Genomic DNA, 144,179 nt, shown 5'->3' with positions numbered 1-144,179 from the left:
TTCTCAACCCCATTCTCCCGCCTTCTCCCCATAACCTTTGATCCCCATACCAATCAAGAACCTATCTGTCTCGGTCTTAAATACACTCAATGACCTGGCCTCCATAGCCTTCTGTCGCAATGAATTCCATAGATTCACCATTCTCTGGCTAAAGAAGTTTCTCCTCATCTCTGTTCTAAAAGGTCTTCCCTTTACTCTGAGGCTGTGCCCTCGAGTCCTAGTCTCTCCTACTAATGGAAACATCTTCTCCACGTCCACTCTATCCAGGCCTTTTGGTATTCTGTAAGTTTCAACCAGATCCCCACTCATCCTTCTAAACTCCATCGAGTATAGACCCAGAGTCCTCAAACGTTCCTCATATGTTAAGCCTTTCATTCCTGGGATCATTCTCATGAACCTCCTCTGGACCCTCTCCAGGGCCAGCACATCCTTCCTGAGATACGGGGCCCAAAATTGCTCACAATATTCTAAATGTGGTCTGACCAGAGCCTTATAAAGCCTCAGCAGCACATCCCTGCTTTTATATTCTAGTCCTCTCGAAATAAATGCTAACATTGCATTTGCCTTCCTAACTACCGACTCAACCTGCAAGTTAACCTTAAGAGAATCCTGGACTAGGACTCCCAAGTCCCTTTGCACTCCAGATTTCTGAATTCTCTCCCCATTTAGAAAATAGTCTATGCCTCTATTCTTCCTACCAAAGTGCATAACCTCACACTTCCTCGCGTTGTATTCCATCTGCCACTTCTTTGCCCATTCTCCTAACCTGTCCAAATCCTTCTGCAGCCTCCCCACCTCCTCAATACTACCTGTCCCTCCACCTATCTTTGTATCATCTGCAAACTTAGCCAGGATGCCCTCAGTTCCTTCATCTAGATCATTAATGTATAAAGTGAAAAGTTGTGGTCCCAACACTGACCCCTGCGGAACTCCACTAGTCAACGGCCGCCATCCTGAGAAGGACCCCCTTATCCCCACTCTCTGCCTCCTGCCAGACAGCCAATCTTCTATCCATGCTAGTACCTTGCCTCTAACACCATGGGCTCTTATCTTACTGAGCAGCCTCCTGTGTGGCACCTTGTCAAAGTCCTTCTGGAAGTCCAAGTAGATAACATCCATTGGCTGTCCTTTGTCTAACCTACTCGTTACTTCCTCAAATAATTCTAACAGATTTGTCAGGCATGACCTCCCCTTGATGAAACCAAGCTGACTTTGCCTGACTTTACCATGCACTTCCAAGTATTCTGAAATCTCATCCTTAATAATGGACTCTAAAATCTTACCAACGACCGAGGTCAGGCTAATCGGCCTGTAATTTCCCATCTTTTGCCTCACTCCCTTCTTAAACAGGGGGGTTATATTAGCGATTTTCCAGTCCTCTGGGACCCTCCCTGACTCCAGTGATTCCTGAAAGATCACCACTAACGCCTCCACTATCTCTTCAGCTATCTCCTTCAGAACTCTGTGGTGTAATCCATCTGGTCCAGGTGATTTATCCACCTTCAGACCTTTCAGTTTTCCTAGTACCTTCTCCTTGGTAATGGCCACCATACTCACCTCTGCCCCCCGACTCTCTTGAACTTTGGGGATGTCACTCGTGTCTTCCACAGTGAAGACTGACGTAAAGTACCTATTCAATTCCTCCACCATTTCTTGTTCCCACTACTACTTCTCCAGTGTCATTTTCCAGCGGCCCAATGTCCACTTTTGCCTTTCTCTTACCCTTTATATATCTGATTCCCAATGTCAGGAAAACTGTCCCTAATTTAGTGGGGGGTGCAGGAAGCATATGAATGAAAAGCACCGGTGTTCATGGAAGAGCAAGAAAAGAGTTAGATGTCATCCTGGGAAGAAGTTTGCTAGTCATGGCTGAATTTCTTGGATGTTTCCAAGTGTGATGCAAGGTTCAAGCTCATATTGGCTTAGATGCCAAATGCTGCAATGTAATCTGGAGAGAACCTTAGCAATTCCAGCTGCTCTGCCTGTGGCTCTTAAAGAAACAGCAGCTACTGCTTCCAGGTACAAAGAGGTGATTCTGTAGTATTTGTTGGGGCAGAATCATAACTAGTATTCAGGAGATGACCACTGCCCCAGTTCTGCAAGTCCATTAAATTTTCAAGAATGCACAGGTGATGGCAACAGGGTTAAAGGGGAGGTGGTGACATAGTGGTATTATCACTGGACTAGTATTCCAGAGATCCAGGGTAAAGCTTTGGGGACCCAAGTTCAAATCCCACCACGGCAGATAGTGGAATTTGAATACAATAAAAATCTGGATTTAAAAGTATAATGATGACCATGAAACCATTGCCAATTGTTGTAAAACCCATCTCAATGCCCTTTAGGGAAGGAAACCTGCTGTCCTTACCTGGCCTGGCCTACGTGTGACTCCAGACCCACAGCAATGCAGTTGACTCTTAAATGCCCTCTGAACAAGGGCAATTAGGGATGGGCAACAAATGCTGGCCTAGCCAGCGACGCTCACATCCCATGAATGGATTAAAAAATATATAAGGTGCCAGGTTTTGCCAGGGTATGAAGTGTGGTGAGGTGTGGATAGTGTTCGTCAATCCAGCTGCAACATGAATTGTGACTTCCCTCAATGTTCAGTTGGCAATATTTCCCAAAAGCAATTACATACGATTGCTTATGATTACCTAGTTACCTAATCAATTGAAAGACTGGATTTTGGGAACCATGATCATTCCATTAAAGTTGTCATTCGTGACACTGTTCATCAATTTCTAAATGTAAACCAGTTTTATAACTCAGGATGTTACACCACAGAAGGTGACCATTTGGTATATCATATCTCTTTAACCATTTCCCAAATCTTTCCCCATACCCTTGTAAAATGATCTTTTTCAAAAATTTAACAGCTTCCCATTTATGAAATCCACAGCTGTTTTCAAAAGATCATTCCAGGTTTCCACAAGCCTTTAAATTTTAATTTAAATTAAATCTCAAGCTTTTGAATTTTTTATCCCCTCCCTCGCCCTTTGTTCTTTTGAATCTAGTTACCAACTCACCAATGAGTAAGAATAATTTTTCCTCATCAAAACTCATATTATCTCTAAACTCATATTATCTCTAACAGATTTCTTATTCTTCATAACAAGGGAAAAAGCCTGCGTTTGTCTAGTCTCTGCTATTAATTAAAACCTCTCATTCCTGAAGTCATCTTAACAAATTTCTTCTGCACCCTGTCCAGGGTCAAGACATCTTTCCTACAGGAAGTCTCCATTGTTGGTCGCATTATTTAAACCATGCCCCAAACAATAGTGTTATTCCTTTGCTTTTCTACTCTATACCCCTATATATAAGATTTAGAATCTACATGTACTTGTGTTTTTACAGCTTTATCGATTTATCCTTCTGGTTTCAAAGGTTTTTCACTTGAACCCCTAAGTCTCTTTTCTCTTCTACTCTCGTTAAAGAAGTTGTATTATTTAGTGCATTTGGAGGGGCACGTAAAATAGAGCGGGTGCCAACACCACCGCCTTCCCACAAACTCCTGAGCTCATCCCATATTTAAATAGATAATCAAGGGTCAATTAGGCTTCTTACTAAGCCAACTGACCTAGATAGTACGATGCCCACGCCATAAAATGTTTGGCGTGGCCTGTCAGGTGTGAGTGAGCAGCCCAATTTTTAAAAATAATCTCTACCAAGGGTGAGAAGAAAGGGGGGGCTTCTATCTTCAGGGGCTGCCCTTAGTTGATCGGGGAGGTGGCTTGCCTAAGATAGAAACCCCTTTCTTTCCAGCCGCATGCATCCTTAAACCCACACACCGGCCCCTTCCCTGACATGCCCAAACCCTACCTAAAACCCCGGACTTACCTGTTCAGGGGATCCATGGGTCTTTTTCCTCCTCCTCTTGCAGTCCCAGCAGCACCCACTAATGCGCTGTTGGCGCTGACAGGACTGATGGAGCTGCTGGCCAATCGGATTGGCTGGCAGCTCCCTAGAACGGAACTTCCTCTGCAGTGAGGGGTGGGAGTCCCACTTGGCCTTTGTTTAGCCCGCCTGCCGGGGTGGGGCAAGCCATCCGCTCCCCCAACCCCCCAAAATATACAGCCCTTTATTCTTGCATTCAAAATTTCTCAGCTCATCTAACATCGACCTATATATGAATGTAAGCTCATTCTCACTACCCCAACCTACTAACTTGCCTATGCCTTCCTGATCATGTGTGGTCCTCTTCACAATTCTCCATCTCCTAATATATTGAGAAGAGCAATATTTCCAACATACACCTGATGGATACCATTGTTTGCATTCCTAAAATCTGAAAAACATCCACTAACTATTACTCAGGTTTCTATTCTTTAGCCAATTTTCTAACCACACTTTCATACCATTTTATCAGCAAGCCTTAGTTACTAAAGCAGCATTTAGCCCCCTATGTGGGGCTATTGATTTTTCTTTTGTCATATGCTGTATAGTGTTGATACCAGAAATTCACTTGAATTGACTGTGTCAGGGAATTTGGGAGTTCTTGGTACTTACCATTGGTAAGACAGGTTACGGAAATATACCCAGCAACCTTTTTGTCCTGCCAATGTGGCCTTCATCAATTGTGCTCTCCAAAATCACATTTTACGAAACAGTCCATCAAATGTCCAAGAGTGCACATGCATTAGAATAATAAGAATAGTCCAATATATCCCTAATTCTGTCCATCACTCATTCAACTAATCACTATTTATTCCCGTGTTAAAAGAAAAATACTCATTGTAATATAAGAACATAGTTGTAACTAAAACAATTTGTTAACAATGACAATATGTGCAAAATCTTATTCGAGTTTTTTTTTGATTCTACAAAACTCTCAAAACTCACCAAATACTTGTATGTTCACGAATGGCGTAAAACCATATAAATTTCCAGCATGGAACAGCACCATTCAGCACATCATGTCTGTACTGACACTTTGCTAGAACAGTAGACTGCTGCCCTCTTCCCGTATCTTACTGATTCCCCTGTGTCTGTGGCACCACTAGAAGGTCTTGCGTCCAAGAGGGAACATGCAACTCAGCTTGAAATGAGGGATGGATCAGCAGAACAACTTGATATCTGGATGTTTTACCTTACTGGAGGTTGATGCCTTGCAGAGAGGGGAAAACCACGACTAGACTACTCGGCTATATTGGTGGAGTTTCATGTCAATGTTCTGTGCACATTGTTGCATACTGAAAGATATCCCTTACCTTAGCCAAATGCTCCTTCAGTGGTGACTGTTGTTGTGATATTAGCTAACTGTGGACTTTGATGCACTCACTGAGTTACTTAGAAACATAGAAACTAGGAGCAGGAGTAGGTCATTCGGCCCTTCGACCCTGCTCTGCCATTCATTATGATCATGGCTGATCATCCAACTCAATAGCCTGCTCCTGCTTTCTCCCCATACCCTTTGATCCCTTTCACCCCAAGAGCTATATCTAACTCCTTCTTGAAAACATACAATGTTTTGGTCTCAGTTACTTTCTGTGGTAACGAATTCCACAGGCTCACCACTCTCTGGGTGAAGAAATGTCTCCTAATCTCAGTCCTAAATAGTCTACCCCATATCCTCAGACTGTGACCCCTTGTTCTGGACACCCCCCATCGGGAACATCCTTCCTGCATCGACCCTGTCCAGTCCTGTTAGAATTTTATAGGTTTCTATGAGATCCCCCCTCATTCTTCTGAACTTCAGCGAATATAATTCTAATTGACTCAACCTTTCCTCATATATCAGTCCCGCCATCCCAGGAATCAGTCAGGTAAACCTTTGCTGCACTCCCTCTAAAGCAAGTACATCCTTCCTCAGATAAGGAGACAAAAACTGCACACAATATCCCAGGTGTGGTCTCACCAAGGCCCTGTACAATTGCAGCAAGACATCGCTGTTCCTGCACTCGAATCCTCTGGCTATGAAGGCCAATATATCGTTTGCTTTCTTTACCGCCTGCTGCACCTGCATGCTTACCTTCAGTGACTGGTGTATAAGGACACCCAGATCTCATTGCACATTCCCCTCTCTCAATTTATAGCCATTCAGATAATAATCTGCTTTCCTGTTTTTGCTACCAAAATGGATAACCTCACATTTATTCACATTACACTGCATCTGCCATGCATTTGCCCACTCACTCAGCTTGTCCAAATCACACTGAAGCATCTCTGCATCCTCCTCACAGCTCACCCTCCTACCCAGCTTTGTGTCATCTGCAAATTTGGAGACATTACATTTAGTCCCCTCATCTAAATCATTAATATATATTGTGAATAACTGGGGTCCCAGCACCGATCCCTGCGGTACCCCACTAGTCACTGCCTGCCATTCAGAAAAAGACCCATTTATTCCTACTCTTTTTTTCCTGTCTGCCAACCAGTTTTTATCTCAATACACTACCCCCAATCCCATGTGCTTTAATTTTACACACCAATCTCTTATGTGGGACTTTGTCGAAAGCCTTCTGAAAGTCCAAATAAACCACATCCACTGGCTCCCCTTCATCAACTCTACTAGTTACATCCTTGAAAAATTCCAGTAGATTTGTCAAGCATGATTTCCCTTTCATAAATCCATGCTGACTCTGTCCGATTCTGCCACTGGTGCTCAGCTATTAAATCTTTCATTATGGACTCTAGAATTTTCCCCATTACTGACGTCAGGCTGACTGGTCTATAATCCCCTGTTTTCTCTCTGCCTCCCTTTTTAAATAGTGGGGTTACATTAGCTACCCTCCAATCTGTAGGAACTGTTCAAGAGTTTATAGAATCTTGGGAGATGACCACCGATGCATCCACTATTTCTAGGGCCACTTCCTTAAGTACTCTGGGATGTAGATTATCAGGCTCTGGGGATTTATCGGCCTTCAGTACCATCAATTTCCCCAACACCCATTTCCCTAGTAATACTGATTTCTTTCAGTTCCTCCCTCTCACTAAACCCTGTGTTCCCCAATATTTCTGGTATGTTATTTGTGTCCTCTTTTGTGAAGACAGAACCAAAGTATATATTTAGTTGGTCAGCCGTTTCTTTGTTCCCCATTATAAATTCCCCTGTTTCTGACTGCAAGAGACCTACAATTGTCTTCACCAATCTTTTTCTTTTCACATACCCGTAGAAACTTTTACATTCAGTTTTTATGTTCCCTGCAAGCTTACTCTCGTACTCTATTTTCCCTTCCTTAATCAATCTCTTGGTCCTCCTTTGCTGAATTCTAAACTGCTCCCAATCCTCAGGTCAGTTGTTTTTTCTGGCCAATTTCTATGCCTCTTCCTTGCATCTAATACTATCTCTTATTTCTTTTGTAAGCCATGGTTTGGCCACCTTTCCTCTTTTACTTTTGCGCCAGACAGGAATAAACAATTGTTGCAGTTCACCCATGCGTTCTTTGAATGTTTCCCATTGCCTATCCTTTTAAGTAAAGTTTCCCAATCCATCATAGCCAACTCACACCTCATACCATAGTAGTTTCCTTTATTAAGATTCGGGACCTAAGTCTCAGAATCAACTACATCACTCTCCATCTTGATGAAGAATTCTATCATATTATGGTCGCTCATCCCCAAGGGTCCTCGCACAACTAGGTTGCTAATTATTCCTTTCTCATTACACAATACCCAGTCTAGGATGGCCTGTTCTCTCATTGGTTCCTCAACGTATTGGTCCAGAAAAACATCCCGTATACACTCCAGGAATTCCTCCTCAACGGTATTGTTACTAATTTGATTTGCCCGATCTATATGCATATTAAAGTCACCCATAATTACAGATGTTCCTTTATTGCATGCATCTCTAATTTCCTGTTTAATACCATTCCCAACATCGCCACGACAGTTTGGGGGTCTATATATAACCCCCACTAACGTTTTTTGCCCATTAGTGTTTCTCAGCTCTACCCATACAGATTCCACATCGCAGGAACTAATATCTTTCCTCACTATTGTGCTAATTTCCTCTTTAAACAGCAATGTAACTCCACCGCCTTTTCCTTTTTGTCTGTACTTCCTAAATACTGAATACTCCTGGATGTTCAGTTCCCATCCCTGGTCACCCTGCAGCCATGTCTCCGTAATCCTGACTATATCATACCTGTTTACATCTATTTGCGAGGTTAATTCATCCACTTTATTGCGAATGCTCCTCGCGTTAAGGCACAAAGCCTTAAGGCTTGTCTTTTTAACATTACTTGTCCCATTCCCACTATTTTTCACTGAGGCCCTGTTTGATTCTTGCCCTTGATTTCTCTGACTATCACTTTTCTTATTCCACTTTCTGTCTTTTGTTTTTGTATTTGATTCCCCTCCTCTGACTCCTTGCATAGGTTCCCATCCCCCTGCCATTTTAGTTTAAACCCTCCCCAACCACTTTAGCAAATGTTCCCCCTAGGACATCAGTCCCGTCCTGCTCAGGTGTAACCCGTCCAGTTTATACTAGTCCCATCTCCCCCAGAACCGGTCCCAATGTCCCAGGAATCTGAAACCCTCTCCCTGACACCATCTCTTCAGCCACGTATTCATCCAATATATCTACTCTGACTGGCATGTGGCACTAGTAGTAATCCTGAGATCACTACCTTTGATGTCCTACTTTTCAACTTACTTCCTAACTCCCTATATTCTGCTTTTGGGACCTCATCCCTTTTTTTTACCTATGTCGTTTGTACCAATGTGTACCACGACCACTGGCTGTTCACCCTCCCCCTTCAGAATGTCCTGTAGCCGCTCTGAGACATCCTTGACCCTAGCACCAGGAAGGCAACATACCATCCTGGAATCTCATTTGTGGCCACAGAAACGCCTATCTATTCCCCTTACAATTGAATCCCCTATAACTATTGCACTCCCACACTTTTTACTCCTCCCCTGTGCAGCAGAACCAGCTGTGGTGCAACGAATTTGGCTGTTGCTGCTTTCCCCTTAGAGGCCATTCCCCGCAACAGTATCCAAAGTGGTATATCTGTTTTGCAGGGGAATAGTCACAGGAGATTCCTGCACTGCCGGCCTAGTTCTCTTGATCTGCCTGGTGGTCACCCATTCCCTTCCTGCCTGCGGACTCTTAGCCTGCGGTGTGACCACCTCTCTATACGTGCTATCCACGATACTCTCCACCTCACGGATGCTCCACAGTGTCCTCAGCCACCGCTCCAGCTCCAAAACCCAGGCTTCCAGGAGCTGCAGCTGGAGACACTTCCCGTACATATGTTGGCCCCGGGCACTGGAAATGTTCCCGGCTTCCCACATAGAGCAGGAGGAGCACACCACGGCTTTGAGTTGGACCCATTTCCAATGCAGCCATTCAGGGCAGTGTGCAGTTGGATTCTAAATTGTTTAGTTGTCAACACTGATGATCCTGCTGTGCGAATCATGGATCCCAGTGCAATGAACTCAAAATCAATCTTGGCCAATCATTACAGTGTATCACTCAGAAACTGAGGAAATTAATCTTGACCATGAAATTATTTGAAGCAAAATAGTTGATTATCATTATTAATCTCAATTCCTATTTGAATAAGTGGGGAGGAGGCAGAGGCTGGGAAATTATGGTCCAGATTTTACCACGGCAGAACATCTAATTGTGTCTGACGTTAGTTACACTTACCTTGCACATTAAATGTTTTGCATGGCAAGTTTCTGAACGTGAGCTGATACCGTCACAGTGAGAGAAAAATGGCCCTGGAAACTGAGTGAAGTCTATCTCATTTAGCAATCAAATTAAAGGATTGTTAATTTAGCAGCTCAAGAAAATGTAAATTCAAGTGGATGAATTCAAGGTCAAATGAGGTAAAGAAAGAGAAATAAAGGGCAGAATTTTCCCAGATTTGCATTAAGTGCAGTAATGGGCGGGTAAAATGGAGTCTGACCCATTGACGAAAATGAGGGGTTTTCACGCTGAGCCCACCTCATTATTTATTCACTCCTGCAAAACACTCCGTTTCCATGGTGGGTGGGCTCTCATTCGCTCATCCGCCATCGTCCCGCTGTTGGATCATGCCAGCCGTCATCTTTAAAAGACAGCCGCCAGCAAAGCGCTCATCGCCGCCAGCTCACCACCGCTGCCCAGGAGACTTGGCCACCGAGAAAAGGCTGCAGCCCCCCCCCGCTTCGATGACGTGTCCCTCGAGCAACTGCTGGATGCCGTGGAGGCCCGCCGGGATGCGCTCTTACCCCGCTCTGGCTGCAGGATGGGCAGCAATGTCACCAACCCGGCTTGGGAGGTGGTGGCAGTGGTGGTCAGCGCAAATGCCCTGCAGAGGAGGATAGCCACCCAGCGCTGCAAAAGGATGAATGATCTCCTCCATTCTGCCAGGGTAAGTTACTCTTCTCATCACTCCCAACTCAGACACTCACAAACCCATCACACACCCTCAGGGTCCTCACTCACTGCCAGTGCAAGGGACATCACCATTCACTCTTCCACAAACACCGTCATTGTCCTCATCCCATCCATGGGACCACTCATCACCCACAGAGGCCAGGCATACTTATCATCTGGCCCAACAGGAGTCCTGATACATTCTCCCCATCTCTATCCATGCAGGACAAACTGGCTCACAACAGGAGGATGTGATGCCAGAGATCAAAGTTCTGACAGAATTTGAAAACAGAGCCATCCAGCTGGCCGGTGATGACCGGGACCAGTCCTGTGCTGATGGTGAGGTCGGTGCTGCTCTACCAAGTGAGGATCCAGCAGTGCAACATCCATCAGACAGCCATGCCGTGAGCGATGTGTCCTCTTTCACAGGCACATGCATTATCTTCCCTTGCTTTCACAGGCACATCTGCTAAACAGCCGACAGAGTCCATGACCCAGGGCCTCCAATCAAGTCCTGAAGAAACCTCTGAAGAGGAATCTGGAGGCACCCTCCCTGAAGTCCCATCACAGCGCCCACCCACACCCTCCACCAGTGCAGAGGCACACAACTCGGTGGGACCTAGCTTTTGAATAGCCTCGGGATCACAATCTGGTGAGCACATCGCACTGTCTGATCCACAGCGGGTGGAGGCAGGGACTTCCCAGGTCCCTGACACTTGGAGAACTGCTGGAGGCCAGAATGTTGCTGAGTCCGAGTCAGATGATTATGGACTCAGTCATGTCACGGTTGCTGGAGCTGCAAAGGTAAGCTCGGGAACAACAGGAAGGGATGTCCGCTGCACTCCTCAGATTGCAAGGCAGGATGGAGAGGTCCATCCATCTTCAGGCTGAGGTAATAGCGCCAGAATTGCAACACACCAAGGTAAACACTGGCAGCTTGGCAGCCGCAATGGAGACCTTGGTCCAAGATGTCACTCCTGCACTGCTGCACGGGCTCAACTCCATCTCTGGTGCCATAGTTGGCCTCCAACAGTGTGTATGTGAGAGGGGTGCTGGGCAGCTCGATCTCACTGCAGCTACCCCGTCCACTTGTGGAGTTAGCCAGGGGCCCTTGGGCACACATAGGGAGGAGGATCAGCAGGTGCACACTCCGGGACCTTCCATTCAGGTGGCTCGGGGAGTGACTGGCCCATCCTTCTTCCTGTGTCCTCCGCAGCTCCAGCTTCACAGGCCGAGGAGGGTGCCACTGCCACACAGCAGGACCCCGAAAGCAGGCCAGGGCACTCCAAGTCTCGGCCCTCCAGAGGACGCCTGCCAAAGTCTTCACAGACAGGGCATCACAGTCAGCAGGCTGCACCCATCTCTGCTGGGGATGTCCAGGGAGCACCAAAATGTAGTGGCAGGGTTAGGAAAGTTAAGTAAAAGTAGTTGTACAGCCTGGGCACAGGTGTTGATCATGTATATACTGTACACTATTGTCAACAAACTCCTAAGAATGTCTCCCTGCCTATGGCTCCTTGTTCTGATGAGCAGTGTTCTTGTCACTCAGATGTGAATCCTTTCTGCACAAGATAAAAGGCAGATGTCTCAGTCCAGGGCCTCTTCTCTGTGCTCTGTGCAGCCTTCAGACCACAGTGATGGTCCAGCCTCACACTCCCTGGAAACATTACTGATGCCTACAGTTCTGGTCATTGCTGCCAGAATATGGTGGGCAGGTGCCACAGAGTTCTCTCATACTCTCTGTGTGCTCTCAGCAACTTTAAGGTGGGGCTGGCCCCCATCACACCAGCATCTGTGACCAGTGATGCTGTGCACCAGCTCCTGAAAGGCTGAGGGGCTGAAGACGGACACAGCATCAGATGCATCTAAAGTTTCATGGCTGCGTCTCTGAGATGGCCCTGATCATGGAGCACAAGTGAGCTGCCCTCAGCCAGACAGGAGTCAGGCATTCCCAGGGGCTATATGAAGATCTATGGAGTGTCCTTACTGCATGTTGTCATTGTTCTCCAGTGATTGAGCGACTATTATGGCCTCCACTGCACCTCCAAGACAGGCGCATTCTCACAGAGGATATTAGTGCTGCCATAAGCTAGACTGGAGTCAAACATTCACAACTGCGATGTGAGGATCTACGGGGACACCTCACTGCATGTTGTCACCATCCTCCACAAATCTGGCAGCTATGAGGGCCTCCCCAGTGTGCCTGCCCCATCTAGCCAGTGCGAGAGCTTCATCCCCGTCATCATCACCACCGAGGACCCCTTCACCCTCATCCCCATTGGCATCCTCCTCATCCGAGGAGACTTCCAGTTCCTCCACCTCCTCCTCAGCCAGCTCCTCACCCCGTTGCAACACCAGGTTGTAAAGGGCACAGCAGATGATGATGATGCGTGACACCCTCTGCGGACTGTATTGCAGGGCTGCACCAGGCCAGTCCGGGCACAGCATCTTCAGCATCCCGATGATCTGCTCCACCAAGTTGTGAGCTGCTGCATGAGCTTCATTATAGTGTCGCTCTGCTGCAGTCTGAGGCCACCGCATGGGTGTCATCAGCCATGGCCTCTGCGGGTGGCCCTTGTCCCCAAGGAGCCAACCCTGCAGCCTCTGTGGGCCCTGGAAGACTGCAGAGATCGGCAAGCGACTCAGGATGTAGGCATCGTGCACACGCCCTGGAAACGTTGCGCTTTCCTGCAGGATGCGCTTCTGGTGGTCACATACCAGCTGCACATTCAGTGAGTGGAAGCCCTTGCGGTTGATGAAGTCCACCGAGTGTAACAATGGAGACCTGAGTGCCCCATGAGCGCAGTCAATCGCACCCTGCACTGTGAGAATCCTGAGATCAGGGCGAATCCAATGGCCCTTGCATCCTGGCTGTCCCGGTCCCCGGTGAAATGCACAAAGTTGTGTGCCATGGAGAAGATGGCATCTGTGACCTCATGGATGCATTTGTGGGTGGCAGATTGTGAAACCCCACAGAGGTCACCTGTGGAGCCCTGAAAGGAGCCACTAGCATAGAAATTGAGCACCACAGTCACTTTCACAGCCACTGGCAGTGGATGCCCTCCATGTCCCCTTGGCGCCAAGTCCTGCAGTAAGTGGCAGATGTGAGCCACCACGTCCCTAGACATGCGCAGTCATCAGCGACACTGGTTCTCGGTCATCTGCAGGAATGGCAGGCAGTGCCTATAGACCCTGGGTGTCGCTAGGCGCCGACCAGTATTGGCTCACTGTGGCTCCTGGGCAGCGTGTGCGGGAGCCCCTGCTGCCCTTTCTTCATGAGGTTGCTGCTTCTGCCTTTGAGCAGCCAGGAGCATCAGTCACTCCCTCCTCTGTCATCAATGGCCTCTGGAGGCCATCAGGCATACAGCTAGGTCACCAGGATCCATGATCCTGATGTGGTCCTCCTGCAGCATAAAAGAGAGAGAGAGACGTGGTTAGCATGGGTGTACTTAGCACCTTTCCTGGTCCTGTGTGACCGCACCTTAATGCTTCCCGGAGAGTGCTGGTCACCCCTCAGATGGCCAGAGATGAGTGCGCTACATGGCTGCCCTGTCAACCTGCGACATGGGGGACACTGGTCCCAACTGGGATGCTGAGATTGCAAAGGGCTGTGAGCCCCTCCAGCAGTGACTGCTACATGGCCAGCATTGGCGAGGAGATTGTACAATGTGTGCAGTCCAACTGCTCTGCGGTCCAATAACATGGTGGCGGACTCGAAGTCTGTGCTGGGGCTGTGGGGGGATGGGGGGAGGTAAGGTATGGAGCGCTTGGTGGTCCTTTGGTGCCTCTGCATTGCTTGCGTCGGTGAGCAGGCTAGGAGACCGACCCCAATCATATCACTGTGGCTGCGCCTGACCTGTCTCAGTTGCAGAGGCATGGTCAGTTTATACAGGTGTCTCTAATGCGTGGGCACTCCCCTCGCTTACTCTTCCCCCTACCTCAATTGCCTGTGTGTGGAATGCAGTGCCAGGGCAGCACTTGACCCTTCCGCCCCCCCACACTGACAATGGTTGCCTCCGAGCCTGGCCAGCACGCTCCCGGACACCACCTCCCTCAGCAGTTGCCTCTGAGGCTGGCCAGCACTTGCCCCCAGACATCATCCCCCCCCCCCCCCCACCCCACCCCACCCCTCAGCATTCACCTCCGAAGCTGGCCAGTACTTGCTCCAGGCCACCACCTCCCTCAGCAGTTGCCTCTGAGGCTGGCCAGCACTTGCCCCCGTACATCACCCAGCCCCAACCCCCCACCCTCAGCATTCGCCTCCGAGGCTGGCCAGCACTTGCCTCCACCCCCCCCCGATGCCCCTGAGGCCTATAAACAACAGGCAAGCTGTGGAGAGCGCTCCTCAGTTCCCCCAAAGTGAAGGCTGCCAAGTGCACGTCGCCTGTGTGCTGTTGTGAAACACATGGGCGTGCTTTCCCACCAACGTTGGATGGATGATACAGCGGGATTCCCAGAGCCTGGTGAGATGGCCTTTTAATTATACGCTGATGTATTATAATTAGCTCCCCGCCGACTGATGGTGGGAGACGCAGCCCGCCTTCAGCGGGCTGAGCTGACAATCACGACCTGCCTTCACGCCATCTGAAGCAAGTTGCACCGTATTTTTCACGCACACCACCCATCACACCCGTCACCAGCGGGCTCGGAAAATTCCACCACGCGGAAGAGTGGATTAAAAGAGAAAACTCAGATAATTAAAGAAACATAAAAATATATATTTAAAAATGTTATGTTTTTAAAATCTCCAATAACACTTAATCCTGAAAGCATTGAGACTTCGTACTTATAATAAAAATATTAACTTATATTTTGATAGTACTTTAAACACAATTAAATGTCCCAAGGTGCTTCACAGGAGCATTATAAACCAAAATTTGACACTGAGCCATGTAAGGAGACATTAGGGCAAATCAAAGAGGTAGCTTGTGAGAAGTGTCTCAAAGAAGGAAAGAGCAGTAGAGAGGTGAAAAGGCTTAGGGAAGAAATTCCAGAGCTTGGGGCCTTGAAGGCACTTCTACTTATGGTGGAATCATTAATATAAGGGATGCTCAAGAGGCCTGAGCTAAATGAGCGCAGGTATCTCGGAAGGTTCTGGGACTGGAGGAGATAAGAGAGATAGAGAGGTGAGGCCATGGAGGTATTTGAAAACAAGGATGAAAATTTCAAAACTGAGGCATTTTTTTCAGTGCCAAAGGGCTTGACTGGCAATAATTAACATTTATCACATCATTAAAAGAGTACTTGGACTTGAAATGACAATACTTAATTTTCTATGCTAAGTTTAGTTCACAAGCACTTTGTAAGTCCAGCAACTTCACACCATTCAATGCCTTCCAATGATGAGGCAGACAACAATATGCTGTTGTCGCAAAGCTAACAGTGGAGTGGCACAACTCGGACAGAAACCTTTGAGTATTCATGTTTAACTTTGCATCTGTCCTTCACCTGAAGTTTTTGTACCATCTATATATAAATAATGGTGCAAGTCATTGGCATCATCATTGTTCTGACAGCAAATTTTGGCCCAATAACTGTATGCAGAATTAGTAGACCCTCTTGAGGGAAAATACAGTACATATTGATAATGTCACTCTACCAATTACTAAGAAGAAAAGCCTTTGCATATAATAGCTAAATCAGTATTAGTCTTTAAGATTTTAATTTTAATTCAATTTGTTTTTCTTTCTAAATGTTTTCAAGTTAGTGCTTTTAGATCAATATATTCCTCTTTGACAGATATTTTTCACTGGACCAGCAAGCTGATTTTTTTTCACAAACAAAAACAAAAATACCTGGAAAAACTCAGCAGGTCTGACAGCATCTGTGGAGAGGAGCACAGTTAACGTTTCAAGTCCATATGACTCTTCATCAGAACCCTGATTTTTTGATCTGCTTGCCTGATACAAGAAGCATAACCCAACCAGTGTTTGCTTTCACCCTTAAATACTTTGCCTGACATCGGCAAGTTTACAAAACTTTCTAAAGTGAAAAATATCTGATGCTATAACTTTTACTATCTCACGATCTGCTTTGGTACTTTGCCGAATGGCAACATTAAACAAGGGATAATCATAGGTAGATTCGGTATTGCACATTTTCATTAAACTGCATTGCCCACTTACTGTGCTTTGCTCATTTTTGGTACTTGTCAAATGGGTAATATGGTCAGAGCCAGCAAATCTCCTTTCAGACAATGACGATATCCTCCCCTTCCTGGAGAAAAGTCTCAAAAAAATAAACAAAAGGAAAACATACTGCGTACCAGCCTTCCTGGCAACGCTCACTGTTCACAGCTTCACAATATCCAGCTAGCTACCTGGCTTTTTGTCACAATATATTTACTCCTATTGTCTCTGGGGCATATTTCCTCTTTGTCAGGCGACCTCTAATTCTTCAACCATGTGGCTGTTTTCCATGTGCGAGTGGAGACGGTGAGGCAGACAGCAAGATGCTGTTGTCACGAAGTTAACAGTGGAGCTAACCGTGTTGCCAAGTTATTTGCCTGTGTGAGCAGGGGAATCACAGTCAAGCACAATTCCGCTTTATCTGATGATCCGCATTCAGATCGCTTTCCAGAAGTCACATAAGAATGAGAAAGCCTGGATTCCCCTCACTCCTCCCATCTCCAATGCAGTATTTTGCAACAGTCTTTACCTAAAAGAATGTTACTGGAAAGGATTGAATCTTCAAGTGGTGGAGAGTAAAATGATACCAGGACAGATGATAAGAATATTTTGAAGAAATTAATTAGGCTAAAGGAAGACAAAGCACTATGGAACAAAGGGATACATCCTAGGATTCTGAGGAAGCAAATTGCCATGGTCCTAGAAATTATAACTCAGGGCTTCATTGAATGCGGATGTGTGCTGGAGGACTGGAGAATGGCCCTTGGAGCATTCATTTTGAAAAAGGGAAACAAATAATTTGGGCAGAAACGGGTCCATTAAGTTAACAGCTGCAGTTGGGAATTTTTTAGAATCTCTAAGGATAAAATTGCCATGGCTGCGATCGTAGCTCCACCTTCCTGCCCTTGCCCAGTGAGATTGGTCCAGGGGAGGGCTTAACATTTGAAAATCCGAGCTCAGGCCTCCAACCTGACACTTACTGGTCTCCGTAATTTTTATGACAGGCGGTCATGCAATCGACGAGTCTCCTTCCAAGGGCAGGTGGGGTCATCATTAAAAACTCAGCAAGGTGTGATATTAACTTCACATCAGGGGGAGTGCCACACTGCCGCCATCATCGGAGCAAATTCATGGCGGAAGGTGCCGAAATGCCAGAAGAGGCCGTGGCACATTCAGAAAATGTGCCTCTTGTAAAGCTCCTTGTTGTCTAGGAGGAGCGAGCATGCCCCCAACAAGTTCTTCAAGGGCTCCTTGGGCTTTCCTGCCCTGGCACCACTACCAAATCCGCCGCTCCAACATGCTGGCCAGGTAAGCATGTCAGGCTGGGTGTCAAACCGGACTCTGGGAAGCTTTATTTAAATGAGGGCCTGCTGTTAAGATCTGCAGGACCTCCTTGTTTCCAAACACTTTTGGTATGCCCCGCCCCACTGGGACTCATGTGCACCATTCCACTCCCCTGCCCCTACCCTGACTTTTTCAAAAGGCCAGTGAATAAACCTGGGACTTCTTTGGTCATTAATTCTCCTTCATTAACTTTCTTCTTGATCTGAAGTTGCCATTCATTTTCAGGCAGAACATGGTGGAGGGGGGAGGGAATTGGAACACCTATTCCATTCTGTCAGCCAGCATCAGCAGCAAGCTATCCTTGGTAAGGTCAAACTGATTCTGGTACAGAGCTAGCTCCCTTTAGTTTATCTCAACAGAACAACTGAGCCCAACTTTTTAAGTCTGCAGCACCAGCGTGAATTCTTCCATTTTATACACAAACTCATCAAATCGTTGCTCTGAGTGGAATTGTCAATTATTGACAATTTTGTACTGTGAAAATTCGTTATTTTTATTATTACTCAGTTCCACATCAAGCCTGCATCATGATGCCATGGAACAAAATCATGAGGAGACGTTGGTGCAGTATACAACACAAGACGCCCACAAATTAGCACAAATGTGCTAATCTCAGGAGACAATTGTATTGCTTAAGTGCTATAGCCCAGCCCAGTGGTCAGAGTGGGAATCAGAATTTATTCTATTGTCCTCTCGATGGCGCAATTCCTGAAATAACTTTTTTTTATTTTGATGGAAAATGAGATAGCCAGTCATTCAAAAATATGACAGGTTTAGGCTTTAATACTTTAATATCTTACTTTCATTTGGATATTCTTGGATGGAAGAGGTGTTTTAATGAGAGGATATAGCACTGTTTCTTTCATGTTTGAAAAACTGTACTTCAGTTTATTGGAAGGGAAGTACAATAATAAATTGCTCTTAAATAACAGCGATGACCCTAAATTTACTTGCAATTGTTTCTAGTTGCATTTACATTTACATAATGAAAGATAACTGATTGAGTTTGCATATATTAGCATACCTAGAATTTAAAACCTGATGCATTTTAAAAACAACTTCTCTAATGACATAATGCTATATCATTTGCAAGGAACTCATATGCATACTTGATTTATATTTAAATTGCACACTCGCAGCCTTAATTGCAAAGCTAATTATTAGCTTTTTGTTGATAATGGTGCCCGCAGTAACTCTTCAGTATCCTATGATTAAAAGAGATGTTTACGCAACCTTCTGTCACTGTTTCATGATTTGTTTGCAACGCTGCTATTATGAGAGTAGTTCATTTCGGCAAAGTTGAACAATGCAATTAGTGCAAATTGTTCCTCATTAATTTATTTCTTTATCTGTACTTTGTACTCTGTAATATACAGAGCACGTGGAAAAATTGAACACTTTTTCCATTCTGTCAGCCAGCATCAGCAACAATCTAATCTTGGTAAGGTCAAACTGATTCTTGTGCAGAGCTAACTCCCAACCAGTCTCGACAAAACAACTGAGCCCAACTTCTAGAGACTGCCCTCTGCTGCCCCAGTGTGAATTTTTCCACTTCATATTCAAACCCAACATATTGTCTCTGTGGGTGAAATTTAATCTTGGGTTAGAAAACCAGAGGGGATCCCACATTGTCTCAGTTGGGGAAGGCCAGACAGGATTAAGTGTCCAGTCAGGGTTGGGACTCCCCCAGGATTAGGACCTCAAGGGTGGAAATCCACTGCCTGCACCCCCCACAGAGAACTACCAGCCGATCAGAGGACTGCAGTTTTCCATTGCCAGCAGTGCCACCAGAAGTGGTGGCTGCTACTGGTAAAAGACCCAGGAGAGGCCTAGGATCACAGAGGGACCCAAACCACAGGGAGTGAGGGTGGGGGTATGGTGTGGGATTGGAAGAAAGGGCAAGAGGTGTGGCCCAGCAGGCTTCCCCCTTCCCATTCTCAATGCATGCCCCTTGATCAAAGGCACTGAGTGGATTCGAATGACAGACACCCCAGGGAGGCTGCGAGCAAACATGACAGGTCTTGTCAGTCTCCCTGCATAATGAGTGCCCTGCCCACTGCTGGTTGAATACCAGCGGCAGTGGGATGAGGCCCTTAAGCGGGCATTTGTTGCTCATTAGCAAATAGCACCCAGGTGGGAAGGCCATCCACAAACCTTCCTGCCCTGGACTTATCGGTGGAGGCAGACTGAGTGCGGGGTACCCACTCCGCATCTTACTGCCCAATCAAATGTCCACCTGCCTCCAAACCTGTCTCTGAGTGGGGGGGGGGGCATTAAATTCCACCCTTTGAGTGGGATTGTAAGTGCATGCTAGCTTTGTACTGTGACCATTAGTAACGGAGATAAGATTGCCCAAGCTCCCTTCACCACCAAATTCTTATAACCAAGAGAACAGACTCCATGCCATCAATCGATAAAATAACATTGACCAGATTTCACATGCAGTGGCTAAGTGATGGTGTTTGGCGCTGACCTCGAGAAAAGCTACCAACAAAGATATAGCGATCCCAGGGCATAGATTTCCCCTTTCTCAATGTCAGTTTGAATCTGGTGCCAAGTCACCGGGAGCTCCAGGCAGAAATAGTGATGCTTCAAGCAGGTTAAGCAACCAATCGCATTGAAGTATTCTCACAGACAGCAAATTATGAAGTCAAATGCTGAATTTTTCATTTCAAATAAAAATTTTACAGAAAGCAAAATAAATGACTGGGACATACACTTGGGATTAAGGTACAAAATATTATTTCATAAGCTTTATATATCATAATGGAGAAATTTGCCATTCCACAAATATAAAATTAGTTTTTCAGCGTGAAATAAACTCTTCAGCAGCAATTATGAGCTGAGTACACGGGTAAAAACCCAATTATGCCTCATTTAACAAAGTGTAACTTTGCCAGAGTTTTTATAGTGATACTAATAGCATAAAGGGCAAGTTTTCATCTGTTCAGTAATTTCTACTTGATTGCAACCTTGAGGCATCTTCAACAGCGCATCCAATGGGAAAGTGTATAATCACTGATATAATTCCTGGATTTCCACATTTAATTGCACACATACAGAATCCAGAAAGTTCTATCAGCTTCTAAGCCGTAATAATAATGAGAAACACTGGCAGTTCTGCCATCATTACTTTTGCACAACCTGGACCATTGTCAGAATCCATACTGCACTGGAGATAAAAGGTCACTGTTCAACCTATTGCATCACCCTGTTGTTCAATGATTTGGGTTGAGGTGGTTTCAAATGTTCTTTATCCTGTATGTACAATATTACAAATGTTGTCAAAACTAATGAGCTTACATCATTCCAGTTCATTTTTTATACTGAGCAGTAAATATTCAAGGTTGCAATTGATATCCACCAGACATTATCAGCAGATTGTAACAACAGAAACCTCCGTTGTTCCTTGCAGTATGCTACCTCTCCAATACCTTTTAATCCATCAGCAACTAGTTTTAATGTTGCAGCTATTCTCAGCACTGTGTGAGTATCTGACCTTTTATTCTGTTGACTACTGATAATTACTTTATAATTTTACATTTTGATGGTTTACCCATTCAAAAAAATGTACTGTTTAAACCATAGCAATGAATGTAAGTGGAATTTAAATTACTATGATTTAGAGTGTCTGTGATTAAATCTAAGTGCAGGTTTGTGTTAGTTAAGACACTTGAGATGTTTGGATTTATGTAGAAAGGGCTTACCATTATCAGCATAAGTGATCATATTCATAGAATGTTTTCATAAGAATCAAATTGCTTTCAAAATAAAAAAAATCTTCAATACACAAACCATTTTGAGGGGAGGCCCTTCTCACTTCTGTTGAAGGGTCATGAGGACTCGAAACGTCAACTGTGATCTCCTCCACCGATGCTGCCAGATCTGCTGAGTTTTTCCAGGTATTTCTGTTTCTGTTTTTGTTTTGGATTTTCAGCATCTGCAGTTTTTTGTTTTTATCCCTCCTTACTAACATCTGGGGCTTGTGTCATAATTGGGAGAGCTATCTTTCAGACTAGTCAAGCAACTGCCTGATGTAGTCATACTCACGGAATCACACCTGACAGACAATGTCCCAGACACCGCCATCACCATCCCTGGGTATGTCCTTTCCCACCTGCAGGACAGACCCAGCAGAGGTGGCGGCACAGTGGTATACAGTCAGGGGGGAGTTGCCCTGGGAGTCCTCAACATCGACTCCAGACCATATGAAGTCTCATGGCATCAGGTCAAACATGGACAAGGAAACTTCCTGCTGTTTACCACTTACCGCCTCCCCTCCGCTGATGCAACAGTGCTCTTCCATGTTGAACACCACCCGAACAAAGCAAAGAGGGTGGCATAGATGCAGAATGTACTCTGGGTGGGGGACTTCAATGTCCATCACCAAGAGTGGCTCGGTAGCAAAACTACAGACCAAACTGGCCAAGTCCTAAAGGACATAGCTGCTAGATTGAGTGTGCGACAGATGGTGAGGGAACCAACAAGAGGGAAAAAAATACTTGACCTCATCCTCATCAACCCTGCCTGCCGCAGCAGTATCTGCCAATGAGTGTATCAGCAGGAGTGACCACCGCACAGTCCTTGTGGAGATGAAGTCCCATCTTCACAACTGAGGATACCCTCCATCGTATGGTGTGACACTACCGCCCAACTAGATGGGATAGGTTTAGAACAGATCTAGCAACTCAAGACTGGGCATCCATAAGGCACTGTTGGCCATCAGCAGCAGCAGAATTTTACTCAACCACTATCTGTAACCTCATGGCCTGGCATATCCCCCACTCTACCATTAGCACCAAGCCAAGGGATCAACCCTGGTTCAATGAAGAGTGCAGGAGGGCATGCCAGGAGCAGCACCAGGCATACCTAAAAATGAGATGTCAACCTGATGAAGCTATGACACAGGACTACTTGCATGCCAAACGGCATAAGCAGCAACTAACAGACAGAGCTAAGTGATCCCACAACCAATGATCAGATCTAAGCTCTGCAGTCCTGCCACATCCTGTCATGAATGGTGGTGAATAATTGATCAACTCACTGGAGGAAGAGGCTCCACAAATGTTCCCATCCTCAATGATGGGGGAGCCCAGCACATCAGTGCAAAAATTAAAGCTGAAGCATTTGTAACAATTTTCAGCCAGAAGTGCTGAGTGGATCATCCATCTTTGCCTCCTCTGGAGATCCCCAGCATCACAGATGCCAGTCTTCAGCCATTTTGATTTACTCCACGTGATATCAAGAAACGGCTAAGGGCACTGGATACTGCAAAGGCTCTGGGCCCTGGCAACATTGTGGCAATAGTACTGAAGACTTGTGCTGCAGAACTTGCCACATCCCTAGCCAAACACTGGCAACTACCCAGCAATGTGGAAAATTGCCCAGGTATGCCCTGTACACAAAAAGTGAGACAAATACAACCCGGCCAATTACTGGCCCATCAGTTGACTCTTGATCATCAGTAAAGTGATGGGAGGGATCATCAACAGTGCTATCAAGCGGCATTTGCTTAGCAATAACTTCCTTATGGTGCTCAGTTTGAGGTCCGCCAGGGACATTCAGTTTATGGTCTCATTATAGCCTTGGCTCAAACATGGACAATAGAGCTGAACTCCCAAGACAAGGTGAGAATGACTACCCTTGACATCAAGGCAGCATTTGACCGAGTGTGGCATCAAGAAGCCTAGCAAAACTGAAGTCACTGGGAATGAGGGGGAAAACTCTCCGCTGGTTGGAATCATACCTAGCACAAGAGAAGATGGATGTGGTTATTGGAGGTCAATCATCTCAGTTCCAGGTCGTCACTGCAGGAGTTCCCCAGGGTAGTGTCATAGGCCCAACCATCTTCAGCTGCTTCATCAATGACCTTCCTTCCATCATAGGGTCAGAAGTGGGGACAAAGCAGCCAGCTTGACTGGCATCCCATCCACAAACATTCAATCCCTTCACCGATGCACAGTGGCAGCAGTGTATTATCTACAAGATGCACTGCAACAAATCACCAAGGTTCCTTAGACAGCACCTTCCAAACCTACGACCACTACCATCTAGGAGGACAAGGGCAGCAAAAACATGGGAACACCACCACCTGGAAGTTCCCCACCAAGTCACCCACCATCCTGACTTGGAAATATATCGCTTCACTGTCATTGAGTCAAGGACAATTAGGGAGGGGCAATAAATGCTGGCCTAGACAATCCACCCATATCCCATTAATGAATAAAAATGAAGAAAAATGTCTAAACTTTTCAATTGGTGCCAGATGATGTTCAATTATATTTGGAGGAGTTGCTGTATTCTCAATGTGCATAATAAGGTTTTATCATTGTTATAAAACCATGTTTTATATCAAAAATTACTGTATTTATTGAGTGGTCTGACACCACAGGATAGGTTTTAATTAGACTGACAACAAACAATATTCTTTAGTTATCTAAACAGCAATTATGGCCGAACATTTACATAACTTCAAATTACATAACTTTGCAAATTGCAACGTATCAGAAAGGAGTGGTACTGTTTGGAAGTATCCCATCAGGACAATCAGCTTAAACGAGGGTGAATGACCCACCCCCTGAACTACTCACCGACATCCAGAGATACTCTGTTTATTCAGTTGGGTGCAGACCGTCCTGTTAAACACAATCACTTTGGACAATGGTCCCTAGCTGAGAAGGGCACTCCATCAACCTATCTAATCTAATCACATAAATAATGGGCCTGGAATGACAGCTGCCCTGCTTGCTTTGTCAATATTTACTAATTGGCTAGTTTGGAGATCATGTTATAGCAAACTCACCCTTTATGTTTCCCCAACAGGGGGGAAATGTTGCCCTATGTGTGTGAGAGAGAGTGGGTATCTTGAATGCACGTGTATGTTTCTATTATTTCTTGTCCATCAGTTGCTAAGGATAATCAACACTATTTCCTTCTCTCCTAACACTTCTCTGCTGGCTGTAACATCATGAATGTTTCAATTTAGAGTTTTCTGACAGGAACTCTTAAGTTTAGGTAAAGGTCTAACTAAATCATTTATTTTAAATATATTTCCCATTGCAACTCTTGCAATATTTTATAGTTTTGTTTTTAGAGCAATATTTGGGGGAAGTGAGACTATAACTTAAGCAGCGAATGACAGAGTGAATGCAAGGCACTAATCTCAACGAGATTTTAGATGATATAAACTACATGAGCATAGTGTGTAACATCATTGGAAACTTAAAGATGGAATTATGATCTTAAAATCAACCTGTATTTTTTTTTGTTTGATGACATTTTTTTTGCCAACACAAGGTATTCTTTTCTGGTCATAATGTCCACACAGAAATTGTGATAAAGTCATTGCAAGTTTATCAAGAAATTACAGCTGCTTGCTGGAAAACACCTCTCTATAGGTGCAATACAAAATAAGCTCTTCTGTGAAGGTTGCCTTTTAACTAGGCAATTCAATTAACTAATCAGAGAGGGGTTTTCCTCTGCGCATCTTAATCGTCTTTCTCCTTTTGCTATCCTCTTCTCTGTACTTCTCCTGTATGCTCTGACTTCTTGCTGGGGTTAAGTTTCATGGATGCTCTTCATTATCCAGTAACTTGCCCAACTTTTTTCACCTGTGAACCTGACCAGTGAGTGAAGCAAGGCCATTTGATCGTAACGTGTTCTGTTGAAGAGTCATACGGACTCGAAACGTTAACTGTGTTCCTCTCCGCAGATGCTGCCAGACCTGCTGAGTTTTTCCAGGTATTTTTATTTTTGTTTTGGATTTCCAGCATCCGCAGTTTTTTGCTTTTATTTTTGCTTTGATTATAAAGTGTTCCTGGTGTATGTAACTGTGGTACTCACATCCTTAAGTAGCTAAGCCCAAGAAAGAGGGCCTGAGAAAGTCCTTAATGAAATTGTTAAGTACAGGCCATGTGCTCTGTAATGCAATGCTTTAGTACCACAAGATTTATGTCCAAAATGCTTTTCAATTTTCATTCTAATTAACAAATCATTGAAATATATTAACGATGAGACATCAATTTGCTGCAAATTCTTAGGCAAATTGAACAATGTCAGTGACACGATGCACACAACTCTTTCAAAACATATTATAGAATCTCTCAATTTTTAGATTTCCTAAGCAATACAGTATAATGGCCTGGAATTCACTCCATGGCCATAAGCCAGAAGTTAGACCCAAAACAGCGCCCAATGTGTGATGCTAAATTACACTCAAATTTCCTGCCAATCCCTTTAGAAAATGCCCGAATGTGAAAATGGGTATAAATTAGTGTGAACAATTTGGGGCTAAGGAAAGTGTAGTACTCACACAATAGATTCCTTCCGCATTTGAAAATTAAAGTTTCAAGTCATTTAAATATCATTCATGCACATTAGACACACATGTTTAGGAACATTGCAATTGGGAAACTTTTGAATTTTTAATGTGGCATGCCATAAAATGTAGTAAAAGAAACAGAGAATACGAAACAGACCTCAGTGAGGATATCATTAAAAACCCTCAAAACAACTGCAATAAAACTTCAGAAAAATTAGTTTCCTGCTGCACCCCAAAATCTAGTTGTAATTTTGAAGGAGCTTCTGAGCAAGTAAAAATATAGAAAACTCGTAGACGAGGCCCTTTAACTTGGGGGCAGAGCCAGTCTGGACATGCATTCAGGTGGAGAGATCAAAAGACAGCTGTAAAAATTGAGGAGATTTGAGTGTTTTGAAGTTCTGAGCATAACTCACACCCAAAATTCTGTAATCATGCCAGATGTGTCTCTCGGTGCAAGTACAGAGGAAATTCAAGGCAAATAGTGTATAAACATTTTCGGCTTTGTTGAAAAATTTTGACTTCTATACATATTACTGATATAAGATGATATTAGTACCTGACTCTTGATCGTTCTCTTTGCAATCACAGTATATGACAGTTCAAAAAACATATTCCTAACAGCACTGCGAGTGTACATACACCACTGCAGCGCTTCAAGGCAGCTCACCACCACCTTCTCAAGGGCAATTAGGTGTGGACAATAAATGCTGGCCTAGCCAGCGATGCCCAAATCGCGTGAACGAATAAAACATTTCTATTTTGCTTTGATGTATTAAATGGCAGTCGTGCTTTGCAGAAGTACTTGCAGTAAATTGGGTTTTTTTTTTAGCACAGGGACATGGTGGAATTACATTGATTTTTTTTTACAGTATTTCCTGCTTGGGAATGATGGCTTGAGGCAGCATACGTGCAGAGGGAGTCTGGATTTGGGCAACAGGATGCAGTTTATATTCCTCATTTCCAGAGCCAGAAGATGGGGGTGGAAGTGGAGTCTCCGGTGATGCTGCAAGAAACATAAACATTTTCAGGTTACGGTGTTATCGTAAGTCTTCAAACCGACAAAACAATCGACTTTTGCGCTGGAAAAGGCTTGTCCAACCTTTTCACATAGCGGGTGGTTGGTGGGGGCGGGGGGTCACATTTCAAAATGTTTCTCACTCAAGGAGCCAATGAGCAAGTTTCAGAAAGATAATAATGTTTGGCACAACATCAAACATGGTTTTTTTTTTAAAATGCCGAGGGATGAAAATAAACAACCAGCTGAGCAAAGGGACAACGAGTAATCAAAAAAGATGAGTATTAGGGTTTAATGGGGTGAGTGTGTGTGTGTCTGGCTCACTCCCAGTCTCAGGTGTTCACTCACTTACCCTCACCCACTGTGAGAGTGGATGAGAGTGTATGATGGTGTGTGTGGATGAGGGTGAATGACACCCCTGATACTGGGAGTGAGCCAGACTTATGGACACACCCTGCCCTCCACACTCACTCCCCTCACACTCTCTCTCTCCCTCTCACCCTCAGACTCTCTCCCGCAACCCACATACTCTCTCCCTCCCCGTTTGGTTTTCGCTGTTTCTCCAATCACGGATTGTTTCTCTCCCACATTTGCTGCTGATAGGCTCACTAGAACCAAAGGTGAGAAAGAAACGGCCTGTGATTGGGGGAACAGCTCCATGCAGAATCTTCCACTGGAACTTAACTGTTTGACAGGCATTTTGAAAACTGGCACCGGAGGCCACATAGAGGGGCATCGTGGGCCATACATTGGACAAGCCTGCTCTAGAATAATTTAAGAAACACCCTGCAAGCTCAATAAAAAGTACTGACCGTATTCAAGCAGCCCATACCTGTGAGACTCAGAACATAATGCCTAACGTTAGATGTGATTCCATGATTGGGCGGCACTTACTGAACAATCCCAAGTGCACTGAGAATTACACTAACAACCAATTTACAATTATCAGTCAAGCTCACAATATAGCTCATTTATGCTTGCTAGAAGCTACACATATTCATATGCAGGGACCTGTCCTCTGCAGGCAAAAAGAATATGTCCAGACATTGCACCTTTTTTGAATTATACAAAAGCTGGGAGGGGGGGTGGTGTGTGGCAATAGCTTCCTGGTGCATTCGCCATGGCAATATCTCAACCAATCAGAGCCGACTTATCAACCAATCAGCACTCTTTCTCATGCAGTATAAATTGTTGCTTCCTTTGAAATTTGGCTTTCTTGTATCTGTCCTGATAAGTGTAAGATGATAAGCTTCAACAGCACGTCTAATTTCTCATCAATATTTATGTTCTGTAGTACCAAGCGACTACCAAAAAAAAGTGTTCAAGTATAGAAAATCTTTAATTGTCTCGGATTGTATCATTTTCAATACAAATAAAAATATTAGCAGTCACCTACGTACCCACTGGAACCCTACAAAACACTCCAGATGATGAACTTGGTCCTCTTTGCCTCAATGGATGAACAACAACAACAACAACAACAGAAATATCAGCAATATATCTGCCCTAGTTAGCAATAAACTGAACTGCAACAGAATTCAAAATAAGCATTGGTGCTGCAGGAAAGGGCTCCAGGCACCTTTAAAAAATAGGACCTTTAAAGCAGCTTTCTTGTAATGTGAAGTTTCAGTCAAACTCAGGTTAGGCAACTTACAGATTTGAGCGTGACGGATTGCTGAGGACACACCAGCTGGTATCGCTGCATGGCCACCTAGAGAACTGTGAACCAGACCAGAATGTTGGTACTGCGTTAACTCAGTGGTGGATCCTGTGGCAAGATGAAAGTCGTAATGCAAACTTTTTGTAAAAGAAAGAAGCTAAGCTACAACATAGGCCTAGGTAGCATAATGAGACACAGTAAGAGTCAATTTTTAGGTTCTTGTTCCCGAGACATCAGTCTGGTGACCACATTTGTTTTACTTTATTTTAAAGTATTCGCCCGTGACAAATTTGTGAAAAACAAATGAGACGCCTAATAGCCCTGAAACTAGACACATTACCGGAGCTCAGCCTGAGTAGCATTCGGTTAAATTACCTAAGCTGCCACATACCACCAGTGTGGTACCACTTTCAATAACACGTTGGAAAGAGCCACCTGTGGCCTCAGTGTGTTAAGAGAATGTGTGTAACTGAGTTACAGAGATCAAGAACATTTTGGGTTGGATCGCTAATCTGCACTGAGTTAGTTTGATCTCCCGCTGCGTTCACAGAAGGGGCGCAACAATTGGTTTCAGTAGACCTGGGCTAGAAAAGGAGATTAGACAGGATTTGTTGCTCTGTTGGAAAGAGAGTGAGTGTGGGTGTCAGGTGGAACAAACCTGGCTGTAATACCCCCCCACAGCTAATTAGCATGTGCAAGATGTGTGGGCACCAATTTGGTGAGGTGTCGGAGCGTAGCTGGTATCAATGCAATCATATCGGTTAGTGAGAAGAGGAGAGGAGAAAAGAAAATTGAAAAAAAGAGAAAAGAGAGGCAAAGGGAATAAAAGACATAAGAGGAAGGATTCCAAAATCTGATATACATGTGATAAATGTCTCTAGAACCACTAAGATACAGTACAATTAAAAATTCTGGAGTGATTTCAGCCACCGTTTAACATTACTGTTGCTCATATCTTAATTTTTATCAAAATGAAACAGCTTATTGTATGAAGAGATTAGATTTTGGGGGAAGCTTTCCTAGTTTAGGCTGCCAGTGAGGAGCCTCAGTCGCTGGTATACACCACAGGAAACTGTGGGCAGCACACCTATAATGTCCTGGAGTATGATCTCAGAATATGCCCAATAGCCTGTCTGAGTTGCTCTTTATTTCAGCAGTTAAATCCACATTGGAATTACTCTCCAGTAAAACCTAGGTTCAAACCAAGTAAAATTGTCTGCCTGAGATTTTTCTTCACCTGAAATTAGGAAACTCTAACCTTGGAACTAGAGTGGTTATAGAATGTGTCTTTAAACAACTGCTTTATATATCCATCCAGTCAGGAGGGTGTGACAGTGATTTAATGTTGTTATTCTTCTCATGTGCCGACATTGCTCAGCTCTCTAGGTCTGCTGCAGGTACTTCAATTGATTAACGTAAATATGGATTAACTAAATGGCATAATCTGTTTTACAGTGCTTTCCTTGTACAAATAGTTCCTTTGGGTGGTTAAGTTTGGAGCGGCCAATGTTGAGAAGCAAAACATTTGTTTTTACTGTTGTCGCGCAATCTTAGCACCAAGTTTCCACACATCAGGTATGCTGCTAAAAGCCACATGGAGCAATCTGACAGATTGGTTCTACCATCTGAACATTGTGTAACAAGCGATAAATAAAAGTATCTGAAGACAGTTGCATTGAGATGGTGCAATCAGCAGTAGAGGACAGTAAATGGTCAACTAGTGTTTGGAAAATTATAAAAAAGGAATTTCTCTATCCTTATAGGCAGACAAACATCTGTTTTCATTTTAACTTCCGACTTGTACATGACTAAGTCCATTTATCTCCCTAATGCTGGTGTTATATGAGCTTTTATTAATGAGGTTGTGAATGGCAAATTCAACATGCCAAAGAAGTGACTAAATGTAAGAAAATTTTAACCATAGAATAATCGTTACATGTATTTCTACCTGGAATTAGTCATTGAATAAAACTGAATTGCTTTCTGGATAACTTGCATGCTTGAATGTAATAATAAATTAGAACAATAAGTGTGTCTATTCTGAGCAGATTCTCTTTCAAATAGGATCACAGTTTCCAACAATGAAAAAAATAACATTAGTTGATCTCCTGTGGTGTTGCAAATGTGGGGGTGGGGTGGGGGGAGGGGGAATGAATTTAATGGGCACCCCATCAGTGTTTTTGAAGGCGGGGGTGTGTAAAATAAAGTGGGTTGCCAGCCCACTGTCTTCCCATCCAGCCCTGACCTATCCCCCATATCACAGGGGGCAGGGAAGGCATCAGGCAGCCTGCCTACCCTGAGGCCGATTGAGGCCCTTAAGTGGACAATTAATTGCCACTTAAGAGCTTCATTCCACCTCCAGCACAATTTATTGTACTGCAAGGGAAGGCAGAAGGAAAGAAGGCAAACAGCAGCTTTTACATTGCAGGCTGCTGTCAGGCAGGAAGGGAAGGTATCTCCTTTGTGGGGAGGGGTTCCCTGCACCCATAAGGGACCCCCAAGATGGTACCCCACATTTATGGCATCTCTAACATGACCCCCAGCTCCATTCACCCCCGCCTCCCCCTTAACCTCACCCCCCCACCCCTCATTGGGGTCTCGCAGATGTGCCCCTCCAAAATCCCTGGACTTACCTTAAGTCCAGTACCCATCTTCACCTCTTTTTTGGGACTAGTTGTAGTCCCTGCAGTAGCCAGTATTCTCTTCTGGCATTAGTGGGACTACAGAGCTGCTGGCCTATCAGATTAATTGGCAGCTCTCTAGGGTGGAACTTACTGTCCCTGATGGGACGAAGTCCCAATCTTAACTAATAAAGGCTGCCCCCAGCCTAACCATGCTGAGGAGCAGCCAGATTTCACATCAGCAATGTGCTGACCCATTTTTAGGTTGGGGGCATGCAAAATCCATCACCCCGGGGCAGTTAAGACCAGGTGACAACTTCAGGTGAAGTGTGGGATAATTGGACTAGAGCAAACAAATACAATTCAGTTCCCATTTTAAAAGGATACCTTCAGTCCTTATTTTGGAAGAAGACCTAGTGTTTATACAGTGACTTCAACATTCCCAGAATGTCCCAAAGCAGTCACAGCCAATGAATTCCATTTATAGTGTAGTCACCTTTGTTACGTAGGTGAACATGGTAGCTAATTTGTACACAGCAAGGTGTCACAAGCAGGAATGTGATAAATGACCAACTATTCCGTTTTCTGGATGTTTTGTTTGAGGGTTAAATGTTGGCCAGGACATTGGAATAACTCTTTCCAGAATAGTATCTTCAGATCTTTATATCCCCCAAAGGAAAATTTATGAAAATTGCCTATGTAAATTTGTCATAAACTTGGTAAACTGGCCCTAACTTAACACCTTACCCAAAAGACAATTTCCATAATAATTCAATAAAAGCTCATCAAGATTATGTGCTCTAAAGTCGGGTTTGAACCCACAACCCTTGACTCAGAGGTAGAAGTGCAACAGTAAGTCTAGGCTGGCACTTTGTAGTATACTTTGATTAATTTATATTATTAAATAATAACATTCAGCCCACACATGGCAGGCAATGACCATCACCAAGAAGAGAGAATCTAACCATCTCCCCATGACAGTCAATGTCATTTCCATCACTGAATCTCCTGCTTTCAACATCCTGGGGTGTTATCATTGGCCAGAATCGGAACTGGACCAGCCATATAAAAATGTTAGAAGCTATTTTTAAAAAGTTATAGCAGGGCACTTGGATAAGTTCAAGGTAATCAGGCAGAGTCGACATGGTTTTGTGAAAGGGAAATCACGTTTAACCAACTTAGTGGAGTACTTTGAGGAAGTAACATGTGCGGTGGATAAAGGGCAACTGGTGGATGTACTGTATTTAGATTTCCAGAAGGCATTTGATAAAGTGCTGCATCAGAGGTTATTGCAAAAAATAAAAGCTCATGGTATGGGGGTAACAAATTGGCCTGGATAGAAGATTGGCTGCTAACAGGAAGCAGAGAATAGGCATAAATGGGTATTTTTCTGGTTGGCAAGATGTAACGAGTGGTGTGCCACAGGGATCAGTGCTGGGACCTCAACTGTTTACAATTTACATAAATGACTTGGATGAAGGGATGGATAGGTTGGTTGCCAAATTTGCTGATGGCACAAAGATAGGTAGGAAAGTAAGTTGTGAAGGGGTCATGAGGAGGCTACAAAAAGATATAGATAGGTTAAGTGAGTGAGCAAAGATCTGGCAAATTGAGTATAATGTGGGAAAATGTGAAATTGTCCATTTTGGCAGGAAGAATAAAAAAGAAGCTTATTATCTAAATGGTGCAAGATTGCAGAGCTTTGAGACGCCGGGGGATCTGGGTGTCTTAGTGCATGAATCGCAAAAGGCTAGTATGCAGGTACAGCAAGTAATTAGGAAAGCTAATAGAATGTTATCATTTATTGCGAGGGGAATTAAATATAAAAGTAGGGAGGATATACTTTAGTTATACAGAGCACTAGTGAGACCACGTTTGGAGTACTGTGTACAGTATTGGTCATCTTATTTAAGGAAGGATGTAAATGCATTGGAAGCAGTTCAGAGAAGATTTACCAGACTAATACCTGGAATGGGTGGGTTGTTTTATAAGGAAAGGTTGGACAGACTAGGCTTGTATCCGCTGGAGTTTGGAAGAGTAAGTGGCAACTTGATTGAAACATATAAGATCCTGAGGGCTCTTGACAGGGTGGATGTGGAAAGAATGTTTCCTCTTGTGGGAGAATCTAAAACTAGGGGTCACTGTTTAAAAATATGGGGTCACCCACTTAAAACTGAGATGAGCCGAAATTTTTTCTCTCAGGGGGTCGTGAGTCTTTGGAACTCTCTTTCTGAAAAGATGGTGGATGCAGAGCCTTTGAATGTTTTTGAGTTAGAGGTGGATAGATTCTTGGTAAGCAAGGGAATGATAGGTTATTGGGGATAGGCGGGATGCAGATTTCAGGTCACTATCAGGTCAGCCATGATCTTATTAAATGGTGGAGCAGGTTCGGGGGGGCGGAATGGCCTACTCCTGCTCTTTGTTTGTATGTTTATATGTGGCTACAACAGTCGGTCAAAGTCTGGGAATTCTATGGTGAGTAACTCATCTCCTGACTCCCAAAGCCTGTTACTATCTATAAGGTACAGTCAGGAGTGTGATGGAATACTCTTCACTTGCCTGGATGAGTGCAGCTCAAAAAGCACTCAAGAAGCCCGACACTATCCAAGACAAAGCAACCCACTTGATTGGCACCACCTTAAAAATTCACTCCCTCAACCACCGACGCACAGCGGCAACAGCATGTACCATTTACAAGATGCACTGCAGCAACTCACTAAGGCTCCTTCGCTGGTACCTTCCAAACCCGTGATCTCTATTCCCTAGAAGGACAAGGGCAGCAGTTGCATGGGGATGCCACCATCTGCAAGTTCCCCTCCAAGCTACATACCATCCTGACTTGGAAATATATCGCCATTCCTTCACTGTCGCTGGGTCAAAATCCCGGAACTCCCTCTCTAACAACACTGTGGGTGTACCTACACCATGTGGACTGCAGTGGTTCAAGAAGGCAGCTCACCACCGCCTTCTCAAGGGCAATTAGGGATGGGCAATAAATGCTGGCATAGCCAGTGAAGCCCACATCCCATGAAAGAAGATTTTCTTTAAAAAGTTACATTATAGAACATGCAACAATTTGGGAATCAGAGAATCAGTGTTGGTTGGATATTACAGCCAAAGGGCTGGGAGATGCAAAACTGAAGTGTGGCAGCACCGCTACTGACGGAAATGTGTATTTACAAATGTGACAAATTCATGTAAGCAGTTTTCATTATAAATACCAGCTTTCATATCAACTTTCTCACTATAATTTTTTTTATTCATTCATGAGATTTGAGCATCACTACAAGGCCAGAATTTATTGCTCGTGCCTAATTGCCCTTAAGAATGTGGTGGTGAGCCACCTTCTTGGACCACCGCAGCCTATGGCGGTGTAGTACGCCCATAAGGGAGTTCAGCCAGCAACAAAAGTAAGATTTTGCGGACAGGGAGTGCATGCAGACGTAAGATTATTAATATATTACAGATACATAACTTTCAAATTAAAACAGACATTTTATTTTGTCTCCCAGTTTGCAAAACCTTCAAATTGGACAGCTATTGGATTTACACAAACATAAATATCAGAACCACCACAGTTACGCGTACTATTATGGGCAGAATTTTGCCCTTGGCGTGCGGGATCGGCGTGGGTGGGCGGGGGGGGGTCGAGAAGCCGACTGCCACCCACAATCGACAGCGCAACGCGATTTCATGCTGGCAGAACAATTAAGGCCTGCCCAGTGTAAAACACGAGCGGCAGTGCTGAGCGCTGTCTGTGCGGGCGGGTGGAGAAGGGCAAGCTGGCCTAGTGTGAACTTCGCGCACGCACGCGCGAGAGAGCGCTGAGTAATCTCCCTGAGGCACGGAGCTGCCTCAGGCTTCAGAGAGATGAAGAAGATATTGAAAAAATGAATAAAGCACAGCAAAATGTAATGAAACAAGTCTCCTCATGTGACTCATGAGCAGGGACGTGTTTTTAATTTAAAAAAATAAAACTTTTATTCTGTTTGTATTTGCTTTTGGAAACCTCATCCTGCCCGTGGATGAGGTTTCCAAAAAATGCAAAGGCCACTTGGTCTTTTCGTCTCCCCACCAACCATTAGGCCGAACGAGAAGTGAAAAATTAATGACAATTAATAACTTAGTGGCATTGATAGGCCTTTTAATTGTCCGCCAACCGAACTATGGCGCGACTGCGCGGTGACGTCGGCACACTCGGCCGATGTCGTTACGCGTCATTTCATGCTCCGTCGGGCTGGGGGCGCGCCCGCCCATCGAGCTATAAATTCTGGCCTACAATGCAATGTTTGCAGTAACTGTGTGCTGAGAATTTGTGTTCTGGTAATGAAACAGATGTTGTTTATTTCACAATATTATTAGGAAACCATTTATGCCTGACTTTCACCTTCATGACAGGAATCCTACTTCAGTATTCACTTGCCAAATAAGCAAGGTAAACAAATACTGAAGAATGATAGAACTTAGGGAAGATTGGTAATTAAGAATTGTCCACAGCAATTTATCTTAGAATACTATTGCTAGGGCTGCATCATTCTTGTAAAATAATTGTGGTTTGGCTACATCTAAATAAAAATTGGAAAAAATGGTATAATTCTTCTCCTTAGGTATTCAAATTGTATGAATAAGTGAAGTAATGTCATATGGTTTAATTCAGAGATAATCTTGTGGATCTTATTCCGTCCTTCAATTTCTGCTCTGCTTATTTTTCATATTGAGTTTTGATACAACGTTCTATTTGTACAGAAAAATATATACCATTTCTTCACAGAACTGATCGTCCCGTTCTGTAGGAATTATTTTTCACTTTTGCTTCAATGCTTTGCTCAATATACCATGACCAAATACGGGAAGGATCTATTAATTCCACTGAGCCATGTGCTAACTGTATTAGCTTAATTTGCTCTGGGGGACTTGAAATATATGTTACGACAATATCAATAAAGTTACCTTGAAGATCCACGCTCATGAAATCATGCCTAACTTAAGAGGAAAGCTGTTCCTGATTATAATTTCATTTCAATTATATCCAACAGATGGTTTTTAATCACAATTCACCCTCGCCTTGTCTAGCAAGCAGCGTGGATATGAATTCATGGGAAATTTGGGCTATGCTTAACAGAATCTACTGAATACCTATTTCCAGTCCCCAGTATTCTTTAAAAATCATAATTTTGGACTGCAGAGTTCCTCTTAAAGGAGAGGCACCCCTCACTCCGTCAGATTAGGCCAGATTTAAACCCACGGGAAGAATTTTCTGCCCTGTCGGGTGGGCCATGCGGGAGCGGGCATGGACCCGATCACCGCCCTCCATCGGGTCCGTGCCGCCATTTTATGCGGGCTGGCCAATTCAGGCCCACCCAGCGTGAAACGCGGCTCCCGAGGACAGCAGGAGTGGGCGGGCAGCAGCGGGACTGCTATGACTGCCGGGTCCTATGGCGACCCGGCCGCCTGTTTAAAAGTCCTCCTGCAGCCTCGCAAAGGCTGTCAAACATGGCCAGCAGAAGGGCTCCCCAGAGCGCTGCTGGTGAGCAGGCCAGGCAGGAGGGTAGGGCAGGGTGGGTGGGGGGCCACTGTGCCCCTTGTTTCTCAGACGATTGCCTTGCTGCCCTCCTCCAGGAGGTGGCAGCGCGGTGGGAGGTCCTCGTTCTGTGGGACGGGAGGAGGAGGCATCCCCACACATGACGAAATGTGCCTGGGAGGAGGTGGTGGAGGTGGTGAGCTCCCACGACGTGGTGCGGCGCGCCTGGATCCGGTGCCACAAGCGCTTTAATGACCTTTTGCGCTCGGGAGGGGTGAGTACCATGTTGGCATTGGTCACTTAACCCAGCAGGTAGGCTTTCCCCCCTGGCCACCCCCTCCCCCCCTCAACTCCGAGTGCAGTTACTGCATTGAACCATTGACGGCATGTGTCCTTCGCTGGGTGGGCCAGCAGATATTGCCCATGCCGAGGTCACCCTGAGAGGGTGGTGAAGAGATGGGTTCTGCACCCGCAGCATGTGGTACACTGAGACCCACATTACTGTTTTGGGGGCAACCTGGAGGATCTGCACCTAGGCGCAGTGCTGGAACTCCAGGACATGTCAAAGTCTGGGTGCTGACATGCTGGGAGGGGAGCTTCCAGGTGGTGGGGCACCCATCCATCTGCTGCCCTTTGCGTTCCACATGCTTGCGTCTCCTCGCTTGGCAAGGCTGGACCGTGTGGTGCCAAATGTGATGTAGGCTGCATTTGGCCAAGGGGACAGGCCTGGCATCTTTGTGTGTGTGTGGCAGCTGCAGGGTGAGAAGGCACTGGAGCCCTGCAATGTTCCAGTCTGGTTGGGGTGGGATGGCAGTGAAGAGAGTCCAGGTACAATTAGCACTAATCAATGCTCTTCTCTCCTGTTCAGAAAGAAGAATGCTCATGATGATGCTGAGTGGCTGAGGACTGGCAGAGGGCTGGCCCAGTCCACCATCATTACCAGGTTCGAGCAGGAGGCCCTCGATCTGGAGAGGCGCCATGCGCCCAGGTCCGCTGGTGTCGGTGAGGCTGGGGTGCCACGGGCAGGTATGTTTGCCCAGCACTGAGGTCACCATTAGTGTCCCAGCAGCCATGGCACTGCTGAATGTTCCGTGATTGAAGTTTGTAGCATGGCTTGACCATTGTTTATGGAAGGATGAGCGCATAATGATCCGGGGGACAGGGATGCACATTGACATTGTCTCCACTTGAAATAAAAAATGTCCTTGTTCTTCCTTTCAGCATCAGCGGAGCAGGGCCGGGAGGAGGAGGCACAGGGGCCCCCTCTCACAACTGGGGGCCTTGAAGTTTCTGACCCACCAGCATCACACCATCTCTGCCAGGCAGGCACCAGCGCAGATACTAGCACTTCGGTGGGAATTAGATCTTCGGCTAGTATCTCAGGGCACAGCGGTGAGGGCACTTCACAGTCGCTGGAGGAGCTGTTGGAGACAGAGAGTGCCCATGGAACCAGCAGTTGGAGGACTGCAGGGGACCAGGCACATGCTCAGTCGGTGGCTGATGATGGGCCTCTGGAGTCGTACATGAGGCAGCAAATGCTGGAAGTCCAGAAGGGTGTGTGGGAGGATCTGGCGGAGATACATGAGGCAATGCTTGGCTTGGTCTCCGTGGTGGACGAGTCCACACAGACCATCGCCAATGCAATGAGCCTCATGGCCGAGCGTCATGCTTCCTCCATGGAGAGAGTGGCGACTCTCATGGAGAGGCTCCTCCAGGAGACCTATCAGGGCTTCCTGGGGATGCGCTCGGACCAGCAAGCCCTCACATCGGCATCGACCTCAGCTGGTCAGTGCCAGTGTGGGAGATGGTCTGGGCACCAAGTTTCCCAGCTCGGTGCCCATCCATCCACGGTGAGCAGGGAGATCTGAAGTGACCTCACATCAGCGCAGCGTTGTCTCTGCGGGCTCCACTCAGGGCGCTCCGGATGAGAGTGGCAGCTCCCTCTGCCCCTCTGCCAGTGACTATTGCATCCAATGATGCTGCGATGACTGGGGAGATGCCAGCTATAGAACTGGCCACTCCCTCCCAGGCGGGGCCAGCGTAGGCTCCACGGGCCAGAGAACAGCCGCCAAGGTCATCGAGGCCAACAGGACAGCAGAGTGAGCAGGATGTCTCAGATGCCAGTACCAGCAAGGGGACAGCACCTAGACGTAGCACCCGAAAGCATAAATTTAAGGCACCTTAGTCACACCATGGGTTTCTCACTGGTGCTTTTGTGTTGCCCTACAATGAGGTAGTGATTAGTTGGTGTGGTGTTTAACACCTTTGTCATTTTGTTTCCTTAAGTTAATTTTATTGTATCATTAAATTTAGACATGTGACCATGGCTGAGGGTGCCTCTTTTCCTCTGCAGGTGGATAGTTACCCATGATGTTATGAGTGAGTTGTGTCACATTGAGCTTTATTGACAAGGCCCTTAGTTAATGTTCCTATCCAGGCAGATTTAGCACTCAGGTATCGAGAATGGAGCCTGCAGCACAGGCTTTTGTTGGAGGTCCATCTGTGGTATTCTAGCTGAAGGTGCCTCCAGTGGAGAGCACAACTCCCATTCCCAGGCTAAGGGAAGGCTTCCTGAAATCTGCAGGCCCCAAAAAGGATCTTCACTGTAGAGTGCTGACCTGAAGGTTGGGTGAGTCCTGTCCAAGCAGCTGGTATGAGTTTTGGAGTATTTCTGCTCACACAGGCAAGTATCAGTAACTTTCAAATTTAAATACTTGACTGGGCACATTCGTGACCCCACTGACCCCTCTTATCCCGCCTGTGGATGAGGTTTATACAAATGTGTCCCACCCGCCTGCCCGTTGCGCCCATGCAATGACCTGAAGATTGCACGGGCCCCGAAAAATCGCCGTTGATTGGTACATCAAGGGCCTTAAGTGGCTCATTAATTAATGGCGGGCGCGCATTGGCGATCATAGCATGTCCGTCCAGCGAAATATCACAATGGCGCGCGGTGGTGTCAGAACGCTCGCCCGACGTCACCGCAGGTCATTTTACACGTCGGTGTGTGGGGCCCGCCTCCACACGCCAACCGGAAAATTCTACCCCAGGTCTCAGAAGTGATAAGTTTAATTTTTCAAGCCATCAGCTGCCAATAAACTCCTTTTTAATCATATCACTATCTATCTATTATAATAAAGCTGTGCATGAACCCAGTTCTTGTTATGTCAACTTGCTGTTGCCACAAATTTTGCTCGTATTTTTTATCTTAACATTTAAAATTGAAAAGGCCGCTCTAATCACTTCTACAGCAATGGAAATTAAACAGATTCCTGTGACCCTCAAGTCACAGCAATTAGGTGAACCTTTAGCTTAGTCTTACTGACAGCCTGTAACTAAAAATAAAAACCTGTTTCTCACCTCCCAGGAGCATTTCCTGCAACAGATTATCAATTTTTGCCACTCCGAAGAGTCTGGCAAACTGAATCTGTTCAATCATCTGCCACGTGATGCTCTGCAGCGGTGGAAGAAGCAGTAGGATATCACCAAATCGTCCACGTGAGTCATACTGCCGATCATTGATATAATCCTCCAGGTTGACCTGCACTTGAAATCGCATGTTTTTGATTTTTGCTGAATCACTTATGCCCCTGCAATCTATGATTAAAAAAGTCACAGTGAATTAACGATTCTGTATAAAACATAACACATCAAAGGTAGCTGTAGCTTTTGATGGAAAAACCGAAATGTGTAGACACAAATAACATTTGATTCTGTTTGTACGGGGGTCGTAATTAAAGATCAGAAAAAGCCAATTGTAAAGGCCAAGCTCATCACTCAGCCTAGCACACTGATTCTCTTGGCCTAACGTCCAGCTGCAGTCTGAACCTAAAGTAAATCGCTCCTTTTACAACGCCAGGCAGCTGATTCTAGATAGGTAGCATATTTTTGCATGAAGGAATTCATCCTGAACATCTGATTTAAGTTTACTGGTGAAGGAAGGTATATTTTTGTGTTCATACAGCAGGATGTTTTGGAGTAATGAATAGGTGAAAATTCGGTGGGGAGCTTTCCATCAATCATCTTAAATGGAGTATAAAAAAAGCCCTGCCGACTCCCTCTGTTTGCTATGTGAAAGTTTGCCAGCGTATGAGTTATCCAGCACAGAGCTTTTCGTTGAAAGTTCAGAGCAGAAACGATTGAGTCCACTGAAACCATCCAAGTGCTCAGTTGATGGGGCCCATGACTGACCTCAGGTGAATGCTTGTGAGGGCCCCCATCTACACAGGTTCTCTCAGCTTCACTGTTCACATGCTCACCTCGCCATGTCTCTATACCATCGGGCGGATGGGGGAGGGGGCACGGTGGTGGGGTGGACAGCACAATCCAGAGAATGAATAGTCAAAGGGTCAACTTGTCTAACCCAAGCTAGTGGATTCATAAAGATACACAACAATAAATCCCTATTTACCTTCTTGGATAGGGAATAATTCATGGTACGGGGGATCTGTAAATGGGAAGTGCTGAAAGATCTGTCTACTGCCCTTCTTCTCCTCATGTTTAATTGGCTTCTCTCTGGGATCTCAGCCTTCACCATCAATGTCTTAAGTTTCAACCTTTCACAGGCATGATTGAGCTATGTTGATATCTGAACAAACTCTAATCATAAAGACACTTGCCTGGATCAAAAAATACCACAGCCTTGAGGCAAGCAAATTCATTTTCATCTATCTGGAGGTCAAGTAATGGCTTCACCAGCTCATCCAGAATCCTGTTTGCAACACGGATAATCTCTAACTCTGGGCAGTGCCTGGGAATGATGAAATCATTTCCTGTTGAAAGAGGATAGATTTTTGTCAGAGTTGTTCCTCCAGTTTGCAGAAGCGATGTAGCTGAGCATCTTCCAGCATCCCTGAAAATCACTGAAAGCTCAAAATCTAGTTTATATTTATATATGCAAATATTCTAATTTGGCAGCAAACTTTATAATCTTTCCATCCTTCAGGGAATTTTAGGAAGCATTATTAATTAAAAATGGAAATGTTAAAGCAGCATGCAGGCTGTTATGCTAGGCTATATAATAGCATTGATAAAGATTGTGAATTCTGATGACATGTATACTAGTAGTCACAGTAATCCCTCTGGAATCTATGTTCTTCATTTTGGAGCAATATATTAAACAATTATACTTTTAATAATATAGGCTTATTGCAGATAATTTAAATATTTTCTCCATTTTTTGCTGCATTTATCTAGAAAACCCTAGAGAAAACAGCGAGTGGATATATATATAGTTGCATTTTATATTATTTTGCTCCACTGGGAGTGTTGTGTGTTTAATATATTGGTCAGCATTCAGGTCTTTGCAGAATGCAACACATCAGCTTCATCTCTTCTTTAATTTATTCAAGGACAATAACAATTAACAACTCCTTGAAGTGCCTTACGGAGGAAGAGATGGTGGGCTGTGGTTCTGTAACACAGGGTGGAATTCAATGCCCCCTCCACAAAAACCCTAGCAACACAGCCTGCATGCTGCTTTAACATTTCCATTTGTAATTAATAATGCTTCCTAAAGGGCAGAAATTTCCCCCCGTCGGGGAGGTTGTGCGGGGGCGGGTTCGAACCCGATCGGCGCCCCCAATCAGGTTCGCGCCGCCATTTTACGTGGGCGGGCCAATTAAGGCCCACCCAATGTGATGTGCGCCCGGAAGCGCTGAGCACTCCCTGTGTGGGCTGGAGGGGGTGGGGTATTTCCTGAGTTGGGGCCTGCGGGCAAAAGAGCTGGGACACGTCAAGGAACATTAATGAAAAGGTTTATTTAATTTATAAAACCGTCATGGAACCTCATCCCGTCCGTGGATGAGGTTCCATGAAAAATGCGAAGGTCATCTGGGCTCTTCGCCTGCCCACCGCCAACCTTAAGGTTGGACCGGTAGCTCAGTTAATAACTTTAATTGATATTTAACTGGCCTTAATAGGTCTTTGAGAGTTCAGTGGGTGCACAGCCAACTTGGGTCTGAATGACGCACTGTGACGTCGGATGCAAGTCTGACATCATCGTGCGTCATTTTACGCGTCGATGAACAGGCCCCACCCCTGCTCGCTGACCCCAAAGTTCTTCCCAAGACTTCTTGCAGGTTGGAAAGATTATAAAGTTTGATGCCAAATTAGAATATTTGCAAATATGATGGTGGGGGGGGGGGGCATTTAATCTGGCAGGTGGGGACCCTGCCACCTACCCACCTCTGCCCTGATTAAGTCCGGGGCAGGAAGGCTTGTGAATGGCCTTCCTGCCCCGCTGCCAATTGAGGCCCTTAGATGGGCAATTAATGCCCGTGGAAGAGCCTCATTCCACTGCCACTGGTATTCACCCAGTGGCGGGTGGGGGTCTCACCGCGCGAGAAGCCCAAAAAAACAAGCTTTGCGGATTTCTGTTGGGGAGGGAGGGTGATAGGGGGGACCCTCATTGTCAGGCCCTCAGTGCCTGATCGAGGGACCAGGCATCGGGAAGGGGATGCTGCTGAGAGCCACCCCTTGCTGACGACCCCCTCTCTCCTGCAATCACTCACCTATGGCATGGGCCCCTGGGAGATCTTGGGCGTCTGGTGGATGCATTACCGGCAGCAGCCACCATCTCCACAGTGGCTCTGCTGAGCAATTCATTACTGCCAACCTCCGACTGGCCAGTAGCTCTTGGGTGGGGCTGTGGAGGGGGTTGGGGGGTGCGGGAAAGGGAAACGGGATTTCCTTCCCCGGGGTCCTTGATCCCAGGGAAGTTCCGCAGCAGCTCAGTTAAGTGCCTGATCAGGGGGCAAATCCTCTGGCACCTACATTAAATAGCACCCAATGAATCCATGCTTACATTTCGAACATCAAGCATGTGGTTTTTAATTTTGTATTTCTTATGCTCCTTCATTCCCATCAACTGAACAGTTGCCTTTTTTTATGACAACCCTAACATCCAGGGACAGGTCATCACAAACAAACACACACAGATTCTCGGAATATTGAACAATGCGGGGAAGGTCTCTGCCCAACTGTTAAGATACTCAAAGCAGACTTGTGAATTAGCAAATTACAACACTTCTGCTCATATATGAAACGTTGAATTCAGGGATAATGCAGATGAAAATGAACAACATTTTCAGCAAGCAAACAATGTACAGTTTGCCTGCAATGAGTGAACGGCTAAAATGTACAAAGTTTCATGTTACCAGCTGAACCATCTTTAACACTGAACTTTGAAATTACAGTGTTATAAAAGAACTGTGGGGAAAATTTCACAAGCCACTGAAGTCCAGTGAGTGGAACTACATTTGTATGTTCAAGACAGATGTGTGCTTTCTCTGAATAGAGTGTGGTGTGAGTTTGTACTCTAACTAAACATGGTGCCCTCACACTGTAAAAACATTGATGCTTTACAAATGGTCAAACAGCATAATTGCTTTATTGACTCATTAATGAACGGTTGCTAGATAAAGCATCTCATCACAATGCCTGGAAACATCACTGCAATTAATGGCAGAATGAAAATCATGGTGTAAAAAACTCACAAAAGCAGTAATATCCAGGATAGAGGCATGGGGCTTCCAATTAAAAGATAACCCCAATTATGTGTAATTAAATTGCAACATATGCTAGCTGTAATCTGTTGCAACTTGCTAAAAAATATCAACTCTGTCAGTTTGATATTTTCTAATTGAGTAGCATAAACCCAATGGGGCACACACTGTCTGGGATAGGACCCCAGTTTTTGAGTGCATGGAAGAGGTAGAGCCATAGCCCATATAAATCAGTAAAGTTATGTGTAGGACAGCAGCTAGAAGCTGCTGTTGATTAAATGTTCCTTTAACTTTTTTCTTGAGGTTCGGAGGTCATGAGGAGGATCTGGAACTTCTGGAAGAGAAGACACCGTCCCCTCCCCCCACCCCACCCCCACTAGGGCCATCTGTCACTGGCTCATCCTGCTTTCTACTCTTAATGTCACCATTAGCATCTCCTTTAGCCAGTATCACCACCATCAACACCCCTTCGATCATTTTTTATGACATCTTTTACAATCTCCCCTTTGCCTCCACCCATCACTGGCCTTCTATCCAGCTTCACCTGTCTCACCCCCTTATACAGTATATATTTCACCACGTTTCTACTTCTCTTTAGTTCTGAAGAAGAGTCATCTGGACTCAAAATGTTAACTCTTTCTCTCTACTGACGCTGTCAGACCTGCTGAGTTTTTCCAGCAATTTTTTGTTTTTGTTTCACCTTGACTGTGCCCTTTGGGTGGTCTTACGTTGCTTGCAAACAGCAAATCAAAACAACTTTTGAAACTGTTAAAGCCTCTCACTACAACACAGAGGACAATTCCTACCTAGCAAGAGGATGTCCTTGTAGGGAATCGAACGTCTGGCCAGACCCAGCAGCAAGTGCTCCCCTGCATGAGCTCTAAGCAACGCAACCTATAGAGAGAGAGAGACAGACAGTGATAAGATCATAGGAATATGAATACTCCATTCGGCACCTTGAGCCTATTCTGAAATATTGTAACCGATTTGTACCTCAACTTAATTTACTCACATTTATTCCATATCTTTTGATACCCACAGCCCATAAAAATATAGTTTTGAAGCATTGAATTGATGCAGCATTTACAGTCTTTTGGAGGAGAGAATTCCTGATTTCCAATTCCTTTCGTAAAAAATTGCTGCCTGATTTCAGTTTCAATTAGTCCAGCTCTATTTTAAGATTATGCCCCTTGCTCTAGGTTTCACCACCAGAAGAAATTGCTTCCCTGTATCTAATAGAGAGTTTTACAGAATGGAAATAGGCCCTTCGGCCCATCGTGTTCACGCTGGTCATCAAGCCCCCATCTACTCTAATCCTGTTTTCCAGTACTTGACCTGTAGCCTTATATGTTATGGCGTTTCAAGTGTTCATCTAAATACTTCGTAAATGTTGTGAGGGTTCCTGCCTCTGCCACCCTTTCAGGCAGTGAGTTTCAGATACACCCCGCCATCTGGGTGAAAAAAACTTTCCTCAAATTCCCTCTAAGCCTCCTGTCCCTTACCTTAAATCTATGTCCCCTGGTTATTGACCCCTCCACTAAGGGGAAAAGTTTTTTCTTTGCCCTTATAATTTTGTACACCTCAGTCAGGTTCCCTTCTCTGCTCTCAGGAAAACAACCCCAGCCTATTTAGTCTCTCTTCATAGCTGAAATGCTATGTCCAGCCCAGGCAACACCCTGGTGAATCTCTTCCGCACACTCTCTAGTGCAATCACATCCTTCCTATAGTGTGGCAACCAGAACTGCACACAGTCCTCCAGATGTGGCCTAACTAACGCAGCTCCATCATAACCTCCCTGCTCTTTTATTCAATGCCTTGACTAATAAAGGCAAGTATCCCATATGCCTTCTTAACCACCTTATCTATCTGACTTGCTGCCTTCAAGGATCCAAGGACATGTACACCAAGGTCCCTCTGATCCTCTGCACTTCCTAGGGCCCTACTATTCATCGTGTATTCCCTTGCCTTGTTAGTCCTCCCAAAATGCAACACCTCACACTTTTCAGGATTAAATTCTATTTGCCACTGTTCTGCCCATCTGACCAGCCTGTCTATATCGTCCTGTAGTCTAAGGCATTCCTCCTCAATATTTACCACACCACAAATTTTTGTGTCATGTGCAGGCTTACTGGTCATACCTCCTACATTCATGTCTAGATCATTAATGTACACTACAAATAGCATCTACTCTATTGAATCATGTTAAACAAATAATTAGATTCCCCCTTAATTATCTAAACACAAGAAAATACAAGCTATGTTCATGCAACCTGTCTTCATAATTTAGTATTTTAAGCTATGGCAGCAGTTTGGTGAAGCTACGCTGTATCCCTTCCATGGCCAATTATACACCTCCTGAGGTGCAGTGCCAAAAACTGAATGGAGTTGATCAAGGCTCCCTTATCAATGAGGAAACATCATTGCCTCCCCTTTGTATTCTAACTGCCTTGAGTTAAATTCCAGCATTCCATCAGCTTTCTTGAAAACATGTTGTACTTGTGCTTTTAGTGATTAATGTACCTGGACACACAAACCCATTCGCTCCATCATCATTCCTAGTCCCTCGCCTGCCATTAAGAACGTATTTTGATTTGGCTTTCCAGGATCCAAAGTGGATTATCCCACATTAATTCAGCTGTCAGTATTGCTTACTTCTTAATTTCTCTATGTCCTATTGTAACATCCTGCTCCCATATACACAGCTTACTATGTCTCCTAACTTAGTGTATCTGGTGGAATACCTAATGCAACCCCATCCGCTGGTATCAAAATGTTTAACAGCAATCATCTTTATCAAAACTAATAGTTTACTGTGTAGAGAATCAATACATACATAGTTTAAAACATTTTCAATGCATTGCTTAAAACAATTCATATGAAATGTCTTGTACTATCTGGCTCCTGGTTAATACTTAATTACTTCAGGTCTTTAATGAATGGACTGTGCTTGTCAGATATCAATGATGAACTGGGATGGTATAATGCAAAACACCAGGGTAACTAAAAATAATGCACCTGTAAATTTTTTTACAAGAGTAAGATTCTATTTCCTGTGGCTTTCACTGACCTGGTCATCCAGGAGTAATTCGCAGAATGCCGGAATGGATTTTGCCCATTCTACTAACACAAGTAGCTGCTGCTTCATGGATTCACTGACGTCATTGATGGTTGCTATCTTCTTCATTGCAATATCAGCATGATGAACAGGACTTAAAGCAGACATCTGCCAACAGAGAAAATCATTCAATTATATGAAGAAGCACTTGAGGAACTGTGATCCTGAGATGTGACTTCTGAGGTGAGGTGTCAAGAATAGAAAGGGCATTTCTACATCATCAGGGAGAGTTAATTAAGTCAGCTCATTCGAGAATTTTAAGTGGCAGGGTGACCTTTTTACTTAAAGATTAAAAGAGAACTAAATTACAGCTGATGAATGCAGACATTTAGATGACACTGTGTGTAAGGAATAATATTCAGGGACCCTTTGAAGGTGAAAAGGAGAAATGTACAGTATTTCAGCAACAATAATATCATAAACAATTGGTGCAATAATACATTTCAGCATGATTAATGTTTGTGAAGATTTAAAAAAGAATAGCTGATGCCCTTTAAGCAATTCAGTTTGTTTAACAACAGCTACTAAACAGTTCCATTAGGTGGCATCACAGTAGTCACATTCTGACCATAAAAGAGATGAATGACCCTGAGTAATAAATTATTATAACAGGTGGTTGTTGGTTGCACACATTTATGTAGAAAGGACTTTCCATTGGCTATGAAACAGGTCAGACAGTAATCTTCTGGAGATAAATTTGGTAAGTTAAAGTAGGTATGGAAAAGTGGAAGAATCTGTAAACAGGTTAATGGCCAACTAGTTATTTTACTAATTGAAATGCAACATGACAAAGACTCATAAATAGCTGCAATCTTAGAAAGGATTTTTTTCCTGCTGTCCTCTACTATGTGAGAGAATTTGTGTGAAGAAAGTTGGAGAAAAACTGAGAGGTTCAGAGAAACTAGGGAGAGGTCAGTGGGTAGAAACCGATGAGATGGCTAGATAACCTTACTATACTATGAATAATTGTAGCTAATAAATTCCTGCCAGTTGATCAAAAAGAAACACAGAGACCTAATCACAGAGAATACAGGAGACTATCACCTGTTTTACTCATGGGCAACTATGTGGTGCTGTGGGCCATCAGCATCAGGAGAGTTGTACTCAACCACAATCTGTAACCTCATGGCACATCCCCCATTCTACCATTACCACCAAGCCAGGGGAGAGTGCAGGACAGAATGCCAGGAGCAGCACCAGGCATTCATAAAAATGAGGTGTCAACCTGGTGAACTTACAACACAGGACTACTTGCACGCCAAGCAGCATAAGCAGCAAGTGATAAACAGAGCTAAGCAGTTCCACAACCAACAGGTCAGATCTATGCACTGCAGTCCTGCCACATCCAGTTGTGAATGGCAATTAAACAACTCACTGGAGGAGGAAGCTCCACAAATATCCACATCCTCAATGATGGGGGAGCCCAGCACATCAGTGCAAAAGATAAGGTTGAAGCATTTGCAACAACCCTCAGTCAGAAGTGCCAAGTGGATGATCCATCTCGGTCTCCTCTGGAGACCCCCAGCATCACAGATGCCAGTCTTCAGCCAATTTGGTTCACTCCATGTAATATCAAGAAACAGCTGAAGGCACTGGATACTGCAAAGGCTTTGGGCCTGACAACATTTCAGCAATATACTGAAGACTTGTGCTGCAGAACTTGCTGCGCCCCGAGCCAAGCTGTTCCAGTACAGCTACAATGCTGGCATCTACCTGGTAATGTGGAAAACTGCCCAGGGATGTCCTGTACACAAAAAGCAGGACGAATCCAAACCAGCCAACTACATCCCCAACAATCTACTCTCGATCATCAGTAAAGTGAGGGAAGGGGTCATCAACAGTGCTATCAAGTGGCACTTGCTCAGCAATAACCTGCTCAATAACGCTCAGTTTGGGTTCCACCAGGGCCACTCAGCTCCTGATCTCATCACAGCCTTGGTTCACACATGGACAAAAGAGCTGAACTCCCGAGGTGAGGTGATAGTGACTGCCCTTGACATCGAAGCAGCATTTGACCGAGTGTGGCATCAAGGAGACCTAGCAAAACTGGAGTCATTGGGAATCAGGGGGAAAACTCTACACTGGCTGGAGTCACACCTAGCACAAAGGAAGATGATTGTGGTTGTTGGAGATCAATCATCTCAGTTCCAGGACATCACTGCAGGATTTCCTCAGGGTAGTGTCCTAGGCCCAACCACCTTAAACTGCTTCATCAATGACCTTCCTTCCATCATGAGGTCAGAAGTGGGGATGGTCGCTGAATATTGCACAATGTTCAGCACCATTCACGACTCCTCAGATACTGAAGCAGTCCATGTCCAAATGCAGCAAGACCTGGACAATATCCAGGCTTGGACTGACAAGTGGCAAGTAACAGTTGAGCCATACAAGTGGCGGGCAATGACCATCTCCCACAAAAGAAAATCTAACCATCGCCCCTTGATATTCACTGGCATTACCATTGCTGAATCCCCCCATCAACATCCTGGGTGTTATCATTGACCAGAAAGTGAACTGGATTAGCCATATAAATATTGTTGCTACAAGAGTAGGTCAGAGGCTAGGAGTCCTACGGTGAGTAACTCACCTTCTGACTCCCCAAAGCCTTTCCATCATCTACAAGGCACAAGTCAGGAGTGTGATGGAATACTCTCCACTTGTCTGGATGAGTGCAGCTCCAAAAACACTCAGGAAGCTCAGCACCATCCAGGACAAAGCAGCCCTGCTTGATTGGCAGCCCTTCCACAAACATTTACTTCCTCCACCGTTGATCCACAGTGGCAACAGTGTGTACCATCTACAAGATGCACTGCAGGAACTCACCAAGACTCCATAGACAGCACCTTCCAAACCCATGACTGCTACCGTCTAGAAGGTCAAGGGCAGCAGGCACATGGGAACATCACCACCTGGAAGTTCCCCTCCAAGCCACTCACCATCCTGACTTGAAAACATATCGCCGTTCCTTCACTGTGGCTGGTCAAAATCCTGGAACTCCCTCCCTAACAGCATGGTGGGTGTGCCTACCCCACATGGACTGCAGCGGTTCAAGAAGGCAGCTCATCACCATCTTCTCAAGGGCAATTAGGGATGGGCATTAAAAGCTAGCCCAGCCAGCAATGCCCATTTCCATGAATGAATAAAGAAAAAGACTAAAATGTAGTCATGTTACTTGTGGCATTACTATATTACAAGTAATATCTGCCATTTGGAAGTAACAGAGTGTCATATTTCCTAAATGAGGTGCTTTGCGGGAGGTCAATTGTATTTATATGCTACAATGAACTGAGCAAAGATATACAAATGAAAATGTATTTTTAGCTGCAATATTTACTGTAATTAATCTCTATATATATAAATATTAAGTATAATTTTAATGCAATATTGTATTTATTAGACCACAGGAAGCAGTTAATATTTTAAGATTAATACTGTTATGCATTGTTTGTTTACCCACGAGCCTACCTACAAGCATCTAAAAGCAATCTCATTTGCTAGTCACAAGTCACTATTTGCTCTTGATCGAGGAAGAAATGTTGGAGATATTTGAGAATGATAACGCTGCCCCACCAACAAATTAAAGCCGACAAGTTTTTTTAGTTCAGCATTTCATTCTTCATTCTGGCGAGCTGGAACATGAGCCGTGTGTTATGTATATCAAATTAAATCCCAACTAATAACAAGAATGAAAGACCCAACTTCAGACAGAATTTGCCGATCCAACACTACACAAAATGCCCTCACTATTTTGGCATTTGATATTTGCATTGTTACCAACAGGTGAGGAGGGGTCGAATGGCTCCCCTCTTTGCCCTCTCCTTGTTTGACCACAACAGGTTTTTTTTGCTTGAAAAGGGTATACTTGCCAATTCAGTGAGCACTTAACTGTTTATGCGCTGTGATCATAAAAGTACCAATAGGACAGGTTTTCTTTAGTTTTAAGAAGAAAGCGGTTAGCTTTATTATAGTTAAACTGATCTAAATTAAATGATAAGGTACACTGATTTTAGCGTGCACACTTCACACACACACAAATACAGATTACAGAGTGGGAAAGGGTAGCTTGGTCAAATTAGATTCCATAAAAAACTAAAAGAATATATAGCCTGTGGTTTGGTGACTCGGTTGGCTTCAGGCTGAATTGAGTGGTCTCGATGCTTCCAATTTAAAGATGTAGCTGACTGAGTTGGCTGTACTACAGGAGAGGTAGGGCTGGGTTGGATTCTTTTAAGAAATCTTTGACTGGTTGATCACAGTCAGCAGACAGGGCTCAATGCTTACCAAGTGGGTTGGCAAATAAAAGAGGCAGGAGGGGCCACACTTAGTTCTTTTCCGTAGGCTCAGTTCTGCTGAGAAAAGAACTGCTTAAAACATGTAGATGGTAGACTTGTCATGTGATCTTCCTTCTCCAACTGTCAGGGGGATTAAAAGGAGACATTGGGCGGAATTTACAGCTTGGCGTCTGGGTGCGCGTCCGACATGCACAAGTGTGAAATAGCGCGTGATGGCATCTGGTGGGCGTCCTGATGTCATCGCGCACTCGCGCGATATTTCGGTCGGCAGGTGCGCACGCGAGTCAGCAGTGCACCTGCCGACAATTAAGAGGGCTGTTAAGCCAATTAATAAATTAATTCAACTGAATTTTTTTCCCGCCCAGCCAACCTTACAGTTGGCGAGTGGGCCAATAGGGTCAAGGGGCCTTTGGATTTTTGAGGCGACCTCATCCCCGGGCGGGTTAATTAAAAATAAAGTAGACATTTTAAAATCTCATTTCTAACATGTCCCTGCTCCTGTAACAGAGTCACATGAGGAGACAGGTTTTCCTTTTTTTTTTAAACTTTATTTTTCATGTGAAAAATCTTCAGCGCCCTGAGGCAGCTCTGTGCCTTCAGGGAGCTTTCTATGCGCTGACTTCCGCACTCACCCTTCTCCCCCCGCCCGCAACCTAGGCATTGCTGAGTGTTTCAGCGCATGATTCTGGCTAGCCAACGTGAAATCGCAGTCAGGGCATGATCGCAGGTGGCGGACCGTTGCACGGCCACTCCCAGGCCTGCCCACTGCGCCCGTCCGATGAGAGGAAAATCCTCCCCATTGTCCGTGCATTCCAAATGTGACTTGATTAGCTCATGCCTCAAAGCTCAAGGCTTCCGTTATCCAAGCAATTAGTCTTAATGGCCTGTCTCTCCAACAGTTAAAGACCTCAGGTGATTGCCAAAGATGCCTTGCTAATGAGGCAGGAGATGTGAGTCCTTCGCACTCCCCTGAAGTCACCGTCTTTAATTGCTTCTGCAGACAGGCTGACTCCACTCCAATGAATTGGACTGTGGAATCTATAGTAATGCAAATGGGGCTAGCCATCTTGGCCTGTGAGTTCAAGTCACTTTACACTCGGGTTTTAAAAAGTCTGTTTTTAAAAGTTTAATTCAGGTTTCCAGCTGGTGGGTTAAAGATCACTATTTGGCATATTTGCTAAATTACTTTTTCACTTTGTTGTTTTATTGAATTCTGAACAAATATTTTATGCACTTTATAATAACAGGACCAGCTTTAGCATTCTAATATTTCTGAAGAGTGAAGCGTGATACAACACATAATGGGGGTGAAAAGGTAACTGAAAGTAGAAGAGTTGTTAATGTTGAATGTCATGCAAGGGCTAATAGCTGGAAAGGTAGAGGTTGAAAATGACTGTGGATTAGGCCTCTAATGAAAACAGCTGAGAGACTCCAAAGAGAAATTGCCCAAAATTGTAACAGAATTTATTGAAATAATGTTAGCAATGCCCAGATAAAAATCATGCAATTTCTGAAACTAGCAGCTTTGTTGAAACTGATAATAATGGTGAGTACCCTTTCTGTTTAGTGATGGCTCTGATTAGCTTGAAGTTAACCTTTAACAGCAATCACATGATAATATATAGTGACTGTGCTATTTTCTAGTGTTATACAATTCTGCCAGTAGAACGTCTCCTCTCAAGCCATGATTTACTTCATGTCTTTCACCAACATGACTGCTGTACATTCCATCATCCTTTCACTCTGTGAAAAACTTACCATCTTCAGCAATCCAAGTCAGGTTGTTGGTGACTAAATAACTCCATGGCTGCTGCAACCTTTACAGTACTGTAACCACTTGTAAATACAAATAAAACCCAAAAGCTACATATATCAGCTGTGTTGGACTGAGTTAGAAAGTTGTGACACAATTTTAAGGTTCAAATAGAAAAGAAAGACTGATATTTATATCACATCTTTCATGACCTCAGGATGCCTCAAAGTGTTTTACAGCCAAATAACTACTTTTGTGATATAGAGCTGGATTTTTGTGGAGTTGGGAAGACTTCATTTCTGACAGATTCATTTTTTTTTCATTGGGCATCACTGGCTAGGGCAGCATTTATTGCCCATCACTAATTGCCCTTGTTCAGGGGGTATTTAAGAGTCAACCACATTCCTGTGGGTCTAGAGTCACATGAGGCCAAATTTCCTTCCTTAAAGGGTATTAATGAACCAGATGGATTTTTATGACAATGGTTTCATGGTCATCAGTAGGCTTTTAATTCCAGATTTTGTTTTTTATATTAAGTTCACCATCTACCATGGTGGGATTTGAACCTGGGTCCCCAGAGCATTACCCTGGATCTCTGGAATGCTAATCCAGTAATAACACCACTATGCCACCGCCACCCTTTTGCTGGTGGGGAAATGGGCTGGGGTGTGAATCACATATGGGGGAAACCCAAAATTGGTAGGGCCATTTGAGCTTACACTGAGTTCAAACAGACTCCACTTCAGCTGTTCCAAGGGCCTCAGCCAACAGTGTTGGAGTCACAAATTGATGGCAACATGTAGCTTGAGGGGTGCCTCTCTGCAAGCTTAGGGCAAGGCAAGGAGGCAGAGCCTATAAAAATACCATAGCTGGTAGGGGGATTGTACCAAACTGTTGGCATCATTCTGCATCACACTCTAGCCAATGGATCTAACCGATCTCCCTGAATGAAACCATAAAGAGGCTATTAAAGGATCAGAGGTATGAACAGAAGTTTGGTTATTTTTATAAGAGATTAACCACTTGAAGAGGTTTAAAAGCTTTGATGTTTTCACAAATGGGAGTTTTTCCACTATAAAGTCCGTCTAGTGAGAGCTGTATTAGATTTTTAGAATTATTTTTTTCATGTTCACATGGCTTCTGAGGTCTGCCCATGGCGTATCCTGGGTGAGTTGGAATTGAGTTCACCTGGGTAGCTATGAGAGGCCGTGGGGTGTGGGTGGGGGGCTTGAATTGGCATGGAGGTATGAGGAGAGGGTGAGGGGATGTGAGTGATGAGGTCTAGAGGGCCTAAAATCTCCTGAAATAATTGGGAAGCCAGAGAACCAAGGCAGGCCTCCTAACCAGCCCACCTCAGCACTCACCCATCACCCCCCCACCGTGTCCTCCTAGCAACTGCTTCTGGGATTGCTGGGCCTAACTTCATCCTGCCCCTCCCACCCCCCCGGAGCGAAATTCTCGCAATTCGGGGCATTTTTTACCAAGGCAGGTCTGGAAAGTCAGGGAATCTTCCCAACTCGCGCTACCCACTTCAGTAGCCAAGATCCAGCCAAAGCATCCAATTTGCACACAGTAAGTTCCCACAAGCAGCAGTGGGATAATGACTGATAATTTTTTTTTATCTCTTGGAGATTAAGGGATAAGTATTTGCCAGGATGCTGGGCTAAGTCCTCTGCTCTTCTTTGAAATAGTGTCATGGGATCTCAAGAAAGCAGTTGGGGCCTGGCATCTCATCTGAAAGATGACACCTCTGACAGTACATCATTCCAATGCACTACTGAGGGATTGTCAGCTTTGGTATTTGTGCTCAAGTCTCTGGAGTAGGACTTGAACCCACAACCTTCCGACTCAGAGGTAAGATGATGTTTACAAGCTGCTCAGGTTCCATTGATACAATTTATGAAAGCACATGACATAATTAACTTTGTCAAGCACGTCAAGCCAACTATTTTTCTAGACATAATGGCATCGAAAATAATTAACGAATTACATTTCTTATTGATAAATAATTTTCAAGATACCATTAAATAGCTTTAAGCATCACTGTGTCCATTTGTTTCGGTAAAGTTACCTGCCTAGCCATTGCTTCTGCTTGTACCAAGGTTGTAATAGAAAGAGAGCCAATATCTTCATAGCTGGTTCTGCGAATGCTGATCCTGTCCCTTTCGTTCTGTACGGCTTTGCAAAATAAAAAAATTGCATGTTAAATCACCAGTATCCAATGTTCAAAATTTAAATTATACATCTGTCCCTGAAACCCTTTGATTTCAGTAAGTTAGTGACAGGAAATAACTTGCATTTATATAGCACCTTTGATGATGTCAGGAAGTCCCAAATTACTTTACATCCATGGAAGTGCTTACGTCCTGTTGTGATGTAGACATTATGCCAACCAACTTCCACACCAGGTCCCACAATGGAATATAAAGCCAGAGAGTATGTTTTTAGTAGTGCTGGTTGAGGCTGTGTGCTATGACACTAGGAGGATGCCCCTGCTCTTCTTTGTGCTTCAGTTTAATATCTCATCCAAAAGGCATTGGCTTGATGAATGCAGCATTCCCTCTGTAGTGCATAAAGTGTCAGCCTGGATAATGTGCTCAAATTTCTGGAGTGGAACTTGAAACCATAAACTTTAAGAATGTTAGTTGCTGCTCACCAGGTAACACTCCTGTCTCTGAGTCAGAAAGTTTGGCTTCAGGTCTGGCTTCAGGTAATTGAGCACAGAATCTAACCCAACGTTCCGATTGCAGGACTGAAGGAATGCTGCATTGCCGAAGGCGCTGACTTTTGGATGAGGCATTTAAATCCAGATGGATGTAAAAGTCCCCATGACACTATTTGGAAGAAGAGCAGGGGAGTTAGCCCTGGTGTCCTGGCCAATATTTATCTCTCAACCAACATTATTAAAACAGATTGTCTGGTCATTATTTTGAGTCCTGCTGCATGCAATTTGGCTGCTGTGTTTCCTATATTAGGAAAATGACCACACTTCAAAAATACTTTATTTTCTGTAAAGCTCTTTGGAGCATCCTTGGGTTATAAAGGATGTTTTATATTGAAATATATATATATATATATATATATGTCACACACACTAGCACGCCTACCTTTGGGTTGGTAAGAAACAAGAAGGAAATGCTGGCATTTATTTAGTACTTATCGAGAATGAGTCAAGACTGACACCTAGGACATCAGGAAGGTTGTTTGTGGGGGTGGTGTCGGAGGCAGAATCTGCTGACAGCAAACCCCGTGCCCTTTCCTCTGACCCCTCCCCACAACCCCCATCCTACCCTCACTTACCTGCGGCCTGGGTCTCTCAACAACTGTAATTCTTTGATGGGAGCATAATTGGCAGCAGCCAGAGCTGCCGGTGGCGCTGGCGGGCAATGGAGAGCTTCTGGTCTTTGATTGGCTGGCAGACTTGGTTGTGGGATTTCTGTCCCCAGTGTGCTAAACCCTGGAGAAGGCCTGACGCTGGCCAGTTAAGTGTCTGATGAGCATTTAATCTGGCGGGCCTTCCCCAAAGGAGGTGATCCGGGGGTGTGTGCCAGCAGGTGTGACCCCTATCGCCAACATTAAACCCCACTACTGCCCACACCCCCTGCCCCCCCACACCCCCCACCTAGTTTTATCATTTACCAATTGCTATTTTCTTAAGATAATGGACAGAAAATCATAGAGAGCACAAGTTCACAAGGCACTCCTGGAGGACTGAACTTCTTACTAAGTTTGACACTTCAGTATTTTGGGCAGTTCTATACTAAATGCATTTGCCAGCAGATGGCAATCTGCTGTTACAATTATTTGATATATTTCTTATGAGCTCCAATTGCTGGAAAGAACAAATATGAATCATCAGAAGTATTAAGCGGATTTGGTTTTTAATGGTATTTTTTTTTAACTGGTTTAAATGAAATGAATTTCAATGTTATGCCACAGGACTCATTCATGGTGCAGCAATAATATCTTAAAATGGGAAAAGATTTCCTGTGTGGACTACCTGTAATACAATAATAAACTTGTTCTTTAGAAGCATCTACCAGACAGAAAATATTCCTTCATTTTTGGTGTATCTTGATGTGGGCAAACTGCAATGATATGGTTCTCAAGTTACTACTGAATTGGTAAAGTTAACTGCAGACTTGGGGAATATGCATTCAATATTTCAGCACAGTAGCAACTTATAATCTTCTATCTTTTGTTATAAGTCCAGATATTAAAAAATATTATTTTCACTGTAACTTTTCTAGAATTGTTCAGTGTTTCAGGCTTCAATCTGATGACATTCATTTTATTTAAATTTACACGTGAGGTAAGTAGAAAGAAGATATACTAAACAGAATGGGGTAGAAGTTGGATCTTGTTTTATTTACCCTGTTTATGGGTGCAAAAAGAGGTGCAATGGAGCTGAATCTCTTGGGAAAATGTCCTGCCCCCTCCTCTTAAGAACGGCTGCAAATCATCCAACCTGAAATTAGCCGCACCATTTTTCAGGCATCTAGGACAGCCGCCTACAACGTGTATTAGGCCTTTTGCAGATGCTAATGAACAGCCTGTTTGAGGACCCCTCAAGGAAATTGGCCAGCACTTGGTTATAAAAGACAGAAGATAAACGTAAGAAGAAAATGAGTGAGAGAAAGGGAAAATGTTGGTGGCAAACCCTACATTCAATAGGCTCAGAATAACAAGGCTGATTAACAGCTGGTGCTATGGAATCCATCCATTTACTGTGGGGTAGAAAGCACAGCACAGGTTGAAACACGAAAACTATTTTGAAAGTTGTTATTTCATCTTTTATTTCTGCCTGCCGATCAAAAAAAAAGTATCACTGGCATGTGCAGCTGACCTGAACCAATGGCTAGAAAAATTGGTGGTATGTGTGCAAGGTACTACGATCTCTGGAGGAGCAGGTGAATATATCCAGTAGATGCCACTGGATAGCAATCTTAAAATGGTCAGAGCTATCGACAGCAGCAGCGTTATAATATAAAAGGGTATTGAATCCCACAATGTTCTTGAAAAGGCTCTAAGTGAAGAAAAGGTGTCTCATGTACATTTAATATTGATAGTTTTAAAGGCCAACCTTCATGCTTATATCTGTCTACAGAAAGGCACTTGAAATTTTGAGCTGTTTTGAAGCAGAAAGGTGATGAATTCAATGGTAATACAGATGGGGAGAAATGTAAAACAGCCTGTCAACTTGCTATCACTCGTTTGACACAATTGTGCAAAATCAAGATTTACCCCAATGAGTTGCTGGTAGATGGGTGAACAAGGTAGTAAGCTAAGCAATGCAAACCTCCTGATGGCCTTGTGTCTAAATATGCCTCTCGATGTAGCATCAAGGTAAACAGACTAGATGGTTGAGTTTCAATTCCTAGTTTGTTGTGAGGTATTTGATTCCAGTTGGGGAAGTGGTTAGATCGAATTGGCCTCAGTATTTTGGTCTGGGGAAGAGAAATTGAGCTGCGTTCCCTGCTTTTGGTTGTTATCCAGTGCTTTGTGCTGGACAATGTGGGTTTCAAGTAAGAATAAAGATTTAGTTGTGTTGGCTGGAATGCCCTCCAAGATTGAATAGCCCTCCAATATTTCTTGTCTGGGGCTGCAAATGAAGACTGACCATAGAGCTACCGTGGTACTGAACCATACCCCAAGGATCCAGGAAATGGCAGGAAAAGAACTGTAAGTGATTGTAAAATGATTATATTATTTACTGACAGGCTAAGCTTCTGTAATTACAAAAAGTTTATTTATTTTTCTTTCTCCTTTGTGCATAAGTGGTTTCATAACAATGCAGTGTTTATCTCATCTGAAATTGTGAGATTGCTGTAATGATTGAACAAGAGGAATCACAATCTAAGGGATAACATAAGGGAATACATTTTCATCTTGACTAAAGTTGGTATTGGGAATTTGAAGATGCATTTCCCACAACCTTCAATATGCAAAGCTCCATTCCTGGGGTGCTGAGCCTTCCCTATGATCTGCAATATGGCATATATATATACTTCAGGCCAATATATGAACTGTTTGGCAACTACGGCTGTGCAACTGTGATTCAATGATACAGACCCAACAATATCAAGAGGTCATGACAAAACATTTAAATAGATCTTACAGAGGTTATGTATTTAAACCCAGCTGTATTTGGCGAATATAAAGTTAATTTAATCACTTTTTTGTAACTGGTCTTCCTTTGTTCTGTTTTGTTCTTCTGTTTTATAGAATCATAAAATTAAGGAATGGTTACAGCACAAAAGAAGACTGCTCAGCCTGTCCTGTTCATGTTAGCTCAATGCAAGAACAACTCAGCCAGTCCCACTTGCCTGTCTTTTCCCCAAAGCCCTCCAATTTTTTTCTCTTGAGGTTATTATCCAATTCCCTTTTCAGACCCATGATTGAATTTGCCTCCACCACACTCTCAGGCAGTGCATTCAAGATCTTAGCCACTTGCAGCATAAAGAAGATTTTCCTCATGTTGTTTTTGGTCCTTTTGCCATTCACCTTTAATCTGTGTCGTCTAGTTCTCGATCCTTCTGACAGTGAGAACTGTTTCTCGCTATCAACTCTGTCCAGACCCCTCATGACTTTGAACATTATCAAATCTCCTCTCAACTTTTTCTTCTCTTAGGAGAACAGCCTCAGCTTCTCCAATCTATCCCTTAATTACATTAATTAAATCAGTTGCTTGCTGCTTGTTCTCTGAAAGTGGCTCAGGGTTGGGATCGTGGCATCACACTAACATGATGGCTAGGGGCACCAAATTGCAGGCCCCACCCACCTCAGTTCCAACCCTGGCCTTGTTTGAAAATTCACTCCTTCATCATCCAGGGAGAGCCCTGGCTTTGTTGGTACTGCCTTCACCCTCGTGGCTGGTTTTGGATGTGTATTTTCCTCTGAATTGGCTTTCACTGGCAGCCTTAGTCTGAATTTGTAGAAACCAGCATCAGTCACTCACAGGATTAATCAAAATATTCATAATCTAATTTGTTCCATTAATTTGGATTTACATTATATTAATTCGCTCATTAACAGCATAATCAATGGTAGCCTGACTTTTAAAAAGCTGCTATCACCGTGACAAATATCTGCCAAAGACCCATTAGATATAATCCATTCAAATTCTCCTGTGCATGTCTAGATTGGAATTAAATAGCAGCAGTGTAACTAGTGCTGTAGGATGCTCTGAGCACATCTGATGGAACTGGCTAAATGATTGTTTTCAGTAGTGGAACCTCCAATAGGTGGGTAAATTTTATTGTATAAAGTCTATGGCACTGAATTGTTTAGATGGCGAATAGATTTGTTGGGAAAAGCCTATAGAATCATAGTATTTTGCAGCACAGATGGAGGCTCATTGTACCTGTGCCGGCTCTTTAATAAACCTGTCCCAGTTTAGTGCTACACCCATTACTCTGCAAATTAGTCCTTCAAAATTGGAGCATCTACAAGTCGTCACGGGCAATAGAACTACGCTGACATGAAACATCTGCCAGTGTGGATGGGATAAAAATAGAGGAAATGTAGGTTAATTTCTACAGGACTGTGAGTAAGCTTTTGAAAGTGAGCGAGAGATTGAGAGAACACAAATTTGAATTCGTCCAATTTTCCTGTAGTTAGTAAAATCCCAGATATATATACTAAATTGCTCTCAGCACAGAATTCGTTCATTCGTTCATTTAGCACTTTGTCCTGTACAACATTGATTTGCTGAAGCAGGCAAATAGATGAGTTGAGGCAACGCTACCGCATTGTTGTAACCCCAAGCTTTGACAAGACATATGAGCAATCAAGTGATAGCTAAGCTACAATGGTCATGTTTGGAGCTCCCAGTAATATCTTATTGCACCTTTTCAATAAAATAAGATTAACCGTGGCATCTGTAATGCATGTAAGATTTAAGTGGCAGCGTGCAGGATTGATGGAACCTTCTCATTAAAACAATACTAGAAGATAAGGAATTATCAAGCTATTAATCTTTTATGAATGACAACGGTAGTAATTATCTATCTGTATGGTGTCTCATCCTACATGCCAAGGCAGCAACTTTACATAGATCTAACAGGATGAATGTCCCTACCTTCCTTTCTCATCCCAGCTCTGAAGCACTTCTTGAGTCTGCAGTACCTGCACTGGTTCCTTTTGTCCTTGTCGACCACACACTGCCTGCTAAACCTTTGGACAGGAAAGATAATGTTGATTATTTCACGTGTCGAAATGGCTTTTTAATTGTTATGTGTTTCACCATTCTCCAAGTTTTGAAATAGCATCTCAGGCTGCCAATGTGCTGTACACAATAGGAGAAATAAGGATTAAAATCCAGAATGTAATTTCTTGCAGGAAATTTCTTGCTGACCTACAGGCCAGCCACTTCCATGTTTGAATGCAGCATGCATGAAGGGCATCACTCGTGAACTGCAGGCTCATGATAGGCTGCATGTTAGAGTAATTCTGGAAAAAAAAGTGTTAAGATTCGAGCAACAGGCCAGGACTGTGCAATGGAGCAGACTGAATAATCCACTAGGAGACCGCAAGGATGCACAGGAAGGCAGAATGAGAGGAGCAGAGATATCCTGGAGGGTTGTGGGGTTGGAAGAGGTTACTGAGATAGGGAGGGGCGAGGCCAGGGATGGATTTGAAAACAAAGGACGAGAATTTTGAAATCAAGTCATCGCTTGACTAGAAGCCAATGTAGGTCAGTGAGAACAGGGGTGATGGGGAATGGCACTTGGTGTGAGTTAAGACGTGGGCAGTAAGGTTTTGGATGACCTCAATTTTATGGAAGATATAGGCCGGGATTTTCCGGCCTGACCCGCCACTGAGATTTTCCGACCCCACTGAAAGTCAATGGACTTTTGGCTGGCCCGCAGCATCCCCTGAGGCAGGTTCCACCACGGCGGAGCTGGAAAACCCTGGCCATAATGTGGGAGACCAGCCAAGAGTGTGTAGGAGGAGTCAAGTCTACATGATTGAATGTTTCAGCAGCAGATGAACTGAGACAGGAGCAAAGTGAGTTGATGTTACAGTGGTGGAAATAGGCCATCTTAGTGATGGCACAAATATGAGGTCGGAAGCTTATCTTGGGATCAAACGTGACACCAAGGTTGCAAACAGACTGGCTTAATCTCAGACTGTTGCTAGGGAGAGGGGTAGAGTCGGTCGCGTTGGAACAGTGCTTGGAGCGGGCACCAAAAACAATGGCTTCAGTCTTCCCAATATTTAATTGGAGAAAATTTCTGCCCATCTAACACTAGATGTCAAATAAGCAGTTTGATCACTGAGCAGCAGTGGAGGAGTTGAGAGAGGTGCTGATGAGTTGGGGCAGAGTATTGTCAGCATACATGTATAAACTAACACTGTCCTTTAACCTGGACGATGTCACCAAGGGGCAGCACGTAAATGAGAAATAGGAGGTGGCCAAGTATTGATGCTTAGGGGATGCCAGAGGTAGTGGTGTGGAAGCAGAAAGAGAAGTCATTGCAAATGATTGGCTGGCTATGATTAGACAGATAAGAGCGGAACCAGGTAAGAGCAGTCCCACCTAGTTGGACAGCAATGAAGAAGCTTTGGGGAGGATGGTGTGGTCAAATGTGTCAAAGGTTGCAGACAGGTTGAAAAGGATGAGGAGAGAAAGTTTACCTTCATCACATGCGCTAGGATATCATTTGTGACTGATGAAAATTGTTTTGGTACTATCCCTAGGAGTGTAATAAGAGATTCAGGTCCTCACCTCCCACAATTTTTCACCAACTTAAGTTTAAATTTACCCCATTTACCCCAAACCTTCCAGATTATTAAAATTGGTCCCACAACAAATTCAATGGCTCACTCATCACTGCCTCACCTCAAGGCCACTCATTCATCTGAAACAAGCATTGCAGTGAGCTGACGGGCTGACCTGCAGAAGTTGGTTCCTTGAAGATGAGTATCACTTTTTATTATTGGTTGGAAAGTTACATACATTTCTTTTGCCTTATTAAATTGCCAAAGCTGCATTTTATTTAATGCACTAAATTTTGTTGCTATTTTTGTTTCATATATTACCACCCAGGCGCCCACTCTCACCTAGTTTAGCCCAACCCCAGCATGTTATGGCAGCAGGGTGGGCTTCTTTCTGTTGTGTCAGCTGCTGACCTTCCAGGAAGATGAGCAGAGCACCTGCCCCGGAACCTCAGGAATGTAAAATGTGGCCCATTGTGTGTCCTTGTTATACCCGAAACCATGGATAGAATTTTCAGGTCGGAGGTCAGGTGTGATCGGTGGGCCTGGGACCAGCCAGGAAATGGGCCACTGCCCGCGATTGGCCCACGACTGCTATTTCACGCTGGAGGGCCAATTGAAGCCTAACCAGCGTGACTCATGGCTCCCCAATGGTCGGGAAGGGGCGGGCAGAGGGGTGGGGCCTGTCGGCTGCCGGGTCCAATGGCAACCCAGTGGCCAGTTTAAAGACGGCCCAGGCAGCCCCTTGAAGGCTGCCAGGGAAGAACGTGCCTTCTGCGTTTTCAACATTAAAGTTATGGAATCAAGTGCGGCTGGAGATGCCAGGTGGGAGGGCTAGTCGGGTGGGCACTCAGCCCACGGCTTCTCGGGCGGGTGCCTCACTGTGCTCCTGGAGGAGGTGGCTGCCAGAAGCGACACCCTTGTCCACAGAGATGGGAAGAGGAGGCCGCTGCACCTCATGAAGAAAGCATGGGAGGAGGTGGCAGTGCAGGTCAGCAGCCGTAATGTGGTGCGGTGCGCATGGGTGCAGTGCCGCAAGAGGTTCAATGACCCGCTGCGATCAGGGAGGGTGAGTACCATGTTGGCATGGATCAGTGTACAGAAGCGTTAAGGGCTGGCTGTCCCCCAGTGGAGCTCAGGGGCGTTAGAGTCTGAGCGCCAACTGTCAATGATGCCGGAGCTGGCCAAGGGGGTGAGCCCTGGCTGCTTGGGCTGAGTGCCTTGCGGCTCAAGGGCCACAACTTGGATGAGCCCTGCAAGGTGCTTCTCAGGTGGGGTTGGCCAGGCTGCAGGTAGAGAGTGGACTAATCAATGCTTCTCTGTCCTTTCAGGAGAAAACAAGCTATAACCAATTGGAGAGGTGACGGACGGGTGGAGGCCTGCCCAACTTCCCAATATTGACCAGATTTGAGCAGGAAGCCTTGGAGCTGGAGAGCCAGCATGCACCCTTCGTAGAGAGGCTGGGGGTGTCAGACGAAGATAAGAGTGCAGTGCACAGAGGTGAGAGTTTCGGATTGTGCAACCATTCTTGTGCAGTCTCTTCATTGATGGGACCCTCAAACCTGGAGTCCCCATTGATCATTGGAAGACGATGGCACCATGATGCAGATCCATTGTCTCACTAGGGTGCCTGGCATGCACAATGACAGTGTGAAGAATTTAACTAATGACATGTCCTTGCTCTCCCTTAGATTCACCAGCACTCACTCGCTCGCTGGACCCCGAAGGGCCACCCCTGACGCTGGAGGACCACCGGGCTTCATCTGCACCTGTGTCACACCCGCACGCTGAGCCAGGCACCAGTGCAGATACCAGCACTTCGGTGGGCGTTAGATTGTCGGCTACATTATCGGTGCACATTGGTGAGGGCACCACACTCGCTTGAGGTGCAGGCGGAGGCAGAGAGTGCCCAGGGCGCTGGCAGTTGGAGGACTGCTGGAGACCAGGACGATGCTGGATCAAAGGCAGATGATGAGCCTCTGAAGTCGCACATTAGGCGGCAGATGCTGGATGTCCAGCGGGATGTGTGGGAGGATCTGGCGGAGATACATGAGGATCTACATGCCATGGTCTCCATCGTGGAGGAGTCCATGCGAAGCATGCGCACTGTGTTCACCCTCATGGCTGAGCGCACTGCCTCCCCCATTGAGAGAGTGGCGACTCTCATGGAGAGGCAGCTCCAGGGACAGAATCAGGGGTTCCTGGGGTTGCGCTCGGACCTGCAAGCCCTCACACAGGCAATGACCTCAGGTGGTCAGTGCCATGAGGGTATTTGATGGATGAGGCACCCAGCATCCCAGTTAGGTGCCCGTCCATCAATGGTGAGCAGGTAGGTCCAGAGTAACCTCACTTTGACGCACAACCTGCTTGTCGTCTCTGTGGGCTCCTCTCAGGGCGCTCCAGATGATGGCAGCAGCTCTTCTGCCCTTCTGACAGTGACATGTGATGAGGCTGCGATGACTGGGGAGATGCCAGCCATGGCACTAGCCGCTCCCTCCCAGGCGGGGCCAGCACAGGCTCCACTGGCCAGAGCACGACCGCCAAGGTCAACAAGACCAACAAGACACCAGAGTCAGCAGCTGCCTCCAATGCTGGTGCCAGCGCGAGGCGGGCAGGGGCACCAAGACGCAGCACTCGCAAATGTAAGTTTAAGGCACCATGAGCGCATGAGGGACTGGTCATGGGTGATCTTCTCTTCAGTTATGTTTGGTTTATATGTCAATGTGATTTCAATGTGACAATAACGTTAAATTTGCTTTTGTTGTGATGGCCTGAGTATGCTTCACCTTTTATTTTTGTTGCAGGGTACGCCAATACATAATGAGTAGCTCTTAACTTTATTGCACAGGAACTGAGTGGCCTTTGGGTTCACATGACAGGAGCATTTCGGACATCCTGGATTGAGGTGGCAGCCCTGGCGTGAGGTGGGGGCAGATATTTGGCAGCCTAGCTGAAGGACCGTTGGACCAAGGCATCCCTGGTGTCCCTGCCTCCCTGGAGGTTACAGAGGTCTGTCTCCACACCCTCAGCATTCTCCTCACTGTGCTCCTCTTCTGACTTACTACTAGATTCATCCTCTTCGGCCTGTGAAGCTGCGTCAAGATCCTCTTCCTCCAATGGATCCCATCTTGTCAGTGCCAGATTGTGGAGAGTGCAGCATGCAACCACTATCAGTGACACCTGGACTGGGGGGTATTGTAGTGCACCCCCTGAACAGTCCAGGCATCGGAGGCTCAACTTGAGAAGACCTATGGTCCTCTCTATCACCGCCCTTGTGGAGGCGTGGCTCCTATTATAACGCTTCTCTGCCTCTGTTCTTGGGTGGTGGAGAGGCGTCATAAGCCACCTTTTCAACAGATAGTCCTTGTCACCCAGCAGCCATCATTCCAGTCGGGCTGGAGTACTGAATTGCTTCGGCACCTGGGAGTGTCTCAAGATGTAAGCGTCATGGGAGCTGCCTGGGTACCTTGCACAGACTTGCAGAAGCTGCATCCTGTGGTTACACACGATCTGCACGTTCGAGGAGTGGAAGCCCTTCCTGTTGACGGAAGCACCCGGGTGACTTGCTGGCGCCTTGATGCCAGTGTGCAGTCGATTGCACCCTGGATGCGGGGAACCCAGCAATCACTGCAAAGCCTCTGGCTCACTCAGCCTGGCTGGCCTTGTGCGTACGGAAATGAATGAAAGTCAATACCTGCCTGAACAGAGCTTCTGTCACTAGCTTGATGCAACTGTGGGCAGCTGAGTGGGAGACTCCACACAGATCCCCCACTGACCCCTGGAAAGAGACGGAGGCATAGAAGTTGAGGGCCACTGTGACCTTCAGAGCTGTGTCCACCCACACAATCAGAGCTGATCTCAGGCCCAATCATCTGACAAATAGAGATCACAGTCTCCCTTGTGGGGCAGAGCCTCCTTTGGCATTGCACCTCAGACATATTGAGGTAGCTGCATTGTTGCGTGTAAACCCTGGCAGCAGAATAGTGGCGTCTTTTGTAGCCCCTAATGCCTTGGACTGCCTGCTGGCCCTGCGTCCCTTGTGCCTACACCTTACAGGTCCCTCCCCTGGAAGCTGCACAGGGACACCTGCCCTCCTCTCCCTTCTGCCCCTCTCTTCCTCCTCAGAGGAGGTGCCTCCATCAGAGAGCACAACCCCCATTACCAGGGTCACAGAAGGCTGTCTGATACCTGGTCTGAATTCTCCAGGGTCCTTGGGGACACCAATGGGTCCTGAAATGAAGCCTGGAAATGCTAAGGATTGAAGCCCCAAACAGAGATGAAGCTGCCAAGTACCAATAAGCAACCAGCAGCAAACTATCTCCAAACCTCCTCACTACTCACACTAGCAATGCTGCTGACCCTTTTTACCCCACAATTGGATGAGGTTTTGCAAATCCTCGGCTGCCCGCCTGCCCATTTTGCCCATGAGACGAGAGCGAAATCGCACGGGCAATGTAAAATCTTGGTCGATTTCCTTTTTATTGTCTTAACCGGGCTCTTAATTGATGGTGCCTGCCGACCGAAATATTGCGCAAGCGTGGGATGACATCGGGAAGTTCACCCAACGTCATCTCGCGTGATTTCGTGCCTGATTGGGACGGGCGCGCAGCCGCCCGCCGACCTGAAAATTCTGCCCCATGTGATCTTCCGGGTGAGGTGAAATACAAGTAAAAACCCAGGCCAATTTCAGGGGAAAGAATCTGGAGATTTCTCTCTGATCCATCCAGGTGATTGAGTTTTTGACAATCGTCGTGAAATTTAAAACAGGATTGTAGGCACGCGTGCATTTTGATCACATGATATCACCATGCTAATTATATCATCGCATGGGCTTTTGTTTGTGAGTCTAGTCCGTCTTCTCTTCAGGATGCAAATTTTACCAAAGACAAAAACTCTCCTATATTGAAAGGATGTTCCTCAAACCTTTATCAAACACTTTTATACTTTTACAACCTGAATATATCATTTTACTGGAATAAACAAGCATGATGACTGTTAATGAAATCTTTACTGATAATTCCAGTGTGTAGCAATGATATCTGCATTTGTGTGAATCAAACTATTTTATTATTACATGATCGATCAAATTATGAAGTTATTGAAGTGTAACGTGGCACTTTTTGAGCAATACTGGATTATTCTTATTCGTTTGACTGGGGAAGCAGCTGTAGTTCGATGTCAAGGTTAATAGTCCATTCAATGGCTTCAGCTGACACAGTGTGAATGGTTGTGATGCGACCAGGGATGGATCTCCCAGGGCAGAGTTTCAGTACAGGGGCTATGGTCTGACTTGGATGGCCACAATCATGATTTAAACTGCTCCTCATAACAGTACTGGATGTTAAGGGGTTAGGTAGGTAAGAATGGAGGTCAGTCAGCTTGGCTAAACAATGGCAGTTCCTACCTTAATAAAAGCAAAATACTGCAGATGTTGGAAATCTGAAATAAAAACAGAAAACGCTGGGAAAACTCAGCAGGTCTGGCAGCGTCTGTGGAGAGAGAAACAGGGTTAATATTTCGAGTCCGCATGGCTCTTCTTCAGAGGGAAGAAGAGTTGTATGGACTCAAAACATTAATTCTGTTTCTGTCTCCACAGATGCTGCCAGACCTGCTGAGCTTTTCCAGCATTTGCTGTTAGAAAAATCAGTTTGAACCAGTTGGATCATAACTGATCTCCATCAGGATAACAGATCACAATCACGTTTAACTGGAATAACTGGAGATTATAACTGGACACGAGCTGATATCCGTAGTTGTCCAGTTGGATTTAATTAGGACATTAGAATCTTACTAGACTAGTTGACTTGTTTACTGGTTTAGCTGTATAGAGCTGGAATAGTTGGCACTTACGATGGGAACCCTTGTGTGATTCCACTTCCTGGTTGACTTCAAATGTAACCTTTTGAATATTACTGGGACCAGTTGACTTCTGCTGGAATCAGCTGACAGGCAAAATTGGAACCAGTTGAAATTAAGTGGGGCCAGTTACCATTTGCTGCTTCACTGATTCTTTGGACTGGAAAATGTGCCAGTTCAAGCCAAATGGATTGACTTAAGCTAAAAGATTGCTTGAGTAGGGCAAAAAGGCATTAGCGTGTCAGTCCACATTTTCATATCAAGTTTGCAATGTGTTAAGAAGAGCACATTGTTACTTATCTCCTCCCCTCACGAATATGAATGTGTTACACAAATACAAGGTTTATTAATGCTGTGCATTCAGCCATTTCAAGATTTTTTATATTTTTTTTGAGTACAGTCACACAAAGGGTCACCACATAATGGCAAAATATAAACTTTATTATGCTGAAAGTTTCTCAGGATAGGAAAAAAAAAATCAAAAATATTTTTCTCAACAATATGCATGAAAAAAGCCATTCTGCAAGTAGCCATTGCCATAAGTACCTTAGTTGTCATGATATAGTGTCAATTGTCACTCAGTGGTAGCATTCCTTACACCTAAAGACATTAAGAAATAACCTCACATTCTCTGATAACCCCTGACAAGAATGGATAATGGTAAAACCTACAGGCATCAATTCAGAACGAGTTGAAAAAGTGGCAAATATAAGTGGAACAAAACTAAAAAAAAATGAACACGTTTTGATAAAATGAATACAAGAGCTGGACATAAGACATAAACAAATACAAGTTATGAACATAAGAAATGATGAAGATTACAAATAATCATACAAATTATAATGGGGGAAGATAATCCCTTGCTGCACTTGCTCTCCATGGGCCAACTGTTCCCCTTCACCAGTAATGGTCGCCTCCCGCCCGCCCCGGTACTCCCCGCACTCTCCCATGTACTCGATATCTCCTTCCCCCTCCCCGTCATGGTCACCGCCCCCCCTGCCCACCACGGTACTCGCCTCAACCTCCCCGGCATTTGACGGCTCGCTCCTGCTGCTTGCTGGCCTGGTCCCGATCGCCAAATCTCTTGTTGGGGCTGCTCACCCTTCTTCTGATCGCACCTTTCGAAGTGAGAACGAGCGGCTCAGGAGATGCTAACAGAAGGAGGGCGAGCGGCCCCAACAAGAGATTTGGCGACCAGGAGGTCAGGAAGCAGCTGGCGAGAGGCGTCGAGTGCTGGGGAGGGCGAGGTGAGTACTGGGGAGGGCGGGAATGGTCATAACGAAGAGTGGGAAGGAAGTGTTCAGAACTGGGGAGAGCAGGAGCAGCCATAACTGGGGAGCACGAGAGAGTCAGTGAGAGCATAATGACGGTGGGCACAGTGTTAAACTTGCTTCCATCACTAATGATTTGTCATTCATTGAGACTGAACTGTTGAATAGCCTCACGTAGAATCTGTAGTTAATCTATTTTACATGTAGGACACTGAGTATGCCCCTGATTTTTCTTACAGATAAAACTGCCAGGTCGCATTGAGATACCAGAGGGAATGTGGAATGATGCGCACAGCCAAAGGACAGATTATACATCATTTGTCAAGGCTTTGGCTGTTGGCATCTGTGGGTCCGATAAGCTGGCACGCTGTTTTAATGCAGGTGGCATATTTTTCGCAGCATGTTAACTTAGAGACCTTTTATCACCTGTTTTGGAAGTCCCAAATTAATTTAAAGCTTAGATTGTTTTTTCTTACTTTACAGCATGTTTCACCCGCCACTTCCAGACCCAGGGAGGAGGCTTTCAAGAAAGAGTTATATCCGAGAAAATTCAGGACCTCAACAAGAGACAAAAACCCAGTAAAGCATTCAACATGTAAATGTAAATGCTTAAGTTCAGTATTTTGATTGACTACTGCAATTTAACATTTCCGTACTTTAACTATGTTTATTGTTTTGGTTCCTGCACTTTTTATTTGGTTTTTGCATCATGTGTTTTATGTTTTTATGCATCACAATAAAATTTGAAACTCTGTGCCATCCAGTCAGGTTATATTTGACACATTATTGATAGTTTTTTATCATGTATCAGTGGTTTTTATATGAATGGAATGAATTAATTTTCTAGATTTCCCTTTTGCAAGTTTTGAATATTTAGCTGCAGGGTGACTAGTTGTCCCACATTTTAAGGGATTGTCCATTGACTGTTTGTCCCAGAAGGGACGCCTTGTGTCCTGTATTTTCTAGGACAGCCTGTGAAGACTGATCCTGGGAGTCTGCAGGGTGAGTTTGAGTGATTCATGTGCCACTGCAATTGAGTGAGTCAGCCAGCAGTAAGTCTCAACAAGATAAATTGTTGCTTCGACCCCTGGTCTCAATTAGAAGAGCCCCCACCCCTTTTAACTGCAACCCCCCAGCCCCACCACGCCCCGCCCCACCATGCCACTGCAACTTACCAAACTCCCACCCCTGCTCTCATGGTCACCAACACCTCACCCCCTACCCAGTCCCATGGACAAAGTGATCCTTTAAAACAGTTGATCAACCAAGGCCAGTAAATTTAGCCAGGCTAATTGGACACAACCAGAACCTGCTTGACAACACAATCGAAAATTATTCAACTGGGAGCAGCTGAACTGGACAACTGGGAGTAGCTCAACTGGCCAACTGGGAGCGGATTGACTGGCCAACTGGGATCAGCTCAACTGGCCAGCTGGTAGGCAGTCAACTGGGGGTAGCTCAACTGACTCACTGGGAATTGCTCAACTGCGACCAGTTCCAATTCCCATTTAAAACTGGACCTGTTGGCAACTGATTTTTCCACTTCCCTTGTTCACAGTAGCAGCAATAACAGAGAGCCATTGAGAACATTCAATTCTTTTTGAAGTGATCAGAACATACACCTGTAAAGCATCAACATGAAGAGTACAGCATAGCTCCCCAAAGGCTTGTTGCGTAAATCTGTGACCGACTGTGGCACTAAGCCCCGGCTTCAATTCCTAGTTTGTGCTGAGTTGCTGCTCACAACTAGAGTGGTGCCAAGGTTACCAGAATCAGTCTCAACACCACTGGCCATAGAGAAAGGCTAGCCCAGATTCCTGTCCATGATCATTACCCAATGGCTATGACAGAAAAGTACGTGTGTGCACATTACATGAGGACATAAACAGTCTTGTATGAACATACAAATTTGGAGCAGGTGTAGGCCATTCAGCCCCATGAGGCTGCTCCACCATTTGATAAAATAATGGCTGATCTGACTGTGGCTTCTACTCTCATGTTTACCCCTTATACTCTTTGACTCCCTTGTCAGTCAAGAATCTATCTAACAAACGGTTATGGTTTGAGGGCACCACTCCACATCAAGCATGACTGACCAGGAATCACACCCTCTCATACCAGCTGCCATGTGCATGTTGGAAGGATAAGCACATTGATTGTCAACCTTTTTGGCTGTGTTATGAATGCTCCTTCTGTGGCCCACAAGTCCTGAAGTGGAATTCCGAAGCTTCTGGCTCAGAGGTAGGAGTGCTCCCCTCTGAGCCACATGACCTCCCTGCTGTCCCCCCAAAAGTCAAAAAGTCTCCCAAAACTCATTGTACAAGTTTGCACATGAAGAATAGTCACTGGACAAGATATCAGAGAGCTCCCACAGTCCAACATCTTGAAACAATCAGGAAAGAAGACAAAACCAGGAAAATTAGAAAGCAATTAGAGGTTAATGTTTTGGCACATTGCTCATCGATATCAATTTCACCTTTAAATCAGAATATAGTGGGTTAAAGCCCCATTCAAGGACTGGCCAGAGCATATAAATTAGGTAGTATTGGCAGAGCACTGTACTGTTGGCATTGCCAGTTTTCAGATAAGATATTAAACCATGGCTCCTTTCCAGGTTTGCTTTAATTAATTCACGGGGTGCGGGCTTCGCTGGCTGGGCCAGCATTTATTGCCCATCCCTAGTTGCCCTTGAGAAGGTGATGGTGAGCTGCCTTCTTGAACCGCTGCAGCCCATGTGGTGTAGGTACACCCCACAGTGCTGTCAGGAAGGGAGTTCCAGGATTTTGACCCATGATCCCATGGCAAAGATTTGCAAATGTCCCAAGCAAAATTCGAGCCAACATCAACGCAACCTAAAATAAATCAGCTGGTCAGTTATCCTACTCTCTTTTGTGGGATTATATTGCTTGTAACTGCTTGAAAGTTTGTCTATGGAACAGCAGTGACTACATTTCAAAAATAATTGGCTGTAAGGGAGCTTTGGGGTGTCCAGAGGCTCAAAAAGACAGTGTTAAATTAATGTTACAATGGCTCCAGTTCTGAATAATGCGTGAATGACCTCCCAGTACTGTCAATCCTTGAACCACTTCAAATGTTTGGCTTTTGAACCGATGCTTTCATGTTTTTCCATTGCACAGCATCAAATCTAAATATTGTTCCCTGGCGAGTTATTGGATAGAAACAAAAGTGTATGCTTGATTAGAAATTGATAAACTGAAATCAGAGAAGCAAGCCTGAACTGAAAGGCTCCTTTCCACTGTTCGCTTTCTCAATAATATATTTTATTTGGCAATCATTCTGGGAGTTATAATCCATAAAACCAAACCTTGGCAAAAAATCTACAATGCGTCAATTTGAACTTGAAATCCTGGGAACTGATAACAGAGAGGGAATAGGGCAGTCAAAGTTCGCAGCTGATGCTATCCTTTTCCTTGTATTCTTCTTTCATCCCCCCGCTCACAGCCCTTATATTCAGGACTGGCAGTTGGCAAATGTTACACCACATACGTATATACGAACATACAACGTGCAGGCTATTCAGCCCCTCTGGCCTGCTCTGCCATTTAATAAGATCACGGTTGATCTGATAGTAATCTCAAATCTGCATCCCACCTACTCCTGATAACCTATCACCCCCTTGCTTACCAAGAATCTATCCACCTCTGCCTTAATAATATTCCAAGACTCTGCTTCCACCATCTTTTCAGGAAGAGAGTTCCAAAGACTCATGACCTCCTGAGTGAAAAAATTTCACCTCATCTCTGTTTTAAATGAGCGACCTCTTATTTTTAAATAGTGACCCCTAGTTCTAGATTTTTCCACCAAGAGGAAGCATCCTCTCAACATCCACCCTGTCAAGATCTCTAAGGATCTTATATATCTCAATCAAGTCGCCTCTTACTCATCTAAACTCCAGCGGATACAAGCCTAGTCTGTCCAACCTTTCCTCATAAAACAACCCACCCATTCCAGGTATTAGTCTAATAAACCTTCTCTGAACTGCTTCCAACACATTTACATCCTTCCTTAATTAAGGTGACCAATACTGTATACAGTACTCCAAATGTGGTTTCACTAGTGCACTGTACAACTGAAGCATAACCTCCTTACTTTTGTATTAAATTTCCCTCGCAATAAATGGTAACATTTTATTAGCTTTCCTAATTACTTGCTGTACTTGCACACTGGCCTTTTGTGATTCATGCACTAGGCCATCCAGATCTCTCTGCACCTCAGGGCTTTGCAATCTCACACCATTTAGATAATAAGCTTCTCTTTTATTCTTCCTGCCAAAATGGACAATTTCACATTTTCCCATATTATACTCCATTTGCCAGACCTTTGCTCACTCACTTAACCTATCTATATCTTTTTGTAGCCTCCTCATGACCCCTTCACAAATTACTTTCCTACCTATCTTTGTGCCATCAGCAAATTTGACAATAATCCCATCCATCACTTCATCCAAGTCATTTGTATAAATTGTAAACAATTGGGCCCCAGTGCTGGTCACTGTGGCACACCAGTCATTACATCTTGCCAACCTGAAAAAGACTCATTTATGCCTATTCTCTGCTTCCTGTTAGCCAATCTTCTATCCATGCCAATATGTTACCCCCTATACCATGAGCTTTTATTTTCTGCAATAACCTTTGATGAGGCACTTTATCAAATGCCTTCTGGAAATCTAAGTACAGTACATCCACCAGTTCCCCTTTATCTACAACACGTGTTACATCCTCAAAGAACTCCAATAAGTTGGTTAAACACGATTTCCCTTTCACAAAACCATGTTGACTCTGCCTAATGACCTTGAGCTTATCCAAGAGTCCTGATATAACTTCTTTAATAATAGCTTCTAATATTTTCCCTACAACAGATGTTAAGCTAACTGGCCTGTAGTTTCCCGCTTTCTGTCTCTCTCCTTTTTTGAATAATAGAGTTACATTTGCTATCTTCCAATCTAATGGGACCTTCCCCAAACCTAGGGAGTTTTGGGAAATTAAAACCAAAGCATCAACTATCTCACTGGACAATTTTTTTAAGACCCTAGGATGAAGTCTATCAGGACCCGGGCTCTTGTCAGCCCGCAGCTCCAACAATTTACTCAGGACCACTTCTCTGGTGACTGTAATTTTCCTGATTTCCTTCCCCACTTCCATTTCCTGGTTATTAGCTGCTTCTGGGCTGTTACTTGTATCCTCTACAGTGAAAGCTGTTGCAAAATACCTGTTCAATTCATCTACCATCTCCTTGTTTTGCATTATCAATTCTCCACACTCACTTTCTATGGGACCAAAGCTCATTTTGTTAAATTTTTTCTTTTTAAAATATTTATAAAAGCTCTTACTATCTGGCTTTATGGTTCTGGCTAGCTTTCTCTCATACTCTAATTTATCCTTCCTTATTAATCTTTTAGTCATCCTTTGCTGTTCCTTATATTCTGTTCAATCTTCTGACCTGCCACCTGTCTTTGCACAATTATGTGCACATTTCAAGAAAAGGGGGAGAGAGAAAGCAGAGAATTATAGGCCAGGTGGCCTAACATTAGCCATTGGGAAAATGCTGGAATTGATTATTAATGGAGTCTTAGCAATGCACTTAGAAAAATGTAGTATGATTAGAACAAGTCAACATGGTTTTACAAAATGGAATTCCTGTTTGACAAATTTATTAGAGTTTTTTGAGAATGTAAATAATTGGGTAGATAAAGAGGAACCAGTAGATGTGGTATACCTGGGGCAGGTTTTTCCCATCAGTGAGCAAGGGCAGGCCCCGCTCGCCGACACGTAAAATGTTGTGGGGATATGCCAGGTGTGCGTCCCGACGTCATTTAGATTTCCAGTTTGGCGGGCGCGCAGCCGACTCAGCTTCGCACCCGCCGAACTGTCCACAGCCTATTAAGGCCATTAAAAAACTAATTAACATGATTGTTGGACCTGCCTATCCAACCTTAAGGTTGATGGGCAGGCTGAGAACCCAGCCGGGCTTCGGAAAAAACATAAAACTTCATCCAAGGACGGGATGAGGTTTCATGAGGGTATTTAAATTTTTATTAAATGTTTAAATAAAAGTTATGGACAGGTCCCAACTCATTGACAGTATCACATGAGGGGACATGGCAGGGAAAATTTTTAATCACCTTTATTAAAAGTTTTAAGTCGGAGCCTATCTCCCTGAGGTAGCACTTTGCCTCAGGGAGATCTATGTGCTCTTGCACTCCTGACTGAGGGAATTCCCTCCCCCCGCCCGCACAGGGAGTGCATCGCACTTCCTGGTGGACGTCACACTGGGCGGGTCTTAATTGTCCCGCCCATGTAAAATGGCGGCACGCCCCCAACTGGGGGCGCCAATCGGAAGCCCGTCTGCCCGTGCCCGCTCCCACACTTCCCCCCCTCCCCCAACGGGGGGGAAAATGCTGCCCCTGGATTTCCAAAAGGCATTTGATAAGGTGGCAAACAAAAGTTTATTGCAGAAAATTAAGGGCTTGTGGAGCTTGGTATAATATATTAGCATGAATAGAGGATTGGTTAACGGACAGGAGGCAAAGAGTTGGCATAAACAGAGCATTTTCAAGTTGGCAGACTGTGACTACTGGAATGTTGCAAGGATCAGTGCTGGGATCTTCGCTATTTACAATCTATATTAATAACTTAGATGAAGAGACAGAGTGTAATGTATATAATTTTGCTGAGGATACAAAGATAGGTGGAAAGGTAAGCTATGCGGAGGACGCAGAGAGGCAGCAAAGAGATAGAGACAGGTTAAGTGAGTGGGCAATAAGATGGCAGGTGCAGTATAATGTGGGGAAGTGTGCAGTTATTCACTTTGGTGGTAAGAATAGAAAAGCAGAATATTTTTTTTAAAGGTGTTCAGATGATGTTGAGAGAGACTTGGGTGTGCTCATACAAAGAACACAAAAAATTAGCATGCAGGTGTAACAAGCAATTAGGAAGGCAAATGGCATGTTAGTCTTTATTGCAAGGGGGTTGGAGCACAGGAATAAAGAAGTCTTGCTACAATCTTTGGTGCGATCACATCTGGAATAGTGTGTGCAGCTTTGGTCTCAAATTTCAGGAAGGATATACTAGCACTGGAAACAATACAGTGAAGATTCATTAAGTTGCTCCCTGGGGTGAGGGGGTTGTCCAATGATGAGAGGCTGAGTAAATTTGGCCTATATTCTCTGGAGCTTAGACAAATGAGAGGCAATGAAACATACAAGATTCTGAGGGGGCTTGATAGCTTAGACACTGACAGATTGTTTCTGCTGCTCAGAGTCCTAGGCCTGGATTTTTCCTGTGGTGGGTGGGCTGGGCGGGAGCGGGCGGGGGCGGGCACGGGCGCGGAGCCGATCGCCGCCTGCGATTGGCTGCGCGCCACCATTTTACACAGGCGGGCCAATTAAGGCTCGCCCAGCATAATGCGTGGTCAGTAGCTCTCAGAGCTATCTGTGTGGGCGGGGGGAGCAAGGAGAGTCGGGGCCTGAGATCTCTCGTGCGTGCACGCGAAAGAGCGCAGCAATCTCCCTGATGCACGGAGCTGCCTCAGAGAGATTGAATGGTTATGAGAATTAATACAGAATAGATTTTAAAATTTATTCAAACATGTCCCCTCATGACACATGAGTTGGGACATGTTTGTAAAGGTGGGAAAATTTATGTATTTATTTTATAAAAGCTTCAGGGAATCTCATCCCGCCAATCCTTAAGGTTGGACGGGCAGCGTTCTGAACTACTTTAATTACTTCCTTAATGGCCTTAATAGGCCGTTGACATTTCGGCGGGCGTGCAGCTGCCTCTGGCGCGTGCCCGCCGAGCGAAATATCGTGATGACATGCAATGATGTTGGGGTGCACGCCCAACACCATTGTGCGTCATTTAACACGTCAGCATGTCGGGCCCACCCCCACACGCTGACCGGAAGATTCAGCCCATAGTCACACAGCACAGAAACAGGCCCTTTGGCCCATGGTGTCCGTGCCGGCCATCAAGCACCTATCTATACTAATCCCATTTTCCAGCACTTGGCCTGTAGCCCTGTATGCTATGGTTGAGGAATCTGAAACATGGAGGCACAGTTTCAGGATAAAGGGCTGATCGTTTAGGACTGAAATGAAGGGATATTACTTCACTTAAAGGATTAAGAACCTTTGGAATTCTCTACACCTTCTCTATGGGTAAAAACAGTGGCATAGTGGTAATGTTGCTGGGCTAGTAATCCAGTGACCCAGCTAACGTTCTGGGGCAAGGGCTCAAATCCCACCTTGGCCGATGGTGGAATTTGAATTCAGTTAATAAATCCGGAATATAAAGCTAGTATCGGTAATGGTAACCATGATAGCTATCATTGATTCCCTTTTCGGGAACTTGTGGAGGCTCCATTGTTGAGCAGGCTCTATGGACCCTATGGTTTATTCCTGCTCCAATACTTGTGTTCTTGTGTTCTTATCCAGTACAATACCATAATTCTCGTTATTAGTTCTAATTGATAGGATTCAAACTCTGGATTATTAATCCAGATTTCTCAGTGATTAGTCTAATAATATAATCGCTACTTTACAGTACCTGTGATGGAAAGAATCGGCCTCCATAGCTGATGCAAAGGACATGGTCCAGCCACTGTATTGTGCTCACTGGAGAACACTGCTAATGAAATGCTTATCTAAAGGTCTCATCTAAAAGATCCAGCCATTTGATTCTTGCTGCCTGCATTGGTAACCCAGAAAATGTGAGTTCAAATTTCGTCTTGGCAGTGACATGTTGTCACGATAGATAGGCACCAATCACTCATAAGAGATTGTGTAAACATGTTGTGGGTTCATTTCTTTAGACTAGGCACATAAGAACAGCTTTTTTACATAGGGATAAATTTTGAAAACATCAGCAGCAGAGCTGTGTATGTGTGTATGTGTGTGTGTGCTCTGCTCAAAGGCAAAAGTGAAACCCAAGACTGGTTCACATGACACACTTCAGTTCTCGTGATGTCATGCTGCTGTCCTTTAATGGCATATTGCAACAGGCAGTTTCAGAATTTGAATTCAGTTTAAAAGAAATGTGACAATTAAAAACTGCTATCGGTAAAAGTGACCACGAAGCTGTTAATTGTTGTTAAAAACCAATTGATTTGCTAATGTCCTCTAGTGAAGGTAACTTGCTGCCATTAGCCAGCCTGGCCTACATGTAGCTCCAGTCCCTAGCCAATGTGGTTGATTCTTAAGTATTCTCTAAAGTGGCCTAGCAAACCTGTCAGTCATATCAAGCAACTACAAAGAATTTAGGGCAACATGGGATGGGCAATAAATGCCAACCTTGCTAGCGATGCCAAACCCCAAGAATGAATTCTTTTAAAAAGGTGATGCATACATGCAGGGACAAAAAGAGTTGATGCATTGTCATGGAGTAGGATGGGTAGTTGTTTGAGAGAATATTCCTTGATTTGCAAGCGGGAGAGAACTAGGAGAGATGATCTGCATTCTGATGGCCCTCGCATTGAGTGCTGATTATCTTGATGGTCGGTTTCATGGAGTTCTGGCTCCAGCTGAGCAAAGGTCTCTTTGTGAGTCTTAGCAATGTCCAGACTTTCATGGAGTGTAAAGTTTGAAGAGAACAGCATAACTAGTCTTGACTCCTGATCTGGAGCCTAGTGTAATGCAATTTAAACAGATTAAAAATGTATTGTTAACACATTGATGGTTGCCTCACTAACCAGTCCAGTGGAGACATGTGCCTCATTGTAGCCTTCCTTTGCAGGCTGTGTGGACCACTTTTGCAAGCTTATTATTCATGGAGATTGGCGTAGTCTTTGTCACCCATTATCCTAGGGGAGTTGGGTGGTAGGGGGAAGGTGTTGTGTGTGTTAATGGTACAAAGCAGACAGAAATGACCTCCAGCCAATTTCCCTGTCAAATACATTTCTTGTGCCTCTGGTACTTATGCAAAAAGTACTTGTTTTCCTTGAAGTTTATTAATTTTCCACTCCTCTCCTCCAGTTCTGTGACCATAGTTTTAACTTAACTGACTTATTGGCCTCATTTTTGACCTTCCCCTCACACCCAAAGGACAAGAAAGTTGCCAGGCAAGGGGTTAATTTGATTTTCAAAATTCTGCCTCAAACAACAAATTCCAGGCCACCATAACATTAATGGTGGTGATTCAGCCCTGGACGAGACGCCCACGAGAAGCAGGGTAACGTACTTACGATCCAGAAATCACAGCCGATTTACATTATTGACAATATTAGGGCAGAGTGCTGCTCACAGGCAGAGAAATGGAGAAAGGAGCTGGCTGCTTAGAAGAGGCCACATCAAATTTGAAGAATGCCCATCTCTTTGAGTCCCTTGCGGGCCAGGGAGGAGTAGGAATCCTCTCCCAGTGCCCCGCAAGAAGTCCTTTGGCCTCCTCAGGCCCTGGCCTCATCGCACAAAGGGTATCCCCAGTCCTTTGCTGTTCTTAACCTGGTTGTTGAGGGTCTCCCCAGCTTACTGACTGACAAGGACCATTCCCTCAGGTTCCCAGTTGCAGACCAGATTCCTGCTTCCGCACATCCACCAGCCAGGCAATGAATCCAGATGGAAATCTGGGATGTTTTATTCAAATAAAGCCCCACCATTAAGATCAGCAAGGCCTATACAACCCGAGCCTGTCCATGTGTGCAACCCCTGCAATCCCTCCCCACCCCTGTAAAAAATTGAGCTTGCAGTGTCTGTATGATGCTATAAACCCAGATTAGCTCCTCTCCTGGTCTTCTTTTCTCATGAGAACAAAACAACTTTCAGGGGCAAGTGGAAGCCTTTAGACCCAACGACTATGCCACCTTTTTGCTTAATCTTCAACTGACCTATGCATTTCTCATCATATCACTCGATCCCTTCTCAAAAGAAAACAAGTTTTGCTCTTGGAGTGTTGCAGGGAATTAAGTAGTCTGTAATAACCATCACAAACATACCTAAACATGATAATCTATGAGCTTGACTGCTCTTCATATATTCCATTCTTATTAACCTGGAATGGCATTTTTACAATCAGTGCACTACCCAATCCTAATGTGACAGAAGTAAGTCTCTCTTGTGCATGCGTGACATTCAGTAACAGCCTCATGTTTGTTATTCATATCAACGAAAATGAAAGGTGCCAAAAGAAATATGGATTATGCTTTCTGGGAAAAATTGCATAAGCATGATGTGGTCTGTTTTGAAAATACTGCAAAAGCTATTTCAGTGACTTAGCCATCTGCACATGTCATTATTTTACCACACAGAAAATGTCAAGGAAAAGAAAAGGTAATCCATCTGATTAAGCTGATCCCACCAGAATTCTAAATGAGTCAGATTATATTCCTCCAGAAATCCAATCACCCTGTCTAATATCTATTCAGAACTCTAACACACCCAGTTTAGCATCTACCCAGTGCCACAATTTATCCAATAATACAATCACCAGACCTAGCATCCAATGACATTTAGAACTTCTCGATTATCATCCCCTGCATTACCTTACCTGGTAAACTGCTCCAAATATTTAGCAACCTTTTTGAGTGAGGGATCTAAGTTCTGATTTAAGTTCATTTAACTTTATATCCTCTGGACTTATTGATCTTGAGGTAATATTCTGAGTTCATTTACGTTGGAATGTCATCCTGAATTTATCTTATTCATGCAACGTAATCCTTTATATACCTTAGTAAGCATCTGCTCAACCTTCTCTCTGAATTATAGAGTTTAAGGGTGGAATCGACCCAGATTTGCAGTAGCGGGTGGGTAAAATGACATTTGTGTGTGTGTGACGGATTTTCAGACTGTATCGTCCCAAACCTGCCACATTATTTATGCATTCCTGGAAACACACCGTTTCCATGTCGGGTAGGCTCCCATGCACCGCCACACCATGACCTCGCCATGACCTTGCCGCTTCATCACATCAGGCACCACATTTAAAGTCCAGCAGCACGCACACATCTCAGTGCTTCCAGGCCACGACTGCTGCAGGGAAGAAGTACACCAAAGGCAGGAAGACTGCAGCCCCCAGGTTTAGCGACACGTCACTGGAACGCCTTTTGGATGCCGTGGAGGCCCACCATGATGTCCTCTACCCCAGCTCTGGCCGCAGGATGGGCCGCGGCATTACCAATCAGAATTGGGAGGCGGTGGCAGCAGTGGTCAGCGCCAATACCCAGCAAAAGAGGACAGCCACCCAGTGCCACAACAGGATGAACGATCTAATCCCCTCCGCCAGGATAACTCACTCTTCTCGTCACTCTCAACTCACACACTCACAAACCCATCGCACATTCACAGGGATCTCACACCTCAAGGGACAACACCACTAACTCTCACACACCCCCTCACATCTCCACCAGGCTCATATCCTCTAGGAGCTCCATCCTCATTCCTGTCCATGGCGCCGCTCACCACACAAACATTCCACGCAGTGCCATGTGTCCTGCTCACACTCTGTCCATCTGTTTTCATGCAGGAGAAGCCTGCTCACATCAGCAGGGAGAGGTCCGAGACCGGGCATGGAGTGACCCACATTGGGCCCTGCACTCACTTTGAGGAGTGTGCCATCGTGCTGACTAGTGAGGATGTGGACCCTGCCTGCGGCGATGGTGAGGTCAGTGGCGAAAGCCCACCTGAGGATCCTGCACCACATCATCCCTCCCTTCAATGCAGCTGTGAATGCTCTCTCTCCTGCTTTTGACTCTGCTGCCATGCACTAATTATCTCTACTTTGGTTCACAGGGAGCTCTGCCAAGCGACTAACACCCCCAGCCACTCAGTCCACCCATGTCCTCATTCGCAGCCAAGAGGACTCCTCCTCCCCCTCCACTTAGTCCCTCCCCCTTCCTGACTCCCTCCTCCACCCTCACCTCTTTTGCCATCCTTAGTCCTCTCCCCTCCCAACATCCCTCCATCCTTACATGTTCATTCCCCCTTCCCAACCTCCCCCATCATGACACTTTCATTCCCCCACTCTCAACCTCACACCCCCGACAACTCTTCCTCTCCCAGTCAATCATAGCCCTTCCTCTCCCACCCCCTCGACCATCACTCGTTGTGAGCATCAACAGTGACTTTCCAACTTCTGTGGGCTGCTTCGCATCAGAGCCATGTCCAGGAGAATCCATCTGGCATGGCATGGAAATTCCTCCAGTGTGCCAGTGGTGTTGGGCTCCAGCATCTTCTGCTCCTCGGATGTCTGCAACATGAGCAAAGCCCTGGCAGGTAAGTCCCGACTTCTGCACATCACAGTTGCCAAGGCGTGTTCTACACCGGTGTGTTTTCCTGCCGATGTCGGTGGGCTATCCAGCGGGGGGGGGGAGGGTTGGGGGGTGGGAAGCGATTCCAGCGGGCAGGCCTAATAACGATATGCTGATGTATTACAATGAGGTACCCGACGTCCGATGGTGGAGAATGTGGCCTGCCATCGGCAGGCTGAGCGGACAATTGCAAACTGGTTTCATGCCGTCGTGAAACCAATCACGCCACATTGTCCGCTCACGCCACTGAACACGCCCAACACCAGCAGGCATGGAAAATCCCTGCCTGATCCTTGTCCACTTTCATCATGGCAAATCACTTGAAGTCCAAATATGTGAAGCCTACCTGCAGGTATAGACATGATTTTTCCGAACACTTCTCCTGAAGAAACCTTTGCATCCATCACAGCTGGAAGCGCCGTAGTGTTTCCCTGTTGCACGATCACCACAGATTGAGCACATGGCACTGACACCATTGTTCATCAACACATTAATGTTACTAGCTTCTGATGGAACGGCCTCTATGAAACAAAAAAAAAATAAATGCAGTACAGACATTAGATTTTCGACACCAAAACGGTCAGTTTACAGTGTAGAGGCACACCCCATGCCAGATACCAGGGCAGCTCTCACCAGAACGTCAATCCTCTACAAGATTGGTCTAGTGCGCCATCACAAAATCTAAGTCCATGTGTTTATGGCAGGACACAAAACCTGCTGTAGCTGCATCTTAATCTAGAGCAGCTGGCACAGAGATTGAATTTTCTGAGTTTGTATCACAACAAGGAACTTTACCCGCTGCCAGCACATGTGTTAATGGAATAAGGTCACACACTGGATTTTTTGACTTCAGGCAAAGTCCCACTCACAGGAAACTGCATGTCCACATAAAATAACTATATCTATTTGAAAGCCAAGTAGAAAGGACTTGCTTTTACACAGCAGCTTTTGCAACTACAAAAGTGGTTGTTCCCAAACGCTGTATAGCCAGGGAGCACTTATGAAGTTTAGTCACTGTTGCAATGTACAAATTGTGCTAGCCAATTTGCACACAGGTCCCACAAACAGGAATCAGATAATGACCATATCATCTGTTTGATGATGAGAGATAAATATTGCGTAGGACATTGGGGGAAAGCCCCAAACTTTTCTGAAAAATTGTGCCATGGGGTCTTTTACGTCCACCTGAGAGGGCAGACAAGTCTAGGTCTGACATATCATTTGAAAAGCAACACCTCCAACAATGTAGCACACATTGGATACATTGCGTACTTGTGAATCCCCTGGTCCATACCAAGAATTGCACTGTTAACCTTACTAATAGATTTTCACATGAATAGACATAACAATTCAATTAATCATTTAATCATTTGTACAACTCTTTATTTTTCATATTTATTTTCATACAATAATATGTCTCTCCTAATTTCTGTTCTTTTTGCAGTCCATTTCAACCCTTCTTCATTGGTTTTTATCTTTCTAATTTCAGAAACTCTATAATAAGATACACTTGGTCAGGAAATTGGTTGTGCAAAGGGTATTCTACAAACATGAAACCTGGTTTAGTTACCCTGGGATATATGCTAAAAATTATCAGGCCTGTAGAAATTTACTTTCATGGGTTGTAACAATTGTACTTGCACCAGGTTTGGACATTGTTCTAGGATGGGAAACTACAAACAGTAGTTACTATTATTTAGCAACTAATTATTTAAATTATTCTTTGGTATGCCAGGATGGTTGGCGTAGCTTACATTGTATATATTGAATAAACAGGGGCATATTCAGGTAGTGTATTTGTAAGCCTTCTGATTTATTTTAAATAAAACCTGACTAAACTCTAAACATAAACAATTATTGTTAAGCACATGAAAACCCAGAAAAATGAAATTTAGCGCACTGAAGTTCTGGTTAAAGCACACAGTGGCTTTCCTTGTTGGGCATTGATGCAAAATGTACCTTCAACAACCCATGTTGCATTTGGATAGATGAGCAAAGTGCCATTGGGGAGGAGATATCAAAGATGAGGTTAACGATGTACACAGACTCCTTTCACATTGAACTTGGTGAAGACAGACCAAATTACAGTCTTGCACTTGTTCCCTCAAAATTGTTTCATTGATTAAATCTGACTTTAACTCCAAATTTTCTTGACTAAAAATATGGCTGCATTTGCTGCCAATGCCGCGCGTGTGCAGTTGTACGCATGGCCGCCATCTTTATCGGGGTCCGGCAGCATCAAGTTACCGGTGCTTGTGAAGCGATTTACAGACAATACAAAATATATATGAAAACTCATTACCCCAAACCTAGCATTATTGATATGGTTGGCACAAAATGCCAACCAAAGCAACAGATGATTAAATAACTTAAACATCTAAAGATCAGAAAGCATATCAGTGGTTTACATTACTCCATCATTGGAATTGTCATTTCACTTAGAGTCATGTGAAAAAATGTTTTTCCAATAAGAAACCAATAATTTAGTGAAAATGAACTGACTCAAAACATTAAGTCAAAGCTGCTGCTAGGAATTTTTCTAGCATGATTAAAGGGAAAGTGTAAACCTAACAACGGTGCAATATAAAAGATCTATTCGGTTAAAAAGGAATGCACAATGATTTACCCTCGCTAGTTTTTAAACATGCCAAAGTTTACCATTCCACACGCCATCTCACTCGCGCATACTTGGGGTGGATTTCTGTGCATGTGCTGACAAGCACACATGTGCAGAAGCACTGTCGGTACCCATCTTAACGTTGGCAGGAGAGACAGTGCAAAAATATCTCGTCTTGTTTTATTTTTGATTTGAAAGGCACACGTTTCCTGGCTGTTGATTTTATCTAGGTTTTCTAATCAATATCCTGAAAGATAAACCTGAGAACAAGGGGATCATTGCACATTCCTTTAAAATGATGGCTCTAATTAGTTTAAGAATTTCAAACTAATATAGAAATGGTCATCTCAACGCAGAAATCAGTATACATTTAAAAAGGCCAGTTTTCGTAGACTGTGTATGTACTCTATGAATAGTATTGAAATAGCTGAGAATTATATAGAATGTGCTGCATAGAAACTCACCATCTAGCCCTATATCCTGCAACAAGGCTGTTTATGTATATGCTTCACATGAGCCACCTTCTACCTCTCTTCACCCATCCAACAAACCTTATCAGCATAGCATTCAATGAATTTGAAGGAAACCTAGGGATCTTGGTAGACTTCATGGGCTGAATTTTCATGCTAGGGTGCAATTTGGAAAATTTCCCAGCTCAGCACACCCACCTCAGGAAAATGTGCCTCAGAGGATGCAACTTTCATTCCGGGGGTGGGTGGGGTTGGTGGGTGGGTGCTGGAGACAGCCTGCCACACTGGAAACAGTCAGGAGGCAGCCACAGGGGCAGCCAAGTGATGAGGCGGGATGGGTAAAAGGTTCACCTCAGTTCTCTGGGATTTCGTCACCCCTCACCCACCCATTCATCACCCCTCACCCACCCATGCCCCATTCAAGCCAACTCATGACACCCATTATCCCCATCCAACCCCAATGGCCCCTCATACCCTCCATGCCAACATATGCCTTTCCATCTAGCCCCAATGGCCCCTCATGCCCTCCATGCTAACTCAAATTACTTTCATGCCCATTCACCCAGTATAGAAGCAATGAACCCTACAGTAAAACACGTGTGGAAAGGCTTAAAAAACAGCCATTCACAACTTTCTCAAAAAAAACTGCTGTTACTATAACTCTATAAAAGTGTCAATCGACTAGACCTTTAAAGTATCAATAGCAGGACTACAAGCACTTGACACCTCTTTATCTTGTGTAAATAAACATTGAACCATTTGAAAAATAGAGCTAAGAGAATAAGCTGTCAATCAAGCAATATTTTCCCTTGTGTCCATCTGTTTCAACAGACTATTGGAGGCCTGGGCTCTCAGCCAAGCAAGCATTTGGGTGTGGGTGGGGGTCATGTGTTGGCATGAAGGGTATAAGGGTCCATGGTGGGTGGGGGGTATGTGGGGACATGAGGTGGCATGGAAGTGGCATGGGGAGTGGGTGAGGATATGAGCTGGTGTAAGGGGTGAGGGTTAGGGGGCCTAAAATATAAGCAAACAACTCGGATTAAGTCCCAGAGAATCGGGGCAGGCCTTCTAAACAGCCTGCCCCTGCACTCAGCCACCATAGTGGCCACTCCTGATCTGCTTCCGGGGACAGCGGGCCTGACTCCATGCCACACCCTCCCCCTGCCACCACCCATCCCCCCCTCACCATGCCCACATCAGAGTGAAAGTTGGTCTGACGGCGCATTATCTATCAAGGTGAGTCTGTGGAGTCAAGAAATCTCCCGACTCCAGCTACCTGTATCGAGGATGAAAATCCTGCTCAGGATCTCCGACAGTGCAGCATTTCCTCATGGTTTTAGTGAAATGTCACGTGGATCATATGGTTGAGCCTTGAGCTTAAACCCACAAATTTCTAATTTTCCAAAAACTTTGATTTCTTTTCAGGATTTTTCCTCTGGAACAGTGGTTTCAGGCATCAATCCATGGTTATTTATTTCTAAACAAACTCAGGGCAGGATCGGCCCAGATTTGCACAAAAAGTGCGGTAGCAGGTGGGAAAAAAGCCATCTTCTCGCCGGCCTCAATGGCGGCTTTTCGCGCCGTATCGTCCCACTCCTCCCGCCTCATTAATATTATAGCCACGGGAAACACGCTGTCTTGCTGATGGGCGGCCTTCGATTAGCCCGACATGCCATTACCTCGCCGCTTCCTCACGCAAGGCGCCATATTTAAACTGCAGCCATGTGCACACTTCTCAATGCTCGCACGCCAGGACTGCTCCGGTGAAGATATGGCCCCAAAAGTCAAGAAGAGTGCAGCCCCCAATTCATTGACACATCCCTGGGACGCCTTCTGGATGCCATGGAGGCCCATTGCGATGTTCTCTACCCCTGCTCAGGCCATGGGAGGCCCATCAGTTTCATCACTCCAGCCTTGGAGGCAGTGACAGAGGCGGTCAGTGCCAACGTTGTAGAGAAGAGGTTGGTCACCCAATGCAGATAGAGGATGAATGATCTCATTCATGCAGTCAGGCTATAGCTACCAACTCATCACTCTAAGCTCACACACTCAAGCCAATCACACATTCACTAGCATTTCACTCACTGCCAGCTCAAGGCATATCACCACCCATTCTCACACACAAACTCTCACATATCCATCTGGCCTCATCTCCTCTGGAGACTGCCTCCTCAGCCCTCACCATCTTGAGGCCACAAGCACAGATCAACATGTGCCCCCAAACACACCCTGGGGTACCCCGCTTCACCAGTACAGCCCTCACCCTGCAGCCTCTTCCCTTGCCTGAGGCCACTTCTCCCCCTCCCCCTTCGCCTAGCCCTGCAGCCCTGCCTTACAGCTGGTCTAGTGGGTAGAGACCTGCCCGTGAGCCCCTAAATGTGCTGTGCTGCTGCCCGCGCAGCCTGGCACTGTTGACTGCAATTGCTGCCCGAAGCAAGATGGGCAAACAAACCTCGAAATCCCAAGCGAAATGCGGCTCACCAGGTGCAATCACACCGATCTTCCCCGATGATCCAGCGTTGGTGGATGATTCCAGTGAGCAGGGCTTATAATGAGATGTTAAAGTATTGAAATTAGGTTCCCGACGTATGGCGGCAGGAAACACAGCCCGCCATTGACAGATGGAGCAGACAATCACAAACTGGTTTCAAGACATGTGAAACCGCTTTCTGGCCTTCTCAGTATATTGCCACCCCACACCCACCCTCCCCCCGCCCACCCGAAACGACGCCCGATGCCAACAGGGCCAGAAAATTTCTGCCTAACGTTACTGCTCTTTTCCATACTTTATTATTACTTGCCAAAGAACTCCAGCAAATTTTCTGTCTTCATTTCAGCAGATAATAAAATCTTTGCTTGATCCATGTGAATTTAAGACGCTGCAAAGACACACATGCTCTTAATTTTGCACCACATTCAATCTCCAAGAGATTAAGAGGACAGTGTGCAAAGACACACAAACATCTGCATGAGTCGTCCAGCTTAATCCCGATAAACACTTAACCAGTTTCGTCAACAAAAGTTACATGTGGATCAGCAGTTCTGTACATGGCAAATAAAATAAAGTGATTTTCTACCACAGCTCGTACAATCATTCGATGGTCAATTCAGCTTAAACATAAAAACAACTGATGTCATTAAACAGAAACGTGCAACCAACGCCCATGGTGATTAGATTATCAAAGTGCCTTGGCTCCTGCCATTTAGATTGATAGATTTCCACGTAGAAATCTGGACACTGAAAATGAATCATTTATGGTTGGATCAGAGCTTCATCATTAATTGGTTTGGGTGGATGAGTCATTCTAGATAATTGGAGCAAACAGGAAGTGATTTGGTGTATTAATATTCAATGAGGTATGTATTTATTTGGAGCCAAATGTCTCAGAACTGGCATTGTGAGCTTGAAGCAGAAAAAGAATGAAAATATGAATTTAACTTGTCACTGACTTTCCCATCTGAAGTGTTTTCTTACTGTTGGAATATATCTTAAAAGCCATCCGCAGTAGAAGATACAAATTACTTAACAGAAATAGATGTTGAGCAAAGGGCTAAGCAGAGTGCAGAACTTAAAAGTCATGATTATCAGCAGGGAAAAATATTGGAGAACCTTAAACTAAACTTACAGCTGAAAAATCCTAAGGACCTGATGGCCTACATCCTAGGGATCTAAAAGAAGTAGCTGCAGAGATAGTGTATGCACTGTTGGTGACTTTTCAACATTTCCTAGATTCTAGAACAGCTCCAGTGACTGTTAATAAATGTAAAAGTGCTATTCAAGAAAGGAGGGAGAGAGAAAACAGGAAGCTACAAGCCAGTTAGTCTGACAGTCGGTTGTCAGGAAAATGCTAGAGTCCATAATGAAAGAAGTCTTAACAATGCACTTAGGAAATCATAGTGTGATTAAACAGTCAACATGGTTTTATTAAGGGAAATTTATTACAGTTATTTGAGGATGTAACTAATAGAGTTGATAAAGGAGAGCCAGTAGATGTAGTATATTTGGATTTCCAAATAAAGTGTCACACAAAAGGTTCATACACAAGATAAAGGGCTCATGGAGTCAGGGATAGTATATTAGCATGGATAGAGGATTGATTAATAGACAGGAAGCAGAGTAGGAATAAACGTGGCATTTCCAAGTTGGCAGGCTATAACTAGTACCGTGCCAGAAGAATCAGTGTTGGGGCCTCAGCTATTTATAATCTATATTAATGACTTAGAAAAAAAGGCCAAGAATAATGTATCCAAGTTTGCTGATGATACAAAGTTAGGTGGAAAGGTAAGCTGCAGGGAGGACACAGAGAGGCTGCAAAGAGATAAAGACTTAAGTCAGTGGGCAACAAGGTGGTGAAGTGGGTATAATATGGGGAAGTGTGAGGTTATTCACTTTGCTAATCCAAATAGAAAAGCAGAATATCTTTTAAAAGGCATGAAACTTCTAAATGTTGATGTTCAGAGAGACATGCATGTACCTGCACAAGGAACACCGAAAGTTAGCATGCAGGTACAGCAAGTATTTCAGAAGGCTAATGGCTTGTAGGCCTTTATTGAAAGGGGTTTAATGTAAAAGAAACAGGATGTCTTGCTACAAGTGTACATGGCTTTTGTGATATTACACATTGCATAAAAGATGGTACAGTGAAGGTTCACTAGGCCGGTTCCTGGGATGACAGAGTTGTCCTGTGATATGAAGATCAGTAAATTGGGCCTAGACTCTGGAGGTTAGAAGAATTAGAGTTGATCCCATTGAAATTTACAAGATTCAGAAGGGACATGACAGGGTAGATACTGAGAGATGTTTCCCTTGGCCAGGGCACCTAGAACACAGGGACACAGTCTCAGGATAAGGAGCCAATTACTTAGAACTGAGATGAGGAGAAACGTTGACTCTCAGAAGGTTGTGAATCTGTGGAATTCAGAAGCCCAGAGGGATATGAATGCTCCATCAGTTAATATATTTAAGATTGAGATAGACAGATTTTTGGTCTGTCAGGGAACCAAGGGAAATGGGGAGGGGCCAGGGAAGAGAAATTGAGGCAGAAGATCAGCCACGATCGAGGGGCCCGATGGTCTACCTCCTGCTTCTTCCTATTTATTATGTTCTCTCCCTAACAGTCAAAGAACATAAGTGTTGAAGCCATGAAAATGTCATTTTACAATGCATTTGAATTCTGTATAACCAGTTTTACAAACATAGATCTCGGTTTTAATTTCTTACACACCTAAAGAATCCCTGTAATCCGTCCAGACTATTATGCTGTCCTGGAAATTAACACATTAGCTGATCTCCCAATGTGTTGGTCGTGAAAAATAAATTTTCAAAATGATGTGTATCTGTCTCACTTGTGCTAAAATTGTATTTTTTTGTGATCGCTTTCTAATTCTTTCTACGTCATCTTTCTGTCTCCCATGCTTTTCTCTCTCTGTATGGTTCTTACAATAGTTTTTTGTATACACACTGCGAGCAGTGAACATTGCTCACCGGCAACACAAATCAGAGACTTGGGGACAGGGCATTGCGATGTCTCCAACCTGCACTCTGAAAATTGGCTCTGTTTTCTGTTCATCATTTCTGTAACTCTGGCTGGGATTCACCGTGCCCGCTGCCGGCGGGCGTGTTCGGTGGCGTGAGTGGACAATATGGCAAGGAAGCCAAAAATCGGTTTCATGATGTCGTGAAAGCAGTTTGCGATCGTCCACTCCGCCCACCGATGGGGGGCCGTGTTCCCCGCTATCGGACATTGGGAACCTCATTGTAATACATCAGCATAAGATTATAAGGTCAGCCCGCTGGACTCATTTCCCCCCCCTCCTCACCCGCTGGATCGCCAACCCATGTTGGCAGGAAAACATGCCGACGTATTTCACAACAGCATTTATAAGGTGTGTACTTGGCGGGCTGCACTATGCTCTGGACTTCAAGATTTGTTTGTCTACCTTGCTTTGGTCAGCACTCACGGTCATCAGCACCAGACTTCACAGACAGCACCACATCACTTTTAGGGGGACTCACAGGCAGATCTCTGCCTACCAGATTAGTCATACGTGGGCGGCTTTTCAACGGCTGCAGGGCTAGGGCTTGTTTGGGGCAGAGGGAGAAGTGGCGTCAGGCAAGGGAAGAGGCTGCAGGGTGAGGGCTGTACTGGGGAAGGAGGGTAACCCAGGGTGTGTGTGGGGCACATCTGTGCAAGTGGCCTCAAGATGGTGAGGGCTGAGGAGGTAGTCTCTAGAGGAGATGAGGCCAGATGGATATGTGAGGGGTTGTGTGAGAGAACGGGTGCTGATGTCCCTTGAGCTGGCAGTGAATGAGATGCCAGTGAATGTGTGATGGGCTTGAGAGCATGAGTTTAGAGTGATGAGATGGTTTCCATACCTTGGCTGAGATCATTCATCCTCTATCTGCATTGAATGGCCAACCTCTTCTGTGCAGCATTGACACAGATCACCACTGCCACCGCCTACCAAGCCTTTCGAGTCATAAGGACTTGAAATGTTAATTCTGTTTCTCTCTCCACAGATACTGTCAGACCTGCTGAATATTTCCAGTATTTTCTGTTTTTATTTCAGATTTCCAGTATCCGCAGAGTTTTGCTTTTATCTGCCTCATTAATCACGCATTCCCTGGAAACACGCAATTTTGCTGGAGGGCGGGATCTCATACGCTTGCCACGCTGTCACTTCGTTACTTCCTCGCGCCAGGCGCCATATGTAAAGAGCAGCTGCGCACACACCTCTCAGAGCTTCCAGCCCAGGACCGCTGCACAGAAGACATGGCCCCGAAAGGCAAGAGAGTGCAGCCCTGCAAATCAGTGACACACCCTGGAATGAAATCTGGACACCATTGGAGCCCGCCATGATGTCCTCTGCCCCTGCTTTGGCCACATGAGGCCCATCAGTGCCACCACTTTGGCTTGGTAGGCGATGACAGTGGTGATCAACGCCAATGCTTCACACAAGAGGTTGGCCATCCAATGCAGATAGAGGATGAATGATCTCATCCGTGCCACCAGGATAAGGCAACTATCTTATCACTCTAAACTTTCACACATTCACTGGCATCTCACTCACTGCCAGCTCAAGGCACATCACCACTCACTCTCTCACACACATCCTCATATCTCTATCTGGCCACATCCCCTCTGGAGACTGCCTCCTCAGCCCTCACCCTCTTGAGGCCACTTGGCCAGATCAACATGTGCCCCAACACACACTCCCTGGGATATCCCCCTTCCCCAGTAATGCCCTAGCCATGCAGCCTCTTCCCTTGCCTGAGGCCACTTCTCCCCGTTCCCCAAGCAAGCCATAGTTCTGCAGCCATTGGGAAGCCACCGCAGTGCCTTAGGTTTGCCTCGTAAGTAGAGACCTGCCCATGAGCCCCCCTAAAAGTGATGTTGTGCTGCCTGCGAAGCTTGGCGCTGATGACCACGAGTGCTACCCAAGGCAAGGTAGGCAAACAATACTCAAAGTCCCGAGTGAAGTGCAGCTCACCAAATGCAATCATGCCAACGTGCTCAGATGATCCAGCATGGGGAGGTAATTCCAGCTTGCTGGGCCTATAATGATATGCAGATGTGTTACAATGAAGTTCCCGACATGCGACAGTGGGAAACGTGGCCTGTCATTGACAGGTGGAGAGGACGGTTGCAAACTGGTTTCATGATGTCATGAAACCGATTTTTGTCCTTCCCACCACATTTCCCGCTCACACACAACACCAGCGGGCACAGAAAATTCTGTCCTTTGTGTCCAACACTTTGTCTCATTCTTCCTGCCTCCTTCTTTGTATGTTTCTCATTTCATGTTTCCTCTCTCTTTATATCTCACATTTCCTCCATATTTTTCTTGAACATATTGCTTTGCTAATTTAATTAATTTGTAATCTTTTGGGATATTTTTAAAGCCCTGTGCCTGAGGCATAATGGCCATCAACATGTCAGAGGGTACTGAGCCACGTTGCGGGAATGGGTGTTGGGAGTGTGGGAAATTTGTGGAAACTGGAATTAGAACCCAGAGAGGAGAAGCTATCTGGAATGTGCCACCCATGGGTGAAAAAGAAATTGACAGGGCGGAGAAACAGCACCTAGGAAGGCTAAAGATTAGCATATTCATCTTCTAGGTGCCAGATGATCTTTCTGTTACTGTCTAGAGATCTAGAGACTAGTTCCCCCAATGCTTTTCCCCATCATATCATACGGTATAACATCCAAGACATCATTCTACATGAGTGTGTGTTTAGGCAGTGAATGTTAATAGTCGGTTCATTGTGGATACTATCACGGCTGCTCATGATCCTCCTCCCACCTGCCCTTCACCTCTTTGAGCTTCTATCAGCAATCACTGAATCGTGACCAAGAAGAAGAAATACCTCAACAAAGGCAAAACACTGCAGGTGCTGGAAATCCGAAATGGGAAAAGAAAATACTGGGAATGCTCAACAGGTCCGGACGTGAAGAGAAACAGAGTTAATATTTCAGGTCGATTAACCTTCATTAGAACACAAAGGTAGAGGAATACCTCCCAATTTTTCTCTTGTCTTGGCTACAAATTCTGAATCTCATCGTTGACCTCCTATTGCAGGCCCAACCAAGATCCTCAAACTCACCACAGAATACATTTATTCACTAAGCAATCAGAGTAGCTCAAGTAGAGAATTAATTGTTAGAAAAACACTAAACTTTTGACCCATAAAGACATCCTTATATGCTGCCAGAACTGTTTTACACTTACTTCAAACAATTAATTTGCTTTTCCCATCCTGTCTAAAAATAATTGGATTGACAATTTGTATCATTCCTTTTATCAAATTGACTTTAATGTTTCCAATGATCTAATGAATGAAAATGAAGCTGAAAATATTCCCTACTTAGTCACAGATAGCAGATGTTCCTGGAAAACATTGAGACTGGTTGTGAATTATTCTGGAACAAAACTCAGTTTTAAAATTAAAGGCAAAATACTGCTGATGCTGGAAACCTGAAATGAAAACTGACAAGGCTGGAAAAACTCAGCAGATCTCACAGCATCTGTGGGAGAGAAAGACAGAGTTAACGTTTCAAGTCCATATGAGAGCCATACCGACTCGAAACGTTAACTCTGTCTTTCTCTCCACAGATGCTGTCAGACCTGTTGAGTTTTTGCAGCATTTTCAGTTTTAAAATTACTCATTTATTAATCTGACTTATCTAAACTTTAGCTGAGTTTTCCCCTTTGCCAAATTTTCTGGTCAATGCTTTGAAATTAAGCTTCTTGTAATTTAGAACTCAATATTTTACTAAGAGCCATCAGGCAATACATCAATTCTGGTGTTATAGTTTACATGGTGCAATCTTACATTCATTCTACTGCATAATGAACTTGCTCCATCGATTTGCCAGCTCCCCTAATTGCTGCACAATAGGTAAAGGAGCAATTTCATGTGGCTTTATCCTTTGTTTTTAAACGTCTACAGGAGCAAGAATGTTTTAACCCTTGCCGTGACCTTCCCTCCCCCACTTCATCCTTCTTTCTAGAAAACCAAGTCCTGGTGGAGCTTTGGACCAATGTAAATGTGAAATTCACCAAATCCAATATCTCAGGACAAGTTGTATGGTCTACTGTCGCAGAGAGTTTAATACAATTTGACACAAAGGTAAGTTAAGTTTGAAAGAATGTTTACATTCATTTTATAGTATCTAAGATGGGTACAGCTGTAGTATAAATGCTATACACTAGCAAGGCATCACTACTGGGGTAACAGAGCTATTGCTGTTTACAGTGTTTTTTGAATGATTTGGAACTGGGGTCAGAAACAAATCTATGCTTGCAGGTGATTTCAAGCTTGGGGGCTTCAAACTTGAGAGAAGTTGATGGGTCAATGACATCTCATTTTTCTTACTTATTCTTTTGTAGGATGTAGGCATTGCTGACAAGGCCAGCATGTGTTGTCCATCCCTAATTACCCTTGAACCATTACTAAGGCAAGCTTTTCAATTCCAGATTATTAATTGAATTTAAATTCCACCAGCTACCATGGTGGGGTCAAACACTTGCCCCCGTCCCTGTACAATAGCCTGAGCCTCTGAACCACTAGCCCACTGATATTACCACTACACCATCATCTCCTCCTGTAATTGCTTCTTGCAACAAGCTCTTTAGAAACAGACTGGGACTTAGAAGCCTCTCTCTATGGTCATTGCTCAAAGGAGAAGATTCTCCCCCTCGAGAATTTTCAGGTCAGGCAATTAACAAGCCTTTGAGCACCCACATTTCACTGCTCTCCTCTGCTTTACTCCTGCCCCTCAACATCTCCAAAACTCCCTGTTCTGTTCTGTGTAGCCGTAATGAGACGTTAAGTGATTAAATGGGCTACTGCAGGCCTAGGGCTTAACTGCAGGCCTGAGTATGTTTGTTGAGACATAATTGAGCAATAATTGACTGATGTAACAAGTGGCATGCCTGCGGACAGCACATGATGGTGTCTGAAAGCAAAGTATTTTGTTGATAAAACTGCCACGTATTTGTGTTCTGTTGAAAGGTCAAAGACCTGAAACCTAACTCCATTTCATCTTCCACAAAGCTGCTGAGTCTTTCCAGCCCTTTCTGTTTTCATTTCAGATTTCCAGCATACGCAGTATTTTCCTTTTGTGTAGCTGCAAACTTGTGTTTAAATGCAATTTTTCTACTTATTCACAGGCTAGAGTGTGGCTGGCAAAGCCAACATTTACTTCCCATCACTAACTGCCCTGGGGTTTTCTTACTCTTCTCTGTTGATGGAAACGTGCCTTCAATGGGTCCTTGAAGTGTTCTATGGAAACTGTGTATGTCTGATTGACAACCATTATCCTCCTCACTCACCGCCTCCATATCGGATTTTTCTGTTTCATTGTTTGGATCAATGCCAGATGAAGCTTGCACCGAGGGAGTTTTGCTCCCTTTACTCAAGTCATTTTTAGTTTACCTGAGAGATGTGCATAGTCTTCTGTATGGCTTCATATCCTTCGCACTGGTACTTGAAAAATTGAACCTTTGTCCCCATTTCTTTCACAATTTCATCCAAATATTTGCCTACTCTCTTATTTCCTAATTCTTTTCAAAGTTTATTAATCTTTTTAAATATAAAATAAAAAACAGAAAATGCTGGATAGATTCAGCGCGTCTGGCAGCATCTGTGGAGAGAGAATCAAGGTTAACTTTTTGAGCCCGTACGACTCTTCTTCAGAGCTGACTCGAAACGTTAGCTCTGTTTCTCTCGCCATAGAGGCTGCCAGACCTGCTGAGTTTTTCCAGCATTTTCAGTTTTTATTTCACATTTCCAACATCTGTAGTATTTTTCTTTTATTTTTACAAATCTTTCTGTTCAGCTCAGCAACTGCTCTGGTCAGTTCAATTGTCTTTGTTTCAGAGTCATCTTACAGAACCTTTGACAAGATTAACAACTTGACATGGGCATTCAGTTCATTTCGGAATCTTTCTCCCATGGTCACTGACTGCTCCTTAGACTCTTTTAAATTTACTCCTTAGATCTGCTCCTTAAAATTTTCCTCATCTGCTTTCAAAGTCTGGATTTGCCCTTCCATACTGCACACCTCATTTTTCTTGTTCTCCACACTGCTTCGGAGTTCAAGAATCTCATTGCTCTTTTCACGACCAAGTTCCAACACTTCACCAGTCTTGGTTTTCAACTCAACATGGAACCAACTGTTCTGTTTCATCAGCAATCCCTTTTCCTGTTCAAGACATTTTTCATGATAAGTAATCGAGGCTTCTGGTAATTGACGTTCATTAAGTTTCAATTGAAGATCTATCTTTGCTACATTTGCTTCCACATGATTATCATTTCGGCATTAAGTCCTCATTCAAGTGTTATAATTCCTGTGGCCGGTGATCATGTGTTCTCAGCAGTTCTCATTTCCTATTAGCAAATTCATCTTTCATGCATGAAAATTGGTTCTCTACAGTTTTTCCTTCAATTGCTCATTATCAGCAATAAGCTTCTCATGTTTGGCCAAGTAATCTTAGCGAGCTTGGCAAGATCAGCATGATCAAGCAACTGCTGCAACGTAGTCGTCGCCATATTACCGTCTACACTGACTAAGCACTAATAACCTCCACTTTCTGTCCTAGGCACATCTGACACGTCGCCCTCAGACAAGCATGACCCCAACCCCAGTACTGAGGGCACCTCGGATGAGGACCCTGGGGGCAGCACAGTTGAAGACCCGTCACGGCGCTCACCCATACACTCCACCAGCGCAGCGATACACACCTCAGTGGGACCTGGATTTAGAGCAGCATCGAGACCACAATCTGTTGAGCACAGCACCCAATCTGTTCCACAGCAGGCCAAGGCAGGGATATGCGAGGTCGCCAGCACTCGGAGGACTGCTGGAGACAAGGAATCTGCTGAGTCCGAGTCAGATGATGAGCCTCTGGACTCGGCCCTTAATCAGTTGTTGGAGCTGAAAAAACAGTCACGGGAACATCAGGATGGGATGTCTGGTGCAGTCCTCAGATTACAAGGGACATTGGAGGAGCCCATTCGCCTTCGGTCTGAGGCGATAGCATCGGCATGCTGATGCATCAAGGTCAACACTGGTAGAATGGCGGCTGCCTTGGAGACCTTAGTCCACGACATTGGTCCTGCAGTGCTGCACAGGCTGAATTCCGTCGCTGACGACATAATTGGCCTCCAACAGTTTCAACACGAGAGGGGCGCGGGGCAGTTCGAGCTCACTCCAGCTTCATCTTTTCCTCAAGGAGTCAGCCAGGGGACATCAGGAACCCATAGGGAGCAGGACCAGCAGCTCAACAACCTGGGGCCATCCAACCAGGTGACTCCGGTAATGTCCAGCCAATCCAAATCCCCTCTTCCTGTGACCCCATTATCTCCAGCTCCACAGGCCGAGGAGGGTGCACCTGGCCCACAGCAGGACACCCAAAGCAGGCCAGGGCCCTCCAGGTCTCGGCCCTCCAGAGGACGCACGCTGAATTCACCACAGACAGCAGTCAGCAGGCTGCCTCCACCTCTGCCTCCACTGTGGATGTCGGAGGAGCACCAAGACATAGCAGCAGGGTTGGGAAGGTTAAGAAGACGTAGTTGCACAACCTGGGCAGGGGTATTAATCACTTGTGTTAATTTTCACTATTGTAAATAAACTCCCAAGAATGTCTCCTTGTCTATGCCTCCCTGTTATGATGAGCAATGTCCGTGTTATTCAGATGTGAAACCTTGGTTCCTGCACAAGACAAAGGCAGAAAGTTGTGGGCAGGCATCAGAGTTCCGCCATTTTGTCTGTGTGCTCTCAGCACCTTTGAGGTGGGGCTGGCCCCCATCTCTTCAGCATTTCTGTCTGGTGACAATGTGGTCCTGAAGGGGTGAGGTGCTGAAGGCTGCCAAAGGATCAGGTGCACTTAATGTTTCATGGCTGCACCTCCATGATATGACCCTGATCACAGAGCGCAAGTGAGCTGCCCTCAGCCAAACTGGAGTCAGACATTCACAGAGGCAATTTGGATATCTATGGAGTATCCTCACTGCATGTCGTCTTCATCCACCTGGAATCTTGCAACTATTAGGGCCTCATGAGCACGCCTGCCTCATCTGGCCAGTGGGATTGCCTCATCACCGGCATCCTCACCTTTAAGAGCCTCATCACCATCATCCCCTTTAACATCCTCCTCATTGAGGGGGCGTACAGCTCCTCCATGTCTTCCTCAGCCAGGTTCTCTCCCCATTGCAGTACCAGATTGTGTAAGGTGCAGCAAGCTACGATGATGCATGAAACCCTTTGGGGACTGTATTGCAGTGTTCCACCAGACCTGTCAAAGAACCGGAACCTCATTTTCAATAACCGGGTCATGGCATGAGCCTCGTTATACCGTCACTCTATTGCAATCTGAGGCTGCCACATGGGCATCATCAGCCATGATCTCTGTGGACAGTCCTTGTCCCTGAGGAGCCAACCCTGCAGCTTCTGTGGACCATGGAAGATGCGGAAGAATGCTCACTTTTGACAAACTTTTCCAAATACGCGGCCACTTCCCTCACCCTCCACTCCCCACCTGGCACGTGCTTGTGTATTTCCTTCAGCCTGCTTTGCCCCACCAGCCCCCGGCCCCAGCCATACTGGAGTTCTTGCCTCAGCACCGCACTGAAAGCCAGCAGGGAAAAAGCGACTTGCCTGGGTGACCCCCAAATGTGCAGCGCTTCTTCCTTGATGCCCTATGGGTGATGATCACGACCACTGCACAAGGTTGTGTGCGCTCACTTCCAAGTTCCCCTCGAAGTTCAGCTCGCCAGATGCACACCTTTTAAAAGCAACTCTGAAGCCATGCTGACGTGGGCGGTAAGTTTGACGTGGGGGGATGATTCCGGTGTGAGGGCACAATAATGAGGTGCAAGTGCATGAAAATTAAGTTCCTGACGTTGGACAGTGGGAAATGTGGCCCACCATCGACAGGAGAAGCAGACGATCGCAAACTGGTTTCACAACGTCGTAAAGCTGATTTTTGGCCATCTCGCCATATGGTCCGCTCGTTCCTGCCATGATGCCCGCTGCCAATGTGACCCGACGATTCTGACCTAAGTCACTTCATAAGTTGACTTCACTCGTGGGAACAGGCTCATAAATGCCATGAATACCCTCTATGAATACTTTTTCTTTCATTAAACCATCTGGAATACAAATCGTATCATCAGCCACCATCGATGACTGAACTGCCCCAGTGTCTCAAAATATTAATTTGTTTTCTTGTTTTGTTGGGGGTTAAGGGAGTACTTCCCCTTTAGAGGCAAAACCTTCATAACCTCCAATAACCTGACTCACTTTATCAGTATTCATGAAAAATTCACTTGATTATCCTGAGCCACATTCCCCATTCTAGTAGGTTCTGATGAAATACGTTTCACTTCTACCATTGCTACTGTTTTAATACTCTTTTCCTTTACTGGTACAGCCTTTTCTGAAGACTCCTTAAGTGTTCCTATTATTGCCACTGGTTTACTCTTCAGCTTCCAACAGTTGGTTTTGAGATGCCCTGTATTATGGCAATAAAAGCTTACTTGTTTCTTTACTCTCTTTATCCCCTATACTCATTTTTATTGAATGTAGTAGCTTCTGCCTTCTCCCTAAAGCCAGCTTCCCTGTGGGTTTACAAATGGAAATCTACTGCTTCCTAATTGCCTAGGTGATATATCATACCCATCCGCCAGAATCACTGCTTCCCATACCTTAGGAGACTTATGATCTTCCAGGTGTGCTAATGTCTATAGGGATACTGTTTCAAAATTCTTCAGGTATCATTATCTCTCTCACATTCTCAAAATCCTGTTCGAGTGTCAGTGCCGAAACCACCAGTCCCATAACATTCACATACAATACAAACATACGAAATGGGAGCAGGAGTAGGCCATTCAGCGCCTCGGGCCTGCTCCACCATCCGATAAGATATGGCTGATCTGTTTGTGTTTCAAATTCCACATTCCCATCTACCCCGATAACCTTCGATGTCCTTGCCTAAAAAGAATCTACCCCCGCCTTAAAAATATTCAATGACCCCCATCTCTACCATCCTCTGATGCAGAGAGTTCCAAAGTCACACACCTGTCTGAGAGGAAAATTTCTCCTCATTTCTGTCCTAAAGGAGCAACCCCTAATTTTAAAACAGTGCCTCCTTGATCCGGACTCAACCACAAGAGGAAACATCCTTTCCACATCCACCTCATCAATACCGTTCAGGATCTTACATACTTCAATCAAGTCACCCCTCACTCTTCTAAACTCCGCTGGAGTTTCCTTCTCCCTGGCAAGTTCTACAAATGTTTCTTTCAGCCTTTTCTTTAAAGTCCGGTATTTCAAATGATATGCTTCAGGAATATGCTCATCAGGATTGAGTATCGCAGTTTTAACTATTCCTGGATACCTGGGTCGAAATCCCACCACGACAGCTGGTAGAATTTGAGTTCACTAAATCTGAAATTGAAAACTATTCTCAGTAATTGTGACCATGACAACTATCATTGATTGTTGTAAAAACCCATCTGGTTCACTAATGTTCTTTAGGGAAGCAAAGCTTCTGTCCTTACCCAGTCTGGATTATATGCAACGTGGTTGACTCTTAACTGCCCTCTGAAATGGCCTAGCTAGTCACTCAGTTCAAGGGCAATTAGGGATGGACAAATCACAGACAGGTACAAGTGCTGGTGCTTTTATTAAATTTATTCTTTCATGGGATGTGGGTGTCACTGGTAAGTCTGGCATTTGAACACCCCACAGTGCACGTCAAATGGCAAATACTGTCAAGACAGATCCCATGGATTTCTCAGCAACCCACCCGGACCTCAGGGACGCAGTGAGTCACCAAATCAAGTTAAAACTCTGTCTCCTTCACAAGGGATTCCAATTCTGCACTATCAAAGATCTAGCCCTGGAACTCCCTCAAAGCCATTTCGACTCGGATTGTCTCAACTACTGCTTACTTCTCATCTCCAGAGGCTCCGTTCCCCTGGGTTCCCAAGTCTGCACTCCAGCCTTTGATTACTGGCATAATTTCAGCTCTCCAGGGCTTCTCCTGAGCCTGCTCTTCCTGGAGCCTGCCATCTCAGCTCCTCAGAGCTATCAACAGCACTTCAGTTGTATGGAGCTAGCCACCTTCTTTTATGACAGCTCCTGACTGACTCTGCTTGGCTAAAACAACTGACTCATGCTTGAAATGCTGTTCACTGACCCTTGAACCCATCTGGGTGACCTATCAACATGCTCCAAAAGAGTCCCGCCCTTGTTACTAGGCAGTAACAAATGTAACAAGCATTTGGACATCCTGTCCTTTACAAACACCACAGGCCACTAGCTTATACAGCACACATGGACACAGAGAAAATGGATTTTATCCCAACTTTAACAGAATGGTGCCCCTTGTGACTGAAGAACATTTCCCGGTTAGCATGTGGGGCCTACTGCGTGCACTCGATTGCCCCCTGCACCAATGGGAATCCCACCCATTTGGCAAATCCATGTGTTGACTCCTCCTGCTTCACTCTAGTTTGTGAGAAGACAATGAAGCCCCTGCTCTTTCTGTGCAAGGCCTCTGTCACCCCCCTAATGCAGCGATGGACAATGAACCGCGAGATGTGGAGAAATTTGCCTTCTCCTGCATGAAAGGATCCACTGGCATAGAAATTTAGGACCTTGATGGCAACTGGCAGCACTGTTCTCACCCTGTTATGAAGCTGCAGGTTAGCTAGGAAGTGGCACAGTTTGGTGACCATCTCCTTGGTGCAACATAGGAGTCTCAGACACTACTCCTGGATGAGATGGAGGGAGGAGGAGTCCTCTCTAGATGGGTAGGGCCTTCTATTGAGAATCAAACTCCTTCCCCTGTGCACAGCTTCCTTTCTCTGCTGCCTGTGCACCATCTCCAAGTCCTGCTGCAGTCTGAGAGGTACTGAAACTATAGCCCCCATCTCTGAAGTAGTCTTTCTCCTGACAGGCCTCCCAACTCCCTGGCCTCCTTGTCAAGATCCAGTATCACTTGCTTGAAAATCTAAAAGGTTTGCAAAACTTTTCCAATAATAATCAAAACAGTATTTCTACCAATTCTACACCAGCGAAAGAAAATCAAAAGCACCTCACCTGGAAGTTGCATCATTAACGCTTTAAAAACACTAATCAGATGTCCATTGTGCAATATTAACTGTGTGATTCAAAATGACAGATAATATAGCAATCAGTATTAGAAACTGTTTGATGTCATGATCTGCCCACTCTGCAGACTTCTGATACATACATGGCATTCCTGTTCTAATGTCTTGCCAGTCAGCTGTCACAGCAATGTGTCATGTGAAATGTGGAATATTAATAATTCGTTTCATCAGCTGGTGTAATGCCTTGGATTGTTTTTAAAAAGGAAAGAAACAGCTAGAACTGCAAAGACACTGTGTTTTCAAAATGGCTGCAGAAGTCACCTGACCTACAAATTGGTCAAGTGTCTAGAAGTCTCTGAATGTAGATTACCAGGGGACTTGGCTAGGCAGTGCTCCTGATGGACATCACACCTGCCATTGTCTGAACTCTCTGCTAAACATAAGGACACAAGGCTACCAGACTTCCTGACTCCAGAAACTGCCAGGAACAAAGAAGGACGAGAAAAGCTTATCGTGCAAGGAGGTTACTAAGGACCTCCTATCTGTTTTGATGGCATCTTGATAGTTTTGACAACGGGAGAGCAAAGTCCCTCTGATAATATAGATTGGCCCCATCGTGTGCCAAAAGCAGCTGTCATCTGATTGGAACTCCACTTGTGAAAAGCTATGGTTGTAAGCCTGTCTGTTTGTTACAGCAAAGGAGAGTCTGCAGAATGGAATACTACCATCAAGAAGATGACTGCTGAATGTAAATTCATCTCTCTTTCCCTGCTCGGGACACTATCCCTGTTACATTTTGCAATACATCACAGAGATAGAGAATTTTAATTGAAAGGAACTTCAAGTGTCATAACAACCACTTTGGAAAAAGGCAGACGATAGTTTAAAAGAGACTGAAGAGACAACCAGCTTACATTGGCCGCAACATCTAGAATTTTAAGACCACCAAAGGAACGTCAGAGCATATATTTCATTTTTTTCCTTATGGACTCTCATATCAATTCCATCTGTTCCACCCTGTAACGTGTTCCGTTTTGCATGTTAGTGCGTGTATGTCTGTGCTGCAGGATTCAGGACGTTTTTACATTTTTAATAAGATTTATACTTTTACCTGAGTGAGTTTTTAAACAATGGGTGGAATTTTACAGTCCCATCGAAGCCAATGAACTTTTGAATGGCTCACCACATTTTACAGCCCTGCCCCTGCCATGACATGGTCATAAAACTGCCTAATTAAACCAACTCCTTACTTGTTACTCGAAAGATCTGGCTGGCTTATGTCTTCATATATTGGGGAGGTGGTGGTATCGTGGTATTATCACTGGGCTAGCATTCCAGGAAACCCCCAGGGTATTGCTCTGGGAACCTGGGTTTGAATCCCACCGTGGTAGATGGTGAAAATTGAATTCAATAAAAATTTGGATTAAAGGTCTAATGATGACTATGAAACCCTTGCTGATTGTTGTGCTTCACTAATGTCCTTTAGGGGAGGAAATCTGCTGTCCTTACTGAGCCTGGCCTACATGTGACCCCAGACACACATCAATGTGGTTGACTCTTTTTAAAAAAAAAATTCCCTCTGAATGAGGGCAATAAATGAAATAAATAAAAGCCAGTGAGGCCCACATCCCATGAATGAATCAAAGAAGAGCTTTACAAATGATCAAGTGCGTGCTAAGTTGAAAAAAAATTACAGCTTTTTAAAGGAAGGAAGAAAGGAATTTATTCATCCCTCTGAACTGAAAATATTCTGGCTGCCATTTTATGGGTTTAGATCTTCTGTAGCACCGACTCTCATTGGTGCTATGGAGTCCAATGTCAAGGCCTGAAAATCCACTCGGCCATTTACACCACTGTTACACCCTGGGGGTGGGACTTGTACCAACTGATCCTCTCCATCTCTGATGCTGCTGTAAATTAGTTACCTCATTCATTGACATTTTAGTAGTGAACATTCCATCCAGTATGGAAATATTGTTCTGGGTGGCTTGGAGATAGGAGCACTGCTTTTAAAAAGTTAAGAATGACTGAATATTGCAGTAGAAAGCTGGGAGAGAGGCAGCTAAAAGTATAGTTATTGGCATAAGGAGTTAATTCAGATATTGGATGGTTTGTGTGAATTTTTATTGTAATATTAAAGCAGGTCTTCAAGTGGAGGACCTGGCAGAGGTATCAAAAGAAGGGAGCAAGGCATTACAAGGAGGCAGAAAGGAGAACACAGTTTTAATAAACCAACCTTTGGACACTCTTAGATTAGATACAAGAAAGGAGAAAAAAACATAAGTGCCCATTGGTGGAAACCTCAGAAAAATGTCTCACTTGCCACGGAGAAGGAGATGGCTGTGGCTCTGAAATGCCACCTCTCTCGCCCCTAGACTGGAAAAAATTCAATTACCAGTTCCTTTCCTACCCTGGGCACCATAACCATCAACACACAGTCCACTCTAAAATTAAAAGCTGCACAAGTAGTCCTTTGCATTGTACCGTGATTAAGAGTGTCACTAAATTCTGGATCTTACAATACACATCAACATGTTTCTTTGCATGAACAGTAATTACTTGCATGCCAAACTTTGCAACCTCTTCTGCCATTTTAGCAGGGTGATGCCAGAACCTCTATTACATCAGCTGTCTAATGCAAGTTGGGAACATCCCTCAAATACTAGCCATCATCTAATTCCCTTAATTCCCTTAATCTAATTCCCTTAATCTCAGTACAGCAAGTAATTAGGAAAGCTAATAGAATGTTATAATGTATTGCAAGGGGGATTGAATACAAAAGTAGGGAGGTTATGCTTCAGTTATATGGAGCACTAGCGAGACCACATCTGGAGTACTGTGTACAGTATTGGTCACCTTATTTAAGGAAGGATGTAAGTGCATTGGAAGCAGCTTAGGAAAGGTTTACCAGACCAATAACTGGAATGGGCAGGTTGTTTTATGAGGAAAGGTTCGACAGGCTAGGCTTGTATCTGCTGGAGTTTAGAAGAGTAAGAGGCAACTTGATTGAAACATGTAAGATCCTGAGGGGTCTTGACAGGGTGGATGTGGAAAGAATGTTTCCTCTTGTGGGAGAATCTAAAACTAGGGGTCACTGTTTAAAAATAAGGGGTCACCCATTTAAAATGGAGGTGAAGTGAAATTTCTTCTCTCAGGGGGTCGTGAATCTTTGGAACTCTCTTCCTGAAAAGGCAGGTTTTGGAATATTTTTAAGGCAGAGGTGGATAGATTCTTGGTAAGCAACTGGGTAATAGGTTATCGGGGGTAGATGGGATGCAGATTTGAGGTAATTTCAGATCAGCCATGATCTTATTAAATGGCAGAACAGGCTCAAGAGACTGAATGACCTACTCCTGCTCCTTGTTTGTATTTTCGTATGTTCATCACTGGAGAAACCCACAAACAGAGGGATTCTGGAGGGCGCATTCTGGAGATCAGAGAAGTTATCTCTGGTAACATTCACGTTCCGTCACACACTCACTCCGTCACACACACACGCTCCGTCACACACTCACTCTCCGTCACACACTCACGCTCCATCACACACTCACTCCGTCACACACACACGCTCCGTCACACACTCACTCTTCGTCACACACACACGCTCCGTCACACACACACGCTCCGTAACATTCACGCTCCGTCACACACTCACTCCGTCACACACACACACTCCGTCACACACTCACGCTCCGTCACACACACACGCTCCGTCACACACTCACTCCGTCACACACTCATGCTCCGTCACACACTCACTCCGTCACACACACACGCTCCGTCACACACACACGCTCCGTAACATTCACGCTCCGTCACACACTCACTCCGTCACACACACACACTCCGTCACACACTCACGCTCCGTGACACACTCACGCTCCGTCACACACTCACTCCGTCACTCACTCATGCCCATTAGGGCAGACATGGAACTGCAGAGGTGACACTTAGTGTTAGTTGAGGGAGATGACGAGATTGGTGAGACTAGTGCAGGCAGCAAGTTAGTAGATGTGCGGTTACAGACACCAAGGCATCCATGTGAAGCAACAAGCAGCCAAAAGCTTTCAAACCCTTCTCTGCTTTCTTACTTTAAATGGAGATACCCTCAACTATTCTCAATTTCTATCCTCCTTTTGCAGACCCATTAAAACAATGGAAGACAGAGAATGAGGAAGCTATGATATTGTGGAGGAGAGGCAGGAGGGGATAAAATTCTTTATAATGCACTATGAAGATGACCATGAGGACATTGAAAACAAAGCCAAACAGGTCTCAAATTTCAAGATTCTGATCTTTACTCCTCTGCCCCAACATATTGCTCCTATACCTTTTGCTTTCTGAGTCCAACATACCATTGCAGACACTTCCACCCTGGAAAATTAGATATTGTCAATGAAGATGTGGCACCAGGTGATCCATAGAGAACAAAGGGGCCAGAGGACTGGGAAGTATGTGGGGATGTGTTACCATCCTAGCTGAGACCGAGGAGAAGGCAGTCCATGGCTCTTTCATTTTAATTGCTCCATGTACTCCATTAAAATAAAATACAAGGGAGTGGCTACTGGAAAGCTCATACCAGTTACTAAAACATTTTACAGTGTGGGATGGGAAATGTTTCCTGGTATTTTTGAAGGCAAGCTCAATCCATTTCTCTCATTTGAGTAATTTTCAAGCATTCTTTGCCTGGCCCAGAGTTGTCCAAAACTGAGTGTTACAAACTGGCCTATTCCAAGGCCCAGGCCTATGTGCTGAATGATGCATTAAAGCTTGGGGCAGCTGCTGCAAAGGCTCAATGGGGAAGGGACAGTGTTTAATTTCACCTGCCATAGTATATCAAGGGGAAGGAAACTACTCAAAATCCCTCACGAGGTATCTCTGACATGGAATGTATATTGGAAATATCATGTGTTATTGCATTTGTATCATGGAACATCAGAGTGCCACATGCTATATGGAAAGAACTTGAACTCGATTGCACTTTCAGTAATGTTCCATTTGAAGTGTCATGGAATATAAGTTTACAAATTTTTATGAATAAAGTATACTTTTGGAAAAAAAAATCTTTGTCTGGTTAAATGGCCTAACCAGCAATCCTTGGAGGGACTGCTGGAGACCACTCTAAAAAAGCTCCAACCTAGGGTTGCCAACCCTCCAGGATTGGCCTTGAGTCTCCAAGGGTTGAATGTCAATTGAAAATTGAGAAAAAACAAATTATCTGACATAAATTGTAAATACAAAGGATCATTATACAATGAGCCTGCCTCAATTGCCAACGGGATACATTGGATTGTTAACTAGACTTGTCTGCTCATAAATATCATACAATTCAAAGTGGGTGTGCCATTGACAGTGATTATTCCACACATTGGTCCATGCCTGGTCTGGAGGCTAATGTTCCCTCTGGTGTGTGGCTGCAATGTTACCTGAAATGTACCACCCAGTGCAATGAACAGGCGGTGCACATCAACAAAAAATCAGGGGGGTGATTGCCATGTGCAATCCTAGAGAAAAATCATTGGGGCATTAAAAAAGATTATTTATTTTGTGCTTTTCTTTGAACGTTTCTCTTTACCAGATATAAAAATACTGAAAATAGGGGGGAAAAAAAGGCTGCCTGACTGACAGTCAAGCATCTTCCAATTGTACGAATGAGTCTGCTTTCCAACTGGCGCAGGGAGGCAGTGTGTCACAAGGATGGATGTGCTGGCCGACTAATGGCGAGAAAGTCGGGGGCAAGTCATATGATGAAACCTCCAGGAATACATGTAATCACAGTTGGCAACCCTATCCTAACTGGGATCACCTCTTCTCCCTCCGGACTCAACCTCCTGACTGTCTCAATGTAGGAGCTGGCTGATTTCCTGCCCTTTCCCCCAGTGGAAACCCAATCCAGTAGACACCCAGTTTGTGCCTGCAGCTCGGTGGTAGAATAGAAATGAGACCCGAAGCCAAATTTCACTCAAGCTTAAGACATTCTCCCATCTGATTTTTCTTTACTAGGCTTTGCCTGTTTATTGCAGCCACACACCTGCACAGCATAGAGGGAACATTAGCCTCCAGGCCATGCATGGACCAATGTGCAGAATCATCACTCCCAACAGTGTGCCTGCTTTGAACTGCATGATATTTAGTTAACATTCCAACATATTCCGTTGATGATTGGGACACACTCATTGTATGATGTTCCTTTAGTATTTACAATATATGCTAGATGTTTTGTTTCTCTTGAACAGAAGCAGTATCTTTAAAAAAAAGTCTCCAAATTTTCCATAAACAGCATATCAATCAGACCAGTAGAAAGTTATATAAAGAATTGAGCAATTTGATTGCACAGATTTTATGGTACACTTTGGGTTATGTTCTTTTATGATAATGGCAATGATCGGAGCCACAGTTATAAATAGGGTTGAGCTTTGGCAATTATGTAGTTCACACTCAGACAAGAAAAGGAATTCAAAAAGCTTATCAGATTTACTTGTTGCAGTTAAACATGTATCATATTAAAGTTCAGTTAGGAATAATATTTAGCACCAATTTGCACAAACATAAAAGCCTAGTAAGTCAAGTGTTTGCATATTTATACTACATCTCTAATGCAATGGAATGTCCCAAGGCACTTTATGGGAGCATTATAAGATAAAATAGGACTCCAAGCCACATTAAAAGATATTAATGCAAACGCTACACCAAATAGGTAGGTTTTAAGAAATTTTAAAAGAGGAAAGTGAGGTACAGCGGCAGAAAGGTTTAGGAAGGGAGTTCCAGAGCTTAGGGCCTAAGCAGTTGAAGGCACAGATTCAATGGTGGAGAAATCAGGGATGCTCTAGAGGCCAGGATTAGATAAGTGCAGATATCTTGTAGGGCTGTGTAGCTGGAAGAGATTTCAGAAACTGGGAGAGTGTTAGTATAGTCAAGTCTCAAGGCAACGGAGGAAGGGTGAGGGTTTCAGCAGCAGACAAGCTGAGACGGGAGTGGAGCTGGGCAATTTTATGGTGGTGGAAACTGGAGGTTTTAGAGACTATGGATATGTGCTCAGAAGTTCATCTCAGGGTCAAATATGACACCGAAGTTGTGAGTAGTCTTGTTCAGCCTCAATGCAAGGGTAAGAGGTCTGAGAGACAGTCAGTGACTTGGGTGGAATTGTCCCAGGTTTGCGCAAAGTGCAGTCGTGGGTGAGTAAAACGACCTTTTACCCACCAGTCGCGATGGCGGGTATTCACGCCGTATCATTCCCAAACCCGCTGCAGTACTTATGCATTCCCGGGAAACACACCGTTTGCATGGTGGGCAGGCTCTCATTCACCCATCACGCCATCACCTCGCCACTTCATCACGCCAGGCACCACATTTAATGTACAGCCACACTCAGTGCTTCCAGCCCAGGACTGCAGCAAAGAAGACATGGCCCCAAAAGGCAAGAAGACAGCAACTCTCGAGCACCTTCTGGACTCCGTGGAGGCCCACTGTGATGCCCTCTTCCCCCACTCTGGCCGCGGGAGGGGCAGCTACATTACCACTCCGGCTTGGTAGGCGATGAGAGAAGTGGTCAGTGACAACGTTGCACAGAAGAGGTTGGTCATCCAGTGCAGATAGAGGATGAATGACCTCATTTGTGCAGTCAGGGTATAGCAACCATCTCATCACCCTAAGCTCACACACTCAAGCCAATCACACATTCACTGGTATCTCGCTCACTTCCAGATCAAGGGACATCACAACCCCTTCTCACACACATACCCTCATATGTCCATCTGGCCTCATCTTCTCTGGGGACTGCCTCCTCAGCCCTCACCATCTTGAGGCCACTTGCACAGTTCAATATGCGCCCCTACACACACCCTGGGATACCCTCCTTCCCCAGTACAGCCCTTGCCCTGCAGCCTCTTCCCTTGCCTGAGGCCACCTCTCCCTCTTCCCCAAGCAAGACCTAGCCCTGCAGCTATTGAAAAGCCACCCACATATGGCTGATCTGGTAGGTAGACACATACCCTTGAGCCCTCTTAAAAGTGATGTGGTGCTGTCTGTGAAGCCTGGCACTGATGACTGCGAGTGCAAAGTAGGCAAACAAACCTTCAAGTCCCAAGCGAAGTGCAGCCCGCCAGGTGCATGTCTCTTATGTGCTGTTGTGAAATGCATCGGCAGAGGAGATGAGTCCAGGGGACTGGCCTTATAATGGTCTGCTGATGTATTACAATGAGGTTCCCAACGTCCAATGGTGGGGAACACAACCCGCCATCGACAGGTGAAGTGGATGATCGCAAACTTTCACGACATCATGGAACCAATTTTTGGCCATCTCGCCATATTGTCCGCTCATGCCATCCAATACGCCCGACGCCAGCGGGCATGGAAAATGCCGGCCTTGGGAACTGAGCTTGTCACGGGGACTAAATACAATGTTGGGCCATAACTTCTGAAGAGTGGCAACCGCAGTCAAATTGCCATCTGATGCTTTTTACTATCCTTAGTTGGGAACTGCACATTTCACACCCAACCTTCTGACTTGGGCCAGATGAGAAAAGTGCAGTGGGTTCCTGAGTCCTTCAGTCTAGGGCAGCAGAGTCGGAGGAAAGGAAGTCACGACCCCTTTTTACTAGCTTCCGTAAAGCAGGTAAGTTTAAAGGTTCCAGCCACCTTGAGAAGCCAAGGGAGAAGGTAAGTGTGTAAGATAACTGGGTAGGATGGGGGTGGTGGGGGCCGGAGGGTTGATCGGGAGGGAGTGCGGTCGGATCGGGAGGTGGGTCGGGAGGTAGTCGGGGGGAGGGCATGATTGGTTGGGAGGTCAGTCTGGGTTGGACACAGTCAGGGTGGATGGGGAGGTATTCGGAAGGAGGGTGTAGTCAGTGAGTAGTCAGGGAGGGAGGCAGTCAGGGGCTCAGTAGGGTAGTTGGGGGTTTGGGAGGGAATTTGGGAGTTGAGAGGGTAGTCTGGGGATCAGGAGAGTAGTCAGGGGGTCAGAAAGGTAGTCGGGGACTCGGTAGGATAGTCAGGGGGTCGAGAGGATAGTTGGGGGCTCAGTAGGATAATCGGGGGTCAGGAGGGTAGTCGGGGGCTTGGTAGTATAGTCAGGGGGTCAGGAGGTCAATCAGGGGGTGGGGGCTCGTTGATGGTTTGGGAGGGTAGTCAGACGTTGAGGGTGGTCAGGGGGTCAGGAGGATAATGGGAGGTAGGGGGTAGTCAGGGGGGCAGGAGGGTACTTGGGGTTGGGGGTAGATGAGGGGGATAGTCAGGGGGTCAGGAGGGTAGTCTGAGGAATGATAGTTGGGGAGTCACGAGGGTAGTTGGGAGGTTGAGGGGTAGGTAGTCGGTGGCGCCAGAGCCTAGGCGGGAAGTCCAGTAGGGGTCGGGGAGTTGGGGGTTGGTGGCAGTCAGCACTAGCGTTACCCAGGAGTTAGACATGGTTTTAGCTCTTCTATTCTTTCCTGGGTAACTGATCTGGTAAGACAATTGGAACCATCTGAATTCTATGATTTCAATCAGGGTTTTGGATGGCTCCCAGTGCAGGATAATTGCTCATCAGGAGTTTGAAATTCCTGGGCAATTCCTGTGCAATCCTTGCATGGAGGCATCCTGGGGGAGGGTCCCCCAGTGCATCTTCTGTGGTATCTCACGGGTACAGCCCCACCCCCACCCCCGGAGATTGGAAGCTCGGGGCCAATGATTTTGATCTGCCTAATGTTTATTTGGAGGAATTTATTTCTCATCCAGTGCAGGATGTTGGACAAAAACTCTGATAATTTAGCAACGGAAGTGTTGAGAGAGGTGGTGGAGAGGTTGAGGAGACTGCTCCTATATTCTCTGGTGTTTGGAAGAATGAGGAGTGATCTAATTGAAGCATAGAAAATTCTTACAGGGCTTGACATGTTAGGTGCAGGAAGGATGTTTCCCCTGGCTGGGGTCGGGGATGGGGTGGGGGTGGGGGGGTGGGGGCAGGGGTCTAGAACCAGGGGACAGAGTCCCAGAGTCCTTTTAGAACTGAGATGAGGAAGAATTTCTTCACTCAGAGAGTGGTGAATCCTTGAAATTCTCTACCCCAGAGGGCATTGAAGGCTCATTCACTGAGTACATTCAAGACAGAGATTGATAGATTTCCAGATATTAAAGATATGATGGTATAAGGGGATAGCGTGGGAAAATGGCATTGAGGTAGAAGATTTAATTGAGTGGTAAAGCAGGCTCAAGGGGCTGAATGGCCTTCTCCTGTTCCTATTTCCTATGACCTGGGTGTCATCAGTGTACACGTGAAAACTGGCGTTTATTTATGGATGGTGCCGCCAAGTGGATAACAAATGGGAGGGGACCCCTGGGGGACACCAGAGTTAACAGTTGGGACGGGGAACATTGCAAGTGATTCTCTAGCAACGATCAGATAGCTAAGAATGGAATCAGGTGAATGCAGTCCCATCCAGCTGAACAATGGAGGAGAAGTGCTGGAAGAGGGAGGCGTGATCAACCGTGTCATTGGCTGCAGGCAGGTCGTGGAGGATGAGGAGGGATCGTGCGCATTTGCCACAGTCACACAGGATGTCATTTGTGACTTTGATAAGAGCCATTTTGGAACTGTGGCAGGGCAGAAACCTAACCGAAAGGAATTCAGACATGGGGTTCCGGGAAAGATTGGCAAGGATTTGGGAGGTGACGACATGTTCAGGACTTTGGAGAGGAAAGCGTAGGGAGGGGCCAGGGGATATTTTATTCAAGGCGAGGCATTATGATAGATTATAAAGGAAAAACACTTGAGTAATAAATGTTCATTTACTATTTTGACAGACTTCCAATTATTCATAGTCACGGTATGATGTCCGAGTATGAAATGGTATATTTAACAACCTGGTTTCAACATAGATACTGTAGCTAAAACCTGGTTAAATTTTAACTACAAGTCAAATAGTCTTCTAGTGACCCAGATACCATTAGCCTTTAAAGCTAGGCTGCAAATTCCTATACATTTAATACTTTATTCAAAGTACTTTAATGTTTCTATGTTTCCCTTGTTTTGCTTGAAAAGGAAATGCGGAAATAAAACATATTTTTGGTAAACGTGTTTTGATACAATCTTTTTTTACTGTACAGTTTACTGTTATCTCAAAATCAACAGACCGACATAGCGCAAACTTTATGACAACTCGATGACAGCTAAAGGTTTAACAGCTTAATATTCGTTATTTCTTTAGTGCACACAATGAAAAGTTTTTCACATGCTCTATGTAAATTGACAGACAGAATTATGAATTTTAAATTTACAGATTGTGTCGCAAAACTGAAATTCAGTTTTTATTTTGTTGCTGTCTTTCCAATTGGAATTTGGATTTGGGACCAATAATTAGCATCGTTTTCCGAACACGTTATGGTTTATTTAAAGGCAGAAGAATTGTTCGAGTTAAGTTATTATTCTAGCTAAAGTGCAACCTTAAACACATCAAAACTCTTAAACAGGCAAATTCACTTACACATCAAAACTCACCGTTATTTGGTGGCAGTACTCTCAGGCTATCAAACTCAAGCATAGTATAGGATGAATCCAGTGTTTCGGTGTAATCAGGCATATTCATGTCCATCATGGGTTCACAAAGCTTCATTATTATGAGCTGACAACTAAGTAATAAGACAGCTATTACAGCTTCAAATAATTATGGGAAGGAATGACAAGCGTTTTGCCTGCCCACTCCTCACCAGCCGCAGAAGACTCCCCCAAAAAATCCCTACATGCTCGTGTTGAACATAGAGGTTCTGAAAGCCGATCCCAAGTTCTGTACTGGCACTCCCAATACCGTCTTTCTCATAACATGAGAATATGACACTGATAAGGCCTTGAATGTATCTAGATATCCAACATCCCTGTTTTCATGCAATCCGCTTATCTGTGCTACTGTGTACACAACATAAAAGGTGTAATACCTTATTGGTTTTTGTGGAGCCACCCATGCAATTTATTCCTAAACAACCAGTAACATTATGGCGTAAGGCAGTTTAGAACACATATTTTTAAGCACCGGCACACCATTTGAAACGTTTTTTCCCTCTGCTGCATAGTCCCTTGATGTAATTGAATAACAGCAGGACGGGATTTTTTACACAGTAAATGTTAGGTCTTAAAGGATCTATTGAGGGAAGTACAGATTGGAGTGTAGGGTAAGGTACAAACATTTAGCATGAGCAGAAAAGAAAACCAGACAGTTGAGTGTGGCTTTCTGTCCAATAATCGGCTCAAGTGGACAGCCATATGAAAAACTCTGAGCTCTCAGTCAGAAAATCCTTATCATTCAAAGAGATTTCACCTACAGATACAGGTTGTGAACACAGGCCATACATTATACAGGTTTGAGCCCAATATCCTGGCAACAGTCAAAATTCATTCATTTTGCACCAGTCTTCTGTACCACCCTTGTTCCAGTCAGGCTGTCAAGTTACAGGCTGACTACTGGGCAACAAGGGTCATCTCCTTCTGACATGGCTCATGACTCCCAGTCAGGGACCCAGGGACAGCTGCAGTGCTGGCCTACAATGAGAGCCATGTCGACAGGCATTTTTCTGACTGAAGGACTGTTACTAGTAGGGTTTCACAGGGTTCAGTAGAGTACCATGCTTTTTGTGGTATATATTAATGATTTAGACATAAATGTAGAGTGCATGATTAAGAAGTTTGAAGACAATACAAAAATTGACTGTATGGTTAATAGTGATGAAGAAAGCTGTGGACCGGGGTTTCCCAAGCTCCAGTAGGGAGCAATTGAGGTCGCAAGTTCTGAGGCAGCAATGCTGATTGTGGAGTGGATACTCAGATTTGACGGTTCTGGGACCGGGGGAGAGGCCCTTTAAATGTGCGTGATTTTTTTTTGCTAGGGGGCATGGCCTATTGAAAAGAGCTCTGAAGCCTGATCACTGACACCAACAGAGCCTGCAAACTGGTAGGTGTCCGAGTTTTTCTTTGTCTCTGTACCCCTGCGTTTTAACTCTCCCCAATCCATTAGTCAGCATAACCCAATCCCAGCAATTCTCTCTCCTACCCACCCAATCAGCAACTCTCCCTACCCCTCGCCCCCTCCCCGCTTGGCAACTCCTCAACTGTCCCAGCCCTCCCCAATTTTCAATCAGGGGTCGGACTAAGTGTGAAGTATTAAAATGGGGTCACAGCAGGAATAAGTTTGGTAAACAATGCTGTAGACTGCAAGAAGCTATCACTGGACTAGTCAGATAGGCAGAAAAGTGGCAAATGGAACTCAGTTCGGAGAAGTGTGTGGTAATGCATTTGGGGAGGGCAAGCAAGATAAGATACTACACAATGAATGGTAGATTTCTGAGAAGTGTCGAGGAACAGAGGGAACTTGCAGTGATTGTCCACAGATCCTTGAAGGTGGCTGCACAGGTAGATAAAGTGGTTTATCAGCTGAAGCCTAGAGTATAAGAGCAGGGAGGTTGTGCTCGAACTGTATAAAACATTAGCTCAGCCACGGCTAGTGTACTGCAAACATTTCATGTCACTGAATTATAGGAAGGATATGATTGCACCAGAAAGCATATAAAGGAGATTTACAAGGATATTGCCAGGAATTGAAAGTTGAAGCTATGAAAATAAACTGGATAGGCTGGAGTTATTTTGTTTGGAATAAAGGAGGCCGAGGGGAGGTTTAACTGAGGAATAGAAAATAATGAGGAGCCGAGATAGAGTGGATAGAACTTATCTATTTCCCTTAGTGGAGAGGTCAATAACTAGGAGGCATATGTTTAAAGAAATTGATGGAAGAATTAGAGGAAAGTTCAAGTGATGTGACCAATAAGGGTACGAACAAGAACTGGAAAGCGGGATTAGGCTGGGTGCCTCTTTTTTTGACCACAAAGACATAGTGGGTCGAATGTCATCCTCCTGTGCCATACATTTTTCTGTGTTTCTATGTTTCTGCAAATAACCAAATGCAATGCAAAATGGAAAACAAATTTATAAAACAGCTCAATTCCATCTCTAACAATTAAAATAAGTAATTAAAAATCACTTTAGCAAGCCTTTAATACCAGCCTTGTGTGCTCATTTCCCTACCTTAGTACTTCTATGTAGCTACAGCTTGGGAGGAGGAAGGCTATGGATTTTCCATTAAAGACATTTTAGATGACCATGATGGATGACTTCAAACAGTTGTAGACTTTAAGGGCCAATGGAAAGCAAAATATGGTGAAATGAATATTGAGTGGTCAATCTACCACAATCCATTTTGTGCTCCTACTCCATGAGATATGATGTCGCTGGCAAGATCAACAGTTATTGTCCATCTCCAATTGACCTGAGAAGGTGATGGTGAACTGAGCTCTTGAACCACTGCAGCCCATGTGGTGAAGATATTATGAAGGGAGTTCCAGGTTTTTGACCCAGCGTCAGAAAGGAATGTGATATAGTTCCAAGTCAGGATGTTGTGTGCCTTAGGGAACTTGCAGGCTTCCATACACTTGTTCTTCCAAGTGGTAGAGGTTGCAGGTTTAGAAGGTGCTGCTGAAGAAGGTTTGGCAAGTTGCTGCAGTACATCTTGTAGATGGTATACACTGCTGCCACTGTGTGCTGGTGGCAGAAAGAGTCATTTTTTTAAGGTGGTGCATGGGGTGCCAATCAAATGGGTTGCTTTGTCCTGGATTGCGTCGAACTTCTTACACGTTGTTGGAGCTGCACTCATCCAGGCAAGTGGAGAGTATTCCATTGAACTTCTAAGTTGTGCCTTGTAAATGGTGGAAACTGTTTGCAGAGGCAGGAGATGAGTTACTCGGCACAGAACTCCCAACCTCTGACCTGCTCTTGTAACCATAGTATTTATAAGAATGGTCTAGCTAAGTTTCTGGTCAACCTTAACCTCCAGGCTGTTGAAGGTGGGGGATTTGACGATGGTACTGCCATTGAATGTCAAGGGGAGATAGTGAGATTATTTCTCGTTGGAGATGGTCATTGCCTGGCATTTGTGTGGTGAGAATGTTACTTGCCACTTATCAGGCCAACCTGAATATTGTCTTGGTCCTGATGCATGCAGACAGAGACTGCTTCATTATCTCAGAAGTTGGGAATAGAACTGAAAAATTGTGCAATCATCAGCAAACATCCCTGCTTCTGACCTTATGGTGGAGGGAAGGCCATCAATGAAGCAGCTGAAGATAGTTGGGTTTAAGGACACTACCCTGAGGAACTCCTGCAGTCATATTCTGGGATTGAGAGGATTATCCTCCAACAACCACAACTATCTTCCTTTGTGCTAGTTATGACTCCAACCTGTGGAAAGTCTTCCCCCTAATTCCCATTGACTTCAGTTTTGCTAGGGTTCCTTAATGCCACACTTGGTCAAATGCTGCCTTGATGCCAATAGCAGTCACGTCACCTTTGGAATTCAACTCTTTTGTCCATGTTTGGACCAAGGCGGTAATGATGTCTGGTGCTGAGTGATCCTGGCAGAACTCAAAACTGAGCATCAGGAGCCAGAGGTTGGTGAATTGGTGTTCAATTTCAATCCCAATGTGTTAGTTGAAGAATCCCTGCGATGAATCATGGTTTCAACATGGGGAGAGGAATAGTTAGTAGGATGGTAGGTTGTGAGCTCAGCAGGAACAAAAGAGGAAAGTTCAGAGAAAAAGGATTGATAAAATACAGACACCATAGGTTAGATTGAACTATAGAAATACTGGATAAATACAGTGAGAGAAGGATCACCTATGAGGATTACAAGCTTCTTTCTGCATCCTGAATAGTGAAGTCTTTCAGCCCAGTTGCCTCAAAATTCTTTGCTTTGCAATCCCATTGTTATACTAGGATCATGTTTGATAGTGCCTCCCAGTTCTCCCTCCACAAGAATTTTGGTGGGATTCAATTAAAGTGCACATCGTTAGCATCACACAGAATGATGTAAGCGCTACCATGTCTACATCTCTGGCCCACGGAACTCCAGTTTTGCTACTTAATTATGGGGGTGGGTGGAAATGGAATCGCCCATAGGTCCTCTCCAACCTGCGCAATGTCTCTTTCGAATCCCAGAAGAAGGGTGGCTGCTCTGCTTGCTTCTTTCAAAATAAATTGCAATCTTTGCAGTTGGTGAGCAGGCTGACTACCTAGCCTGGGCCAGCTGCTGGATCCCACATATGCCTTTGTGGAGGCCTCATCTGAGATACCGATCACCACGACAGTGCCAGAATCCAAGTTCCGCAGTCGTAACACTGACATGGGTTTTACTTTTAATTGGTTGGTAATGGGTCAACAAAGTCTGCCCTTTACAAATAAGTGAGGGAACTCTCAGAACTAGTGGAAACCTGGATCAGCTTATTTTCCTAGTGACTCCGTCATTGTCCACTGGAGTTACAGCAGGAGACTAGTGGAACTTTCACAAAATTTCAGGCAGCATGTTTACCCAACAGGCAATGTTTAAATAAAGCATTTCTTACCTGTGCCTTATTTGCCCAACAACCACCAAATTCTGTTTTTGTTTTGCATTTTGTGACACATTTTGTTGTACAATTAAATAGTATATTTCTTAAAGTTTTTTATGTTATAGCTGATACCGTAATGATTATTTATTAGTGCAGGCATTCCTTCTGTTTAAAAATACACAGGGACAGCTACTAATACAACCTGGGGTCCTTATTCGCTATCAGCTTGGAAGAGTGGAGCAAATACTGCTTCTATAAAAAGTCTGAATGCAGATCAATCTTATTCCTTCATGTGTTAATGGTATCCTAAGTGCTTCAGAAAACCTACTTTGATAATAGTTCTGATAATGAATGCTGGGCCACCAGAGGTTCTTCTGTTGTGAACAGTATTATTCTTCAGATATACAGGCATTTGACATTCCTCAAATCCCTAATCTCAATGCACTTTAGGAGAAGGTTAAGTGGCCTCCATTTTTGCTTTACAATAACCAAAGGAGGCTGGCATGCTACAGTGAGTCATTCTAGCCCAAGAATTAAATGTAAACAATGATCTATGGAAGAAGATAAATGTTAGAGTCCAAATCTCAAATCTTTAAGCTTATACCCTCTCTATTGCACAGTTTGTTGTCTTATAGAAATCTATGAAGCTTTTTCTTTCAGTTTTAAGACTGAAGATCTCAAGTTTCAAAAGACTTTTTCCTCAACCCGTTGCTTTGAGTCAAGGGATCAAGGTGGTGAATTTAATAAAAGCAAAATACTGCAGGTGCTGAAAATCTGAAACAAAAAACAGAAAATGCTGGAAAAACGCAGCAGGTCTGACAGCACCTGTGGAGAGAGAGAAACAAAGTTAACATTTCAAGTCTTCTTTAAGAAGAGTCATACAGACTCGAAACGTTAACCCTGTTTTTCTGTTTCTACAGATGCTGCCAGGCAAAGTGGTGAATTTAGTTAGCACTGGCTTTCCAATCTCTGATCAACCTCTCTGCCAATTGAGGTAGGTCAAAAGCATACATGATGTTGGATTTGGGCCTCATTTAAATTAAACCAGTGGAGAGGATTTAAAACTTTGGGTCTTAGATATGTCCTGGAAGGGAGAGGAAGGGATCAGAAGGGGACCAATGCAGGACTGTGGAGCTGAGGGTGCTGGGAGGAGCACTGCAGTGTTTTAAAATTTTAGGTATTTTGTAACAGCTTTCAGTGGCTCCTTTAAGGACTGCTGATTAGATTTACATTTACATTTGGTTATCTTTATGTTGGCTATGTTCAGGGCAGTCCAATTTCAGGAATGGGGCCTGAAACAGGCATTACATCAACTATTCGTATGTGAAACTCTTGCTTCAGGCATCGGCCCATTGCACCTATTGTTTAGCCTTTACCAATATGGCAGATGGCACACTTTGGGTGTGGAATGCACCACGTTAGAAGATTAGACACAAAATTTACACCTATAAAACGGGATCAGGGCCAACAAATTTTTAGGCTTATGTTACTTTTCTGCAATCTGCAACTGGATGTTAGCTTTTTGACAATGCTGAGCACAGTAGTCACTGTTATGATTTTAGGTCTGCAACTGATGTTCTCTTGAGTGCACTGCCACCAGTCTTCCTCTTAAGCTGACCCTACATCTCTTACAATTAGGTGGTTACCTTTACTGCCCAATATCTGGTGGTACAATTGCATAGATGTATGGCACAGAAACAGGACATTTGACCCAACAAGTCCATTCTTGACATGGCCCAGGAGACTGATAAGCACTCTCTTAAGGCAAGCCAAAGAATAATAAACCAGCATTGAATATGCAACTGGCTGTGCTATTAGTGTTTAAGGCTGACACTAACACTGGGTAATTGAGAAGAGTTCTATCCCCCAGCACTAATATCCATCACCATGATAAGGAGAAAGCAATAACTTGTTAGAGCAGATTTTAACGATTGGGTAGCCAGCCACTCCAGGGACGTGTTATTTTCCAGATGCCTCTGGTTAAATGCCTGGTCCATATTGAGGAATGGGTCTCTTTAACTTTCCACCAATGAACTGCACACCCGAACAAGCACCTTGCTGCAGCTTGCTAGCTCTGAGACTGGCAGAATATTGAGCGGTCGAACATACGGTTACAGTTTGCATAGATCAGTGAAACTGCTTCCTCATTCTGGCATTCGTGTGAGCTGCCCAGTGGAAGACCCCCCAGAAAAGAAGCAGTAAGTCAATCACCTTCATTTTAAATTTGGTACCTCCCTATTTTACAGCAGTAAAAGCCTCCCTTGATATGTTAACAATTGAGTGTAGTATTACCTCAAGAGCTTTTATCTTTGGCTACCATTCACACAATCTTTCTTCCTTTGCCCAACTTCTTTTACTCATTGACATTGGAGTCAGCTGCAGCTGTTCTGCCCATTGCCTGGGTTTGATAACTTTTCCATTTGCCAATTAGACCCACTGAAGAAATCAGCAATGTAATCAGAAGTCTTGAGTTTGTTTATGCTTTGCCCAGTGAGCATAAATTAGAAAATTAAATCTCACTCTCAGGCTCCCAACCTGTAACTCCAAACTGTGCACATAATACCAATGAGATGAATGTCAGGCATTACATTATATTATAGTGAACTGCACATGCTACCAATTGTCATTTGCGTAATACATTTTAAAACGGATTATTTCTCCCAGTGTGACCTCACCATTTGATATCAGTTCAAAGTGTATCAGGGCATAAACACACTCTACTGAAGTGCCAGCTATCTTATCACAAGCTCAATTTCAATGCACACTATTGCCTTTACCCAAGAGCTTAGTACAAGTTTTACAGTGACGATTTGATGTACATCAACTTGAAGATAAAGTCTAGTTAACAATGTTACCTTGAAAGCCTGATGAAGAAAGCAAAGTAGTAATAAGAACCTTAAAATGTGTTTAATGTGGGTGTTTTACAAATAGATGTGAAAATAATGTGTGCCTGGTTGAATGTTTTCATGTATGGAGCCAGTACTGAAGCTAATGATTTTAAATATGATAGAGTTCAAGTTGAATCTTTCTGTATGAATCTGTTTTCAGTTTGTTATTGAAAACCTGTTCATATCTTTTCCTGGCTATTCCTCGCAAGAATCAACATTGGCAACTTTTAAACTTAGATTTCTCAAATCCAAACTGTCAATTTTAAAGTTTCAGTTCGCAAAAGAAAGTGGCAACAATTAGTTACCTGCAGAACCATTTCGGGAGTTTATAAGTTATCTCATCTGGACATGAGTAGGAGTTGACAGTTGCTGGGAATTTCCTGAGCTGTCATAACTCCAGCTAGTAAATGAGCTTTGACCAAAGTTACACCTATCAATTGGTAAGTCTAAAGAAATTTCTGGTGAATATTTTGACTTGTGCGTCATGCTTTGGTGATATCATCACCACAAAACGTTCCAACTTTCATGACATTATATAGCTAGGGCTCAATTATGGACCACCAACAGCCTCTTCAGCCCTTACATGCAAAACCAAAAAGCAGTCCCACTGCCCTACAGCGGCTTCTTGTGGATGTTGTGCCTTTCTTTAAGGTTGCATTCAAGTTCCTAGTTCAGACCTTCCTCCTCATGCAAGGGTTGATTGGACTTATACAAAAGCAAAACGCTGCTGATGCTGGATATCCGAAATGAAAACAGAAAACGCTGGAAAAGCTCAGCAAGTCTGGCAGCGTCTGTGGAGAGAGAAACAGGGTTAACACTTCAGGTAGATGACGCCCCCCCTCCCTAGTCAGAACAGTTGAAAATAAATTTCTGATGTAAGATCATCAACCTGAAACATTGGGCTGGATTTTTAGGCACTTATCCAGAAGTTGAACATTCAGCTTTTAATAACTGTAGTGGCACTTGGCTTTAATATTTGATATTCAAGTTTTTGTCACCATGATATCACAATGGCATAATGCATTAGGAAAGGCTAGCTGGTGGAGCTGAGCATCCTCAATATAGTCACTTTACACTCCTGGGTGACAATATCAAGAGTCAGCACAGAAACGATAGAAAGGAGACAACCAAGGATTGAGATTTTGGGTATACTGACCATGCAGACAGAAAAGGACATTTTTACATTTTGGTTTTAAAGGATCTTTAAAATGCTTTTAAAGGATAAAGCAAAGGGAAATCGGGCAGAGAAACTTCAATGCTGAATCTGCCTGATTTCCCTCTCTTCAGTCTACCCAGGTGATCATTTTACATTCAACCACCAGAAAAGTAAAACCTGCCCCGTAATGTCTTCATTAAATGAAAAATGCGTCGAATCATAGGGATGAGGGCGGAGGATGGGTGGCCTGGTACTGATGAAATAATAAGCCAATCACAGGGGAGTTGCTCATTGGAAATGAAAATTCCAAGCGTCCTCCTTCCTTTGTACACCAACCATTGGAGAGAGTTGATAGCTTTGATTCATCAGTTTTTGGCTCTTGTTACTTGAATTTAGTCCATGGTGACAAGTGAATTGATAATACTTCGCTTTTACACAGCATAAGACCATAAGACCATAAGACATAGGAGCAGAAATTAGGCCCATCGAGTCTGCTCCGCCATTCAAATCATGGCTGATAAGTTTCTCAACCCCATTCTCCCGCCTTCTCCCCGTAACCTTTGATCCCCTTACCAATCAAGAACCTATCTATCTCGGTCTTAAATACACTCAATGACCTGGCCGCCACAGCCTTCTGTGGCAATGAATTTCATAGATTCACCACTCTCTGGCTAAAGAAGTTTCTCCTCATCTCTGTTCTAAGAGGTCTTCCCTTTACTCTGAGGCTGTGCCCTTGGGTCCTAGTCTCTCCTACTAATGGAAACATCTTCCCCACATCAACTCTATCCAGGCCTTTCAGTATTCTGTAAGTTTCATTCAGATCCCCCCTCATCCTTCTAAACTCCATCGAGTATAGACCCAGAGTCCTCAAACATTCCTCATAGGTTAAGCCTTTCATTCCTGGGATCATTCTCGTGAACCTCCTCTGGACCCTCTCCAGGGCCAGCACATCCTTCCTGAGATACGGGCCCCAAAATTGTTCACAATATTCTAAATGTGGTCTGACCAGAGCCTTATAAAGCCTCAGCAGCACATCCCTGCTTTTATATTCTAGTCCTCTCGAAATAAATGCCAACATTGCATTTGCCTTCCTAACTACCGACTCAACCTGCAAGTTAACCTTAAGAGAATCCTGGACTAGGACTCCCAAGTCCCTTTGCACTCCAGATTTCTGAATTCTCTCCCCATTTAGAAAATAGTCTATGCCTCTATTCTTCCTACCAAAGTGCATGACCTCACACTTCCCCATGTTGTATTCCATCTGCCACTTCTTTGCCCATTAAATTCCAACAATTGTGTCACAATCTCGGAACTTACCATATGAGATGTATTTGTTTCACATTACCTTGGTCCATTCTAGTCAAAGTGAAGCCTGCTATATATTAGGCCTACTTCACTGTTGTTTTGATTGGTTGTGGCTCTCCCTATTAGACTGGCATGTGGCCTGTGGGTGAGACTGCAGTAAGTAATAACCTGCTTTTCTGATTTTGTTTATATCTAACTGTGTCCAGTGCTCCATCCTGGAAATGTACTAAAAAACTGAAAGCTTATGCTATAAATAACATGAGTTGCCTGCTAAGGCAGGTCCTTGGCAATTATTCACTGAACTCCGGCAAAGAGCCGTGATTTTTTGCATGGACATGTTCATGAGTCATTGAAAGCTAGCAGGCAAGTGCAGCAAGCAATTAGGAAGGCAAATAGTATGTTGGCCTTTATTACAAGAGGATTTAAGTACAGGAGTAAAGATGTCTTCCTGCAATTGTATAAAGCCTTGGTGAGGCCACAACCGGAGTATTGTGTACAGTTTTGGCCTCCTTACCTAAAGGTATACTTGTGTTACGGAGAGGAGGGGATTTAATTTAAAATTGCCCTGATTTCACCACTCACTACCTGACCGTTGACAGGAAGGTGTTTTTGATTTTTGATTTACCCCTTTTATAATTGGTGGTGCATGTTCCCCAACCCTTCGGTTTGGAGGCATCCAATCCTCTATTAGTAACCCCACAGCAATCTCAAGATAAGGTAAAATAAAAGGGTTGGTTTATTTTACACACACACACACAAAATGTGGGAAAAGATTTTTGCAGTGTTCCCCGCCCTGCACCACCCCGCCACCTCCCCTGCCGCCTTTTGCATTTAAACAATAAAAAAGGGATTAAGGGAAAGAAAGGGGCTCAAGCAAAGACCATGATTAAAAATAAGAATTATGGTTTCACATGAATTCAGAGTCCAGAATCAAAGTCCAATGAGGAATTCTTTCGCAAAGTTCAACTACCTGGTGGTGTAGGATTCACTTTTCTTGTGGTGTTGATGTCCCGAGATGAATTAGGCATGCAGAGATTGAATCAGATGAATGAAGATGGAATCTGAAAGCTCCATAATTAAAGCAATTCAAAAAGTTCAAGTCTCGGCCATGTGGCAGGCTGGTTTCAGGTTGAGCTATTCAGCTAACGAAGCTCCCCTGGTTAAAACCCATTGTGTTTTGAGCAGATAACTATAGAACCATTAGCACAACATTACAGATGAGGAATCACAAATAGCTCTGCCTTTGTTCATAGCTGGCTGGTGTAGACATCTCACTTACTATCTTTCGTGCTGGCTTGGCTGGAATGTTTTTACAATGCAAACAGTGCAACATTCCAGGGGTTTGATGCATTAACCTTTGTTACTTTTAGACTACTCAAGAAACTTCCAGAGTTACCATCATGTGGTCAGCAGTGGCCATTTTATCAGCCCAGCCATTTGTCTACTTTAAAAGAAAAATAATAATTTTATTAGTAGCCAGGATGAAGGAGATATTTTTCCTTCATGTCTTTTGATCATGTCACTTGCCATTGAGGGAGTGCAACAAAGGTTCCCCAGACTGATTACTAGGATGGCAGGATTGTCCAATGAGGAGAGATTGAGGAGACTGGGCCTGTATTCTCTAGAGTTTAGAAGAATGAGAGGCAATCTCATTGAAACATAAAAAATTCTTACAGGGCTCGACAAGGTACATGCAGGAAGGATGTTTCCCCTGGCTTGGAGTTCTAGAACCAGAGGACATAGTCTCGGAATAAGCAGTAGGCCATTTAGGACTGAGATGAGGAGGAATTTCTTCACTCAGAGGGTGGTAAATCTTTGGGATTCTCTACTCCAGAGGGCTGCGGAGGCTCAGTCTTTGAGTATGTCAGTATGTAAGACAAAGATCGATAAATTTCTAGATAGTAAAGACATCAAGGGATACGTGGATAGTGCAGGAAAATGGTGTTGAGGTAGATCAGCCATGACCTAATTGAAAGGCGGAGCAGGCTCAAGGCTTTGAATGGCCTACTCCTGCTCCTGCTCCTACTTCCTATGTTTACCATGGGCAGGGCAAGGAGGCAGGCCCCAAGTCTAGATCAACCAGAACTGGTTCAAACCCCATACTATTGGCATTAATCTGATCCACACCATCGCCATCTAACCAACTGAGCTAACCACCCCTCAATGAGCAACATAACATGACCCAAACCAGGGCAAACACAGTGCTATTTTTACTGTCCATTAAATACATTGAATTTGTTACCTTAGGTGCTCATTTGAGAACAATCCAAATATTCCATTGTTTAGCCCAGGAGTGGTTGAATATTTGACCTTTATTGAAAATCACCAACATAAGTACACGACAGGAGTCTTGTAAATATTATAACCCAAGAAAATTTTAGCCTTGGACTCTGCCCTGCTTCTGACTGCAATTTGAATCTCAGCGAGATCTCTATCTGATTACAAGTCATACCTTCTTACACAATCAGGTTGTTAGATTGTGATTTTGTAGAGGTAGGAGTTCCTGATCAAATGTGGAAGTAGGCTAGGGCTATGCATGAAATATATCAGAATAACTTGTCTTGGACTGAATCTGCAGTGCCTCAGCATACCAGGAGGTCAAAGGTCAGTTCACATTATGTCACTGGGTCAAAATCCTGGAACTCCCTCCCTAACAGCACTGTGGGTGTACCTACACCACTGGACTGCAACACTTCAAGAAGGCAGCTCCCCACCACATTCTTAAGGACAATTAAAGATGGGCAATAAATGCTGGCCTAGCCAGCGATGAACCCATCCCATGAATGAATTTTTAAAAAGTGGGTTACCTGAAAACAGCATTGAGTGCAGTTTTGTTTTCCAGTCAAACTATAATTCACTAAACAGTATAGCAACAGTATTTCAGCAAGACAATTGCATTAATGGAAAGCTGGAGTTAATCTCAAAGAATTTGGAATACCAAAATTGGAAATTGCCTAACAGTTAAATAAAGCTCTAGTTAGACCCCATGTAGAGTACTGTGTTCAGTTCTGGGCATTAAAAATTCAACCCTGCTTCACAATGATGTTATCAAGTCTAACACAATTAAGTTATGAGGACAGGTTGTATAAACGAGTCTTGTATTCCCTTGAGTATAAGGGCTGAGCTAATTTTTTAGAAGGAATTGATCTGCTGGAGAAAAATTATTTCCTCTGGTGGGTGAGGCCAGAATAAATGGGAATTACCTTAAATTTAGGGCTAGACCATTCAGGAGTGATGTCAGGAAACACTTCTTCACACGGTGGTAGTTGAAATCTCTGATCCCAATAGTTTTGAGGCTGGTGGGGGGGTGGGGGGGGGTCAATTAAAAATTTCAAAATTGAAATTGATAGATTTTTGTTCAGCAAAGATTTTTTTTTTAAATTCTATCATCGCATGTGCTTGTCGCTGGCTAGACCAGCATTTGTTGCCCATCCCTAATTGCCTAATTCAAGAAGGTGGTGGTGAGTCACCTTCTTGAACTGCTGCAGCCCGCCTGGTGCCCTTAGAGTGTTGTTAGGGAGGAATTTCAGGATTTTTGATCCAGAATGATGTGGGGTTTGAGGGGGAACTTGCAGCTGGTGGCATTCCCATGGGCAGGATTTTCAGCTCGGTGTGCGGGCGCACGCCCAACACGCATGAGTGTGAAATAGCGCACGATGATGTCTAGTGAGCGCCTCAACGCCATCGAGCATTTGTGCGATATTTTGGTTGATGGGCACACACAAGATTTGGCAGCGCGCCCACTGACAATTAAGAGGGCTATTCAGTCCACTAACCACCTTAATTAAATTGAATTTTTTGCTGCCCGTCCAACCTTATGGTTGGCGGGCGGGCGAGTCGGCCAGGTGGCTTTTGCATTTTTTGCGAAACCTTATCCACGGTCAGGGTGAGGTTTCTGTCAGTCACTAAAAACAAAAAGGTTTTAAACTCATTTTTCACATGTCCCTGTTCATGTGACAGAGTCACATGTGGGAACATGTTTTCCCTATTTTTGAAATCTTTATTTTTCATGTTAAAAATCTTCAGCTCCCTGAGGTAGCTCTGTGCCTTCAGGGAGCTTTCACTGCGTGTAACCCCACACATGTGTACACTTCAGCGCTTGCGCTCCTCTCACCGCCACCCAGGCAGCACTGAGGCTATCAAGTCAGGAGTGTGATGGAATACTCCCCACTTGCCTGGATGAGTGCAGCTCCAACAACACTGAAGAAGCTTGACACCATCCAGGACAAAGCAGCCGCTTGACTGGCATCCCTTCCACCAATTTAAACAGTGTGGCAGCAGTGTGGCGGCAGTGTGTACTATATATGAGATGCATTGTAGCAACTCACCAAAACTCCTATGACAGCACTTTAAAATACGCAACCTGGCCATTAATTGGCCAGCCAGCGTGAAATCGCAGTTGGGGCCTGATTGTGGGTGGCGGACTGTTGCACAGCCGCTTCCAGGCCCGCCTGCCCAACATAGAAAAAATACCGACTCATGTGCTCGCTGCCCTTATCCTTCTAGGTGGTAGAGATTGCAGGTTTATAAAGTGCTGTCGAAGGGACTTTGTTGAGTTGCTACAATGCTTCTTGTATATAGGACACACTGCTGCCACTGTGCGCCAATGATGGGGGTGTGAATGTTTAAGTCGGTGGATGGGACAGCGGCTGCTTTGCCCTGGATGGTGTCAAGCTTCTTGAGTGTTGTTGGAGCTGCACTCATCCAGGCAAGTGGACAGTATTCCACCACACTCCAAACTTGTGCCTTGCAAATGGTGGACAGGCTTTGGGGAGCCAGGAGGTGAGTTACTCGCCCCAGCACTCCCAGCCTCTGACCTGCTCTTGTATAAAGGATGCTGGAACCAAGGCGGTAGATGGAGTTAAGGTACAATCAACCATAATCTAACTGAATGGTGGAACAGGCTCTGGGGTTGAATCGTGTACTCCTGTGCTTATGTTCCCATTATCCAATAATAGATCCTCTCAAAGGGGAACCATGATGATGAATATAAACAGAAAATGCTGGACGTACATGGCAGGTCAGGCAGCACCTGTGGAGAGAGAAACAAAGTTAATAGCCAGAATTTTAGCATTTAGACCCAAATGGAGCAGGCCAGGCCAGCAGCGGGTCGGGGGCATGAAAGTTGCTGGAACAAGCTTTACTGTGGCTTTTTAACACAGCCTGGGAATTAGTGTCATGCTTCCAGGTTTCCCAACTGATTGGAGCGTTCGGGCGTGATGACAACCTGCACCAGACAGTTAAAGGCACTCTATTTAAAGGGATCCCCAACAGGGGAGAGAATGGAACTGCTGTGACGGTGGGAGAAAGTGCAATGATGGAGGCTCAATGTGGGAGGGCTGTTCCTCAGTTCTCTGAGGCATTGGAGGTCATCCTGCAGGCTGTAAGAGGCCACAGTCTTCCCAGTGGATGGCCGGAAAAGGCCACCCTCTGAAGCCAAGCAGGTGTGCTTAAAGTGGTTCAGGAGGTCAGTAGAAGGAGTGTGATACCTCACACAAGAATGCAGTGCTGAAAGAGGTTCAACAATGTCATCAAGGCACTAAAGTTGAGTGGCACCCCACATTTAAGTGACAACACCCATACTCTGAATTTCCCAGTATTCTCAGACCAGCGCAACTTACAGCTCCACTCATTCCTCTCTCTTGAGGTGCACCATCACATCCCCAACTGATCAGCCATCAATCGCACTCACTTTCATTTTATTGTATCTCACATTCATCCCTCACAGTCACCCTCCACAAATGTTGCCTTTCCATCCTCTCGAAACATTTCATTTCTCACCCTCGTAACTCTTAGATTTTTCACCTTTCAGACAAAGAGAACACAGAACTCCAGGGAGACAGAGGGAACCAAGGGTCGCCTTCCAGTTATAGTCACTGTGATCAGTACAGAGGAGGAGGCCATGCAGATCAGCAGAGTGGCAAGGTCCTGGCCATTGGAGATGGAGAGTTGGGGGCCTCCCAGATTTCTGGCGATAGAATTAAATATCACACAACCACACGGCACTATTCAATTGATGCTGAATTTATGTCACTAGAAACTGAAATATGAACATCTTCATGATTATGATTTTGAATCTTTGCCCTTATCGGTGCTAATTCATGTCTTTCATCTCTCATGGGCCCTTCAAATGTGATGCAGGAGGTGGTGTGGGAGGAGACCAAGGAGTCCTCAGAGGAAGTCACACACTCCGAGGAAGAACCGCCATAAGAGTTGTGCGCCTTCCACTAATTCAAATATATACATCTCGGTGGGACCCCCAAGGCAGGTAGCTATGTTGTCACGTAGCAAACCACACGTTACATATGAGCAACAGCAGGTGTTAGAGACAGGGTCAGCAATGTGGAACAAAAACAAAAAATGCTGGAAAAACTCAGCAGGTCTGACAGCATCTGTGGGAAGGGAGACAGAGATAATGCTTCACATCTGTTTGATTCTTCTTCAGATCTAAAGGGAGGTGGAGATGTGGTGAAATATATACTGATTAAGAGGGGGTGGGACCGGTGAAGCTGGATAGAAGGCCAGCGATAGGCGGAGGCAAAGGAGAGATGACAAAGGATGTCATAAACAAAAGGTCAAAGAGTTGTTAATGATGGGGGTACTGGCTAAAGGAGGTGCTAATGATGACATTAAGAAAGCAAAATGTGATAATGTCTGGACCAGGGTAAGCACTCTGGAAAATGACAGATGGCCCTAGTGGGGGTGGGGTGGGGGGAATAAAGATCGAAAGTAGGCTAAAAGCCGGGGATAAAACAATGAATGAAAATGGAAAGAAGGGGGATGAAAAAGGGGGGTGGGGATGGAGGAGAGAGTTCATGGTCTGAAGTTGTTGAACTCAATATTCAGTCCAGAAGGCTGTAAAATGCCTAGTCGGAAGATGAGGTGCTGTTCCTCCAGTTTGCATTGGGCTTCACTGGAACATTGCGGCAGGCCAAGGACGGACATGTGGGCATTAGAGCAGGAAGGGGTGTTGAAATGGCAAGCGACAGGAAGGTCTGGGTCATGCTTGCAGACAGACCGAAGGTGTTCCGCAAAGCGGTCACCCAGTCTGTGTTTGGTCTGTCCAATGTAGAGGAGACCGCATTGAGAGCAGCGAATGCAGTAGACCAAATTGAGGGAAATACAAGTGAAATGCTGCTTCACTTGAAAAGAGTGCTTGGGCCCTTGGACGGTGAGGAAGGGGGAAGTAAAGGGGCAGGTGTTGCACCTTCTGCGATTGCATGGGAAGGTGCCGTGGGAGGGGCTGGATGTGTTGGGGATGATGGAGGAGTTGACCAGGGTGCCCTGGAGGGAATGGTCCCCACAGAATGCCGACAGGGGGAGTGAAGGGAAGATGTATTTGGTGGTGGCATCATGCTGGAGTTGGCGGAAATTGCGGAGGATGATCCTTTGAATGTGGAGGCTGGTGGGGTGAAAAGTGAGGACAAAGGGGACCCTATCATGGTTCTGGGAGGGAGAGGAAGGTGTGAGGGCAGAGGTGCGGGAGATGGGCCGGACACGGTTGAGGGCCCTGTCAATCACCGTGGGTGGGAAACCTCAGTTAAGGAAGAAGGAAGACATGTGAGAAGCACTATTTTGGAAAGTGACATCCTTTGTCATCTCTCCTTTGCCTCCACCTATCGCTGGCCTTCTAACCAGCTTCACCGGTTCCACCCCGCTTAATCAGTATATAGTTCACCACATCTCTACCTCCCATTAGATCTGAAGAAGAGTCATACGGACTCGAAATGTTATCTTTGTCTCTCTCTCTCCACAGATGCTGTCAGACCTGCTGAGTTTTTCCAGCATTTTTTGTTTTCATTTCAGATTTCCAGCATCCGCAGTATTTTGCCTTTATCTCAGCAATGTAGAGTTCCCTCCAAGAGCACAGGACACTCCAAGCTCTGCTCGCCTGGACACAGAGGCTGACCCACGAAGACAACCATTCTGCAACAGCAGCAGAAAGTGTATGAGGTCCTGTCAGTATTTCCCAAGGCAAACCATTAGGGAGAGATTAGAGGAGTCCACCTCTAGCAAGAATGCCATGATGTCTCAGGTCTTTGCACTGATGTCTACCTCCATGAAAATAGCGGCGGCCTGCTTGGAGGATCAGGCATGGCAGGCCACAGAGTGCTTGCTCCAGGTCTTCCCTGGAGAGGCTGCGCTGACCCTCGGCTGCTTTAGTCAGGATGAGAAGTCCCGGCTGAAAAAATTGTAAAAGGGTAATGTCGCAGAAATCCTCTCAGGCAGTGTCAATGCGCTTGGTGTCAACGTTGACTGGATGATCTGGGCAATGACCTAACATTCCTGAATAATTGACTGTCCAGATGGAGTGAGAGTAAAGAGATATGCCTACATTTAAATACATGGTTCAGCTTATGTAGTTAGCCACATAGAAGGACTTGATTTGTAATTTATATGATGCCTTATCACAGCTCTCAGGAAGCCCACACAACACCACATAAAATTAATTGCTTTGAAGTTGTTGCTTCTGGGCAAACAAAGCTACTATTTTTCATGCAGGTAAATCCCACAGGTGGAAATGAGATGAAAGATAAAGAAATTTTGCTTTAGGTTGAGGGAGAGTAGTTACCAGAATACCAGGAGAACTAAGAGAATTCCAAAGAAGAGCCATAAGGACTCGAAATGTTAACTCTAGTTTTTTGTTTCTGTCCACAGATGCTGTTAGACCTGCTGAGTTTTTCCAGCATTTTCTGTTTTTGTACCAGGAGAAGTACTCTGTCTTTCTGCAAGTATTACCATTGGATCTTTAATATCCACAATCCACCTGAGCTAGGTAGACCCTTGACTTAATATCTCAATTCCTGGGCAGCACATCTGACAATGCAACACACCCACAATGCCACGCTGAAGTGTCAACACAGATTATGTGCCCAAGCCTTGAAATGGATCTTAACTTTCTAACTATGCTAATAAGAGACTTTCTTCATATCTACATATTCAGGGATGAGTTAGCCAGTTTGTATAAAATTCATAGCGATCTAAAATAAATTAGATTTAAATTATGGAGGTAGGTTTTTAAAATTTTGCATCTATATGTAATGGATTTCCTGGGAGCAGTGTACAGCAGAAAATCAGATGGACCTCCTCAGGGTGTGTACTTCTCCCCACCTGATTTTCCTAGTTTCACTACACCCAAAAATCCAACACACCCAGGCACAAGACCAAGAAAATTTATCCCATGGCTTTAGGGAAGGCGAGGCCAGTGTCGAATTACTGCTGAAACCTTGTCATAAATCTCAGAAAAACAGCGTCATAATATATTTGGAGAAAGGGTTAACAGGAACAGTGTTACTGTTATTCATTTTCAGCCTCAGATAGTGGTGAACCACCCACACAGATAAGAGAAGATTTGAAATGTTTATTTTTGCTTACACTGTAATTTTACAAGCAATAAAGTCAGTTACTCATTAAGTACAATGCAGCTTTGGATGAAGAAAATCAATGAGCATTTGAAAGCACCGCTACTGATATTAATGTAGAAACCCAAAGCATGTGTGCTAATGGAAGGCAAAAGTAAAACACCTGCACAATTACTTACTTTTGCCAGTGTTTTTAATGTTAAGGATTATGTCACGTAAATGCCTAATGTAGCAGCCTCAGTGAATGTTTGATTTGATTGGGTATATTTGCCTTGGAGGCAAATATATCCAATGGCCTGTCCTGTGATGAGAGGCTGAGTAAATTTGGTCTATACTCTCTGGAGTTTCGAAGAATGAGAGGCGATCTCATTGAATCACGCAAGATTCTGAAGGGGCTTGACAGGGTAGACACCAAGAGGTTGTTTCCCCTGGCTGGGGATTCTAGAAAACTGGGGGCAGAGCCGCAGAATAAGGGATGGAGAAATTTCTTTACTCAAATGTTTGGAATTCTCTACTCCAGAGGGTTGGGGACACTCCATTGTTGAATATATCTAAGGATAAGATAGACAGATTTTGATCTCTTAGGAAATCAAAGGATATGGGCAGCAGGCGAGAAAGTAGAGTTGAGGCTTGTATGCTTGTATTGTTTGGTGGAGCGGGCTCAAGGGGCCGTATGATCTAGCCCTGCTCACATTCCTTCTGAACTTATTTTCTTATCAATATGCGATTAAAAATGGTGGGCAGCCACAACAGTCCATCAATACTGTGACTGTAGGCAGTGCTGGGAGTGTCATGTTATGTGTCTCAATAATCACACTGGGGTTCACATAACGTTATGCGTCAATCCTACCGTGCTGATCCTATGGACTCGGGTGCTCCATTCAATTGAGCTCAGTTTAGCTTCCCTGCTACTGAATACACATCAGTATTTACCCTTCACAGGTGGAATTTTAAGGCCCCGTCATGGTTGGGGGCAGGGCCGTAAAATGCAGCGAGCCGTTCAAAACTCCATTGACTTCAGAGGGACTGTAAAAACCCACCGGTGTCAAATTCCACCCCACGTCTCTCATCCCTCTTCCCGACACACTGAGTGCAAAAGAAGAACCATCCCCCTGCCCTGAGCACCAAACCCTGCCCACATGAGAAAACAGCACATTTTCAGACAATGAAACGGAAAACAAGGAGACTGGCAGAAAATTGTCAGAGTTTCAAAAACCCATGGAGTGTAATGGTGGAGCACTAAGTCCCCCAGTGGCACCTGATAGCTCATGGGTGTTGCAAAATTTCTATTTGGTCTGCCCAATTGCTAGTGGTGAATCTCAGCCCCAAGAAGTGCAGAGCAGCATTAGAGGCCTTTGAAGGTCAACAGCACAATATTTTATTGAGAGACATACATGATACACTATTTCTGTGACAGAGATTTTCAGAAAGCCACAGCTCCCACAGAGCATACACAAAAGCCCTCCTTTCCCAAACAGCCAACAAAATCATGCCATCCCCAGTATAGAACTACCCACATGAGCTGTGAATCTATCATTACCACCTCCCTCCACCCCCCCCCCACCCCCGCCACAGAACAATGAGATACCACCACCTCTTGTTGAGTTACAGGGTGGATCCAGTAGAAGTACCTCACTTTTCTCACTGTGTATAACACCCAGATTTATGCCCCCTCCCCTGATAGACACACAGCCTTTAAACCTTTTCTGATTCCTTAATCCCAAGTGGTTATATGCCGACCCATTCTTAGCTTTTACCTTCCCCTTCTATAGATCTAGATAGAGATGAGAGACTGTCTCCATCTCAATTGAAGAACAAACTGCAGCTCTGATGGCAATGGAAGGCTAATTGGAGAACAACCTGCATTGCAGCTTCCAGACCAGGGTAGTCATGTTATATACAGCTGCCTCTCAGGGTTGTCAGAATCTGATAGATGCTGTCCTGTTAATGAGTGGAGACCAGGGCCCATTGGCATGGTGACAGTTGGAATTTCAAAAGATGAACGCATTGTCACATGCTACGTTAGTCCTATCCTGGCCTTGAGACTTCGGCATTGAGCCAAACAACCCACCCATCTCGCCCCATTCACAGCCTCCTAGATCATGTTCCTCCATGGGATAGAGACCACTCCCACCCTCTAATATTCACTTTATTCCTAACAAGATCTAAAACATACCACAGTAACATGTTTTCTTTTACACCATACATTCCTCTTTGTCAAGCAACACATGCAGTTATTTTTCAAGGACTAACCGCAGGGAAGTCGTGGCACATAATGTAAATACCCAATAAATGCTGGAAGAGCGACATTTGCCACTGCCAACGCATGCATGAAAAATTGCGCCCATTATCCATGCTCCCATTGTCTGTGAATATGCACACAGGCCGATATCCACTAAAATTCCCATTATGGATAAAAAACAGAGAAACTTCAGTTAAATGAATAGCTCCAGCTCACAAGACCCATGCCTTGGGAAACCTGTTTACAAGTCCAACACAATGTAATCCAATATTGGGCGAATAATAGTGCTCAAGTTTATATTGCATAGTTCCATATGTACCCAACAGATGGCGACTAGTCCTGGAGGTAATGCTGTTCCTCATTTGAATCCTTCTGCCGATTATAGTCGTTTCTGCAAATCAGAAATTGTGCAAACTGGCTAAGTAAATAGTCAGGAGGGCTGTCAGCTTTGGTTGGTCATATTCCAGGAGGTTTCATCACATGAACTCCTGCCTCCAAGTCAGTGTTCCCCCCCCCCCCCCCACCTCATCGATGCTTTTATAAATAATAATCAAAAACACTCAAAAAGAATTGAAAAATAATTATTTTTATTGCCCCTATGATTTTGTTACTGGGTTGACTCCATGAGTGTCCAGATGTTAGCAATTAATTTGACGAGATTCCAGGAGAAGTTTGGGAGGGCTGGCAATCCTAAGATCAGTCGGCTTTCTAAGTTACAACAGTGCCCAGAAGGAAAATAACAATTCGGACCAGTATTCTTATTTCCCAATTTTTATTGGTGTTCCAATTTAAAGTGTACAAGACCAGTTCGGACCAATATTCTTATTTCCCAGTTTTTGCTGTTTTTCCTTCAACGGTACTTCATTGGCTGTAAAGCACTTTATGATGTCGTGTGATTGCGAAAGGCGCTACATAAATGCAAGTGCTTTTCAATGATCTTGTAACTAGAACGGTTTCTCTTCAAAATTACTCAGATGCAGTTCCACACAAACAGCAATTTCTATGAAAAATGTGATCAGTATGCATCGCATTGGTGTGAAATGTATGAAAAACTGTTTCTAATTTTTCCTGTATGAAACAGAACAAATGGAGGTGCAGCACTTGGTGGTACAATAGTTTAGCAAGCAGTGCTCTCCCCTCCAGCATTCAACTTCATTCCAGTACTGACTGATGGGTCGAAGGCCCCTATAGTTTCTGTTAGGTGTAGACCTGCAACACAAAACAGACTCCAACTCGTAAATAACTTTCATTTCTTGCTGCTCTTTGCAAGTCCTACCCGGCTTCACCTGTGGTTCAGGGACCCCCGCATGTAATATTCACCTTACTAGCAACACACAAGTGAATGGAAATTTCTCAATGCAACAGGGAATGTGTTGTTCATTAATGTTCAAGGATGGAAAATCACAGCACGACTACTTGGAATTGACTGGCATGTGTTTCCAGCAGGCTGGGGCCAATGGATAGTGGTATCATCCCTGTGAGGCCTCCTTTGCTACTGCATTGTTTTTAATGAATCTTCATGCCCTGGGCAGTTTCAAGTACCAGGCTGGGCTCTGTGTGATTAACAGAAAATTATTTTTTAATGCATGCTAGTTTGTCAAGCGAAGTGATGCTGGTGCTCAAACACCATTAGCCCACTTAGTGTTGAAATGGGGTTGCTACCCCAACTCGTTTCAAACAACCTGAAAAATCTTGAGGAGAAGGAAGACTTTCATTGCATCTACCTGTGGGAATTAATTGTGAGTCAAAAATAGAATCATGGGATCATAGAGTGGTTACAGCACAGGAGAAGGTCATTTGACCCATCATTTTTAAAAATATTTATTCACGGAATGTGGGCTTCGCTGGCTGGGCCAGCATTTATTGCCCAGCCCTAGTTGCCCTTGAGAAGCTGGTGGTGAGCCGCCTTCTTGAACCGCTGCAGTCCATGTGGTGTAGGTACACCCACAGTGCTGTTAGAGAGCGAGTTCCAGGATTTTGACCCAGCCACAGTGAAGGAATGGCAATATATTTCCAAGTCAGGATGGTGAGTTACTTGGGGGGGAACTTCCAGGTGGTGGTGTTCCCATCTATCTGCTGCCCTTGTCCTTCCAGATGGTAGTGGTCGAGGGCTTGGAAGGTGTTGTCTAAAGAGCCCTGGTGAATTCCTGCAGTGCAACTTGTAGATGGTACACACTGCTGCTACTGTGCATTGGTGGTGGAGTGAGTGAGTGTTTGAGGATGCATTGTGGGAGCTGCTCATCCAGGCGAGTGGGGAGTATTCCATCACAGTCCTGACTTGTGCCTTGTAGATGGTGGATAGGCTTTGGAGAGTCAGGAGGTGAGTTACTCGTCGCGGGATTCCTAGCCTCTGACCTGCTCTTGTAGCCACAGTATATATATGGCTAGTCCAGTTCAGTTTCTGTTGATAGCGAAGGATTCAGTGATGGCAATGCCATTGAACGTCAAGGGGTGATGGTTAGATTCTCTCTTGTTGGAGATGGTCATTGCACGGCACTTGTGTGGCACGAATGTCACTTGCCACTTGTCAGCCCAAGCCTGTATATTGTCCAGGTCTTGCTGAACTTGGACATGAACTGCTTCAGTATCTGAGGAGTCGCGAATGGTGCTGAATATTGTGCAATCATCAGCGAACATCCCCGCTTCTGACATTATGATGGAAGGAAGGTGATTGATGAAGCAGCTGAAGATGGTTGGGCCGAGGACACTACCCTGAGGAACTCCTGCAGTGATGTCCTGGAGCTGAGATGACTGACCTCCAACAATCACAACCATCTTCCTTTGTGCTAGGTATGGCTCCAACCAGTGGAGAGTTTTCCCCCTAATTCCCATTAACTCCAGTTTTGCAGGGGCTCCTTGATGCCACACTCGGTCAAATGCAGCCGTGATGTCAAGGGCAGTCACTCTCACCACGCCTCGGGAGTTCAGCTCTTTTGCTCATGTTTGAACCAGGTCTGTAATGAGATCAGGAGCTGAGTGGCCCTGGCTGAACCCCAGACTGGGCATCATTGAGCAGGTTACTGCTAAGCCAGTGCTGCTTGATAGCACTGTTGATGACTCCTTCCATTACTTTACTGATGATCAAGAGTAGACTAATGAGGCGGCAATTGGCCAGGTTGGATTTGCTCTGCTTTTTGTGTACAGGACATACGTGGTCAATTTTCTACATAGCCGGATAGAAGCCAGTGTTGTAGTTGTACTGCAGCAGCTTGGCTAGGGGCGCGGCAATTTCTGGAGCACAAGTCTTCAGTATTATTGCCGGAATATTGTCAGGGCCCAAATGCCTTTGTATTATCGGGTGCCTTCAGCCATTTCTTGATATCAAGTGAAGTGAATCGATTGGCTGCAGACTGGCATCTTTGATGCTGGGGACCTCCGGAGGAGGCCGAGTTGAATCATTCACTCGATACTTCTGGCTGAAAATTGTAGCAAATGCTTCAGCCTTATCTTTTGCACTGATGTGCTGGGCTACTTCATCATCGAGGATGGGGATATTTGTGGATCCTCCTCCTCCAGTGAGTTGTTTAATTGTCCACCGCCATTCACGACTGGATGTGACAGGACTGAAAATCTTAGACCTGATCCGTTGGTTGTGGGATCACATAGCTCTGTCTAGAACTTCCTGCTTATGCTGTTTGGCACGCAAGTAGTCCTGTCTTATAGCTTCACCAGGTTGACACCTCATTTTTAGCTATGCCTGGTGCTACTCCTGGCATGCCCTCCTACACTCTTCATTGAACCAGGGTTGATCCCCTGGTAATGGTAGAGTGGGGGATATGCTAGGCCATGAGGTTACAGATTGTGTTCAAGTACAATTCTGCTGCTGCTGATGGCCCACAGCGCCTCATGGATGCCCAGTCTTGAGGTGCTAGCTCTGTTTGAAATCTATCCCATTTGGCACGGTAATAGTGCCAAACAACACGATGGAGGGTATCCACAATGTGAAGGAGGGACCTCGTCTCCAAAACGACTATGCGGTCGTCACTCCTACCAATACTGTCATGGACAGATGCATTTGTGTCAGGCAGGTTGATTAGGATGAGGTCAAATATGTTCTTCCCTCTTGTTGGTTCCCTCACCACCTGCCACAGACCCAGTCTAGCATTTAATCAGTCATTTAGGACTCAGTCAGTCTGGTCAGTAGTCTTGCTACCGAGCCACTCTTGGTGATAGACATTGAAGTCCCCCACCCAGAGAACATTCTGTGCCCTTGCCACCCTCAGTGTTTCCTTCATGTAGTGTTCGACATGGAGGATCACTGATTCATCAGCTGAGGGATGGCAGTACGTGGTAATCAGTCCATGTTTGACCTGATGCCATGAGATTTCATGGGGTCCAGAGTTGATGTTGAGGACTCCCAGTGCGACTCCCTCCTGACTGAAACCAATGTGCCGCCACCTCTACTGGGTCTGTCCTGCCGGTGGGACAGGACAGGGATGGTGCTGGTGGTGTCTGGGACATTGTCTGGAAGGTATGATTCCATGAGCATAACTATGTCAGGCTGTGAGACAGCTCTCCCAACTTTGGCACTAGCCCCCAGATGTTGGTAAGGAGGACTTTGCAGGGTCATCAGGGCTGAAGTCATTGTCGTTTCTAATGCCTGTTGGTCCATCCGGTTTCATTCCTTTCTGGAGACTTTGTAGTGGTTTGATACAACTCAGTGGCTTGCTAGACTATTTCAGAGGGCATTTAAGAGTCAACCACATTGCTGTGAGTCTGGAATCACATGTAGGCCAAACCAGGTAAGAATGGCAGATTTCCTTAGGGCATTAGTGAACCAGCTGTTTTCTTTACAACAATTGACAAAGGTTTCATGGTCTTCATTAGACTTTTAATTCCAGGTTTTTATTGAATTCAAATTCCACCATCTGCTGTGGCGGGTTTTGAACTCAGGTCCCCAGGGTCCTGGATTACTAGTTCAGCAACAATACCATTACCCCATGTGCCATGCCCGTGCCAGCTCTCTATAAGGGCAACTTAATTAGTCCCATTTCCCTGCCCTTTCCCCATAACCCTGCAAATGTTTGCTCTTCAGCTGCTTATCCAATTCCCTTTGAAAGCTACTATTGAACATGCTTCCACCACTCTCTCAGGCAGTGAATTCCAGATCCGAACCACTCACTGCATAAAGAAAAGGTTTTCCCTCATGTCCCCATTGCCAATTGTCCTCAAACAGTGTCACCTGGTTCTCAAATCATCCATCAATGGGACCAGTTTCTCCTTATTCACTCTGTCTCGGCCCCTCATGATTTTGAACACCTCTATCGAATCTCCTCTCAAACTTCTTTTCTTTAAGGAGAACAATCCCAGCTTCCCCAATCTATCCACGGAACTGAAGTTCCTCATTCCTGGAACCATTCCCATATTATTTGTCAAGGTTATCACAGCAATCACAATCAATGGTTTGTAAGTGCAAGTGATAGACTTCACTTTGCACAGGCCGTCCTTATGCTACCCCTGCTGTGATTCATCTTTTACTAAGTCATTTTATCTTGTACCAGGTCTCTGCTTGCACTGCCCAAAAACTGATATCATATTGATCTCGTTAAATAAATTACTTTCACGAACTATGCAAGTATCTTTGGGTGTGTTTCCATTTTTGCTTCCAGTAAAGTTAATATCGCTATATTTTGGTTCTATTCACCCTTGTGTTACTACATGTGACAGCCCTCACACTTTACCACAACACAGCATTCCTAATTCCCTCTGACAATATTGGTTCATTCTTCTGAAGTAGCTTACATCTATGCCTGCCAAATGTAAACGTGCTGTGGACTACATGATTCTGGAGCAACTTTGTCTCAATTTTATTTTTGGACAGGGCTTTGTCTGAACTTGTGGATGGAGTGCTCAACCAAACAAAAATTCACAATATGGGCCAGGGAAGACTTGCCATGGTGGTGGTAGGGGGTTGTGGGGGGGGAGGGGGCAAGTTGCTGCTAAAGCCCCTGAGCCCCTGCATCACCGATGAGGTCCGAAGTTAGTCTGAGGCAGAAGCGTAAATGCAGAAATGAATGATAAATAAGTTTATGAGGCAATTTATAGCAAGCTGCTTGTAATTAGGCACTCTGCTTTATCCTGACATGGACCTCGTAATGTGACAAGTGAAATGAATGTGGAAATGGACTGCAAATTGTACAGCCCTCCACATTTGGGGAAAACTCAAATTGGCTGTTATTTGTAAGGAGAGCACTGACTAACTAAGAAAGGGAGGCAACTCAGAAAGATTAAAAATGATGACGTGATGTAGACAAGAAAAATATACACCCATTGATATTCACCGAGTTTGAAATGGAAAGCTTACTGCATCCAGTGGTAAACAGCACTAATGGAGCTCTTAATTGGCATTGCCCTTAATACAAAGGGTGGAAAATCCATAGCGGTGTTAATGCAGACAATTGGCTATCAATACAATTACCCTCAGTTTCACCTCTTTG

The 144,179-nt window shown here is 44.7% G+C and overlaps 1 protein-coding gene across 1 annotated transcript; it reads right to left on the bottom strand.

The window, feature by feature from the left end:
• Positions 1–25,546: 25,546 nt before the first annotated feature.
• LOC144682194 (hepatocyte nuclear factor 4-beta-like) lies at positions 25,547–116,217 on the bottom strand. Its single transcript, XM_078544585.1, has 10 exons — positions 115,865–116,217; positions 84,034–84,208; positions 61,664–61,758; positions 55,655–55,761; positions 47,491–47,646; positions 45,230–45,317; positions 41,538–41,690; positions 40,279–40,515; positions 28,771–28,884; positions 25,547–27,104 (listed from the first exon to the last, which is right to left on the bottom strand). The coding sequence occupies exons 1-10, from the start codon at positions 115,977–115,979 to the stop codon at positions 26,965–26,967; spliced, it is 1,380 nt and encodes a 459-aa protein (XP_078400711.1). The 5' UTR covers positions 115,980–116,217; the 3' UTR covers positions 25,547–26,964.
• Between the last annotated feature and the right edge of the window lie 27,962 nt (positions 116,218–144,179).

The sequence above is a fragment of the Cetorhinus maximus genome, chromosome 6 (genome assembly GCF_964194155.1).
Source record: "Cetorhinus maximus chromosome 6, sCetMax3.hap1.1, whole genome shotgun sequence".
NCBI lineage: Eukaryota > Metazoa > Chordata > Chondrichthyes > Lamniformes > Cetorhinidae > Cetorhinus > Cetorhinus maximus.
The sequence above is the reverse complement of the archived record's forward strand: the minus strand, read 5'-3'. Positions and strand labels throughout refer to the sequence as shown.

What these genes read in the sequence shown, in the direction of transcription:
- LOC144682194 (XM_078544585.1), bottom strand. Translation starts at nt 115,979, where the DNA reads ATGAAGCTTTGTGAACCCATGATGGACATGAATATGCCTGATTACACC. An exon ending in AGTACTGCCACCAAATAACG is followed by an intron (nt 84,209 to 115,864) that starts GTGAGTTTTGAT and finishes TTTGTTTCATAG; the next exon opens with AGGCCGTTCCATCAGAAGCT. An exon ending in AGCTGGGATGAGAAAGGAAG is followed by an intron (nt 55,762 to 61,663) that starts GTAGGGACATTC and finishes TATTTTGCAAAG; the next exon opens with CCGTACAGAACGAAAGGGAC.